The following is a 124,732-nucleotide window of genomic DNA, read 5'->3' on the forward strand; positions in this document are numbered from 1 at the left end:
AATAAATGGTTTTTAAGCACTTCAAATTTAATAATTATGTAAGTTTTAAACATGTTACTGTCCCACCAAATTATTTTTAAAGGGATCCTCTATTTTTAAGACAAGTAATTCTTATAAGATAAATGTTAGTATGAGTTATCATAATTTGATATTAAAACCCCTCTTAATGTTTTTGTTTTAATAAAGTTTATAAAATTATTTTAAGTGATAGGTCGCCATTCTTGTTACGTCGCAGTGCGTGACGTCACTGGCCCGATGCCGAAATTCCAGCGTGTCAATAGTTAGCTTTCCCAACATGTCGTCAGTTCTACCCTTCCTATTTGAACCAGATCTGAAAAGTGAAGAGCAGGACAGCACTGTCGGTCGTTCACAAGCCGAGCTTCAGGGGGAAATACGTGCAGCAAATACCTGATCAGACAAAAGTTGGGCAAAACTGGTGATGCACTCGCTGTCTCAATGGCAACAGAGCGACAGAGTGCTATTGGGAACTCGGGTTGGGAGCGAGAGTGTTGGGAACTCCGGTTTTATTAGCAGATATTCAAGGTAAGCATATTGCGTTTTCAAACATCCTGATATAATTATGTAGATTGTTAGCATCCAGAGCTGTCATGTGCTTACAGTACAGGCCAAAGAGCACACCTTGTGTAATCCATGTCTTGTACATTGTAACGCGTGGTAGCTAGGATACGTGTATAAAAGTACCAAAAAGGGGAAAAGCTTCCACTTATGCACATTTATTCACAAAAAAATAATATTTCCACCTTGACCACTCTTCACTGGGGAGCTCAGCAGTACGCAAACCCGTGTTCCCTGACGAACTCCAACATTGTTGTAAGGGCCACGTCAGTCACTGTCGTCACTGTAGCGTGCCATAGTGCATTCATTATTTAGTATGATTTGGGGAAAACTCCCACGAAGAATAGTCAACAAAAAAGATCGCAATAGTAATCCAAATCAGCGTTTTTTACTCACTCGAAGATCCAGGAATTAGACCGATCCCATGGCAATGTTCCAGCCGTCGATTCCACAAAATAGACTGATCCGAAAAGCCGCGGTGGGACCGACGAATCAAAACAATGGAGAGATCCGAAACCAATATTGCAGACGCGGTGGGACCTTGCTTGACTGAGGATCCAGGATACATGTTCGGGCGCCAGTTGCAACGCGTGGTGGGTAGGATACGTGCACACAGGGACCAAAAAGGGGGAGAACCTTCCACTTATGCACATTTATTCACTAAAAATAATAATTCCACCTTGACCACTCACTTCACTCCTCTTGCTTCCATTTGACCGCAAATTGCATCCAAAAGCAGCACATCGTGGCATTTTACTTCGCGAGTTTAGGCAGCAAAAAGCAATTGTTGACACGCTACACATTTGGAAAGATGCCATTGACGTCATCACTGCGAGCCCGCAAACCATGGCGTCAACTAACGGTCAAAATATGTACTAAATATTATAAAATATTGCCATTGATTTAACATTTTATGTGTTTCTAAAAACATTTTTTAGTACAAGAGAACAATTGTGGTTTATTAGAGCCTACATGTATTTAAGTTAGAGGATCACTTTAAACAAGACCAAGTAGAAAAATGCTTGTCTTTATTAAATGCTTCATTGAGTAAGTCCACTCAAATCCGCTCAAGCTGCTCACTTACACACAATGAGTTGCCACAAACAATTGTTTAACAAGCTAAACGATGATTGACGCATGCAGCGCTTTGAAGTTTCGGCTTTCAAGCTTCTCTGGCAAGATCAAACCTTAACGTCTGTCCATCATCGTTAACTTTAATAACAACTCCAGTGCACTGCCTGACCAAGAATAGCATCACGAGGGAGTGAGACTGCGTGATCGGATCTGCTCATCTGTAGTTATTAATTTTTTTAATTGGAAAAAAAATCTGCAACTGACTGAGGGCGCGAACTTTGAAGCGCGAAGTAGCAAGGGATCCATGTACGGTGCTACACACTTTCTTTATTAAATTTAGTTGTTGTCTTTTGTTTTTTACAGGCCAATACTACTTGACAGGCTCCACATTACTCATTTTAACAAAATGACCACATTTAAAATATTGATGTAAAATTAACTCACCTAGCCATTTGTCACAAGACATCCCCTTCTTTCAAGTGCCACAGATGATTGTTTTCTGGCTACATGAACACAGAATTTACAAAAAGAAAGATTAGATTACAATGTTTCATCATTAAAAAGTTTCTTCTCTTTTTCATTCTTTAGTTATGAGCAGATGAACATCATAAACAATGTTGCTCATACGTCATTGGTAGTGAATTAGGTAATTGATTTAAAAAATAATAATTTGTACACTCAGAATATACCCCCCCCCCCCCCACGCCTATATCATTAAACATTAGTGTTCAAAGATCAGTTGATTTTTACCATGATGGGCTAGGTCATTTGTAGATGAGGTAGATAGAAAAAAATGGTTGATTTCAAGACTAAACATTTTTTATTAATCTTATTTTGCAGTTGTATTACTATAAATTTTGGACTATAAGGCACACCTGACTATAAGCCATAGTTAAAAAATTATGCAAGAAAACTATTTGTTCACATCTAAACTGCAGAGGACCACAGGGTTCAAAGCGAAGGAAAAAAGTAATGCATTATAATTTGTAAATTACAGTATTTTGAATTTCAAATATTTTAATAACATATGATGTAATACAGCAAAAGCTACGTAAATATACAGTTCTGTGCAAAAGTTTTAGGCAGGACACCTGCCTAAAACTTTTGCACATTACTGTATATTTTTATTATACAGTATCATGTATATACAGGATATACTGTATGTATATATTTTCCCCAAGTGGAAGCTTCCATGATCCTAATAAATTTAATAATTAAAAAATATATATATACAGTACTGTGCAAAAGTTTTAGGCAAGTGTCCTGCCTAAAACTTTTGCACAGTACTGTATATGTATTTTTTTAATACATATGATGTAATACAGCAAAAGCTACGTAAATATATATGTATTTTTTAAATACAAATATTATGCATTTAAAATGAATCATCTCAAATTTTATGACAAATTGATTCTCTTTGCTATCACTGATGCGAGTTTGCGGCAAGCTTTGGATGCTCACTGAGCTGAGTTCACGTGTGATATCACGTGACATTGAATCATTGCACATCATAAATGGTGGTTCGACATCCATGTTTTTGAGTGACTTTTGAGGAAATTTCTCAGTTCAACTTCAAATGTACAAGTTCAGAGGCTCCACCATAAGATTATCAAATGCCAGCCGTTTAAATGTAGGCTACAATAAAAATTAGCTACACTAAAAATCTGCATTGAGAATTTAAAGTCCTGATGGCAGTTTGAAGTGAGAATTGTAATGCTAAAGTTTAATGATTCAGACTATATTTGTGGTTGTGGGAAGGGTGCACCCCTAACAAAAATGGCTGTTTGTGTGTGTGTGAATGTGTGTGTTTACTGGGTGTCGTCTCAATGAATGGGCTCCCCACCCCTTATGGGGAGTAGCGTTTCCTCCTCATGCTTCAGAAATAACCAACAGACAGCTGTATTGTTCAAGAAACCAGCTTTCTGTCACTCATACACTCTTACCTACACACATGGTTAAGGATGACGTTGCTCGTGAAGAACACGTCACGCAAATAAACTAATCTGATTTGTCGATTGATTTTGTACCTACTCGAGAGGCTGTGTCCCAGACTTTTCTCTCAGTGTTTGAAAAATTCAGGGAGAACAATCTGGCCGTGCCAGGCAAACACTCAGTTGCCTTGACATTTTTCCGAGTAAGGTCATCGACGTCATGCATCAAGAGAGACAATAGCTAATTAATATGCCCACTCGCCACCCTGTGGTCTGGGGTGTGAATTGCAACCTGTCAAAATGACGGATGGACTTCAGTTTTTTCCGTCACCGTTTTAAAAAACCGGTCAACGACGGAAAATATTCGGTTAACGCGACCCCTGATTTTGAGCCAAAACAACTGTTGTGTTTGATAGAACAATATGTCTATATGCTGCCATAGAAGACTCACGGCGGATTAAGCCCCCGAACTATTTTTAATTTGTCCGTTTTACCCTGAAAACCCCCGTTTACAGACGTCGCGCAACCGCTTGTGTTTCGACCCGCCATAAAACAAAGGTAATTATATTTATTATTCAAAATGTCTGTCGTTTTAGCTTAGAATTGATGTCTAATATTTCGTATTAGAAAATAAAAGACGACTTTAAAAAAATTATTCACTCACATATTTTAAATTTTTAAACAAATTATGTCACAATGAAAAAAAACTGCGTCTGTAAATGGATATCTACCTCCAAACTATTGCTTAATTGTTTTTTTTTTTTTTTTTGTTACTGTTGCATTTTCTCCGATGTGTTAATGATAAATAATTGATCCAAACAAAGAAAAATTGAAAAAAAAAAAAAAAAGTTTAAAAGGGTAAATATATGAAAAAGAAAATCTCAACCACTCCTTGATGTCTGCGATTTCTGCATCGCGACCCTTGTTATATTACCATGTTTCACCCATAAAATCCCCCAAAAATCCAGCTGTGGCCATTCACAGCTGTGTCTTGACACTCAGTGATACATGCTACATGGAGTTTTTAGATCGAAACAATGTAAGTACGCGATAATATCTCGTTAAAGTCATGGCGTCTGTAATTCTGCTCTCGCGTGCTCTCACCTCCAGGTAGGGTTTTGCTGTTTAAAAAAAAAAAAAAAAAAAAAAAAATTTAAATGCTCTCCGGTTCAAAATTTTCTTCCCCATGAAAATTGAGATTTTAAGCTTTCCAATGATGTATCACACAACACACATGCATATCGGACAATTTTGAAAGTTGGCTAAAGTGTGGGTCTCAGAGCAGAACTTCAAGTCACCTGAGTGTTTTCCGCCATATACAAACAAGCTTTCATATTTACAATTACTATGGAGAATTTAGAGTGTTCAATCAGCCATGCATGTTTCAGGGATGTGGAAGCGTGAGTACCCGAAGAAAACCCACCCAGGCATGGGAAGAACAAGCAAACTCCACACAAGAAGTCCAAAGGCCTGGATTGATACGTATTGTGTTCAGGTCAAAATGGACTCATATTCAAGATTGGAAAAATAATATTTTTCATAGCCTACTCAAACTTAAACTGGTTAATTTGGACACGAAAACAATATAATGAAAATGTTTTGTATATACAGCGGGGAGAACAAGTATTTGATACAGTCAATGGGAAAACCCATTGGCAGTGCATCAAATACTTGTTCTCCCCACTGTATGTACAGACTAAGTTAAATCACAGGTCAAATTTTATCCACTTGCAAAAATATGGGCAGACTTCAAACACACAAAGGTTGAACCGAGATCTCAAAACTGTGACGTGCTCACCACTCATCGCCTAAGAAGGGAACCCAAAAGACAAAATCATGTATTAAAATTTCATAACTTAAAAAGAAAGTTTAAAAAATACTGAAGAACTTCAGAAAACACTGGGGGGAAAGTACTTATCTACTTGAGTACAATAAGAAAACTACGGGAAATGTTGGAGCCAACTGAAAGCGTCAAATCTCCGCTTTGTAGAATCACCAGAATAGGAATAGACACACACAAAGAGACCCCCCCGCCCTCCTTCCTGGCCAGTTACAGATGTGAGTAAGTGACAAGTGGAGTCCTGGTTACACCCTGGCTCGGAGGAAGGGAGGAGAAGAAAGAGAGAGACATTTTGTGGACGCTGGATGTGCTGACAGGACATTGGCGGTCACACCCAAACTGTGGCGCCTGACCTTCCCTGACAAACAGTAACACCCTGACACACAAACACATATCAAAACACACATTCAAAATTCGGTTACAGCCTCATCCTTCTATTTGGCCATTTTTATTGTGACTCAGCAAGATTACTACAATGTGGTTGCGTGTACGCCTCATGGTTTCATACTCAATGTTCATGGTATACAACCGTGTGGACGTTTTAAGTGGATCGGGCTTACAGGGAAAATGAAATAGTTGTACAATGGTCCTACACTTTTTTATATGGCGGAAAACAATTCGGTGACTTGAAATGCCGCTCTGAGACCCCCAATTTGTCCAAATTTCAAAATTGTCCGATATGCACGTGTGATAAATCATTGGAAAGCTTAAAATGTCAATTTTCTGACGGAAAAAAAACAGGAGGGCATTTAAAAATAAAAATTTTTAAACAGCAAAACCCTAACTGGAGGTGAGAGCAGGCGGCAGCAGAATTAAAGACGCCATGATTTTAACGAGATATTATTGCATACTTACCTTGTTTCGAACCAAAAACTCCATGTAGCATGTATCATCGAGTGTCAAGACACAGATGTTAATGGCCACAGCTGGATTTTTTGGGTATTTTATGGGTGAAACATGGTAATATAACAAGGGTCGTGATGCAGAAATCGCAGACATCAAGGAGTAATCGAGATTTTCATTTTCACATATTTATCCTTCTGAACGTCCCCCTCCCCAGTTTTTCTTTGTTTGGATCGATTATCATCTAAAATATTGAGGAAAATGCGACAATAACGAAAAAATACAATTAAGCAATAGTTATTAGGTAGATTTCTGTGACTTTTTTACAGATGCCAATTTTTTCATTGTGATGTAGTTTGTTCAAAATATGCGAGAATAAATTTTTAAAGTCGTGTTTTTCTTTTTTTTTTTAAATGAAGTATTAGACATCAACTAATGATTCCAAGCTAAAAATGACAGACATTTTGAACAATAAATATAATTACTTACCTTCGTTTTATGGCTGCGTTGAAACAAAAGCGGTTGCGCGACGTCTGTAAATGGGGGTTTCCAGGGTAAAAGGGACCAATTAAAAATACTTCGGGGGCTTAATGCGCCATGAATCTGCTATGGCAGCATACAGACATATTGTTCTATCAAACACAACAGTTCTTTTGGCTTAAAATACAGCAGTTTATTTTAAAGAAGGGTGCAAGAGCAGAAACTGCTTTTTCAGTCTTGTCTGTTTTCCTCTATATTTAATGATGCAAATTTCTTATTTAATCTTCAAGCTCAAGAAAAGTGAAGCACAAGTGTTTAACTCCTTAAACAAAATCACGTCCTGATTATCATCTTTACAAACAACACTGACATGACAGAGAGCTGTAAAAATTTAACAGCGTAAATTAAAAAATATATTGCATCCTCATTCCTGTGCAAAAAATAAAAAAGTGTACGTCATGTCATGTTGTGTCATGTTCGCGCTTAGCTGTTGAGGGAACGGCCTTATTGTTAATGAGCTCGTCACAGGCAGTAGCAAAAATCATTTCCTCGATGACTATTTTGAGATTACAGAAACTCAATGAATGATTTGTTATTAAAGTTCCACAGCACCGTTTCGAGAAAAAAAAAATAGCAACACAGGTAAGGTTTGGTAGACGACATCTACATATTACATTGTACCAGTGAGTCCTAAATTGTATCCTATTCACTCAGAAATAAGACGTACTGTCCTGAGAAATTCAAAAATGTAATGTGATAACATAGACCACTTTACTTCCCTACATCAGTCCACTTTTATAGGCAGTCTTGCTATTAGCAGTCAATAATAATTTGGTATAGTAAAGCACTGATTGCACAGGGTAGCAAAACTAGCAATGCACAGTTGTTACTCATCCTAAAGATACTTGTTGCCATATTAAAATGGGATACACAACTAGGAAATAGTAAAGATCCTTTCTGTGAAAAGTGCTCTCTTTATACATATGTGTGTAGTTTTTGAATGGCACGAGTCAGTCAATCAGTGAACATGTTAACTAGCAGTTAGGGCATGTGAGACATTGCAACTTTTGGCAAGTATGAGGAAACGTGCTTTCGCAGTAGTGGTGAAATGCCCTAGGCCACAAACACATACACGTAAATAAATGCACACACTTCCCTGCCCCTACTTTTAACATTTCGTATTATCACCTTAAAGGTAACCACTGACAGAAATACTTGTAGCTCTTAAAAGATAAATGTTAGTATGAGTTATAATAATGTGATATTATATGATATTGGGATTGCGTAAAAGGGTTTATAAACCACACAAAAAAACACTTGATCACGAAAAGGGAGGGGGAAAAAAGGGTCCGTGACAGTAGTGTTGGACTGATACCATTTTTTGGCCCCGATACCGATACCTGGCTGTGCAGTAACGGCCGATACCGATACCACTTTGTTTGAAATATATATATATATATATATATATACAGTGATACCTCAGCTCACGAACGCTTAAGCTCACGAACTTTTCGCCTCAAGAACATTAAATTCGCGAGCATATAGTCATTGCTGACGAACTAGTTTTCGGCGGACGAACCAAACCACGCGGTCGAACAGCGCCACGAGAAGCTGACGCACGCTCACGGCGTCCCAGTTCGTCCCCTCCCTTTCGTTGAGTGCGGACGTGGTTTGTGTTTAATAGACCTTTTGGACCATATTGAGTGTACTTTTGCTATTATGGGACCGAAAAAGACCCCACCACAGGCTAGTGTTAAGCCTAAGAAGACATTAAAGAAAATAAGGTATATTTTTGTGTAGTTTTAAGGCTTATTTAGTAGGAAATTATGTTTTATGGGGATCTGGGAACGGATTATTCTCATTTTAATGGTTTCTTATGGGAAATAAATGTTCGGAAGACGAACTTTTCACCTTACACACACTTTTTGGAACCAATTATGTTCGTGAGCTGAGGTATCACTGTATGTATATGTATATACATATATATATATATTAGGGCTGTCAAACGATTAAAATTTTTAATCGAGTTAATTACAGCTTAAAAATTAATTAATCGTAATTAATCGCAATTGATCGCAATTCAAACCATCTATAAAATATGCCATATTTTTCTGTAAATTATATATATATATTCGGTAAAATAATTTGTTGGAATGGAAAGATAAGACACAAGATGGATATATACATTTAACATACGGTACATAAGGACTGTAGTGGGCATTTCACTCTACTGTCATTTAAATCTGTCTATGCTGTCCTCACTCCGAAGTGTCTACTTTTTCCAAAGCTAGACAGCTAGTGAACGACGCCTTAATAATCAGACTTCTTCCTTTTTCATCTGATTTATTAATAAAATGGCCTCAAATCATTGTCCTCTATAGGCCGTAGTGAAACTACAAAAAAAAAAAAGTACACAAGCATTGCATTAGCAACAACGTTAGCTTAGCACGCTATACAGGTTCACTACACATAAATAAAAAGCGTCTCATACAAAAAATATATCATTTCGCTTACTAACATAAAATGTACATTCTTTACAACAACCATACTTACGGACAAATCTTGTCCAAGGATCATATGAGCACAACATTACAACGTAGGCGTTAGCCCGAGACGTCGTGCAGCCATATTGAACTGGCAAGAAAGCAATAAACCATGTCGCAAAGCGACCACAAGAGTTCGCTGTTAGACAGCACAAAAAAACTTGCTGTAAAACTTACCAAAAGGCAGAATACTGTCTGAGCGGGACATGTGCGTTAACTGCGTCAAATATTTTAACGTGATTAATTTAAAAAATTAATTACCGCGCGTTAACGCGATAATTTTGACAGCCCTAATATATATTTATATGTACAAAATGAATCCAGTAGAACATTTTATTGCATAAGTCGTATGGGTGACAATAGTTAAATAAACCTTTGGCTCTCAAAGGCCAAAATAGCGCTAAATTCGTGAAATTAAAACATGTATAATACTAGCCCAACAGTAAGAAAGTAAAAATAAAATGGGAATGAATAATGAATGAACTTTTTTAAACCCTGAGTTTTGGATCTCAAAGGCCAAGCAGTGCAACTTTCATGAAATTATAAGTAGTAATAATTCACCAAAGCATCCTGTCTCTCTATTAGCCTCCCTTTCTGTGCACCAGCAGCAACACACACTTAGCCACTTAGCTTAGTTTACGTTTACAGCACTTTTGAATAGGCTTGCCACCCATCTTTTGAAATAATGAATTGTTCCGAATTGGGAATAACGGGCGGTAATTAATTTTTTAAAAATTCATCACGTTAACATATTTGACGCATTTAACGCATGCGCGGAATGACCCGCTCATGCATTGCCTCATACAGATTACAATGACGCAGTTTTTTTTTTTTTTTGCAGATTGAGAGCTAAGAGGCAGAGAAAGGCGAGTGGACACAGGCGTTCATTGGACCTCGCCGTTTATTGGCATAAGCTTCGGCAACTCCTTCACAACAAAGATAAGTATCATTTAGTGAAGCAAAACAAAAATAATATTCCTATCTCTCAAAAAAATAATGTTCAAAAAAGAAAACAGCTTCAATCTGTATTAATATGGCCCTATTCTCACACAGTTAATAATGCAGAGAACTGGCATTCCCAATCAAAATAGCTATGCAAAATACACATAAAACTTACTCAGACTTTGGTCAAACTCTATTCAAACATTTCATTTAGCTCACTGGATGGCAATATTTAGTCACAATATACAAACTATCAGAGGTCTCATACGTTGTGAAGCCAGCACTCAAAAGTCTTTCTATCCGTTGATCCCTTTAACAGAAAGAATGTAACTAATGTCATCTTGTGGATTTATTGTTATAATAAACAATACAGTTCTTTTGTACAGTACGTTGAATGTATACATCCGTCTTGTGTCTTATCTTTCCGTTCCAACAATAATTTACAGAAAAATATGGCATATTTTAGAGATGGTTTGAATTGCAAATAATTGCGATTAATTAATTTTTAAGCTGTGATTAACTCGATTAAAAATGTTAATCGTTTGACTGCCCTAGTATATATATATATATATATATATATATATATATATATATACACATTTACCGTATTGGCCCGAATATAAGACGACCCCGATTATAAGACGACCCCCTCTTTTTCAAGACTTAAGTTTGAAAAAAGACTTTTTGAACACCAAATTAATTTTTATACAGAAACGACCACGGAAAGCTTTTCTCTGACTGAGCATTTTTTAGGCGATCTTTTTGAGCTCTCATCTCCGTACATTACACTCTGTGACACCATATTTCACAGCCGCTTTGCAGTTGTTTGAAGACACCGCCTCATTTATCACCATCAACTTGAAGTTTGCGTCATAACTTCTCCTCAGCTGCCGGTGTTCTGCCAAAATGTCCTACATCGGCGAAACGTCCTACATTAGTCGAATTTGACACCTAAATTACTACCGTGCGCTCTAAACTTGTTTTGTTTAGATGCATACAGGAATAACGTACTAAAGAAATGCCTGCAGAAAATACTTAAATGTAGTTATGTCAAATAAGGACGATTTAAATACGCTACGTGACTAATGTGGTCAACTGCTTCAAAGCTAACACAAAAAAACACAATGGTTAAAAGTATGAGAGGGTAATACATGCAAAAAGTATCTTTGAGGCTGTGAAAAGGTTCTAAATAACTAAATAAAAACAAAAATAGTGAGTACTCGCCGCTTCCAACCGATGTGCGCATGCGTGTGAATGCATATGCAAGCGCCCTGAGCATTGTGTAGGACGTTTCGCCGCGTAGTAAGGAATGGCCAAACACCGGTTAACCTGGCCAATCTTCGACCCACTTTTCTCCAAATTGTCGCGAAGTTTCTCCATTTTCGGTTATCTCTTCTATTACCGGTATTTTCTTCTCTTTTCCTTCTTACCACTTTCTTCTTCGTGTCAGGGGTTCGCTTTGGCCGCCCGAGTCGCGTTCAGCATTCGATTCATTGATGACTGGCGCCATCAAGCGTCGTGAATGGGTATATGTCTAGGCTGCAGTTTTTTTTTTTTTTTTTTTTTTTTTTTTTTTAGACCGCAGTTATAAGACGACCTCCTCTTTTTCAATCTTATTTCAGTGCAAAAAACATCGTCTTATATTCGGGCCAATACGGTATATGCATTTTAGGAGTTTTGGGGATGTCCCTTTTTTGTTGTCGCCTATACGGCTTTGGGCGCGAGGGGGGCGTCCCTTATTTCAATTTCTGAAAGGTGGCAACCCTACTTTTGAAACCTGTCTAAAATTACTGCGGCAATTCTTTCAGTAAAAGACAATAAGTAAAAGACAATAAAAGTGAAGTTGAAGTGAGCTAACCTTTCTCTTGGTAGCAGTTGCTGCTTTTGTAGCCTCAAACTCTGTGTTCGTTCACGTTTCGTCTTCAAATGTTTAATCAGGTTCGAGGTAATGAAACTGGCTGATTTAACTCCACCTCTCGAAACTTTCAGGCCGCAAATCTTGCATGCAGTTATTGTCGAAGGAGATAATAAACTGAAATATTTTCAGGTTGAGAGCGGCTATTTGCCCACTCTCATTGGTCTAGAGCAGGCCAATAGCGATAGCTGCTTGGCATGCAAAGTGATCACGTATCATCACACAACAGAGAGTGTAGTGAGCGTCAGGAGAAAAAAAGGCTGCGATCAAGTGTTATAATACTGGACCAGTAATTGGTATCGGCACCCTCTTTGTTGGTACTCACAGATACCGATACCACCATTTCAGGCCGAATCACCTCCCCCTGGTATCGGTGCATCTTTACGTGACAGTAGGTCGGGATTAAGAAGAGGAAAAAAAAAAAAAACAGGGAAAACCGCAGTGAGAGGCAGACAAATGAAAAAAACAAGGCAATGATGCAACTAGCAACGAAGGTATATACAAACTGTCAAATGGCAGCAAGTCAATATCTCGGCAAGCCGCCTAGGTTCGGTTTAATGACACTGCTGGAATTGGATGCAGGTACGACGTCTCACAGCTCTGTAACAAAACAGTCTGACCAGCAGCAGAATGTGAAAAAAAAATGTCAGTCGTCATACTAGCTTTGCTTGCTAGCTAGCACAGCTATTTTCCCGTCATCAGTCCCAGCGTGCATTGTGCGCGTAAAAGATGGCGCCCTCCGGAGGTAAAAAATGTACAAAATATAGATTTTTAAAGAGCATACAACAGGAGAAAAACAGTCTTAAATAGTATTATTATGTGAATTAAAATCATATTTTGAGACGATTCAACTATATACAACAATTTAGCAAAGGGCAGATGACGAGAAATTAAGTCTTTTAATCTGTCGGTTAGCCACGCCTACCATTATAGGGCTCTAGCGTCCCCAACAGGTGGATGACGTCAGCGGTTGACTGGGCTTATCGGTTTTACTATTCAGCCCATTGAGGGGGAATGATTCAGAACGAGGAAAACGTGACGAAGAGAGCCGCAAAATGTCATTGTTTCAGTCTCTCGACTCCAATATTTTTACAGGATATTCTTTTTATCCAAGTATTTTTCCCCAATAGCTAAATAAATGGCTTGAGAAGGACCAGTCAGCCCGTCGAGGGGGAACTATTCACAACGAGGTAAACGTGACGAAGAGAGCTGCAAAATGTCATTGTTTCTGTCTCTTTACTTCAGTATTTTTACAGGATATTCTTTTTATCCAAGTATTTTCCCCAATTGCTAAATAAATGGCATGGTCATGACAAATAACAGTCTTGTGCTAAATGGAATATGAAATAATAAAAATGCACTTATTCAGGATGACATGGCAAAATTACTCCATAATGGTCAAAACTGTCGACTTCACCTTTACTGTCGCACCTCCCAAACGATATTTTATGACACCTAAATCGGACATATGTCATTTCCCTTCCCCGGCTTCGGAGAATGTAAACAAACCAAGAGGCGTGACAGTTAGCCGACATGCTAAACCGAACAGAGTGATGTTTCAAAGTCTTCGAAGAGTAAAATCACACATAACTAGCCCGGATTATTTGACATGACGACTGGGTTGTCGATTGTCTTTGCGGATCGGCAAACCGCCCGGCGGAGAGCAATTTACAGTACGTTCCCCGGAGGAGGGCGGCTGCAGTTGTTGTGCAGTTAACGTGCAGCTAATGTGCACGAGGAGAGCTTTTTATATGCCTATCAATGATCAAACATAAGTAGTCCTTGATTCAAAGAAAGTTTGTAGTGTTTGCTTTGTAATCGCTGCATTAATATTTGACATAATACAAAACAAGATGTTTACTCACTTCCTCGTAAGTCCAATGGTCCCACAGTAGTAGGGCTTGTTTTGGCCAATATCCACGGTGAATGGGAACCTTTTGAAACTACAAAAAGGCGCACACGCCTCTACCTCATAAAGCAAGATATTTCTGCAGGCATTTGGCTGGCGTGATGCGAAAAATAAACGTATTAATCCGCAAAATCAGCTGAATCCTTTGTCCTCATACACAACAGTACGGCTGTCTAGTGAAGAGGACGTCTTCACCCGTACACGTCACAGCGCCCTCCTCCTCAATGCAAGAACGAAGCCGGAAGTCACTCATTTTCATGGCGCGGGATTCAAAAAACTAAATAAAAATAGCGATCGCCACCACACACATCCAAGCGGTCCATATCATTCAGGGGCATAAAATACCGCGTGTATTATGAAATAAACATGCTTTTTCGTGTCACATGCACTTTAAATCAGTGGTAATAATAATAAAAGAGAACAATTGATGCTTTTTACAGCCTACAAATCTTTAGGTCCGAAGTTCCCTCCAATCATGCAACCAGAATTGAACATTTGAATACTGTATTTAATTGAGGGCAGGAAAATGAAAGTAGTCCAAGGGAGGCAACTTTCTTCTATAGTTATTTTACCTACTTGAATGGAACCCTTTAATGCACAATTTTTTTTTTTTTTTTTTTAACCTTTACATGGCACTCGTTTAACTCGTTGGCTGCCATTGATGGCGCTTGACATCCAGTTCATTTTGTTTGGGAGTAAATGATCGTTTCAGTATCTTTGAAGGCGACTGACGTCAATAGCTGTCAATGGCAGCCAGTGAGTTAATACGACTGGAGAGCGCTTCATTGTTTTTGAACAACATTAGAGGGATCTATGAGTGTAGATGCAGCCATTTTGCACTGACACAATAGCAGACAGCAAAACAAATTGTGTCATTTCTTGCGAAAGTGTAAGACCTATTGCATGTGTTGACAATTATTTTGATTGTATAATACAAGATTGTTATAGTCTCATATATGCACTTATTTGTTTGGTCTAACAAAGAGGGATCCCGAACGTTAAAAAAATATATAATAATAACTGCGTAATAAGGTTTATGTTTGAGGCTTTATAGAGCAATTTCTTACAACTGAGGATGTTTTCTGAAATTCTAACTATCCCATTTGCATTGTATTCTTTTGCCAGATGAGTTGTGCAATGCACACAACCACGCATATTAACAAAGAGTCAACTTGCCCTAACATGACTTGTTTCGTTTTCTGACCCCACCCTTTCACTCCAAGGAATTCCTGGAAGCTAGCACCTTTTTCATTTAAATATTATGCCTCATATAACACCTTATATTCAATCATTATATGAAACATATCTTGTTTAGTGACTATGGTTAGCCAGATACACAAGCTTCTTCGAGTTTTGGCATTTTACAATAAAAACAAAGGAAACGTGTTGAAATGATATGGAATATATTTAAGTAATAGATTGGCAATAATAGAATAATCATTTCAAATAAAAGAAAAACAGGTGCATGGCATAAAATATGTTTACAGTGTAACTCAAACTGTTTTTTTTGCAACCAGTGTACCAACACGCTTGCATACATCACTTGTAGCTGTAGGTATGTATGGTGGAAGGAATACAGTGTTACTAATAAAGTAAAGGTTCATGCACAAGCAATAATTTAAAGTAAAAAAAAAAAAAACTGAATGGAAGGCACAACTACAAACTTTTGTTCCTCCTCCCGTAACACAAATGAAATCTGAAATACAGGATCCGCCATCATTTTGCTTGTGTGTTTCTGGACTTTTTCCCAGTAGGTTTTACTTGTGTAATTCATTTCTTCAGTCGTACACATGCTCACTTTTACGTTCATTGGGAACAAATTGTTGCACGGTGTGCTGGTTTCTTGTCACTCATCATTCAGAGACACAAGTGCGAATCTGAGGCCCAAGGGGGGCAATGCCATCTTTGGACAGGGTGGTCATATCACATGCTTGTTTTTTAACACACGAGAACTTTTGTCATGATTCACCTCTTATTTGTCCAGCTCCTCTTTCAATTAAAAAGGCCTAGATTTAAAACTAAGGACGCAGGATGTATAGAATCAAGTCTCTCCTTGTCCATTTACTACCTTCTGCACTTCAGGCAAGGGTTGGAAGAGGGAGTCCGGTGCCTGATCCTCCTGCCCTGCTGGTGGACCCACAGTGGGTCCCGCCGTAACTTCGGGCGCATGTAATTCCACGTCGGACGAAAGCACTCTGTGGCCATCAAGATTCATTTTTATTCCCAGGCTGACCAGCAAGTTCTGGAGGCGCGTGGCTGTGCTCGCCAGCTGCTGCTTCTCCAGTTCCAGAGTAGAAACTTTCTGCTTCAGCTCACTCTCTGACTGCACTAGCGCCGCTACTCGACTCTCGAGGCTGCACACCCGAGCGTACGACACCTGTGTGGAGAAAGAGATGGGAAGTTCATATTATTACGGTAAAAACATAATACTGTTAAAATGTTGGAGAATATTAATAGCTATCATAACATTCTGTTAAAGCGATCCATGGATAGAAAGACTTGTAGTTCTTAAAAGATAAATGTTAGTACAAGTTATAGAAATTTTATATTAAAACCCCTCTTAATGTTTTTGTTTTAATAAAATTTATGAAATTTTCAATCAAAAAATAAACTAGTAGGTCGCCATTGTTGATTTCAATAATTACACAATTCTCATGGTCATATAAATCAGTCGCTCCCAAGCGCCAGCAGAGGGCGAGAAAACTCAAAAAAACACCAGTCACAAGTGCACATGACCCTGTGCTTTCATTTTAATCTCTTTGAGCGGGGCATGTGTGTTAATTTCGTCAAATATTTTAACGTGATTAATTTTAAAAATTAATTACCGCCCGTTAACGCGATAATTTTGACAGCCCTATTTTAAACATAAATATATATGCTTGTGTGCCACTCATCTTTACTGAATAAATACTCCCAAATGGACTGGACATTAATTGCTCTCAGTAGGTGTTTTTAGAACACATTTTCTTTTACTACCTATAATAACACATACAGTGGGGCAAATAAGTATTTAGTCAACCAACAATTGTGTTCTCCTACAAAAGTTCTCCTACTTGAAAAGATTAGACAGGCCTGTAATTCTCAGCATGGGTAAACCTCAACCATGAGAGACAGAATGTGGAAAAAAAAAAAAAACAGAAAATCACATTGTTTGATTTTTTAAAGAATTTATTTCTAAATTAGAGTGGAAAATAAGTATTTGGTCACCTACAAACAAGCAAGATTTCTGGCTGTCAAAGAGGTCTAACTTCTTCTAACGAGGCTCCACTCATTACCTGTATTGATGGCACCTGTTTTAACTCATTATGGGTATAAAAGACACCTGTCCACAACCTCAGTCAGTCACACTCCAAACTCTACTATGGCCAAGACCAAAGAGCTGTCGAAGGACACCAGAGACAAAATAGTAGACCTGCACCAGGCTGGGAAGACTGAATCTGCAATAGGTAAAACGCTTGGTGTAAAGAAATCAACTGTGGGAGCAATTATTAGAAAATGGAAGACATACAAGACCACTGATAAGCTCCCTCGATCTGGGGCTCCATGCAAGATCTCACCCTGTGGCGTCAAAATGATAACAAGAACAGTGAGCAAAAATCCCAGAACCACAAGGGGTGACCTAGTGAATGACCAACAGAGAGCTGGGACCACAGTAACAAAGGCTACTATAGTAACACAATGCGCCGCTGGGGACTCAAATCCCGCACTGACAGACGTGTCCCCCTGCTGAAGAAAGTACACGTCCAGGCCCGTCTGCGGTTCGCTAGAGAGCATTTGGATGATCCAGAAGAGGACTGGGAGAATGTGTTATGGTCAGATGAAACGGAAACAGAACATTTTGGTAGAAACAAAGGTTCTCGTGTTTGGAGGAGAAAGAAAACTGAATTGCATCCGAAGAACACCATACCCGCAGTGCAGCATGGGGGTGGAAACATCCTGCTTTGGGGCTGTTTCGGCAAAGGGACCAGGACGACTGATCTGTGTAAAGGAAAGAATGAATGGGGCCATATATCGAGAGATTTTGAGTGAAAATCTCCTTCCATCAGCAAGGGCATTGAAGATGAGACGTGGCTGGGTCTTTCAGCATGACAACGATCCCAAACACACAGCCAGTGCAGCAAAGGAGTGGCTTCGTAAGAAGCATTTCAAGGTCCTGGAGTGGCCTAGCCAGTCCCCAGATCTCAACCCCATAAAAAAATCTGTGGAGGGAGTTGAAAGTCCGTGTTGCCCAACGACAGCCCAAAACATCACTGCTCTAGAGGAGATCTGCATGAAGGAATGGGCATAAATACCTTGCCTGGCACGGCCAGACTGTTCTCCCTGAGAGAATAGTCTGGGACCCAGCCCATCAACGGCCTCTCCAGCAAGTACAAAATCAATCGACAAATCAGATTAGTTTATTTGCGTGACGTGTTCTGAACAAGCAACGTCACTCTTCCGCATCAGAAGTCGTCTCCACAACAACATAGATGGCGAACAGGAGAGCCGAGAATATGTTCCAATCCACGGTAAAATCAGCTTTAAATTACCAAAAACACATCGACACAAGTCACTGACAACAGTCTGTCTCCCGCTAGCCATGTTGAATAAACTCCGCTCTCCTTGTATGTTTACTTCCGCGCGCAAGTCCCTTGTCCCGCCCGTCGCTGATTGGTCTGTTTGCTGTGGCTTGCTCGCCCTGGAAATTTTTTCCGCTTAATGGTGGCCAGACTCAATAGCTGGAACAGCGGTGAGTCTGGAGTACCAGGCTACAAAATACCAGCAACAGTGTGTGAAAAGCTTGTGAAGAGTTCCAGAAAACGTTTGGCCTCCGTTATTGCCAACAAAGGGTACATAACAAAGTATTAAGATGAACTTTTGGTATTGACCAAATACTTATTTTCCACCATGATTTGTAAATAAATTCTTTAAAAATCAAACAATGTGATTTTCTGTTTTTTTTTCTTCACATTCTGTCTCTCATGGTTGAGGTTTACCCATGTTGACAATTACATACCTCTCTAATATTTTCAAGTGGGAGAACTTGCACAATTAGTGGTTGACTAAATACTTATTTGCCCCACTGTATACACTGCTGGCCAAAAGTATTGGCGCCACTGCAACTCTGTCAGATAATGCTCAATTTCTCCCTGAAAATGATTGCAATTACAAATGCTTTGGTAGTAATATCTTCACGCAGCCGTGAAAATTACCGCCCACATTTTTATTTACCGTGCGATAAATGGACTTATTGGATATCGCGACAGGCTTAGAAATTAGGTTTCAAGACATTGTGCAGGGGAACGTTTGTAAACATATAAAGAAAAAAAAAATACATTTGCAAATTTAACCAAAGGATTCGGCAGAAACTGTAGCAGCTGCGTGAAATTCAGTGCAGTACAAAATTTGTGAATTTTTGGATATATTGTTGAGAGCGCTATATGGACCTGCAGCTCCTCGAGGAGATCAAGGTTCTGCTGTCTCAGGCTCTGATTGGTCCTCTCCAGCTGTGCAGCACGCTGGTGCTGGTTGAGGGTCGGAGGCGTGTCAAGGAGTTCATCCTGCAAGACGTGGTACTCCACCTCGTACGCCTGGAGCTGCTTGGACACATCCATCTCACAAACCTGCAATCAGCAAAAAAAAAAAAAAAAAAAAAAAAAAAAGAACTCCCTCATTATGATCGAAAGGCTGTCGCATGTGTTAACTCTTTGGCTGCCATTCACTAATTGTTGACTTGATCACTGCCGGCCCCTTCCATTTTAAATGGATTGGATGCATTGTTGTTTTCTTCAACAATGACAATAATGAAAATATTTCGTCGACAAACAATTTTTTCATGACGATGACAACCTAAAAACGTGGCTTTGGAGACAAGGACATAACGAGACGAATGCCAGTTTTCGTCTGTCGGGATGACAAAAATGCAACAGTTTCCATCATCCTGTATGTTCAAAATGCGTGACATTTTCATATTGTACGAGGAGTGCGTCAGCTTGCATCGTAGCAGTGTTTTGGTCATGTCACTCATGTGAGATGTACTGCACCCCTCCCCCACTCTCCTCACCAAATTTTAGGATGTGTTTTAAGCTAGGCTGCGTTTCAGCTTCGGACGTCTATTGTGTCATATAATGAATGAGTTAACATTACAGTGGTTCACATATTTTCCACACTAAGCCATTAAGAATGATTCAGAGTTTACATCATTATTTTACATTTGTACTAGATTTTTTTTCAACTGCTTTGAAATCTGAACTAACCACATTGTTTTTGTTCACTTACACTCTTTTAAACCATTGTCTATATCTTGTTGAGTCACTTAAAGCTACCTACAGTCAATGTGATGTGGCCAGATGGCACAGGAGGGAAATAACCTGCAAGCTACGGCATGACTCACTTGCTATTTCATTCAAATTATAAAGTCAACGCATACTTCCGGAGCTACTTGATGATATGTTTGACTCACACAAGGGTACAAATCACCATCATGCGACATATTAGTCAAAATAATGACACAAGGAGGACAAATCATGGATAAAGGGGTAAATGATGAGTTTTTCCAGTTCTCTTCATCCCTTGCACTGACAAAGGAGGATAAATGAAGTCATCATCAGCTTCTCACCCCATCAGACGCAAAGGGCGGATTTTCTCTCATTTCGTCATGAAGTAATGTGGTTGCTGGCAAGAAATGTAGAATCACACCTGTGAATTGAACCACAGGGGACTGCAAGTATCTCAACTAATTTTAACACAACAGAAACCTGTTCTAAATAGAAATGCATGACAGCGACCCACTTAACACACCGTAATTCATTTCAGGTATAAGTAGATATAAACTGTTGATCCTATTCTAAACTATGATTTAAACGAAAGCAAGCCACACTGCATGTTGTGAAATGGGAAACGGTTAATAAAGAAGTGATCACACTGTTTGATGGACATGTATGTGTAAGAATTTTTTTTTTCTTTTAAGGAGTTTTCACAAGGTAATATACGGTCAATACACGTGTGAGTCTCTGTCCTGTCATGTCTGGCTTTGGCACTAATCATAGTGATTGTGACTGTGTGGATGAGGTGATGTTTATGTTTATAGTGTCTTTCTAGTTGTTGTTACCACTGACAATGACAGACAAACTGGTGTATTTTCACTTGAATATCAGTCTACTCAAATATTTCCAGTGGAATCATCGAACACAGTTATGAAGAAGCAAAAATTTTAAAAAGTCACGCGCGGTTTAAAGTTACTAGTTTTTCCATCTTTGAAGTCTGTTTCATAAGTTTCATGTTTTATTGGGCGATTTGTAACTGTGTCATCCTTATACGAGGCGTGGCCCCTTCCCACCACTTTCGAGTTTTTTGGCTGCAATGACCACAGGATTTTATTTTTACACATCCACCATAAAAACAATTGGGCAGAAAATGTGCCGAACAGTCTTACGACACTTTTGGAGCAATGAACGCCTGTCTCCCAACTGTGTGCAGAAAGCCTTCGCCTCAAATTGAAAAAAAGAGAAAGGAAATGTTCAGTTGATTAGCCAACGCTTAACACTGAAACATACTGGCATCTTCTTCATTACGTTTTTTTTTTAAATTTTATTTTAATAATGAAATCCATGTATGAAATGACTATACATTACATGACTGGGAGCATAGCAGAGCAACATACTGGAAGAAGCTGATACGCCACACCAAACCAATCTACAACATCATAGACCAATCTACCTTAAATACATGTAGGCTCTTATACATAACAACACATAAAATACTTCAACACATAAAATGTTAAATCATTGGCAATATTTTATATTTACTACATATTTTGACCGTTAGTTGGCGCCACGGTTTGCGGGCTCGCAGTGATGACGTCATTGGGATCTTTCCAAATGTGTAGCGTGTTCAACAATTGCTCTTTGCTGCCTAAACTCGCGCAGTAAAATGCCACGGTGTGCTGCTTTTGGATGCAATTTCCAGTCAAATGGAAACAAGGGGAGTGAAGTGAGTGGTCAAGGTGGAATTATTAGTTTTAGTGAATAAATGTGCATAAGTGGAAGCTTCTCCCCCTTTTTGGCCCCTGTATGCACATATCCTACCCACCACGCGTTACAAGTGGCGCCCGAACATTTTTCCTGGATCCTCAGTCAAGTAAGGGATCCGTCTATTTTCTGGATCCGATGGTCCCACCGCGTCTGACTTATTGGTTTCGGATCTGTCTATTTTTTTTTATTTGTCGGTCCCACAGCGGCTTTTTGGATCAGTCTATTTTGTGGAATCGACGGCCTGATCGCGGCTGCAACATTGCCATGGGATCAGTCTAATTCCTGGATCTTCGAATGATTAAAAAACGCGGATTTGGATTACTATTGCTATCTTTTTTGTACACTATTCTTCGTGGGAGTTTTCCCCAAATCATACCAAATAATCAAAGCACTATGGCACGCTAGAGTGACGACAGTGACTCTGACATGGACCTTACAACAATGTTGGAGTTCGTCAGGGAACGCGTGTTTGCGTACTGCTAAGCTCCTGAGTGCAGAGTGGTCAAGGTGGAAACATTATTTTTTGTGAATAAAATTTGCATTGGTGGAAGCTTCTCCCCTTTTCGGTACTTTTATACACATATCCTACCTACCACGCGTTACAATGTACAAGACATGGATTACACAAGGTGTGCTCTTTGGCCTGTTCTGTATGTAAAGCACACGACAGCTCTGGATGCTAACAATTTACATAATTATATTGGGATAAGTTTGAAAACGCATTATGCTTACCTTGAATACCTGCTAATAAAACCGGAGTTCCCAACAGCATACGCTCTCTCGCTTTGTTGTCATTGAGACTTTTGCCCAACTTTTGTCTTATCAGGTATTTGCTGCACGCATTTTTCTCTGAAACTCGTCTTGTGAACGACCGACAGTGCTGTCCTGCTCCTCACTTTTCAGATCTGGTTCAAATAGGAAGGGTAGAACCGACGACATGTTGGGAAAGCTAACGAGTGACACGCTGGAATTTCGGCAACGGGCCCGGTGACGGCACGCACTGCGACGTAACAAGAATGGCGACCTATCACTTAAAATAGTTTTACAAACTTTATTAAAACAAAAACATTAAGAGGGGTTTTAATATCAAATTATTATAACTCATACTAACATTTATCTTTTAAGAATTACTTGTCTTAAAAATAGAGGATCCCTTTAATAAATACTGCTGGTTTTCATACAAATGGCAATTACACATAGCAAAACAAATAAATTATAAATAAAAATTGGAATAATAATATCAAGCCTAATAATTCCTGTAATAATGTAACAAATCGGGTTCTATGTGGTTTATGTGGCGGATGGAGTTTAGCGTGGTGTACCTGAACGCACCGCGTGGCTAACTTGAGAGAGTGAGGGAGGGCTTTTTACTTTCACTTTGTTCAGCTGCGGCAGACGGTAGGCATGTTATGTTGGACAAGTTCTGAAATAAATGATAAAAACCTGACGAAGCTGGCGATTTGTTTGGTGATGTTAGCACAATAATAATTTTCACCTTAACTAAAGTTGGATGTCAAAAAGATCATGTGTCGAAGTGATCGTATATCGAGGTACCACTGTATATCATTTTTCTCCCGAGCAAAATTAAGTTTATATACGACTAAATAATGACTCACATATAAACAACATCACAATAGCCTAGGAAATTGTGGGTATAAATGACATAACGAGCAATGGAAGACTATCCGAACTTCTCACATTGGATTGGCTAAAATAGCTCCGGCATTTAAAAATGTCTGCTAAATGCAATTATGTCTACTTCTTGGAAATATTGGCTTTCTTTGACGATTTTCTTCATTGTTGCACATCATTATTTATTTATTTTTTTAAAGGGATCCTCGGACTTAAAGAATTGTAGGCTCTAAGCCACAATTGTTCTCTTTTACTAAAATATGTTATTAGAAACACATACTGTATATCATTGCCATTGATTTAAAAATCTACAATATTTTAGTCTAGTTATGTTTTGACCTACGGAGGGCACCGTGCTTTACGCGCGCAATGCATGCTGGGGGTGATGACGCGGTTGACCTGGACTGGGAGAAAAGCTGTGCTAGCTAGCAAGCCAAGAGAGTATGACGACTGGCATGATTTTGTCATATTCTGTTTCTGGTAAGATTTTTTTTGTTACAGAGCTGTGGGATGAGTTTCTAACGTCGTACCTGCATCCAATTCTAGCTCATCAGCAGTGTCTTTAAACCGATCCTAGGCGGCTTGGCGAGATACTGACTTGCTGCCACTTGAGTTTGTATATCCCTTTGTTGTTAGTGGCATCATTGCGTTGTTTTTTTTCATTTATCTGCCTTTCACTGCGGGTTTCCCTCTCTTTTTAAATTTTTTTAAAAAATTGGTCCCGACCTAATGTCACAGACCCTTTTTTTGTCTCCCTTTTCGCGATTATGCTTTTTTTTTGTGCTTAATAAACCTTTCACGCAATCCCCTATGTTCTTGTTATCTGCTTGCTGTCTGAAGTGAGCCATGTTTTTTTAATTTCGTGGTCAAGCCAGCCGCACTTTCTTTTTAGTTGCGTTTTCCTTTCAGGTTTTACCGCACAGACAGACAGCGCATGTGGGTTACAATTCCTTTATAAGGAAAATCACGACTCTAATGTCACAAAGAAATATATTCCTGTGGTCTAAAGCCTGAGTTATACTCCCGCGTTGCGGTGACGGCGAAGCGACCACGGCGTCATTCGATAGTTCTGCGGTGAGGGAACGCGTTGCTCTGTAATTCACCGCCAAGCCACTAGAGGGGTGTGGCGTTATGTCTGTACGGTTTTGGGGCATGCTTGACTGTTGACTTCCGCTAGTCTAGTTTAAGGGAGAAAAAATAAACAATGCAAGATGGAACTCTTAAAAGGAATATTCTGCTCATCAACATTGAATAAATATTGAACATACAAATGTTGAGGGGCAGGCGACACAGAAGAAGGTTTCGAGGCGGTCTGGACGACTTTTGATGCCGCACAGAGAGTTTTAGACTCGGGTGGAGAAAGCTAGCTGTGGCGGCTAGCTTCAAACTGGCGTCGAGCACTGCGTTCAAGGTCTGCAAAGCCCTCCAGCCCGATTTGTTTGCCGTGTCCTACAACCAGCCAGTGGGAAGCCATAGCAGATTTCTGGCGTCTATGGAACTTCCCAAACTGCGTTGGGAGCCTTGATTTTAACGTTATCATAAAAAGCACCGTTGCATTCTCAATCAGTGATGATGTATCGTGTGTGAACTGTCTTATTGAAAATTAAAGATCAAAACAACTCTTTTGACACCAAATCTTTGCTTTATTCTTCATATACTTGAAGTGTGACATGTAAATAAGTCACAGACTTACAGCAAACATATGTACACAATAAATGATGAAGTGCATCAACCAAAAATACGACATAAAGTGATAAAAAAGTTGGCAGTTTTTGACTGACTGGATCACCGCTTCGCGTGGCCACTCGATTCCGAACACACACGTCTCGCTGGTTCTTCTATTTTTTTTTTTTTTCAATCGCCGACCTTGCCATTTGGCAATCACAATAATGTCTGGACGAGACTTGCTCTTCGATGATACTCGCGTTGGCTTGGTCCATTTTTGCGTGTAGAAAATAATGTTTGATTCTATTCTACAATGGCGGTGATCTTGCGCTGAATCGGAAACAACAGTCTGAGCGGACCAATCACAGTCCGTTTCAGCCACGTCATACGCGTCTACACGACGCGAATGTTAGAAAATTCGAGAGGAGCGCAGCAGGCTACGGCGCAGGGTCGCAACTCGGGTCTTCCTTGACGGCGCAGGTCTGACGTGGAAGTATAACTCGGCCTTAAGTGCTTGTCTGTCGCACGGGAAACGCAAGTTTGAATCCCGCTGGAGACTTTCATTTAATTGCTTTTGCTGTGCGTTTTGTGAAATATCAACAGTGCTGTCCTACACATCACTTTCCCGCTCGGGTTCAAATTGGAAGGGCAGAACCGACGACATGTTTATGTAGCTAACGAGTGACACTGTGGAAGTACGGCTGCCTAGTGACGTCACCGAATTGCGTCGTCAACAACAATGCCGACCTACTAGTTAAACAATTTTTTCAAATTTTATAAAAACGAAAACATTAAGTGGGGTTTGAATGTCAAACACTATAACTCAAACAACATTTTTCTTTTAAGAACTACTAGTCTTTCTGTCTGTGGTTCCCTTTAATTGTAAAACTCTATATGTTACACCAATTATAGAATGTTTTTTTTTCATACATTTTCCATGGAGGATGAGTTATCCTTTGGATCTAGCACAACTTCCTTGCTCCAGGCGTTAAAAAGGCAGTACTGCCACACCCAGACAGGTTAGCTGTAAGGTGTGTTTATCATCCTTCGTTGAGGAAATAAATAAAAAGATGGGTGGGAAAAAAAACTGCATTGTCAGTCTTTATGCATATATTTTCCAGATTTTTAAAATTAGACCGAATAAGCAGGCAACTGCAGGATCCACAAAAAGAAGCCTGTCCGGTGATGGAGCAAGTTCAAACAAGTCTGCAAGAGCAGGAAAAAGATGAGAGAACAGTTCTCACAGCTGAGCGACCACACCAAGTGCTCGCACTTAAAAGTTGAGCCACGGCTGTCAACACAGCCATTCCTTTTCATATAAACACTCATACTTCAACCAAAGGAGGGCACCTATCACTACAGCAACTAAGGGATTGAAGGAGAAGCTTGTGGTGGTGTTCTCCACACAAGGAGATGTGGTCTTCAGCCTAAATGTTTTAAGCCTGTTGTTCGCTGCTGCACACCCTGGTTTGTTGACATTAACCAGCGGTTAAATAATTACGATTTTTTTTTTTTTTAAACAAATGATATAACCATGATTTGGGTTAAGGCACGTCAGCGTTATACATAAGATGAGCAAAATTCTGAAATTCGGTCATATTGTATCCATGTTTAGCCCGGGATCATGGAAAAAGGTGTTCTAGCGTTCTAATATTATATGTAATGTAGTCTAATAATTAAAGTCTCCAAACTCATCACATGATTGGAAATCAGACCTTATCTCGCCATTTTCCGAGGATAAGAATTGAGTAAAAAAAGATGATTTTTTAAAATGTATTTATTTATTATCATTTTTAGAAGTGGAGTTAAGCACTTCAGTCTTACAAAGTATAAAATTTATTGACCTTTGAAAGATATTAAGCTGTTTTCAGCATTTTATTTTGTATTTAAGATTTATGTAAGACAGACTATTCAAACGTAATTTGTTTGCAATCATATTTTGTGCTAAACAACTTATGTTCACATTAAGTTTTGTATATATTTTTTGAATTGTTTAAACCACTGCCGCACTGCAAGTCTTTATGTGGCAACCATGTCGGGATTGTCGTTTTCACCCCAAAAATATATAGAGATGTGGATGGTGAATCAGTGAATCAGATCCTTGTGGGTGCTGCGTGCGTGTCAATATTTTCTCTTTTTATACTATTGCAACGTGATATCCAAAAGCAGCAATCAATTTTAAGATGCAACTAATATTGCGCTTGGACTGCATAGGCAACAACTACGGACAAAAAACATTTTCGAAGGTTAATTTTGGTGAAAGACCTTTATGATAATGTGAGGAATTACAAAAGGCCAAACCTGATTAATAGTTTTTTCCATCTGCACCAGGCCCAGGTTGGGCAGTGTGGTCTTGATGAAGTCCACAATGGACTCCAGGCTGTCATGTTGCAAGATGAGAGGCTTGTGGCTCCCCAAAAGACTCAAGGCCACCTTGAAGATGACCTCTGGTCCTTGGAGGAACAACATATCTGACAAAAAGAACACAGAAAAGATTAGGACATGACCACTAATCATGGCACAATATGGGCATATTATAAACAAGGGACTTTTAACAAAGCTACAAACCTGTGGCATTATATGGCTAGTAAGAGGTGTGTGAATACGTGCTTTGAATATACAGCATAAGGGTGTGGTAAGGGTTACATGAGAACATACAACATTTTAAAAGAAATGGGAGTGGAGGAATCAAGCCCAATATACAAACACGCGCACATGCACGTACACAAACAGAAATACAGTCACGCTCGGAGAAGCGCAAGGAGACACTAAGTCTCGCACAGTAACTGAGCACCATGTAAGAAATCAGGCGTGAAAAAAATGGTGATGAAGTAACAAGGGAAAGTACAGACAAGACAGAGAGTATGGGTGTGACCTTTCAATTTTTACATGGAAAAAAAAGATGATGATAACACCAGGTTATAATTTACCTAAAGTAGAAGCGTTTGATTGTGACTTTGCATAGGCGGCATAAAACAATGTATATAGGCCAAAAGTTTGGACACACCTCATTCAATGCAACACAAATGAAGGTCACAATCCCATTGATAAAGCAATAAATTCCACTAATTAACCCCGAAAAGGCATACCTGTGAAATCAAAAAACATTTTATGTGACTATCACTTGAAACTCATCAAGACTCTTTTTTTTTTTTTTTTTTGCTAAGTACATAATTCCACACACATTCATTCATAGTTTTATTACATTCAGTGAGAAGTTATAATGAAAATAGTCATTAAAATACAGAAAAAGCACAAATGGAAGGTGTGTCCAGTGATAACCCTTGGGTCGTGTGGTTGCCATTAGGCATGTGACGTTATGAGATTCTGACGATATGATATCACGGTTTGATGGTATCACGGTACAGTGATCCCTTGCTACTTCGCGCTTCAAACTCCGGGTCTTCAGTCCATCGCGGATTTTTTTTCAATTAAAAAAAAAAAAATTACAGATGAGCTGTTTCAATTACGCAGTCTCCCTCTCGTAGTGCACGTGGAGCTGTTTATTAAAGTTTATGATGATTGACTGATGAATGTGTTTGATATTGCCAGAGTCAAGAACTTCTGAAGTGCCGCGTGCGTCAAACAACTTAACTTTAACTTGTTAAACAGTTGCTGTGGCAACTCATTGTGTAAGCAGTGAGCAGCTCTGAGCGAATTTTGAGTAGACTCACTCAGTGAAGCATTTAATAAAGCCAAGCATTTTTGTACTATTACTTTGTTCTTGTTTAAAAATAATTCGGTGGGACAGGAACATGTTTAAAACTTTTCATAATTATTACATATGTAGTACTTAAAAAACAGTTTTTAAAATATATGTTTACACATATATTTTTTTAAATTTTACTTTGGAGAAAAAAGTGAAAAAACATCTCTTATATGTATCTCTTTCCAATGCTAAATCTGAATAAATACAGGGGTGTTGCACTACTTCGCGGTTTTTCACTCATGGCGGCGGGTCCTGGTTCCCATTATCCGTAAAAAACGAGGGATCACTGGATTGTTATTACAGCTCTAAAATGTGTTACCTTGAGATATCCGGGTTGGAAAAAAAAAACAAAAAACTTTTCCATCAAACAGGATATTTCTTTTTCATAACATTTTCGCAAATAGAACATAAAATACATTAAAAAAAAAAAAGATATTCTAAATAAAATTAAAATAAATGCAGTCCTTTTGGTGAGCCTAAACCCACAGCCACTCCTCAACATTATTAGCATCAGAACAAAAATAATTGAATTATTTTCCATAAAAAGCATGCATGTATGACTCGTGTCATGTTAACATTATACACACACTCTCTTTCTCAACATAGACAGTTCCCTTGAGAGAAAAAAGCACTACATGTTTTACCACCGCTAGACACACTAAACATGTTGGAGTTAACTCTCGTAGCTGGTGGGAAACATTCATGAGTTTTTACTAACCTTTAATTTTGTATAAATGGGAAAAAATCATATCGGAGGTATTGCCTCCTCGGCAGCCACCCACTGCAAACATGTTATACATGTTGGTTGGCCCTCCTCTTCTAAGCTGCGGCCGTCTGTTTTTTTCTGTAGCAGAAATATTCCCATACAAGCAATTTCGTTTTCTTCGATGGAGGAAAAAGTTCAGGAGTTTCGCGTCCTCCAGCTACCGTGTAGGACAGCTGACTCACTGACACTGAGCAACAACTGGTGTGGGAGGGTCGAGCAGTTGCAAGCGAGGGATTTCTCCCTGCGTTTTTGCGACATAAAAAATAGCTAATACCGTGAGGACGGAATGAAGGAACATTTTTGCGGTTCTGAAACCATGACGTTTTCATACCACGGTATACCTTGAAACCGGTAATCGGCACATATCTAGTTGTCATGCGCATCCTCGGTAGTGCTTTGGATATCAATTCGACGGGGAGACCAAAATCGACAGAGCACTGGCAGTACTTATCGCTCATTGAAATTAAAGGCAAGAATGAGTCTTTTTACCCAAGTTTACATTTTTTGGTATTGTTTTTTGTACTTGAATTATTTTCAATATTCAAATATTGTTACTTTACGCAAATTTTAAGGATACTGTTCTGCTTATTGTGCAGTAGGCCTGAAATACATTTTGAGATTTGCACTGGTTAATGGTCTTTTTACATTTGTGTTTTCTTAAGAGACTAATATATTTCATCCAAATAAATACCAAATCTTGAAAAATACTGTATATAGTGTTTTTATTCTTTAATCAGTTAATATAAACATTTTTGGTGTGAAAGATGTTAAACATGATATAATGTAATAATGTGTAGAACATGAAAAGTAACATCAGTGACTTTGCTGAGTATCTAATTACTCTTACAATGAGGTAACTAAATTACTAACTCAATTCTTTTTTTCGAAGAATTTGTAACTAAACAATTACTTTTTTAAAGCAAGATTAATATCACTGCTCCTTACATCGTTAAAAAAAAAAAAAAAAAAAAAAAGAATTCATACAAAAATGTCAAGCTATACATCTAGTGTAGGTTTTTTTGTTTTTGTTTTGTAATTGTGTTTTTCCACATATAGGTCCCACCAGAGTATATGACGCACTTGGACTATAAGACATTGTATAGGATATTTACACCTAAAGACGTGGAGCATTTTATAGTCCAAAAATTACGATATACTGCTTCCATTAGAAGCGATGATAATATCTGGTAGTAGAGCCACTATGTATAAAGACATTTTAAATTGAAATTCCGTTGGGAATTTGCAAATGATCATTTTCTATCAGTCCATGCTAAAATGCAGCAGGACGTTGAAAACCATGTTATCCAATGATATTAGTGTTGCAAGAAGATCAAGCCCACACCCTGAGCACCAACATCACAACATCATACTTCAGTGACTTTTTGTGAGCTCGCCCTTGAGCTTGAGCCTACCCTATGTGACCTTAACCAAGAGGTGGCCAACTCATACAGAGTCTGAAAATAAATAAAAAAATAAATCTCACCAAAAACTCTGGCCACGAAACCGAGGGGGAAATGTGAGGCAAAGGCGGTGAGGAACCACGGTGTGGCATACAGGCTGGGCCCAATCTCTTGTTGCTCCAAGTGGATGTAGAGATCCCGGTGATAATCATGGAGCAGACGTGACAACTGGTACATCTGAATCTTGAGGCATTCATTAAACACAAGTTTAACACATTTACTTTTAGCTCAGGAATGACGATGAAATTGAAAGTAACGGAATTGGCAGCACAATAATTGATAAGTGAGTAAAGAATCAAATGCTTTTTTCAGCCTAATGCATAGATTTTTGTAAGTACACAAAGCAACACTAGGTAATTTTTCAGTTTTGGTTGATTTTAGCGACGCCGGTGGACAAAAGTGTGATTGTTTTGCCTTAAGGAAGACTACGCTTCCCATAAGGACCATCGCACACACGCACAGTGTCGTAAAATCATGATCTCCCTGTCGCCAGCAGATGGCTTAAATAACATTTTTGTTTCCAGCGCCTGTGTGAAGGATGAATAGTACCGTAATGGCCCAAATATAAGACGGCCCTGATTATAAGACGACCCCCTCTTTTTCAAGACTCAAGTTTGAAAAAAAGACTTTTTGAACACCAAATTTTTATACAGAAAATAATTACAGTACATCTGAAACAAATGATTATAACAATGTATTTGAGAAAAAAAGCATGTTATTTTGCCTCGTTCAAATTTAATATCTGAACATTTAAATATGTAAACTAAAGTGCAATCACAGTCGTAAATGAATGGCTTCTGGTTTTTGAAATGTAAATAAACCAATCTATTGTGATAAAACAACAAAATTGCAATAACTGCATTAACCATCAAAGTCTAACTGTAAATGTAGTCTTGAAACAAATCTGAATAAGGAAAAACATTGCAATAAAATAATGCAAACTGGTTAAACTTGAGAGTAGCAGAGATCTGTCATGACAGAACATCACTTCAATGATATCTGGCGCCATCTAGCGTCGCGAATGGTTATAATGTCTAGACCGCGAATATAAGACGACCACCACTTTTTCATTCTTATTTCAATGCAAAAAACAACGTCCTATATTCGGGCCAATACAGTAATAAGATAATGAATCCAGTTGTGGATAAACAATAGCATATGACGGTTAGCAACTATGTGGGATAGTCTGGCTAACCCCCCGACACATCACCAGAACTCATCTGCGTTAGGGAGTTCGGTTTGTGGTGGTGGTGGTGGTGGGGGGGGGGGTGTTAGACACTTTATACCTGAGTATCCTGGTGGCCTCCCTTTTTGTTTTGTCTCCTTGGACAGAATTTTTTGCGCAAAAGCGTTAGCATCGACTTCAGTCTTGATAACGAATGGGGAAGGGGAGAAGTGATGTATGCCGTAAAGTAGTTAGCACATTTTTAGTTTTTTTGTGTGGCAGGGTTCCTGCTACCCTCTTCAAAGTTAATTAGTGCCGGTGAAAGCGATACAGACCCCCTCAAGAGGTGTCATTCAACTAGTTGTCAATCGATGTATCCTCACAAATGTTATGAAAATATTTTATAAAGGTTGAAAAGTTAGTGTTGCTTTGAAGTAGAGGGAAAATTGTTTAACCTTTTTTTAAAATTTATATAGTAATTGAGCTTTTCAGTGGCATAAAAGAAATAGGAGTAAGTTTTTAATATTTTCCTCTCACAGGTTTTTAAATATGGTTACCAAATTATTAGAACTGCTTATAAAACGAACAATACAAAGATTGTTCTATTAATACTACTGACAGTGGCAAGTTATATTGAAAAAAAAAATGTATGGGATATAGCTTTCTTGCATTGTGCAATTGTTTCTAATGTTGCTGTAAGAGCCAATCAAACTTGCACGACTGATATTTAAGGAACTCATCTAAGATATGGTGCAGCTTTGCTTAATATTGTTCACCTTTGTTCAGAAAGCGATATACGCACCATCATCACAATGACAGTTTAAGTGTGATTAATCAGTTGAAGACTGACCTGCCGTCACATCTTTGTGCAATTGAATCATTACTAATACCTACAAGGTTACAATAATCCCTTAATTATACGTTTATAACATTCAAAAATCACAGCTTGCTGGTGCATTTTACCTGCAAGATAATCATATCAGGCCTGTACTGTTTGCGGATGCCAACATCATACATGAGAAATTTAAGCATGTTGAAGGCTTCTTCTTCCCCCATGTGTAACAGCAAAACTCCAGCAATGAAGGACAAACCCTGGCAGTACCCAACCTACAGCAATTGTGAGATAAAAATGATTTTTTTTGCAGATTAATGACAAAATGTTGTAGATGATTCTGTAAGAGTACAGAAGCCATTGGGTACCTCCGGGTCCAGCAGTGAGTAGGCCTTCAGGATATTATACAGAGACAATTGTCCTGACCCCAGCTGGGCTTGAAAATACGGATGAGTGGGAAAAGTGCGACCTGACAGAGGAGACAAAAGTCATATAACACTTGTGCTCCAAGACATAGTTACCCTTTGTTACCTTAGATCAATAGGATAAACACAAACAACTTAAAGGACATCTGACACACTGTTAGACACCAAAGCCTTTTGAATGCGTCCATGCATCCCCACTGCTGAATTCTAGGCACTTGGGGATCTGTCATGTGCTAACTGGTTCCACAGTGTCATACTTATAAACAAGTTCCTAAAAACAAGCGAATGAATGTGGCTTTGTGAAACATTTGACATGTATTTTTGACAAAAAAATGACAACATAATGAGCAGTGAGAACAGCTGAAAGTCATCCCTTGTGGAAGTGTTGATAATTGTAAGGTGTGTGTGTGCGGTTTGTGGCTGAAGACTTCTCCACTTACATTGAGTGACGGCAACCCTTTGACAAAGACAATGGCAACCGTGTGAGCGTGTATGTATGGAATGTGCTGTGGGGATTTTTCGTAAGTTTTTTTTTTTTTTCGCGAGTCCCTCCCCTGCCTGAAGGATAAGTGTGTTCAGTTATTGTGATCCTGAGGTACGAGAGGCCTGCACCTTACAGTTTTAAGTTGACATCTTGCCACTTTGCGCCCTTTAGGACTGTTTTGTAACATTATCATAACATCCATCTGAGTCATGTCAGTTAACTGTTGCAATTTGTACTAAAGATAAAAAAAACAATAGAACATGTGCAGTGTGTATGCTGTGTGTGAAAGTGTAGGTGTTGGGAATATATTGGGTGGGGTTTTTGCTATGAAACGTGTGTGTGGGTTTGGGCTGGAAACTATTCACAGAGGTACAGTTAACTAAATATGTGTAAGATAAAAGATGAAAGGTCAGCAAATAATATATGCACAGTGTATCACAAAAGTGAGTGCACCCCGCGCATTTCTGCAGTTATTTAAGTATACAGTATATTTAATGGGACAACAATAGCCACGTTTACATGCTGACTTTTATTCATACCGATTCAAATCATTCCGAATGGAAATTTCAGATCAGCTGTTTACATGTCACTTCATCTATTCCGATCCAGCGTTTACATGACTGCCTTTATTCCGAAAGGACGTTTGACAACTGCCGTCTGACATGCGCAGATTAATCAAAACAAAGCGTCACGTTGCAAAACATGGAGATCGATCGTCGGAGTGCTGCTGTTTTAACTTTAACCCACTTGTTGTGTTTGTGGGGTCGTATCCGCTTCTGCTGTTTTGCCTTGTAGTAGCCGGTTGTCCACCGGTTTCTAATCTGGTCAACGCTCCGGTCTATTCCGGCTTCGTGTAACCTCTCGTGAACTTTTTTAAATAGTTCACTGTTCCTCGTTTTACGCCCGTCTAAGCGAGCAATTATATTCAATTCTTTTAAAGTTTGAATTAAATACAATCTTTCCGCCGGACACCAATTAGGTGCGCTGTGCTTGGAAGCCATGTTGCAAGTGACGTTACTTACGTCACAAAGTGACGTCACCACGTCAGTACGGAGCATGTGCAGAAAGAACGCAACCAGACACCATTCCGCCTCCCTGTTTACATGATATAATTTTACTTCTAATCGGTTTGGGAAAAGGAATATTCCACCCCTGTGAATCGGAATGAAATTCCATTCGGTTTGGGCCTGTTCATTCCGAATGAGGTGTTTATATGGAACACATTTATTCGGTTTGAACAAATATTCCGATTGTAATTGGAATATTTGGCCCAATGTAAACGTGGCAATTGACAAAATGACACTTTGACACAATGAAAAGTACTGTAGTGTGTGTGCAGTTTATATAATAGAGTTAATTTATTTTCCCCTCAAAATAACTCATAATATAGCCATTAATATCCAAACCCTTGGCAACAAAAGTGATACACCCCTTAGAAACTACACACATCCCGAAATGTCCAAATTGAGTACTGCTTGTCATTTCCCTCCAAAATCTCATGTGACTCATTACAGGAGTGCTGTCAGCATTGCTGCAGAGATTGAAGAGGTGGGGGGGTCAGTTAGTGCTCAGACCATACGCCGCACTCTACATCAAATTGGTGTGCATGGCTGTCACCCTAGGAGGAAGCCTCTTCTGAAGACGGTACACAAGAAAGCCCGCAAACAGTTTGCTGAAGACATGTCAACAAAGCACATGGATTACTGGAACCATGTCCTATGGTCTGATGAGACGTGCGGGCTTTTTTGTGTACCGCTTCAATCTCTGCAGCAATAACGAGTCACATGACATTTTGGAGGGAAAATGACAAGCAGTACTCAATTTGGACATTTAGGGATGTACGTAGTTTCTCATTTTTGTTGCCAGGGGTTTAGATATTAATGGCTATATTTTGAGTTTTTTTGAGGGGAAAATAAATTATCTTTATCATATAAGCTGCACACACACTACAGTACTTTTCATTGTGTCAAAGTGTCATTTTGTCAGTGTTGTCCCATGAACACATATACTTAAATATCTGCAGAAATGCGAGGGGTGTACTCACTTTTGTGATACACTATATATGTAACGTGATTGCACAAAGTTTTACTTTTGTCCCTCTGATGTTGACATAACCTGTTGAGTTGATTTATTGGTGGAAATTATTTTTGAGTTGATTGGTGTTGATTTGGGTGTTGTTTTAACACTTGCAGTGTTAAGATTGCTCTTGGCGCTGTGTCAATTAAATGAGTTCAACACAGACACCCCTGGCAGTGAGTACTTTTCATTGTGTCAAAGTGTCATTTTTTCAGTGCCCCATGAAAAGATATACCTACTATCTGCAGAAACGCAAGGTGTGTACTCACTTTTGTGATACACTGTATTTACAGTCACTGGAAACAGAAGGTGCACAAGCACGATTTCATGAGACTCCTAATTAAAATTGCTGTAATACAATTAAATAAAAATTGAGTCTTTACAAATATTCCTGACTTGTGCAGAAATACAATACATATACTGGTACACAGTGTTGTTGTAGATCTATCTAGAAGCTGTAAATCACAAAAATTAAGGTCAAAGAAATTACTTCAGCCTTACGGTCTAGTTTTTTATTTCATCAATTGCGCAGGAGTAATTGATGTTGAAATCCAAATATAACTGTATATTTGGTATATGGCATAGTAGAACTGTCTGTATAATTTGCTTTTTGATGACTTTTTAATTGAAATTCTTTCCCAGTTTCGGCTTGTTTTTTTCAGTTGTTTACAAGAAGAAAAAAAAAAGCCTTCGCCATTCATTTCCCAGAATTGACCGAACACAAATCTGCCTTTGTTGATTGTTGAGCATCATTATCCCACAAATTGAGCCGAAGCAGTTAGTAAATTGTGTAAAAAGGTTTTAACCGTCGGCAAGACGAAGATACAAGCCTACACTCGGGGACACATCGGCATCACACATCCTGTCAAAGCAAATCTTGTGTAGTTATTATAAAATAACTCACATTGTGAAATGTGCCTTGTCAAATCTGTTAGACCACATTTTGCACAATATGACTGAAAGGTACAAGTACGTTAGATCAGTGTTTTTAAACTTTTTTTGAGTCACGACACGTTTTTACATTGGGAAAATATCTTGCGGCACACCACAAACATAATTAATTATAATTTCTCAATATTTATACTTACTCAGCGTGATATGATGGAACGTGAAACATAATGGAGTAGGTTTCGTCTCATTCCCGGTAAAAGTAAATCCGAACGAAACATAGCTTTCACTGTATTACATTGCCTTTTAGCTATTTGTCTTCGCTTTTTTTTTTTTTTTGCCGCGACTCATACTAAGGCCTTCATCTCGATCAGTATCTTGTCCAGGGCACAGTTTGGATTTCGAACTTTTTAAAGAGATCCATGGATAGAAAGACGTGTAGTTCTTAAAAGACAAGGGTGTAGGTTTGGTCTCAACATTGGTAGGGACGATATTACAGCATAACATTTATGTACACTTTTTGCTTGGGATGGGATAATAATAAGACCAAACAGATTGAGTGAACTGGGGTCAGGGCTACATTTCTCACGAATATGAACCTAATTAATTGATATACTAAAACAGGGGTGCTCATGACGTCGATCACGATCGACCAGTCAATCGCAAAGCTAGTGTGGGTAGCTCGCGGCATCCCCCCCCCCCCCCCCCCCCAAAAAAAACTATATATATATATATATTTTTTGGAATATACATAATTAATTATAATTGTTGTATGTTGTGTTGTGTGAGCTAGATATGAGGTTATGCAGCACCCGTCTCTTTCTAAGCAGCTTCTTGTTTAAGTTTTTCTAGTCCCATAGTTTCCAGCAGAGTTCACTACATTTCTCTCAGTTTATTTAATGTTAACAGTAGAAAACACAAAGAGAGGACACTTCTCTCGAAGCAACTTCCTACTTGAGTTTTGCAGGTTAGCAAGTTCACACAGTTTAATGTTATGCTAACACTGATGCAGGTTGGACATACAGTAGCAAAATTAATGGTGTGTTCCCCACTTCCAAAGCAATGATGTCTTTTTACATTTCTAACAATGGCTGCGTTTTGGAGAAAAAACGGACCGGCACATTCAGCAAGTGAAAAGATGTACATGTAAACCTAAACATGATGAAAAATAATTCACTTAATAAGGGTGGGGTCAATTACAACAATTAAACATATGGGAAGACAATATAAATGACCTATATAACTGAAGTCATTACATAACGCAAATAAGGTTGCTTAAAATTTGGTGGGGACAATTTGAGCATCCTGAAAAGTTGGTAGTGTTTTGTCCCAACCATCCCTATGCAAACCTACGCCCTTGTTAAAAGATAGACGTTATTATGAATTAAAAATAATTTGATATTGAAACCCCTCTTGATGTTTTTATACAATTTGTAAAATTAGTTTAACTAGTAGGTTGCCATCATTGTTGACGTCACATGGCTTCCAAAGTATGACTCTACACATGTCATCTGTTCAACCCTTTCAATTTGAACCAATAGAGGAACATCAATGAGCATGATAGCACTGTCGATATTTCACAAAATGAGCAGCAAAAGCAAAATGAACAGGAAAGCTGGGATGAGATGAGAGTACAAAAAAAAAAAAAAAACAGTTATGCTAAAATGTGCTACACCAGCGAAACATTCGACAAGAGGGGAATTTGAAACTCAAAGTACTACCGTGCACTTTCAGCTTGCTTTGTTTGGATGCATACAGACAGAACATACTAAAGATGCCTTAAGAAAATACTTTTAAGAAATATCAAATAAGGGTGGTTTAAATATGCTACGTGACTAACTGCGTTATTCTCGGTCACATGGAGCGAGCGAGGTAATTGCTCGTCTTGCATTCAAGAACTGCTCGGAATTATAGCCATCAGCCAACTTGCCATCTCCGACAATGTGGCCCCCAGTACATCATATGATTAGACTCGTCCATTGTTTATATACACGAAAGTATCTCCTCCATTTTATCGATATGTGACGACCGTAAATCCCCTGCGTTTTATTCCAACACATTGACGTGGACACCAAGGTAGCTGATAGAAATCCGAGCAGTTCTTGAACGCGACACGAGCAATTACTCGCTAGCCTTCACCTACTTCTTCCTTCCTACTGCAACTCCACCCGACGACCTCCACAAGCTGTCAACAAGGCTGAGTGTCCTTCAAAATATCGTCATGTCCAAATTGAGTACTGTCAGTTCCACTCTAATTATGTTATAAATTTTAAAAAATAAGGAATTTTGGATAATTTTTTGCGGCACATCTGACTATCTCTCACGGCACACCAATTTAAAAAAACACTGCGTTAGATAGAGAAGGTAAAAACCATGATATAATGAACTGAATCTTAAAAGAAGCTTTAAGTTCTATTTAAATGTTAATTTATCAACTGCACTGGTCGTGTATGCATATTTTACACTGCTTTAGCAATGCACAATTCAAGTTTTTGTTAGTAAAATGTACTTATGTTAATATTTTATGCTGTCTAGAAGAGATTAAAAGGGAACCTTCATACAATTTGGTCTTTGTAAAGACTTCCAAGATTCCACTGTACAGTGTGCACTTACCCAGATCTATGAGGATGGCGTGCTGTTGGGTGGTGAGCTGTTTGAGCAGCTCTTTGTATGGTTTGTCATTGGTCGGTGGCCGAGACGGGACCGTCTGCTTCAGCAGGTACTGTTCAGAAAGGAACTTCCAGATCTCGCCTCGATGCTGTCTCGGCACCCCTGTATGCAGCAAAACAAAAGATGGACAGGGTGTTGAGGAAATATGATTGGCAAATGCTTGAATGCAGTCCATGTCAACAGCTTCTCCTTCCTAAAAGTAGTTGATAGTTGGCTTGAATTGCAGTTCTAAGACAAAAATCATACATATAAGGGATGTTATGTTTTCCCGATCGGAATATATACAAAAAGAAAAAAAAAAAAATTTTGCAGAGAAGTAGTAAGAATAAGCTTACACCATATTAACTCTAGGCTTGAAGTTATTGTATTGTGTAGACGAACCACAGTAGGATCCAGTTAACTATTACAAATAGTCGCAGCGGACAAAAGATACGCTTTTTCTCGGACAAAACAAGGGAAAGGGAAAAAAACAACTTCAAGTAGTTCAAAGGAAAATATTAATGGGATCAACTTAGATTCCTTTGCAGAGCTGGGGGAAAGGGCCAAAGCTGATAAGGAAGCTGGCTGTTTTACACAGTTCAAGTCAGGAGCATTATACATTAAGCTTTGGCCAATATTTGCAAATAGCAGCAAAGCCAGTGCTGATACTTAAAGGCAAACACACCTTGTGCAACAGACGCATGTACGGTTTCGCTGTCAAATTTGACCTTTGCCCTTCCAGGAGTTCCCAGCATCTTCTCCCAGACTAACGTGACATCTTTCAGACACGGAGTGATTTCTTCGTAGTCCAGCTTGAGACGCTTGTTCTGCAAATCGCTTTCCGAAGCTGCAAACAACAAACACATGGGTGTGATGTTATGACGCTGTGCAAATATACAGCTCGGTTTCGTACAAACAAGAATGGCGAAACTAGCAGAGAGAATTGACATTTTACACAAAAAGATATAGAGCAATTAATACAAAAAAACCCAAAACAAAACAAAAAAAACAATTGCAGAAACAAAATACACTCTTGCACACACAGAACACATACTCATGAGTTTTAAACATGTTTTAGTGTTTATTATTTACAATTACTTACATGGTATTTATCATTGTGCACATGGAATTGTGGCATAAATCTAACGCTGTAGACAACCCACACTAAAAAAGTGATGAATGTCAAATAAAACTTTGAATTTGTTGCAATTTTATAAAGAACTACAGCTTTTTCATGTACACAAAAGACCTACTTTATAAGTACATATCGCTTAATGTTTACAAATCTGCCTGAATCTGTTCTAGTGTTTCTTCTTTGCTGAAAAAAATTGTTACACATTACAGATGTGGCACGATCCTGTTTAGACAGCACGGCACAGGTGTCCCTCCATCTGAAGTTTAAGTGTACTAGTATACTCATTGCACAATATTACACAGTTTATAGCTTCTTGAGTCCTATATTACATGAAAAATTTGTTTAAAAAAAACAACAACAAAAAAGTATTTTAGCCTTTATCAAATGCATCCGTTTATACACAATCACCACTCAAAACGAAGGTTTTTCCTACAATCATTGACCCTTTTTACAATGGCATTATTTTATAAAGGAAGGAATACAGGAATACAACTCTTACTACATTCTGCATTCTGAGAAGAAATTCGCCATAAACCACAAGCATTAATGTAGATAATTAATCGCTAATCAACAGGTTACAGTTTATTCATCAAGGTGTTTAAAAATTTCCAGCAAAGTCATCTTTGCAGCCACTAACTCAGTACTTCTCAAATAGTGGGGCGCGCCCCCCTGGGGGGGCGCAGAGCAATGCCAGGGGGGGGGGGCGCGCATGTGACCTCGGGGAATATGTTTTTTTTTTTTTTTTTTTTTTTTTGGCCGTACTGGAATAAAGTGTACTTGCACATCCACTCAGTAGGTGGCAGTGGCGCTCTCATTTTCAGAGTGCGCGCAGTATTTTTGAACTAAGGAAGAGCACTCAGCACACACAGACAACAGATATGAAGAGCAGTGTGCCACCGCCGTTTTCGAAAGCCGTTTTCCGACCGGACTCACTCACGCAGCGACCCACTGCCTTGTCCGGTTCTCACGTCGCCGCCCGAGAAGTGCCATTTTCGGCTTGGGATAGTCACGACGACTGCCCTCACCTACGGTTCTACCTCGGCCGCCGTGAATGCGCTTTTTTCGTGCCGTTTGCCTTTTAGCTTTGACTTTTAATTAGAGCTGAAACGAATACTCGAGCAACTCGAGTAACTCGAGTTTAAAAACTGATCCGAGTAATTTTATTCACCTCGAGTAATCGTTTATTTTGACAGCTCTAAGCATCACGTTTTGCTCGGACTATTTTTAATGCGGGACAACGCGCTGACGTCACGTGCGTAGAGGAAGAAGCAATAAAAAAATATAAAAAACATTTCCGCAGCCGACAGCCGCTCCAAACTACGCTGACGTTGCTAAAAACTAGCCCGCATGATGTTAAGTTGGTAGCAGGTAGCATCTGAGGAGTCTCATAGAGATCACATGTATGTTGAACTAGATGCATTGTGATAGACTCGGCCGCGTCTGGGCAGCGTTAATAAACAGCGGCCATCTTAAAGCAGTAGAGCGCTAAGCGCTAATAAAGAGCGCTAAGCGCTAATAAATAAGATTAACGTTACTGTCTGAGTCACTAGCTCACGTAACGTTAGCCCTGCGGAGGGCTAGGTTTCTATTAATTATGACCATTTTCGATGCGTGGCTAACGTGTCTTACATACAGGCTTTAACATAACATAGCTTTGTGGAGTGATACGGGTGTAAAATAAAAACTCAATCATGCTAACTATCAATTTTAGCTTAGTAGTCATTGCTGGATAAAACACCAAGTAGCACTGGTCCCTAATGTGCTCCAATACAGCCTGTATCATACATTTATCTTGAACACTGCAAAAACACAAAATCCTATCAGGACTTACAGTTTAGAGTAGCGTAAAACTTAACTAGAACTTAAAAATGGCTTGACACAAATAGAAATTCAATTGAAACAGGTGGGAAAAAATCCCAACTTTTAAGTGATGTGTGTTATCAAGCGTAATGGCATTTTTAGGTATAAATATATATATTTTTTTTAATAAGATCTAAAGGTTTTTTGAGTGAAAGCAGTGAATTTGTCTTTTTTTAAAATTCTAGTTACATCTGAGATGCAATTGTTGGCGGTTTTCAACAATATACATCGAAAATAAAGACACTGATTGACTGAAAATGGTTCAAGAGTAGATGAAATGTCTTGTTTTCTCATGTATATTTATAATTGCTCTTCACCTAAAAATATATTTGTTTTATCCGATTACTCGATTAATCGATAGAATTTTCAGTCGATTACTCGATTACTAAAATATTCGATAGCTGCAGCCCTACTTTTAATACAGTGGGTGATGATGAAAGACCACTGTTTACTGTGTCTAAAAATAATTATAGCAGACAGCAAGAAGCCAAAACAATTAAGACGCCACTTAAAGACATTAGACCCCAATCTCATTGTTAAGCCGCTTGATTTTTTCAGTGAAAACGTGCCGAATATTGCCAACAATCGTCCTGCTTTGTCAGTGTTATATCAGTAAGCCAGTGAGCATTGTTAGCATGCTAATTGCAAAATAACTCCACACCATTGCAAAGGAGGTAAATACTGTGAGCAGCAAAAATAAAAACTGTCCTGTCCAAGGACACTTTTTTCCCCCTTTTATTCAGATTTGTTTTTTCGGTCAAATTTTTTGGCACATTGTCCTCATGAGTGAATGTTTCTAATCAATTTTAATTTGGTATTATTTACTGATTTTATTACATGTTATTTTTCTGTATCAAATGGTCAAAAATGTACCTTGAGTGTATTTTTTAGTTTGGATGTGACTTTTTTTTTTTTTTAATTCAGGCAAATTGATGCACGTCAAATATTCTCTGTTACAAACAAAACAATGTTAATAAAGTTATACTTTATTATAAGTTGATCTATGTTACTTTTTTTCTTTATTAGGAAAAAAAGGACACAATGTTAGGCAGATGCGTATTTATAATAGTAATTTTATAGACAAATGATACCATTTACAGTGGCGGCAGAGAGTTTGGGGGGGGCGCGAAACATTTACGTCTTCCTTGGGGGGGCGTGACAGAAAATAATTGAGAAGCACTGCACTAACTCTACACTATCACACAAAAACAAAAAATATGGACAACTTGTAAAATTCCGTTAGCAGGCATGATCAAAGAAGGTGAGGGCACACCCAGAGACCCTAATCTGTTCCTGTTTTTGACGACACCCTTCCGCTCGCTTGCCTCTCCAGTCTCTTAACGCACAGCCCCATTCTTCTGTTGTTATCTTGTTGAAACTAAACTTGCTTCACTTGTTCAAAGTCAATTTGTCTTGTCTTGTCAACTGCTTTCGAACTCTTCTTTTCTCCATAGTCTTCACTAAGTGACCAGCTGCAACTTTGCAGATGTGCTGAGAATGATATCATTACTACAGCACGAAGAGTGAATGAGGCCACGGCCTGAGCCAAAATACTTTCATTACCCCCACCCACGAAATAGCAGTATTTATTAGGTGTTATGAAGCAATCTAAGTGATTAGAGGAGATTGCTCCACAGAAAGAATTGGCATGAAGTGATGTGATGTCATTGTAATAACACTCCAGTTGTGATAATGTTAAGTGTGTAAGACACTGTTCGACTGATGTCGACTTACTGTGCTAAAGTCCTACAGCTCATAAAATATGGTGCTTTACTTGTTCTAATGAATGACTGTGTCATGCAAAAGATGTGAGGATTCATCACACACTATTTTGTTTAGTTTTCTTTGGCATTTTGGGTCACCTTTTCCTGAAAGATGGAAAACGTATAGACAAGAACAAGATTGGAGGAAAAACATAGCTACCATGAGTTAGGATTAGGAAAATAATTGAGGTGTGTTTTTGTGACGCTAGTGAGAGAAAATCTGCATATGTGGATAACATACGTAGGAGAAATGTGGCTTCTGTTAAAGCCTACTACACTGGTTATTTGTTTTATTTTGGCAGACAGATTTCCAGTTTTTATTCCCATTCCTGTTATCTTGTTGGACTTCAGTCGGTTATAAACCAGTTTAGACCGCTTTTATACTGAATCTTCAATACATCTTGCATTTGGGTATATCTACAGATAATCGCGTATGTGTAATGTTTGACGAGTTTAGCCGTCGATTGCAATGTCAGGTTGTTCTGCTTAACCAGCTTGACATGCATGTTATTTTTTTACATGTGTATACATTATATAGTTACTTGTTATCAAGCTGTATAAGAACGTGAAACGTTTTTATCAATCAGTGCCGCGATGAAAACAATAATTCACATAGATTAACCCTTGAGCACCTGATCCTATTTTTTCCGAATTTGCATTCCTTTAATGTTGTCTTTATATTTCAAAGAAAAAAATGTTCACAATGGCCTGGTTGGGTCCCATTTTCAGAACACCATAACATTTATGTCAAAACTGTTGTTTTCTTCACTGACCAATAATAATCAACATTTAGGACCCAAAAAGTCAAAATTTGCAATATTAGTGTCCCACTGACAACCAAACACGCTCAAACGTTTTGAAGCTTGATAATATTCATTCGACTTGTTAAGATAAACATTCAACAGGAAAGATGTACAGTATATATATATATATATAAAAAAAAATATATATATATATATATATATATATATATATATACATATATATATTAGGGCTGTCGAACGATTAAAATTTTTAATTGAGTTAATCACAGCTTAAAAATTAATTAATCGTAATTAATCGCAATTCAAACCACCTCTAAAATATGCCATATTTTTCCGTAAATTATTGTTGGACTTTAAAGACATAAGACGGATATATACATTCAACATACTGTACATAAGTACTGTATTTGTTTATTACAACAATAAATCCACAAGATGGCATTAACAGTATTAACATTCTTTCTCTTAAAGGGATCCACAAGAAAGACTTGTAGTTCTTAAAAGATAAATGTTAGTAAAAGTTATACTAATTTTATATTAAAACCCCTCTTAATGTTTTCGTTTTAATAAAATTTGTAAAAATTTCTATCAAAAACTAAACTAGATTCACTAAACACACCACAAGGTGTCAATGGACAGTTTTAAATTAAATTAGAAATCAAGCCAAACAGTGTGTTTTGTCCCTCGACTGACGCCGTAGTTTCCTGTTTACTGGTACATCCATTGTAATTCACGTCATCCGAGTGCTGGCTTCACAACGTACTTGACCTCTGATAGTTTGTATATTGTGAATATTGCCATCCAATGTATTTGTTGAACTAAACGAAATGTTTGAATAGAGTTCGACCAAAGTCTTGAGTAAGTTTTATGTGTATGTTGCATAGCCATTTTGATTGGGAATGCCAGTTCTCTTTGCACTGTTGTTTAACTATGTGAGAATAGGGCCTCAGTAATACAGATTGAAGCGCTTTTCTTTTTGGGAATATTATTTTTTTTTTAGATATATTATGCTTTTATTAAATGATAATGTTTGTTGTGAAGGAGTTGCCGAAACGTATGCCAATAAACGGCGCGGTCCAATGAACGCCTGTGTCCACTCGCCTTTTGTAATATTCTGATATAGAATTATCCGAGGCACCTTGAAGTGCACGCGGCGCCAACATGTGGTTTACTCACATGATGCAGGAGTGAGAGTTACGGCCTGCCGAGCGCCGTAAGCTGTGTTAATGTTGAAGCTGAATGTGCTAATAAAGAAAGTGCCATCACGTCGCGTGTGGTATACCTTTATTAAGAAAAAGCACAAAACAAAACACCTTTCTCTGCCTCTTAGCTCTCAAGTGTGTCATTGTAATCTGTTTGAGGCAATGCATGCGTGGGTCATTCCGCGCACGCGTTAAATGCGTTAAATATTTTAACGTGATTAATTTTTTAAATTATTGCCCGTTAACGCGTTCCATTTGACAGCCATATTTGATAATTCAAGAGAAACAGCAGGTATGGTCTTTGGGGTTTTTGTTCTTTCTTCATACTATGGTCAAAAGGTTATATATATATATATATATATACACACAGTAGTAGACCAACAGTGCAAAATAGTGAATATACTGTATAGTATATCAGCTAAGACAAAAAGGGTTTGGAGGATATCTCTTTGTGAGGTTGGTATGGCATTAACAAAACTATGTATATATACAATTAAGCTTCTCAAACACACACAGCTATATACAAATTGAAAAAGATTGATAGTGGGGAAAAAAATAAATATAACATTGAAAAAAAGTATTTTCAAAACTAGTGTCATAAACATTCAGTTCAGTTTTTTCAGGCATACCACTCAGTTTCTCCTTGAACAGGACACAGAGCTATGTCACACAGCCCACTCTTCCGCCTTTTGCGTACTGCTGTCAGCCTGTCACTCTTTTAACTCGCCGACTCATCGGAAGAAAACAACGACAAATCTGGCACATCCTCTTCGTCGAGTTGATGAAATAATGCATTAGCTTGCGCTAAATGTAGTTTTTGATTCATTTTGCTCATTTCAAAGTCGCTCGCTAAAACCAACCGGCCGTCGCTCACTACCTCGCCTCCCTCTCCACGGTTGGCGCCTCGCTCGGTAATTTATTAAAAATGTTCACATTACATCAGTCCTTCGTGACCTCACAATGGCTCCTGGGATATGTAGTTTTTCGTGGTGCTTTCGGTTTGGAAAACGGACAAGAAATGATGGAACTCTGGACATAAACACATGGTCCATGCCGAGTTTTGATGTTTATTTATGAGGGCAATAAAACTATAAAAGTCAAATGACATTATCTCCCGTTTTACTTGGTTGATTGACTTCAAGTAAAAACGGGTGTGGACCTCCACCTCCGCACATTAAAATGAGACCAACCAGTGGCACGTGGGTGACGTATTTACAGCGTGACGAGGCTTCAAAGATGATATGCGTAAAAGTGTCACAGCTGACACATTCGGTATTAAAGGGTTAAGTAAAATTGTGAGTAAAATGAGATGCGTATAGACATTTTTTGATGGTGACCAAATGTGAAGTTATTTCATAACATGCCGAATAGGGTCACAATTAAAGTAATTAAACATTGTCCAACAAATAAAGCATGAACAAATAATTTATATGTCGTATATTTGACAAAATAATCGCGTTTCCGAAGTTTGAGCCTGAAAGGGGACGGACCCGGAAGTGATACGTCACACCGAGAACAGCGATGGCAGCGCTCCATACGGCCGCCATACAAAGCCCTTTAAACAATGATTCAAACAGCGATATAAGCGATAGATCGAGCGCAAGGAAGGAGATCCAAGTTTTTGAAGAGTTGGAGGAAGAAGAGGAGGTTGGAATTTTATGTTGGACCCAACATGTATTAGCCAGACACTAATCAGGATGCAAACAATGTGCCTAGACTACCTGACATGGAATGGAGACAAGACCCATCGAGATTACAAGATTGCTAAGATATAGGCTGTTATTATTTTCATGATTTCAAGATGCAGGCATTGCACACAATTTTATGTTTTTGTCTATCTGATGAAATTTAAAAAAAAATAATAATAATGATAATCAGACTTCCATGTTCATTTTGGCAAATCCGGCGGCTCTCGTGCATATAAAATAATAATATAAAAACGTCCCGGGGAAAGAAGGAGATGAGTCGTTGATGGCTTTCTCCACTTTATTGTGGCAACAATGTGAAAACAAAATAATAGCGGACTGCCGCCACATTCGACTGCAAAGTTTTGCTTCTCGCTCATCTCCCCCTCGCCTCCTACCACTCACAGCTCTCCAGTCCCAGCGTCTCTTAAACGGATCGTGCATAGTGTGTTGTTATGAGCTTTTTGTTGACAAAGGTTTAGGTATCGAACACACGACGTGCTGACGACATTGTTTCTTTATTAACACATGGAGCTAACAGTACGAACACAGCTTGGGGCTCTCGGCAGGCTGTGCGGAGCGATAGATAGAGCCTGTGCCTCTCTATCACACTCCCGCGTCATGTGACCAAAAAAAGAGTAACGTTGCGTGCACTTCAGGGTGCCACGAAAAACATATCAGAACATTACACGCAGTTAGGACATTACAGTATAAAACAAAATAATAATATGCATACATTTATTGACATAACAAATCCAAAGAATTGCATGTAGTTTATGAAAATTAACGTCATATGAAAGAGTCGGAGATTTGTTGGTGCACTGAGAAGCTGGACCAACAAATTACACTACTGACATTTAAAAAAAAAAACAAAAAAACTTGGGAGCGGCATCTTGGGAGCAAGCAGCAAGGATCAAACAGTATTTCAACATGCCAAAAAGACTGTTGCATTTACTGTCTTTTTTCAAAAAGAAGGAAGATGGTTCAAAACGAGTCAGAAAAGCGCATAGAAAATAAAGAAAAAAAGGAAAGTCCCACAGCATGGCAAGTGGGCATTTGCGTTTTGTTTTCAGCACCATTTTCTGCATAATGTAATGTCCGTGACTGGGTGCGGGCCTGTGAAGGGGCCATCGGACAGCCGAGTGGTGACGTAGCGAAGGTGAGGAGAAGAGTGCGGCGTAAGAGCGAAGTTGGCGGTCGCATGTTGCAGCAGTCCGCTGTTATTTTTGTTATTTGTTATTTAACTGTTGCCACAATAAAGTGAAGGAAGCCATCATTCACTTCTCTCCTTTCTATTTCCCTATTCGGGCTATTACAGTATGTTCCGGGACCTGTCCACATGCCGTCATACCTGCGCTGTCATATGTACTTATGATTTACAAATTAAGCACTGTTCCACAACCGTTGGCAGCTCTGCTTTGACAAAGTCATCAGTCATCTATCCAAAAATCACACTTACTTTTTTGCAAATCCGATCATAAGCAGACCGGTTGAGGAAGCAGGCATCTTCGAAGTCTTTGTAGCAGAGAACACGACTCGATGATGGCGTGAAATTCATTTGCTTAGTGCGAACAAAAGATGTCCATTTACGTGCCCTGCTATCTTTCAGCCACTCATACAACTTTTCTTTAGATTGAGAACAATACATTGCCACACACCGCCGTGGCATCTTACCGAGAGGCAATGCAACAATACTGTGTGTATGGCGGACTTCCCTCGCAGTTCTCGGTGTGACGTAATTTCCGAAGATTGTCGAAGAAAAGCATTATGGTTGCCAAGGGCGTTGCTATGGGTTAAACAAAGAATCTGGAAGGGTTGCGTTGATAAAAATAACGAAAATATGCTTATAATTGTTTAGCCATTGATATTATTCAAAAACATGGTTGGCCAACCTTACTTCATATTTGGTCTTTAATATAAAAATTTGCCATGTTTCAATAAAAGCCGGTAATCACAGTTTTAAGCAATAGAGGGAAGGGTTTTTTGGCAGAGCTGTTCCACACTGAATAAGAATAGACATCTGATCTTATCAGCAGACTGCAGTCAATTCCATTAGAATACACTCACTGGCTGTGGTCCAGCACAGCACAACCTTAACGTCTATTAGCCCACAACTGCGTTTCTCTGGAAAATTCCACCCTTGATAAAACAAAAAGAACTGTAGAGGCTCCACCCAAGAGGTTACTAACACATGCACATACACACGGTTGACCCATAATGGAGACATGACGGATCGAGATATCGCTTTTCCACCAAATTTGTATGATTCACAACAGACTTTATGCTTGAATTCATGTGTCAACCTAATTGAGTAAAAATTGTGATAGGCGAACTGGTAGTCATTAAACAAGTGCTTTTTATTTAGGGGAAGGATCTAACCTCAACGTGGTTAACATTAATGGCATAGATGTAAGACAATCGGAAGTGTAAAATGGATACTTCAGAAATGTGTCATTGTTAATGATGGTTTAATGATTATGGTAGTTTGACAGTGAAATGCGTCCTATCCATTTCCATTATGGTATTTCTTTTGTGGGGAAATACAAACTAATCAGAGGTCAACCAGCTTCCTGAACCGGTTTGTTTTGACTTTACCGTAACTATTCAACTGTACTTTAGTAATTTTGAGGAGGAACTGTGTTTGTTGGGTCAATTATATATTATTCCGAAGAATAATATGTGGTGGAAATGTTAGAAAACAGCAACAGTTACACACAGACACACAACCACCATTGTGGAATTTCCCACCATAAATGAGTGACACATTGTGTTCGGAGTATTGTATGTGACAGGGAAGGATAAATATGTGTGTCATAGATCAGACTTGATTTCCTTACATCACATTTGACCCACACATAATATCAACACCTTGCTGAGTATGCAATAAAGCAGCGAAGGGTGTGTACTTACGGTAGCTGTTTACAAGAGAACTAGGTCAGGAAATGGGTGGGGTACTTAGCACACCCTTGGATGTGCCAAACGCCGAACCGATATAAATTTATTTTATAATATGCATCTACTGTGCATGTCCCTAACAGGTTTGCGAGTAATTGGTTTAGGAACCAAAAACCAAGTATGTGCTAAATCTCCAATCATGCATGCAAGCATATCTTCTCAAGTGATAAGGATTTGTGTTACATATATTAACACAATTTTAAAATTTAGCATTAAATTAAGGCCACAAATACATGTTGGGTAAAATGCTTCGGCTTTGTGAACTCTATATACAAGGGTGGACGCAATTGAAGTTCTTTCACCCTTCACCTTACCTTGTAGTTTCAGGTTCTCTCGTTCCATCCTCTGCAGGAGGATTTGTTGTAAGATGGCTGTCCTCCATAGTTCCCTCAGCTCCTCTTTGCTCTTTCTGCTTCTTTCTTCAGGCAGCACCCTCATGGACAAGTCTACACTTCCTGTACAGACAGCTTGGCCCCCACACACCCGACCCCCATCTAGACCGTCTCCACGCTCTGAAAAAGACAAGATTTTTTTTTTTCATGACACCAGCTCAGTAAACAATATGTTTGTTGTTGCTGGGACCATAGAAACGTTTGATTTTGAATAATATAAAAGTGCTGTTGTCAAAAACACTTAGTGTAAATGACACTGCCACACAGATTAGCGTACATTAAATGAATCGAACCATCTAATCTTTCCCATTTTGCATACAATTTGCATCAAGCTTACCTTTTGTCAATGCCAATGCGTCTCCTCTCAATAATTGAATGTTATGTTTTGTTTCATGGAAAAGTGTCCTTTTCATTTATTTGCAAGAATTTATTGATTTCATAAAGACGATTATTTTTGCTTAGATGTTGAACAATATTATAAAAAAATATCACATGACAGCAAAAAAACAACAACATGTGTTATTTCACTTTAGATGTAAGAATAACTTCAAGTTGTCCGTGGTGGCTTTTCTGTGTGAAACATCCAAATAGCTCTATGAGAAATAAAGGCTACTGACCTCTGGTATAAATAGTAACAGTCTTCATGATTCAACTTTTCCGAATGCATAGCCCCCCCCGATCAAATTTGTAGCTAAAATGTTATACCCTGAGTATAACTTTAATTTGAATTCATAACATAATGCCTTCATATTTCCGCAATACTTAGGCAATCAGAACAGTTCAATTAAAGTTTAATGCAGAATGATCTTGTCTTTTTTTTATTGTGTAAAAATACCTGAAACACCTCAAGCTGGAAGCTAATGATGTTATCTAAAGAGCAGTTGCTGCTGGCACAATAATGTGCTTTTATTTTTATCTGTTTAGTTGACTGATCACATAACAATGAGTGATTAGCCAACGATTAAAAGAATCTGTTGTGGCACGCCTAATATAAACAAACACAAAAATACATTCAAATAATTGTGTGGTGAAAGACAATATCCTCTATACTCTTCTTTCAACATTTTGTGACACTCATGCAAGAAAAAAAAAAGTAAAGCTAAAGTTAGATGCGTATATTTTGACACAGAAGAGTGCAACCCACACCAAGAATAAAATGTTGTGAAACTCCACCCAAAGTACAGGGTGGATCCCAAACCTCAAAATACCCTGTGTTGTCTGGAAGAAGGACATCCAACGACAACTAGTCGGATGGCACTTCACCTACATGCACTATACATCAACACAATGCATGCACACACCATGACAATACTGTTCTTTGTGTCACATGATCATTAGGTCAATGTGTACCTTCTGTCTGTGTCAGGAAGGCTTTCAAAGATGTGCTGAAACATTCAGCACAGTCACTAAACAAACATAAGGCTCTTAACAGACGTGCAAGTCTCAAAGACATGTTTTCGTTGGACAAACACAGACTGCTACATCACTTCAACAAGTCCTCAGCAGTTTGTGTGTCACAGTTCATGTGTGCACACAGTCGAAGGACTGCCTCACAAGACAATTACTGTATTTCCAATGCCAAGAATGCTATTGTCTTTGTAAACTAAGGCACCATTAACATGACTTGAATCACTCCAATTTATAACTTCACCTTTTCCTTACACAAACACATGCAAAGTGAGTCAATAAGGCTGGCGCTTTCCTTTGGTGCCGTCTATGTGGACATTCAACAAGACCTTGCGACACAACGCTGCCCTCTCTAAAACGCAAATATTGGGACACACCCATGATCTCATGCATATATGCACTAGACATGTGCCAATTACCGGTTTCAAGGTATACCGTTGTATGAATACGTCAAGGTTTCAAAACCGCATAAATTTTCCGTCATACCTTCCCTACGGTATTAGCTATTTTTTATGTCCCAAAACTGCATAGATAAATCCCTCACTTGCAGCTGCAAGGCTCAACCCTCCCCCACCGGTTGTTGCTCAGTGTCAGTAAGTCAGCTGTGCTACACAATGGCTGGAGGAGGTGAAACTCTTGAACTTTTTCCCCCATGGAAGAAAACGAAATCACTGGTATGGGAATACTTCAGCTACTAAAAGTTACAGACGGCCGCTGCTTAGAGGAGGAGGGCCAATCACATGTAAAACGTGTTTGCGGAGGGTGGCTGCCGAGGAGGCAATACCTTCAATATTATTTCGCATTTATACAAATTTCAAGGTTAGGAAACAAAGTCATGAACGTTTCCCACCAGCTACGAGAGTTAAACTCCAGCTCCAGTGTTTAGTACAGGTGGGAATCTTTGGGCACCTAACCATTCGATTACGATTCAGAGGCTACGATTAGATTATAAATCGATTATTGATGCACCCCCCCAGCTATTAGCTGCTTTTAATGTTTCGGACATTAATTACAAAAATTGTATAAAAATCCTCTCAGGCTTAAATAGACGACTATTTCAGTATCAAGTTAAAAGTTCAAAACATTAAATAAAAAACTCAAGTCCCCATTCTGTATCAGCAGCTTTAAACTACATTCAATTAATTTAATGTTGTGAATCAACCGTTAAAATTGTTACCGTTATCCGTAATTTCCCTTCTGTCTACTTTCGACATGTGAAATTTTTAAAACTGTTTTAAAGATCAATTCAAGTCAAGATTTTGCCGATTTAGGAGTATTTTAGATAAAAAGTTAATTAGGTTCGCTACAACAGCCTTCAAGGGAAGTCTACTGCTTCAAGATGGCAGCTGTTTACTAACGCCGGCAAGTCTGTCATTTCGTATCTAGTTTTCTATACATGTGCTGCTAATGCCGCCGAGTCTGTCATTTCGCTTCTAGTTCTTTATACGTGATATCTACAGTAGCATTATGTGGGCGTAGTTTGTAGCGGCTGTCGGTAGCAGTTTTTTTTTTTTTTTATCTAACGGCATGACTTGAGCCAGAGCCGTGAGTTGACCATTGTCATTGCCAAAGTAATGGCAAGCATGATGTTTACGCTGACTATATTTTAGTTCCGCTTTACTTGGCATATTTCAATAATCGGAGTGTTTGTGAATCGTTCTCGAATCTTCCATGGCCGAATCTCGAATTATCTAAGAATCGTAAATTTCGCACACCTTTAGTGTTTAGTGGTAGTAAAACAGGTATTTTTTTTCTCTCTGGCAACTATCTGTGTTGAGAAAGAGTGTGTGTATAATATAAGCATGATACAAGTTATACACATGTGCTTTTTATGGAATAAAAATCAATTATTTTTGTTGTGATGGTAATAAATGTTGGGCTGTGGCTGTGGGTTTAGGCTTACCTAAAGGACTGCATTTATTTTAATTTTATTTAGAATACACTTTTTTAACCTAACATTATACTTATGTTCCAATTTGCTAATATGTTTTGAAAAATAAAAATCCTGTTCAGTGGATTTTTTATTTCTTTTTTTAAACCCAGATATCTCAAAGTAATACATTTTAGAGCTGTAATTGTAATACCGTGATACCATGATATTTTGTCTTGAGGTTATCATACCGTCAAAATCTCATACTGGCACATGCCTAATATGCACACAGCATACTTATAAATAAATACACAGCCCAAGCAGTTGATACAAAGTCCATCACAGTGATAATTACCGGTAATGCAAGTCATCTTTCTGTATATCAATGAGGAAATGACAGAGGTGTTTACAGGAAAATCAAAAGAACAATTTTCTCTTTAAATAGTTTTGAGGTGATTTTATGTATTCTGAAACTGAGGAGCAAGTACGAAAATGTATCATTTGCATGCTTTTTATAGTTAAACATGCCTTTTTTTTTTTTTTTTTTTTTTTTTTTTTTTTTTGCAAGGCCAGATATTAAACATCATCAACTTTTGGAGTCATTAGAACAGTTTCTCAGAAATTCATTTTAACACTCAGTTTCATACCAGTGGGGCAATGTGACATACCAAACAAGCTCATCTTTCAGCATTTCAATGTCATACAAAAATACGCAGATAGTATATACAGCGTAATTATCACAGGACAGGATCTGAAGACAGGTAGGGACAAGCATAAGTCCCACTACTGAAGAGGAACGACATTTTTGTGTGTACAGAGGTCTGCTGAGATTAGAATTACGAAAACAGTAAACACCAAAACCTAGAACCTTGTTTTTGACAAATTTATCATGATGTTTGTTGATTAGCTATGTCATTACCATTGACAATGATAGACGTCCAATCATCCTTCCGCTGTGAATTTAAATGAATTTGTCTTTTGTATACGTCTAATCCGTTTAGACAGGGAGGGCTGACAGTGAATTCGCTGCAAGCTGTCCCAATTCAAATGGGTTGGATGTCTATCATGGATTGGATGTCTATCGCCATCAGAGGCAGCCAATATATTAGGGAAATGTGTTAAAAGAGAATATGCAGACATGTTATACTGGCTGTGACAATTGTAAAATAGCATTAAAAAGTTTGACAAGTTATCTCACAACACAGAGGACACTCTTACACACACCGCTACCAACTGCTCCTTTTCATATTTTAGCACGTCACCATAATTTCAGATGAAAGACTGACACTAAGTGGAAAGACTCCATTACTGCATTGGTTGAAGAGTTACTGTACATGAAAAGTTTTCCCATTTCACCACACTTCATTACTACTTATATTATTTTACATTAAAACATAGCTTGTCAGCAATAGAGGCAACAGCCTGAAAGTATTTTCATTCAAAGGCAAATAATCATTTCCTCAACATTCTTACCATTAACATCTGAGTTTTTCTGAGGGGTTGCGACTCGCAGGAAAATCTGCTGCCGCCAGGAGTGTCGGTGACTGCGCAGGGGGCTTTCGCCAACTTCACATTCCGCATTTGACGCATATAGTGCTGCTACATCTCTAAAACCAAAGTGACACAAAGTTCTGCCATGAAAAGACACATACAGTACATACACTGGACACCTTAGATGCACCTCAAGAACACAGAACGTCACAAAAACATTTGTATGATTATCTGGTGTGTACCTGCTCTTTGGGTCTAGGTAGTCACTTTCTTCGACAGGGGCCAAGAATTGAAATTTCAAAAAATTAGGAACAGAGGATGACGAGTGAAGTCGTGCACGCAGTCCACCCAGAGGACTGATGTAGATGACAGAGTGAAGAGAAGCGGATGAACAGAAAGACAGGCCTCGTTCACACACAGGCAGAATGCAATAAGTATATTGCCATTTCTGATAGGGTGGAAACCGATTATGTCCAAACAATAAGTCTACATACTGTACATACACATATATTAGTGCTGCAACGATTTATTAACTCAAGTATTCGATTAGAAAAAAGGATTCAAATTAAATTTTGCGGCTTTGAGTATTTGTTAAATTAAAGTGGCGTTGAAATGGTTTATTTTGAAAGTGTTTGCATTTAGTTTTATCTATTTGGGCGGATACACAGCCCTCTAGTCTGCTTCATTTCACATGGCTGAGTCTAGCTGCTCCCTGTTAAGACAAACATAAGCCAAGTTTTTGTTGGCGCTAATGTTTTTTTTTAATGCATTCGTAATTTAGTTTATAGGTATATTTAGCCGTTTTTTTATGTGGGAATATGTGTCTGAACCATTTGTTAAGAACATTGTTAAAAAAAAAAAAAGTAACCTTTTATAGCATTTAAGCTAGCAGACCTTTGCTATGTAAGTTAGCCAATTATTCTTTTGTTGTACATAGATCCTCATTTATCTATTTTTTTTTTCCATACCATTTGAGGCTCCGCGCTGGTATTTTAATTTTTAATGTTCCTTATCCGATTACTCGATTATTCGAACTAACTAGTTTGTCAATTAATCGACTACTAAAATAATTGATAGCTGCAGCCCTAATATATATATATATATATATATATATATATATATATATATATATATATATATATATATATATATATAAACTCTTTTTTTTTTTTTTTTTAACTCAACCAATCTAAAGTGTTGAAAATAGCTTGACAGCAAATCTATTAAATTCTGGACACTTGTACTAGCTAAAACTGTCGTATACACATATATAAAAAATGTTTAATGTTTTATGATGCCTGCTAAGAAAAAACATTTAATCACTTCTTACATTCCTCCATGTGAACAAGGCATTATATGAATGTACAGAAAGCATGTAAGGAAGCGGTCATAAAAATTTTACAAACAAATCGGTACAGAGATATTCACACAAGTGAAACCAGCTCAACATTCTCACCGTCTTTTACTGAGCCTAGCTCTGGTTGACGGGGAGGAAGGAGGAAGCAGAGAAGATGAGGATGCAGAGCTGTTTGGAACAGGAGGAAGGGTGGTGTCAGAAGGAACACATCTGAGAAGTGGTGCAAACGAGGAGAGTCAAAAAGCAGAAAAAATTAAGGACAGCGTATCGTAAAATGTGAACACAGACTAAAGGGAGTGGAGTCAAGGAAAAGAATGCAAGCGTTTGAAAAATTGGAAATTTTGTATTTTATTTGGACACACCAAAATCTCTAAAGTAAAATCCATTGTGCTTAACCTTAATGTATTATTTCCGAGTATCGATACAATCAATTGATTAACTTTTACAATAAACTAGACTGATATGTTGACTGTATGTATGTATATAGTAGACATGTGACAAAAAATTTAGCGCCGAAAAAAGCTAAAATTGCATTTTCAGTTTTCGGTAAAAAGACTGAAGGTTTACCACCGAAACGTGTGAAGAACCGCAATCCTCTTGTGATGACGTAATGAAAACACGGCGGGAAGCAACACTACTGCTCAACATGCCCACGATTTGGAAGTATTTTGAGGTATCAAAGAAATTAATAAATTATTAAATGACAGAAAATAAAATAAATTTGCTTCATCGCTGCTACACACGCGTTCTGAAGTAGCTTTCCATTGATGTCCCACGTCATATCGACTAGAATGCATTTGAGCCCATGCATGAGTTTACTCAGGCGAACAGTGTACAAATAAAGTAGTATTTAAATGTGGTTTAGTACAATATATTTATATAGGGTTATCCCCTACATATAAAAGATTGTGGCGCACCGCCACAACAAAAGTAAAAGCCGCCACGCCTTGCAATTGAGATGTTTTTCTTTTTAAAGATACATTCTAATTTATAATTTGTCTAATTTGACAATATGTTTAAATGAAAATCTATAGCTCATTATTTACGCACTATTGGCCAGAAGTAGTCTGAAATAGAACGTCAACTTCAAATTGTTCCTTTAAACGGTTTATTTTGAAAATCACAACGGTTCTCCTGTTGCAAGCGTGAGTCTGACTATGTTGGCGCGGAGTCGTGTGCAAGTTATTTTTTAGAGCGAGAGAGGAAGAGAGATAATTCGCTACTCTTTGCCTTTTAGTTGTCCAGCAGTAGTTTCAAGTCATGTAAATTGAAAAATGTCCTGAGTGTGTTGCTAAAAACCGTGTGCGTTTCTAAGAGGTGAGTACGCGAAACCTCTTGTACTAATTAGCCTTTATTGTTGTTGTTTTTGAGATGTTAACAGTTAGCGCCGAGTGCTAAGCTAATTAGCTATTCTGCTAACGTGTATTTCATATGCAGAACCTGTAAAACCATGATTAAGTACAGCAGTAACACTACAAACATGCGAAATAGTACAGAAATCTGTAAAACAAAAGTATATTGGTTAAAAGAAGTCTTATTTCTAAAGACACTGTTTGCAGAAAATGTGGAATTCATTCCATCTGTGTAAATTTTATTGTATTGTTGAGAGAAATAAGTACTGCCTTTAAAATGGTTAATGTTTTTGGACTTGTAAAAAAAAATAATAATAATTTTTAAAAAATTAAAGCAGAAGTTTAAGGGCAGCTTTTTGTTGTATGGGCATGTTTCCATCATTCCTGTTGAATCATTAGGATATTTAAAATAAATTATGGACATACATTTGTTTGGCTACTTTATTAATTAGGAATGTACGATGCATCGATAATCGTGATAACCGTGATCATTGTTCAATACCGTGAGCATTGTATCACCCTGAATCGTAATCGAATCGAATCGTAGGGTGCCTAAGATGGCACCCCCCTAACATGTACCGTAGGTGAGAGCTACAACAAAGCATTAGTGTAAATCCTTCTATTGATTATAATTTGATGTAGATGAGGCAAAACATTAAGGATTTTCTTATTTGTTAACTGATTCTAAAACACAAAATGCTTTCAATATTGTTGATTTTAACAGAGGCGGCAACGCGCTACGTGAAGTACATAGCTGCTTATTCAGATACATTAGCCCCACGTAATAATATGATTTCTATTCTCATACTATTAATTCGACATTCATTCTTGTAGTAAGAGTTCAACTGTTTTTCTGCCTCATCTACATCAAATTAATATCCATAGAATGATTTATGCTAATGCTTTGTCGTAACTCCCATCTAAGGTACATGTACGTAAAGTGCGTAGCGGTTTACAGCTACATTACCCCAACGTAATAATACATTTTTCCGCCTTCATAGCAAATTTAATCTCATAGTCATTTCATGTATTTATTTGGCCCCAATACTCCATCGTAAATGTAGACCCTCACGTTTCGAAATATTTCATTAGCCCGGCTAATGAAATATTTCAAATAGATTTTTGTTATGGTTCTTCTTGGGAAAAAAATGTTGTTAAAAAATTCTCATTAGTCATGATATGAAGCAATTTCGCCACAGCACAACATGTGAGGCTGTCCGACTTTGATGCAGCTCACCACCACCACAGCTTCAAAAACTCAGAGGGGAAACCCTGTTATAGCACAAACTTTTCCTCTTTTTGCCACATTTTTTCCCCGCGACTTCCACACCCCCTCTGCCAGTCGCCGTTTAATCCGACAGGAAGCAACTTCGCTCGGCTTCGTCGCCGCTTAATCCGACAGGAAGCAACTTCGCTCGGCTTCGTCGCCGCTTCCACTTGTTGCACAAGAAAACACCAGGTTTTGAGGAGTAGGAGAAATTGTAATAGCCTTATATAGTGCTTTACTAGTTTCAGTTAGAACGGAATAGTTTTTTGTTGTTGTTGTGAACTACAGTTCCACACAAACGTACATCGAGATCTCATCTAGCTTAGTCATTGGAGGCGTCAGACCCATTATTCGAGTGTCCCAAACTTCACAGAAAGCGCATTTGTCTAGGTTTCAACGGTCATGACGTGTGTGTCTATGTCCACCGAACAGAATGCTATGACGATGCAAGCACCTTTGCTATAGGACACGTTCAGAGTTTGCCAGAAAACGCACACTACCGCCAGGAATGCACCCTACCATGGGATTTCAGAATTGGCGCCTTTCAAATTAAATTACTCGAGCCTCTTGGGTTGTTGAACCAATGCCAAAGCAAACGGCATGAATCAGAAAATAACTTTTTTTTTTTTTTTTTTTTAAGTTAAGCATGTGTATTTTTCAGCCTTTTGGTTTTCGGCCAAGTGTTTCCAATATTCGGTTTTCGGTTTCGGCTAAGAATTTTGATTTCAGTGCATACCTAATATAAATGTTAAAATATTACTGCCCACTAGGAAAATGGAACAGTGGGAAAATGTGTTGTGTTGATTAATAGTAAAAGAATAATGGAAGAGTGTGTATTTCAAACACTGAAAAATAAACCATATGATCAGGTTTCAAAGTCCTTGTGTCACTGTGAAAGGAGATATGAAAAGCCTTGTGCTCTAGTTGTCACCTGAGAGATGCTAAAAGCAGCTACATGTATGCCTATTGACAAGTTTCTGTAATGTTATTACTCATGGGTGAAAAGTTAAGGCTTTACACAATTATTTTTCACGTGGCAGATACAGGAGTGTAATGATCCCAATTTTTCCTGTCTCCTAGATTGTGTGTTTCTTACTTGCTTTGGTGTGGCGTGTCGGTGCTGACAGAGTAGTGCCTTAAAAGCCTGGCCTTTGAAGCAGCTGCAGGGTCCTGTTGTGGCGTATGGGTTAAAGTGCACACTGGTGAATTATCTGCTGAGGAGGGAGTTGGAGGGTGGCTAAAGGTGCTGGCTCGTCTACGGAAGCCCTGCGGCTGACTGTCACTTGGTAAAAACGAGGCGGGCGAAGGAGATGGGGATGCAAAAGGGTCAAGCTGTTTGAGGTTTCCTGTTGAACTGTGGCACCTAAACAAGGAAAAAGAAAGTTTAGAGGGAGTTATTTGAGTTCACACTATAAATAGGTTCTGTTATCATGTAACCTTTTGGTGTTCAAAGAGTGCATGTGGACTACAACCACATCATTCCGGACATTCTGATTAGAAAGCCGGACACTCTCGGTCGTCCCCTTCTTATATGCGCCTGGATAACAGACTGCTTGACCAACAGACCGTGAGACTCAGTCGCCACATTTTTTTCAACACCTACACTGAGCATCAGCTCCCTCCAAGGCTGCGTGCTGAGCCCCCTCCCCTCCTTTGTACTGGCTCTGTACTTACAACGGCAGTCCGGTCCACGAAAACATGTCAAATTTGCAGATGACAAATGATTGGGTTAGTCTCAAATAAAGATGAAACAACCTACAGAAGGGAGGTTCAGAGACTTATGAACTGGTGCTCAACAAACAACCTGGTTCTCAACACCAACAAGACAAGGAGATTACCCTGGACTTTAGAAAGAAGAAGAATGACTCCTCTACATAAATGGCGAGTGCGTGCAGAGGTTTCACAACTCTCCATACAACTCTTCGATGACCTCACCTGGTCCGTTAACACTTAAGTCATCATCAAAAAGGCTCAACAAAACATATACTTCCTGAATCCTCAAAAAAACTATCAGGGCAGGAAGCTGCTGCTGGTCTTCTACCACCCCTCCATAAAAGGCCTGCCTGCACACTGCCTGAACTCCTGGTACACTGCTGGAGATAAGGGGAAGCTACCTAGGACGGTCAAAACAGCAGTCAAAAAATCATAGGCTACCCCCTCCCCTTCTTGACGCGTCTGTATAACACCTGGAGCCTCAGCAAAGCTCGGAACACTTTGAGCTGCTACACTCTGGGATGCCATACAAATGTATTTTAGCACAAACAATTTGAATGAAGAACATTGTCTTCCCTAAAACCATTATTATTTTAAACAACAGTCTGAAAAACAATAGTCACTGTACAATAAAACTGTTCTGCTGTGTAAGTCATTCCTATTAATTCATACTATTCTCAAATCTGTACTAGATGACTTTGTTCTTCAATTTTTGTTTTTCATATTTGCTGTAAAGCTGTGTTTTATATTTGGTACACTCCAAACGGATAGAGAAGCTCGAACTTCATTCTGAAACCAAACAAAACCTGTAAAATTCAAGAGTTTTTTTGTGATTAGTCACATCAGCTAAATGCAAAAACCCTCTGCACAAAAGGCATGTTTCTATGCATACTATTACTATACTAGTAGTTAGGCTTCTCAAAAAAATTTACGGTAAAAGCAAAAAACTAAAAAAAAAAAATTTAAATGGTACCTCTACATAACAATTTAATTCGTTCCAGAACATTGTCTGCATGTCGAATGGTCGTATGTTGAGTGGGATTTTCCCATAAGACTACATTATAATTCCATTTATTTGTTCCAAAAGCCTGAAAACCTACACTAAATTCTTAATAAATTTACTGGTACTATTACAAATGCCAATTACACATAGCAAAACAAATAAATTCTAATAAAAAATCAGAATAATAATACAATAATAATAATTCCTCTAATAATGTTACAATTTGGGTTCCACTGTGGGGTTGGTTTTACGTGCTGTACCTGAACGCACCGCTTGGCTGACGTGACAGAGTGAGATAAGTGCGATAGAGATTTTACTTTCTCTTTTAATGTTCTGTTGTTGCTGGTGTCAGCTGCGGTGGACAGTGGGCATGTTGTGTTGCACTAGTTCTAAAATAAATGATTAAAACCTGAAGAAGCTGGTGATTTCTTTGGCGATGTTGTTACAGTAATACTAATTGTCACCTTAACTTATAAAGACTGGTGAACGGAGGTCGGAGGAGGACCGTCGAGATCGTAGACATTCTACGGTCGTATTGTCGAGCCAATTCACGTACGCGCATACCATGCTCATATTTTTTCGATCATTTCCATCCTCGTTTCAATGGTAAGCCATACACTTCATAATGATATTGACGGGACACATTCCCCAGAAACTGCGCCATGCATTCAAGTAGGGGGCCGTCCCACACTCCGCTTTAGTCGGTCGAAGTCTGTCGCAGTTATTCTCAAACAAATGCAGCAATCCAACGCCGGATTTAGGTTGAAAAGTACGAAAGCTGTACCACATACAAACAGGAAGGATTGTCTCAGGAGTGATTTGTTCGAGGATACAAGGTAATTATTATATTTTTCGTACCATGCATGCATTTTAAAATGTTGTGAAAAAAATCAATCGGAGAAATTAACCACTACGATATTGGCGTCATAATTCGCAATATTTACGTAAAATAAATGCCAACTGCCCGGGTTTTTTTTTTTGCTTTTAACCAAGAATCGAGACTGTTTCACGTTCATATCTATAAAGAATTCAGGGACTGAAGCATTTACCCACAAGAATTTTCAACGTAAAAAGCTCTTTGTGGTGATAAGGTGGCGCCACAGTGGCTTAAAGACTAGCAGCACATTCGGCATATTTAAATAAAATAAATGCTAACTGCCCGGTTCTTTGCTCTTAACAAAGAATCGAGACTGTTTTACGTCCATTTATCATGAAGTCTATGGTTAAGCGTCACCTTTTTCCTTTTTTTTCACCACCTGCACTAACCTTCTTGGAACCCATGTTGATTTTTCACCCCAAAAAATCTGCCTGCGGCCGTTTTGTGGTAAAACAATGAAAATGCGGTGCTGTCATAAATCCTTGTATGTTGTTGGATGTACAAACAAATGGCGAGTCAAATTTTACATCTGATGTTGAAAAGATTATATGTCGAGGTAGCACTGTATATTGAAGTTCAAACCATCTACCCACTTAAACTATGCTTTAAATTAAATCAAATTCCTTTTTCGAATTTTCATGAGTGAAGGAAAAGTGTGTTCTACTTGCTCTTGATATTTGAGATACCACAACCTCTGACACCTACCTCTCAAGTGTGAACAGATTATGATTGAATTCATATCACATGGGTGAGGGTTTGCTTTATTCAGATGTGTTCACCTGAGTGGGCTGGTGGATTGAAACTGGGAGACACTGGATAAGGGGTCCTCTGAATGAGACTGGTCCTGGCTATTGGCAGTAGAAATGGAGGAGACACTATGGCTTCTTTCACTGTTGCCTCTTTGAGAATTGGCCTTGCTGCTTCCCTGCCGATAACAAATACTGTAAGTGTCAATGTCATTACCTACCATGTTAACATACGTTGTGTTTAATATAATTTTAATTTAAAATGTCTACTTTGCCGAGTACTGTATACTCTTACCTTCCAAATACCCTCCAAGGACTCTGTTAGAGAGCGCTTGGCTCGACTTTTGAACTGCTCAAGACGCTGTCGACTGCTACTTTGTTGCTGCACTTCAACTGGAGCAGCCGCCGCCTCCTCATTCTGCATTAAAAAACATAAAGACCAAGAAATGAAAGCCAGGTTAACACGCTTAGCCAAATATCAAGCCATGTGTGAATGTGTTAAAGAGGCTATATCTATACATTTAATACAATCAAAATATAACAAAAAAATAAGTCATTACCTGTTTGGTCTCCTTTGAAAAAGTGTGATGATGGATCCTCTGTCTCTCCTCATACAAGTTCCTCAAAGATGCCATTATGAACTCATTTTCTTCCTGTTCACTTTTAGGACGAGACCTCTACGAAGCAGAAGATATTGTTATTGCTATATAGATATTTATTGCAATGTTGAAGCAATTTATTTTCCATATTTCTTTCTGTGAGCGTTTGCAGTAGTTTAATATTTTGTTTTGTTTTTAGACATTTCATGGAATGGCCGCTGAAGTATTGCAATGCATCAGAGTCACCAGTAGATGTCAGCAACAGCAAACCAGCAAACTTCAACACTGACATTTCTGCCAGTTGACTGCATCAAAAGTGATGAACCTAAAGTATTGTGGCGACTGGCTTGATCAATGATGAAAATTAGTTTCCAAACGAAAAACTAAATTTACGAAAGTCAACTTTCCTTTTTGGTTTTAAAAAAAAAAAAAAAAAAGGGGGGGGGGGGGGATTCCATTAATCTACCAGCAAAAAATAAGAATGCTTTAATATCAATGAAGAAAAACAGCACTATATTCTAAAATACAAATATGTTAAAAAAGGGGGAAAAAAGGAGCAAATAAATAAACCAGATCCGTTCATGAGGAGGAGATTATGGAGAGCAATAAAGATAAAGTTGAAGTTTCATGCTCACACCCGTGCACCCACATATAAGGAGTTGTTGAAAGAGTCAAGAGTTTGCATCCAGGTCTACTTTACCATAGTATTCTCAAAAACTGCAGCTTGATCCTGGTTGTCCAGAGTGGCTAGATGTCTCTGAAGCTCTATTTTAGTTTTTGATGCATTTAGACCTAATAATACATCCCAAGTAAAGACAGTCAGCGCTTAATCGGAAACAGAATGAAAATCATTTAAAATGTGACATTTACCAATCCAGTGGTACCTCTACATACGACGTTAATTCATTCCAGGACCTTGTTTGTAAGTCGAAATGGTCGTATGTTGAGCAAGATTTTCCCATAAGAATACATTATAATCCCATTAATTCGTTCCACAGCCTGAAACACTAAATCCTTAATAAATGCTGCTGGAACTGTTGCAAATAACAATTACAGAGAGCCAAACAAATACATTATAAATAAAAATTCGAATAGTAATATGATAATAGTAATCATAATATTAGTACCTGTAATAATGTAACGAACGGGGTTCTAATGTGACGGACGTGTTTTCCGTGGTGTACCTGACTTGACAGAGTGAGCGAGGGAGGACTTTTTACTTTTACTTTGTTCAGCTGGGGCGGACAATAGGTATGTTGTGTTGCACAAGTTCTGAAATAAATGACTGAAAACCCTGACGAAGCGGACGATTTTTTGACGATGTTACCACAATAAAAATTGTCACCTTAACTTATAAAGACTGGCAAACGGAGGTCGGAGGAGGACCATCGAGATTCTAGACATTCTACGGCCGTATTGTCAAGTCGGTTTACAGACTGGCTCATCCTTTTGTCACCAGGTGTTCTACACACGCACACATACACGCGCACATTTTGCATTATAATGAGAAGCTGCAGCATCTGTCACCGGTGATTGTGGTCTGCCACCTTGTGGCTGGAAATGTCCAACTGCTTAGTTTCTTTTCTTGGCATTACTGATGGCAAGCCTGCAGTTATCATTTTTAGCAATTATGACATCACAAATATTAATGAGTGGATAATTTGTCGTTTTTAATTCAAGCTTTAGAATGGTACTTCATCCGATGTTTCCCTACTTAGAGGAAATAATTTGATCAGTAAACATTCTTCAGTGCTTCCTGTCATTTTATCATCATGGATAAAAAATGTTAATCCAAGATAGGTGACAATTTTAAATGGGTGTCTTGTGTTCCAAAATAGTTTTAGGGCCAAATATGTTTTTACTGAGCTTTATTTTGCTTAGCAACAAAACCTACTATAGTTATGGTGTGACTGTCTTTTTACTTTGCACCATTCTCATATTTTTGTATAATTTCCATGGTAAGCCTCACCTTTTTCCTTTTTTTCACCACCTGCACTAACATTCTTGGAACCCATGTTGATTTCTCTCACAAGAAAATCCGGTGTGCGTCAGTCTTGCGGGAAAACAAAGTAGCTACGGCGCTGTCATAAATCGTCGTATTTCGAGCATGTCGTCGGAAGTAGAAACAAATGGCAAGTCAAATTTTACGTCAGATGTCAAAAAGATTGTGTGTCGAAACGATCGTATGTCGAGGTACCACTGTACTAAATGGTCATGTTGTTTGTTGTTTTTTCTTACCCTCTATTCTCTCACACAACTTATGGAGCTTCAGCATGGGGCAGCTGTCACACTGTTGGCTCTGGCTCTTTGCATTCTGCTGCACAGCTGCTACGGAGAATGCCTGCTTCAAGGTCAGCATGATCTCATCCACCTACAAAAAACAAAAACATATTCAAGTTCACCTGTGAAGTTCTACTGTTCCCTATGCAACATTTCAATCAGTCAACAAAGTGTGTACTCTTTAAAATTGCACCCGTGTTAATGAATCCGCTTTCACAACTACATTTGCAGTTGTTTTTTGTCCATTGTTTTCTTGAACTGGTGTCCAAGCGATCCATGTGATCACGGTTACCATCTAACAGACTAGGATTCTAATCTACCCAACATTCCATTCATCTGACTCGGAAGGGAAAACACAAACTTAGCACCTTGTACCTTAAAAAACACCAACTCACCAGCGATTCATCCGTACACTGAAAGATATAGCAAACAAAGTGGCAGCTTCCTCTTTCCACAGTTTCCCTACAAATGAAGCCAAAGTGGTCCACGTGGCGAATACCCTGAAACGACATCAAAAGTGACACTTAACAGCATTAAATTTTTCATTTACGTAGAAAACCAAAAGGTACGTACTTGTGAGCAGAAAGAGATTTCCCGGAAACTCTTTTCAATGGCAACCTTCTTAGTGTCCGGGCTAACCAAAAAAATCTGTGACCTGCCCACCTACAAGTAGAGATAAAGTTTTTTACTGTCATGTATTAAATAAAACACTTTGTATGCACAACAATGTGCGCCTGTGAGTGCCGCTGCTCAGTAGGGATAGAAACTAGAGTGACAGATGTCAGTATCTAAACACAAGTAGCTACAAATGAAAAAAAAAAACACCAGAAATGGCAGCTAAATTGATTTCTAGTTTTTTTTAGCAAAGTAAGTGTCACTAGGAGGATTAGGAAAGTCTCCAGTTCAACTCAGAACAACGGCATGAAAATCAAAAAATGTCTCCCACCCATATTTACATCACAAGATCGCGATTTCGCTCATTTTGCTGTCAATCAAAAAGGATTCAGCCTCAGAAAATCATCCAATCATTATGTAAAGAAGCTGAGCGTCCGGACCAGCCGAGCCCCGCCAACTGCCCATAGATCTTTAGAGACGCTAAGGATCTGATGGACGGGACACACGCAGCATTTATTCAATTATTCGTCTTGTTTTGCTGCAGTGATACAACGCACTCCCAACTTTGTAGACGCTTAGCTTCCACTCTTTAAAGCACCGTGAAGCTGCGTGAATGAATAAAAGCAAGCCAAGTCATAACTAGCGATAAGATGCTGATTCTGAAAAAAAGTTGAGCGCGTTGAAGCGCATATTTAGCCACTCACATTCACACACTAGGCATGTGCTGGTTACCGGTTTCAAGGTTTACCGTGGAATAAAAACATCACGGTTTCAAAACCACTAAAAATTTCCGCCATACCGTAGTACAGTATTAGCTATTTTTTATTTCCCCAAAATACAGCGACAATCCGTGGCTTGGCGCGGCAGCACTCCCCCTCCCCCTCCGGTTGTTGCTCTGTCCTGTGTCGATCGCTGTGCTGTAGAATAGACACAATGGCTGAAGGTGTTCAAAACTACACCTGAGCTTTCCCACCCCCTTAAAAAAAAAAGTCGCTAGTATGGGAGCAATTTGGCTACAAAACGAAACAGACGGCCGCAGCTTACAGGAGAAAGGACAGCAGGACCTCCAACATGATTTTACATTTACATGACCATCATCTGTCACTTTACACAAAATTTACGGTAAGTAAACTCTGTCATGAATGTTTCCCACCAGCTACGAGAGTTCACTCCAGCTGGTTTAATGTGTCTAGCGATTAGAGGTGCAAGATAATTATCGGTCCGATAATAGGAATTATGACATCATGTAGGGCTGCAGCTATTGAATATTTTAGTAATCGAGTAATCAACTGAAAATTCTATCGATTAACCGAATAATCAGATAAAACATATTTTTAGGCGAAGAGCAATTATAAATATACATGAGAAAACAAGGCATTTCATCTAATATTGAACCATTTTCAGTCAATCAATATCTTTATTTTCGATGTACATTGTTCAAAATAGTCAACAATTGCATCCCAGATGTAACTAGAATAAAAAAAAAAGACTAATTCACTGCTTTCACTCAAAAAACTTTTAGATTAAAAAAAAATATATATATATATATATATATATATATATATATATATATATATATATATATATATATATATATATATATATATATATATATATATATATTTACCTAAAAATGCCATCATGCTTGATAACACACATCACTTAAAAGTTAGGATTTTTTTCCCACGTGTTTCAATTGAATTTCTATTTGTGTCAAGCCATTTTTAAGTTCTAGTTAAGTTTTAAGTTGGTCTAAACTGTAAGTCCTGATAGGATTTTGAGTTTTTGCAGTGTTCAAAATAAATGTATGATACAGGCTGTATTGGAGCACATTAGGGATCAGTGCTACTTAGTGTTTTATCCAGCAATGACTACTGAGTTAAAATTGATAGTTAGCATTATTAAGTTTTTATTTTACACCCTCATCACATTTGTGTTGAGAGAGGGTGTGAGTGTTTGTGTGTATAATGTATAAATAATGATACAAGTCATACACACATGCTCTTGCTCTCGTTCTCCATTAATATTCAACAAGTTAATAGTGGTGGTATGTGATTTACATAAAATCAATTTGATCATATATTGTTTAGGTCCAGTTCTTTTGTTTTCTGTTCTTGTTCTAATGTCGAGCAACTTGAGCTGTGGCTGTGGGTTTAGTATATAAGGTATTTATTTTATTTTTATTTAAAAATGTTCAGTTATTTAATTGTCGTTATTTTATTCATTTGAACATATTCATGTTAATGTTCAAATTTGCAAATATGTTGAGAATAATAATAAAAAATAAAAAATCCTGTTCAATGGGGGAAAAAAATCAATATCAGCATTAAATTGTATCTATCCAGGTCGATACAGTGATCAATTCAGCAATGATGTTAAAAAATACACACACACAACAAAAGAACTAAATTGTTAAATACAACAAAATTGCTTTGATTTTTTTTTAAAAATTTGTTTCCATAGGTGAAATTTAACTTATTGTGTTAAATATGTACTAATAGTTAAATCCAATCGAAATTGAACTGTGGCAGACTTTGGAATATTGTATCAATGTTCATAGAATTGATATTGTGTTGTCATGAAATTGGTACATCCTAAGTCACATGCCATATTCCCCCAAACTTGTCATGAATCACTGAGTAAGAAGAATTTGGAGCACACTGATAACAGACAAGAATTTTTTTGCAAAGGGTGAACGAGGCATTAGGTTTGATTAATGACTACATGAAAACATAATCTTTTACATTTCTTTCAAAACCATCAAATGTGTTAAGTGACATTTTCATTTTTTCCTCTGCCCAGATAGTTCCGCTCCAGGGCATGTCCCCCATTCAAAGCATAATTAGAACATGAGTTACTCTCACTGCTTAGCCTCAAGAGGGCATTTGGAGTTTGCAATGAACTTCTGATCTCATGTCTCTGAATCCTCAAACTGAGATATTATTCTTGTCTGGGGTTCAGCTTCACTGCTCTGCTCAAACTTAAACCAAGCAGAAGACATGGATTTAATGTGTCTTGACAGGAAAGAGAAAAAACGTGAGGTGATGATATCACCACAGTGAAGTCACCGTCTCCATCCTGGAACAGGAGACGAAAGAATGCTAAATTGGTGTCTGCTGAGTTGGGCAGCAATGAGATCGCTCATTTCCTGAGTTAGTGGTGAACATTTCCCGTATGAAAAACAAACAGGAAAACTTGTGCTGGCAGTTTAACGGAGGTCAAATGAAGGTCAAAGAGGACAGTGTGTATTCAGTTACAGTCAGCGTTTGTAAAGCTGAGTCATGCAAATTACCTTTTTTTTTTTCCTTTCCTACTTTGGTTCACTGCAAAACTTACTTACGCTTGGCCTGCTTAACACCATTGTCGCACATTACCTTTTCATACGACCGTACTAACTGCATCGTGCACAATACAAAATAATTACTCTGACTCAAATATTGTGTTGTGTCATAAGGATATGCTCTCTCCCCACAATTTATCCCACTAGACATTATCTAATTGACACAGCATATGTAGCATCATATTGGTGTCAGTTCAATGAGTCTTGTAATGGACATTACCGTAAATAGCATGGTCCGATTCTCCTGCAAGCTGGTGGGCTGCACCCCAGGAGAATGAATTTGTGCTTCTGTAGTGTTGGCATTTGAGATCTCAGGTGAGAGGCCATTCTCATCCAGGGCTTGTAGAGATGGAAAGCTAGGGTCCCGTTTAAACAACAGCGGACGTTTTCCATTGGTGGGACTCCCAGTGGCATCATTACCAAAAGCGGCATTCCCAAGTCCGTTAGACTGGAAGGCTAATGCCCGCTTCAGTCCACCAACTAGTCCTCCTGTATTTACCCCTTTTTTAGGGGTCCCTGAGCCCTGAGCTAACTGGCTGAACTTTTCGATGCATTCGTCAATTAGTGCAGGAGGAGCCTTTTTGTGAGCAACAGTCACACGGCCGCAAAAGAGCACCTCAAACTTTTTGGCAAAGGTTGTTGGGGATAGGGCAGGGTTGTTCACCACAGAACCCGCTGTGGAAAGGGAAGAAAAGATGGCCTGCGTTTCCAGTGGCTTGTTGTCTCCAGGATCTGTCAGAGTCTTGTTGGGAATGGTGAGGGTGTCATCATTGCGCGCCGAGCTTTTGCCAGCTTGCCTGAGCGTGCTGATGATCTCAGGGACCTGAAACACACAAACGTAATTTAGGAAATATGCAAATATGAAACTTTTTTTTTTTATTTTTTTTTTTTACTTTGAGTTAAACAGTAGTACAATAAAATCAGTCATTCTTCTGGTAACAGACAACAGGCGTCTGAGTAAAGCATATACACATACATGGCGGAAAACACAGACAAAACTGAAAAAGCAGCTTCTGCTCTTGCATTCCTCTTTAAAATAAACTGCTATATTTTAAGCCAAAAGAACTGTTGTGTTTGGTAGAACAATATGTCTACAGTAGATGATGCCACTGCAGATTCATGGCGCATTAAGCCCCCGAACTCTTTTTAATTTGTCCGTTTTACCCTGGAAACCCTCGTTTACAGACGTCGCCCAACCGCTTTTGTTTCAACCCAGCCATAAAACGAAGGTAATTAATTATATTTATTATTCAAAATGTCTGTCATTTTTAGCTTAGAATCATTAATTGATGTGTAATATTTCGTTTAAAAAAAAAAAACGACTTTAAAAAATTATTCACTCACATATCTTAAAATTTTAAACAAATTACATCACAATGAAAAAAAAATGGTGTCTGCAAAAAAGTCACGGATAACTACCTCATAACTATTGCTTGGTTTTGTTTTGTTTTTTGTAACTGTCGCATTTCCTCCGATATGTTAGATGATAAATAATTGATCCAAACAAAGAAGAATTGAAAAACAACATTTAAAAGGGTAAATATATGAAAAAGAAAAAAACACTCCTTGATATCTGATTTCTGCATTGTGACCCTTGTTATATTACCATGTTTCACCCATAAAATCCCCAAAAATCCAGCTGTGGCCATTCACAGCTGTGTCTTGACCCTCAGTGATACATGCTACATGAAGTTTTTGGATCGAAACAAGGTGAGTACGCGATAATATCTCGTTAAAGTCATGCCGTCTTTGGATTCTGCTCTTTCATGCTTTCACCTCCAAATAGGGTTTCGCTGTTTAATTTTTATTATTATTTTTTTTAATTGCCTAATATTCAAAAATTTTCTTCCCCCAGAAAATTGAGATTTTAAGCTTTCCAATGATGTATCACACATGCATATCGGACAATTTTGAAAGTTGGCCAAATTGGGGGTGGCATAGCGGAACTTCAAGTCACCTGAGTGTTTTCCGCCATATATATTTGCGTGGAAAGTTGAGAATGGTGGACACTCATGATGCAAGCAGGGAAAGTGGCACAAACCCCAAAAAGCAGACCATTCCGTCACCCAGGTCTAATTTTGGAGGACGACAGGAGACAACAAGCTGGCGGATCGTAAATCCATATAATGACATTTTTTTATTGACGCTGCCTTTATGTGCGTCGCACGACAGAGTATTAGGGGCTAATGTAGCTGAATAAGCAGCTACGACCCTTGCGTAGTGCCGCCACCGTTAAAATCAACAATATTGAAAGCACCTTGTATTTTATAAGGGTTTCACAAATAAGGTAATCCTTATTATTTTAATTATTCTACATCATTTTATAATCAATAGAAGAATTTATACAAATGCTTCGTCGTTGCTCCCAGCTAAGGTATATGTATGTAAAGTGCATAGCTGCTCACAGCTACATTAACCCTATGTAATAAAATGACTTTTTTTTTCTAGTAGCAATGGTATGACTTTAATGTAGGGCTGCAGCAATCGAATGTTTTGTAGTCGATTAATCGATGGACTAGTTAGTTCGAATAATGGAGTAATCGGATAAGGAACATGAAAAATTAAAATACCTCAGCTGAGCCTCAAACGGTATATATATATATTTTTTTTAATTAGGATCTATGTACAAGAAAAGAACAATTGGCTAACTTACATAGAAAAAGTCCGCTAGCTTAAATGCTATAAAATGCAAAAGTTTTTTTTTTTTTTTAAACAATGCTCTTAACAAATGGTTCAGACACATATTCCCACAAAAAAACGGCTAAACAAAAACTTAGCTTACGTTGGCCCTAACAGGGAGCAGTTGGATTCAGCCATGTGAAAAGAGGCAGACCAGAGGGCAGTCTATCCACCCTCATCAATAAAACTAAATGCAAACACTTTCAAAATAAACCATTACAACGCCACTCAATTAAACGAATACTCGAAGCAACAAAATTGAATTCGAATATTTTTTTCTAATCGAATACTCGAGTTAATCAATTAATCGTTGTAGCACTACTTTAATGGTGTAGTCCTTTTTTTGAAAAATGTATTTATTTGGCCCTAATACACCGTTGAGCGTTGTATCAACGTGCATCATTAAATTTTTTCACGGACTTGCTGAGAACAGTAAAGACATACCACAAAAAGAGAAAGTAATAATTGTTTTGAATTGTGTTGGAAAAGTGAAGTCAGAGTGTTCTGAATCTGTTTATATTCCATTCTTTTGCACTAGTTAATGCCATCAGCATTTGACCGCATTGTTTGTGATTTATTATTATTATTTGTGTTTGTTTGTACTTTAATGAAGAATTGAATAGTTCCTAAACATTTTTGTGAATGAATAATTGTCAACAAAAATTTAGTTGCAAATTAGTTTTTTTTTTTTTTTTTTTAAAGTTAGTAAAGAATTATTAGACTAGTCGACTAATCGTTAAAAAAGTCTGCAGACTAATCGGGAGAAAAATAATTGTTTGGAACGACCCTACAGTGCTTTCATTTGGAACAGAAATTTGTACCAGCATATGTTGCAAATTTGTTACTAAGTACAGCTTGGCACAGCTGTTGTTATTGTTTTGGGGCCGATTAGGGAACCACTGACACAAAAATGTGTACCCATACCTTTTGATACATTTAAATAATACGAATATTTAATAATCAAAAATGTGTACTGGAAATTTCAGCGAACCCCTTTGACCTAACATGGAAATGTCTAGAAATAAACATGAACAGACGTTCAAATGTCCTATTTGTGTCACAACAGCCTTACCAACAACATCACAAGTCACACAGAAACCTTTGGTCGCCACGTGCCTGTGCTGGCCGACCTTGCAATATTGCACCACCAGAGCAAAGAAGACATTGCAGGAAGTTTGATTAGGTTGAGTCACATGAATTATGTCATTAATTTGAGATCAGCAGCTACAACTGCTGGGTTTTTGTTGTTTTTGTCTCGCCAGATCCTGCTGAGTCTTGTCTGGGCAAGGAAGTTTATGAAGTTATATTCAGAACAATAGCCTTCCTGATATAGCTCCAGGAGCAAACTTTGTTTTCACATTAAGCTAGGATCATAAACTGAATACTTTAAGTGAAATGGGTGGTTTGGAAGTCAGAAAGTAATGTGGTTATCATTTTTAAAATTTAACATGCTCTGAAATTGTGTTGTCCAGATCTGATATTCAGAATCTTTATCAGTGACCAATACAGTTATTTTTCGAATATAGAATCAGGTCACCGGATCATATCCGATCCAGAATTCATGTGTTTTTAGCACAGTCACATTTTTCAGCTGCTGTAAATCAAACCACGAGGCAAACACGTTTGCTGTGTAGAACTACTTCTCTTTGGCAACCAAAGATGAAGAAAGAGCATCTTGTAATATTTGTATACAGAGGACTTCTTGAGGAAGTATCAGGAGAGGTCACTTTAAGACAAAAAATATGTTTTTCTATTATTTTTAATTGTCTAAAAATATAGGTATCGGATCGGGATCGGCAAAACATATCTTGAAAAAATCAGATTGAAAGCCAAAAAATATAACATGAATACTCTGAAATGTACTGGAAAACAGCCAGATTAAATGTTACTTCGCCCTCAAACACGTTCCTTTACAAGCCAAAATGTTTAATGAAGTTTTTTAATTTCCCTGAAATGTTAGTCATTTTGACCCACATACGACACTAAAACAAGACATTTCAAAGCCTATGTTTAAATGTTTAAAAATGAAATGGATTGCAGTCAAGTCAAAAAGCTTCTGCACAAGTTTTTCAGTCGATTTTCTCTTTTTACAGTGTTTTTTAATTCTCTTAAAGGGAACCTCGGACTTACAGACTTGTAAGCTCTAATAAGCCACAATTGATCTCTGTTTATTGTTCTCTTTTACTAAAATATGTTATTAGTAACACGTAAAATATTGACGTTGATTTAAAGATTTATAATATTTAGTACATGTTCTGATCTATGGAGGGCGCCGTGTTTCAAGCGCGCAATGGACGCTCGGGGTGATGACGTAGAATAGATTGTCACTGTCATTTGACGAATATTACCGGGTTAAGGCAATTCCTTCTACTCGGCGAGACGTCCAACACATGTGCTCATCGGTTAAAAGCGGCGAGTACTTACTAGTTGTGTTTTTATTGAGTCTTTTATTACCTTTTCATTGTCTCAAAATACTTTTTGCATGTTCATTGTTTTTTCTTGTGGTAGCTTTAAAACAGATAGTTGATACGTTGACCACATTAGTCACGTAGCTATCTAAACCACCCTTATTTGATATTACAACATTTAAGTATTTTCCTAAGGCATTTTTAGTATGTTCTGTCTTCATGCATCTAAACAAAACAAGCTGGAAGCGCATAGTGGTACTTACTACTTAGGGTGTCAAATTCGCCTCTTGTAGACGTTTCGCCTGTGTAGCACATTTTGGCGGAACAGTTTTTTTTCCCCCTCCTACTCTCGTCTCGTCCAATCCAGTCTTTCCTGTTCATTTTGCTTCTGCTGCTCGTTTTGTGAAATATCCACAGTGCTGTCATGCTCATTAATGTTCCTCTTGGGTTCAAATTGAAAGGGGTGAACAGATGACATGTTTATGTCACTAGAGTCATACTCTGGAAGCCCGGCAGCATAACCATGTGACGTCACCACCCTGCGATGTCAAAAACAATGGCGACCTACTAGTTAGACTAATTTTACAAGTTGTATGAAAACAAAAACTACAAGAGTGGTATCAATATCAAATTATTTGTTAATAACGTTTATTTTTTAAGAACTACAAGTCTTTCTATCCGTGGATCCGTTTAAATGAACATGAGAAGACGACACACAAGTCATAACAAAATAAAATTATGAATAAAACATGAAACAAAGTATCAAATGAGAGCCAAAGACAGGAAAGAGTTGTTTTCGTAAGTACAATTGGAATCCAGCCCAGGCCTCGGCCTGCATCAGAGGTGGAATAAGAGAAAAATCATTCTTCTGCGGGGGACGGAATCGAGCACCTAGCAAGGCAGAATTTGATATTGTTTCCAATGCAAATGAGCAATTCATCCCAGCCTCCGTAGCCGGTGCATGGAACTAAACAGGCTGGAAAAGTACAGTGTGTAAACAATAAATATATATGTCCGCTTTAGTGCTGCAAAGATTAACTTGAGTATTCGATGAGAGAAAAAAAGATTCGAATTAAATTTTGCTGCTCCGAGTTTTCGTTTAATTATTGTGGCATTGTCATGGTTTATTTTGAAAGTGTTTTCAAGCAGTTTTATTGATTTGAGTGGATACACTGCCTTCTAGTCTGCCTCATTTCACATGGCTGAATCCAGCTGCTCCATGTTAAGACCAACACGAGATAAGTTTTTGTTTGCGCTAATGTTTTGCAATTTAGTTTACGGGTATTTTTAGCCGTTTTTTTTGTTGGAATATGTGTCTGAACCATTTGTTAAGAGCATTGTAAAAAAGAGCTAGCGGACTTTTGCTATTTAAGTTAGCCAATTGTTCTTTTGGTGTACATAGATCCTTACTGAATTTTTTTATACCGTTTCAGGCTCAGCTCAAGCATTTAAATTTTTCATGTTAATTATCCGATAACTCGATTATTCGACAAACTAGTTCATCGATTAATCGACTACTAAAATAATCGACAGCTGCAGCCCTAGTCCGCTTATCGCGATTCAAAGTAGATTTTAAACGTTTACAGAAATATGTTCAGGCACTTTGTAATAGAACAGTAATTATTCATGATTATATGAGGGGCATTCAAAAAGTAATGCACTGAAGTGCATTGCTCGTACAGGATTTTACCAATCTTGTTTATATTTGGCACAGACATGATATGACACCTTTTTGCGATTGTTATACGTGTTTTTCTCATTTTCAGATTCTTAAAGCTTAAACTAGCTTCCAAAATGGCTGCCCCTCTTAAAGCTCGTCAGAAACAAAGAGCTGTAATCGAATTCCTTGTTGCAGAGGGAGAAACCCCTCTGAGGATTCACAACTGGCTGGAAAATGTCTACAAGGATGATACCATTGACTATAGTACTGTAAAAAGATGGGTACAGCGATTTAAAAACAGTACTGAAGACCATGAAGAGGTGGGTAAAGCCAGCAAAGCCGATAAACCCCGTAGTGGTTTGTCGCCCATCCACCTCTGTCAATCCTGACAACAAAACTTATGCTGATGAGTTATTTTCTGATTTTTAAAGCTTAAACTAAGAAAAACACATAAAACAATCGCAAAAAGGTGTGTCCTATCATGTTTATGCCAAATATAAACAAGATTGGTAAAATCCTGTATGAGCAATGCATTTGAGTGTATTACTTTTTGAATGCCCCTCGTATGAAAATATACAGTATGCCTTCACAATACAGTGATACTGCAATATAATTACTTAAGTCGATCATATCAGTCAGAGTCTGATTCTGTTGCATGCCATCAAGTACTAATAACAACCCTCCAAAGGGCAAAAAGGGATACTGACATGTAACTAAGTAAAGGTGATATCTAGAAGAAGACTTCACTCTCAAAGGGCTCCAAGACCCACAAGCTAAACAAACATGTCCATGAAGGGGGATCAGTTACAGGAAGTCAGCTGGACACAGCCTGAGTGTGTCCATCCAGTCATGGGCTCTCACAGAGGAACTGCACTGAAAAAGCATACAGTCTGTCATGAAACCAGCATTAAATAGGGCGACTGTAGTTGTGAACTGAAAAAAAAAGAGGGAAGTTACACAAGTGCCACCATAGGGGGAGAGAAGCTGCAATTCTGGCTCACAAACAAAATGTTTCATTGTTTGTCAAAGAGTGACAATACGAATATGAATACTCCTTCAATTTTTCAGTAATGTCCAGTTTCGTAATTTTGTGACCAATGAGCTATACAGCATGTCTCTACACAAACTACTGTACGCACAAGTGGCAGCCATCATTGTGGAATTTGTGCCAAATCCAGAATGTGGATTTTAGAAAAAAATATAGGGAAATCAATCAATCAATAAACCTATTGATCTTTAATGACTGAATAAAATGACTTATACTTGCTTGTGTATTCATAGTAGAAAATAAAAACAATTTGAATAAAGTACAGTGGTACCTCTACATACGAATTTAATTCGTTCCAGGACCTTGTTTGTAAGTCGAAATGGTCGTATGTCGAGCAGGATTTTCCCATAGGAATACATTATAATTCCATTAATTCGTTCCAAAGCCTAAAAACATACACTAAATTCTTAATAAATACTGCTGGCACTGTTACAAATGGCAATTAAACATAGAAAAACAAATAAGTTATAAATAAATAATTCAGAATAATATAAGAAGAAGAAGAAGAATTAATAATTATTCCTGAAAATAATGTAACGAATCGGATTCTAATATGGCGGACACTTTTTACTGTCCCTGAACGCACCGCGAAGGTGACGTCTCCAGTGAGATAGGTCGGTGCGGTAGAGATAATACTTTCGTTTTCCTGAGAGCAGTCAACTGCTTAAGACAATGAGCGTTTTGTGTTGGATAAGTTCTTAAATAAATGATAAAAACGTGACAAAGCTGGCGATTTCCTTGGCAATGTTACCACAATAATAATTGTCACCTTAACTTATAAATAGTGGCGAACGGTGGTCATAAGAGGATCATGGAGCTGTATTGTTGAGCCAGTTCAGGGACGCGCACCCCAAGCTCATATTTTTCTATAACTTGCATCTTCATTTCAAAGGTAAGCATCACTTTTTTCCTTGTTTCTCCAACTGTATCAACTTTTTTTGAAAACTGTGTTGATTTCTCACATAAGAAAATCCACCGTGGGTTCGTTTGCAGTGCTGTCATGTCGTCGTATTTCGAGCAACTCGTCGGATGTAGAAACAAATGGCGGCTCAAATTTTACGTCGGATGTCGAAAAGATCGTGTGTCGAAGTGATCGTATGTAGAGGTACCACTGTATTGTAGTTAATTATTATTAGGTTATGTGAATACTAATTTCCTATTTCAAAGATGCAGTCATAATTAATAACGCAACACGTGAATTAATAAATAAACAGGAACGAACACGGACTTTAAGGAGCTGTCAAGAAGCTCACAGCATTTTTTGACCAAGCAAATACTTAACCCACAACACATTTTGGGGGCATCCTATAGGAGAGGCTGCTATATTGGAGGTATCACAACCGTTCTTCAAAATATTATTTCCGAAAACCCTACAGTGGGGCAAATAAGTATTTAGTCAACCACTAATTGTGCATGTTCTCCCACATGAAAATATCAGAGAGGCCTGTAATTGTCAACATGGGTAAACCTCAACTATGAGAGAAAAAAAACTGAAAATTACACTGTTTGATTTTTAAAGAATTTATTTGCAAATCATGGTGGAAAATAAGTATTTGGTCAATGCCAAAAGTTCATCTCAATACTTTGTTATGTACCCTTTGTTGGCAATAATGGAGGCCAAACTTTTTCTATAACTCTTCACAAGCTATTCACACACTGTTGCTGGTATTTTGGCCGATTCCTCCATGCACATCTCCTCTAGAGCAGTGATGTTTTGGGGCTGTCGTTGGGCAACACGGACTTTCAACTCCCTCCACAGATTTTCTATGGGGTTGAGATCTGGAGACTGGCTAGGCCACTCCAGGACCTTGAAATGCTTCTTACGAAGCCACTCCTTTGTTGCCCTGGCTGTGTGTTTGGGATCATTGTCATGCTGAAAGACCCAGCCACGTCTCATCTTCAATGCCCTTGCTGATGGAAGGAAATTTTCACTCAAACTCTCTTGATACATGGCACCATTCATTCTTTCCTTTACACAGATCAGTCGTCATGGTCCCTTTGCAGAAAAACAGCCCCAAAGCATGATGTTTCCACCCGCATGCTTCACAGTGGGTATGGTGTTCTTCGGATGCAATTCAGTATTCTTTCTCCTCCAAACACGAGAACCTGTGTTTCTACCAAAAAGTTCTATTTTGATTTCATCTAACCATAACACATTCTCCCAGTCCTCTTCTGGATCATCCAAATGCTCTCTAGCGCAGGGGTTTTCAACCCAGTCCTCAAGGCACACTGTGGGTCCTGGTTTTTGTTCCAGCCGATCCAGCAGAGACAGTTGAACCAATGAGGCTTCTGCTAAAACAAGCCACACCTGACTGCAATCAACTGATTGCACTTGTAAAACACCAGATTGGGGAAAAAGTGTTGTCATCTTGTTTGGTAAGAATTAAATCCTGCACCCACAGTGTGCCTTAGTGGAATAGGTTGGGAACCCCTGCTCTAGCGAACCGCAGACGGGCCTGGACGTGTACTTTCTTCAGCAGGGGGACACGTCTGGCAGTGCAGGATTTGAGTCCCTGGCGGCGCATTGTGTTACTGATAGTGGTCTTTGTTACTGTGGTCCCAGCTCTCTGTAGGTCATTCACTAGGTCCCCCCGTGTGGTTCTGGCATTTTTACTCAGGGTTCTTGTTATCATTTTGACACCCCGGGGTGAGATCTTGCATGGAGCCCCAGATCGAGGGAGGTTATCAGTGGTCTTGTATGTCTTCCATTTTCTAATAATTGCTCCCACCGTTGATTTCTTTACACCAAGCGTTTTACCTATTGCAGATTCAGTCTTCCCAGCCTGGTGCAGGTCTACAATTTTGTCTCTGGTGTCCTTCGATAGCTCTTTGGTCTTGGCCATAGTGGAGTTTGGAGTGTGACTGACTGAGCTTGTGGACAGGTGTTTTTTATACCGATAATGAGTTAAAGCTGCCACTAATACAGGTAACGAGTGGCGCCTCGTTAGACCTCGTTAGAAGAAGTTAGACCTCTTTGACAGCCAGAAATCTTGCTTGTTTGTAGGTGACGAAATACTTAATTTCCACTCTAATTTGGAAATAAATTCTTTAAAAATCAAACAATGTGATTTTCTGTTTTTTTTACACATTCTGTCTCTCATGGTTGAGGTTTACCCATGTTGACAATTACAGGCCTCTGTAATCTTTTCAAGTAGGAGAACTTGCACAATTGGTGGATGACTAAATACTTATTTGCCCCACTGTACATGCAAGCATGTATTTCCATTCTATTCTTTTCATATCATTTTGACTTACAAGGGGAAAAGAATGTAATTTTCGGACCGTAAAGTCTCACTTGTTCCCAATGTTTTGAACCCTGCATTTTATAGTCCAGTGCGGCTTATTGCAAGAAATAACCAAGAAGCAAGTGTGAGAAGTAATAAAACCTAGCTTTTGAAACTTCCTTACTGGTATTCTGTCTGGCCGGACAATTCTTCAAAGATGGCATATTTTCCCATTTGTGCACCTCCCTACAGTCATGTGCCTTGTGGAGCACAGCCAAAGCCCACACCAGCTCAAAGTTCAGGAGGCACATAGCAGACAGGACAGCAAGAAAAAACAGGAGCGCAGGAAACACCACTGAAATGTTTTGCCACTGGACACCAATACACTAACATAACTATTTTGCCAGAGGACCCAGTTTAGGCCACAAAAAAAATACAAAGAAGGCATTCTAATGCGTCAAATCTGTCACGATGTGTTGGCAGCTTGACATGGAACTAAGTCAAACCTCCTTGCTCAGTCTTAATCTACTTTTAAGAGAAAGAAGCAAGACCACAAAGGCTCAGTGATACCCACAAGCCCTCACCCAGTTGAATCTTAAAATACAGATGATGACCACTAACAAGAATCAGTTTACAATTAACGTGAGTCCCAAAACAGGAAGGTGGTGTGAGTTAACCGTTTTTATTTTACTATCGCGCATAAAATGTGTCACATGGGGGAAAGGCATTCAAGATGGAGGGATGAAAAGAAGAATTTCTGAAAGAAAAAATTGATGCGATTTTCCTGACAACAAATGTCTCGATGCTACAGTGAAGAAAATAAGTATTTGAACAACCTGCTAATTTGCGAGTTCTCCCACTTAGAAATCATGGAGGCGTCTGAAATTTTTATCGTAAACGCATGTCCACTGAGATAATCTAAAAAGAAAAATCCAGAAAGGTTTTCTATTGGGTTTTGGTCTGTAGACTGGCTAGGCCATGCTATAACCTTGATAAACTTCTAACAAAGCAACTCCTTGGTTTTTTCAAAGCTGTGTGCTGCGGGTCATTGTCATGTTGGAAGACCCAGCCACGACCCATCTTCAATGCTCTGATAGAGGGAAGGAGGTTGTTCCCCAAAATCTCACAATACAGGGCCCCAGTCATCCTCTCTTTAATACAATCCACTAGTCCTGTCCCATGCGCAGAAAAACACCTCCAAAGCATGATACTACCACCCCCATGCTTCACAGTAGGGATGGTGTTCTTGGGATAGTAGTCTTCTTCCTCCAAACACCGTCAGTGGAATTATGACCAAAAAGTTGTATTTTTATCTCATCTGACCACAAAACTTGCTCCCATGACTCCTCTGCATCATCCAAATGGTTGTAGGCAATATTAAGATGGGCCTTGACATGCGCTGGTTCATAGACCTTATAATGATATTGACGGGGACACATCCCCAGACACTCCGGCACGCCTTCAAGTAGGGTGCCGTCCCACACTCCACTTCAGTCGGTCGCAGTTAGTCTCAAACACATGCAGCGATCCAACAAAGTACGAAAGCTATACCGCATACAAACAGGAAGGATTGCCTCATGAGTGATTTGTTCGATGATTCAAGATAATTAATATATTTTTCCTACCATGCTTCCATTTTGAAACGTGAAAAAAATCAATGGGAGAAATTAACCGCTACGGCATTGCCGTCATAATTCGCACTATGTAAAATAAATGCTAACTTCCCGGTTTTTTTTATACCTATAAAGAATTCGGGGATTGAAGCATTTATTCACAAGAATTTTCAACTCAAAAAAAGCTCTTTGCGGTGATATGGCGGCACCACAATGGCTTAAAGACTGGCAGCACAATGGACATATTTACGTAAAATAAATGCTAACTGCCAGTTTTTTTTTTTGCTTTTAACCAAAAATCGAGACTGTTTTACGTCCATATTTATAAAGAATTCAGGGATTGAAGCATTCATTCACAAAAAATTTTAACATAAAAAGCTCTTTGTGGTGATAAGGCGGCGCCAAAGTGGCTTAAAGACTAGCAGAAAATTCGACATGTTTACGTAAAATAAATGCTAACTGCCCGTTTTTTTTTTTTTTTGCTTTTAATCAAGAATTGAGACTGTTTTACGTCGATATCTATAAAGAATTCAGAGATTTAAGCATTTATTCAAAATAATTTTCAATGTAAAAAGCTCTTTGTCTGTTTCCACTCTGTCAGCTTTGACGGCGATAGGCCCCCTATTAATCGGCCCCACGCCCCTTGTCTCGTCAATATATTATGAAGTCTATGGCTGGTTTAAGCAGGGAACCCTTCCATGCCATGTATGATTTCAAACCGTGAGGTCTTAGTGTATTACCAACAGTAACCTAGGAAACGGTGGTCCCAGCTCTTTTCAGGTCATTGACAAACTCCTGTCGTGTAGTTCTCGGCTGATTCCTCACCTTTCTTAGGATCATTGAGACCCCACAAGGTGATATTAAATGTCATGTTTAGATTCTTCCATTTTACAAAGATTGCTCCAACAGTGGACCTTTTTTCACCAAGCTGCTTGGCAAATGCTCCATAGCCCTTTCCAGCCTTGTGGAGGTGTTCAATTTGTCTAAGGTGTCTTTGTACAGCTCTTTGGTCTTGGCCGTGTAACAAGTTTGAGTCATACTGATTGTATGGGGTGGACAGGGGTCTTTATGCAGCTATCTACGTCAATCAGGTGCATCTGATTCAGGATAATACATGGAGTGGAGTTGGACTTATCCCTCTCACAGTGGACATGCACATACGATGAAAATTTCAGACTCCTCCATGATTTTTAAGTGAGAGAACTTATATATAAAAAGAGCAAAATCGCAGGGATTTCGAATACTTATTTTCTTAACTGTAATTCACAACAGTTTCCTACAACTACAAGCCAAATTCACACCACCGAACACTTCATTGAAGAATAAATATTAGAGCTGAACGGTATTGGAAAAAACTGACATTGCGAATTTTTAGGGGTTTGGGATATGTATTGCGATATTAAAACAAGAAGAATTTTCCCCAGATGACTTGAATAGCTACGCTTGGGAAGATTTTGGTTGACTCACTATGACCTCATTGTATTCATATAAAAGCGTTTAATCAAGGGGGTTCCTCTATGAATGATGAAGATTGGTGTATATAAAAGGGATCCAGGAAGCCATGTCTCTGCACAATAGCTGCTTTTATAAAGCAAGCAAAAGTTTATAGTCGATTGCATATTCTGCGATGTGACTATTGTGCATGCGCACATTGCAATGTTTAAATAATAGATTATGCAGGCCTAATAAATATTATAATAAATAAATGTTGTACTCATAATCATAAAAATTAGGTGGAACTCCTACAGTCCAACACTTTTGGGTGAACTTTTACCATGGAAGTTATACAAAAACTCCACGCATCTCACCAGAGCATCATTCAACCAACATTCAAGCATTAACAACTCATATCAACCAGTAGGCTATTTTACATCATGATGCGCCAGATGCGGGTTTTTGTGAAGGCTTCACCCGAGTGACTAACGAAAGGCAGAAAACAAGATGCGTGAAATGCTGATATTTGCATTTTGCAGAGTCTCTGGAGGTGATATCACCAAGAATGAGTCATGTGTTCATTCTTGCATTTGGCTTTCTCTCAGTGGAGTTTCACCTGCTCAGTTATATTTATTTCTTACTTGAACTATACTTACGTTCTTGTACCCCAACACCAGGCTGAGATTTTTACAGAATTGACCACAAATATGTTTACAATATTGTTTGCTTTCTATGTTCTAAATCAATGAATGGGTTTGGAAACTTGTTTTCTCCTGTGGTTTGGTTTCTTGCCCCGCACTATAATCCAACCCCATCAAAACACGTCACAAGAAACCATTGAATCGCTACCATCTTGCTTTCCCACCACAACTAAAACCACAGCAACATTTGTTTAAAACTTTGTTGGTTGGTTAACCCGTCTGAGCTTACAACAAGCACTACATATGGCACATTAAATAGTAGGAATGTTTACGATTCGATCACGTGATCGGAAATCGGGTGATTTTCATAGGATTGGAATTGGGTTTTTCACTTTACAAAAAAAAAATATATATATATATATATATATATATTGTTTGAGGGCTAAAAGTAATAAAATTTAATCCTGAAATACAATGGCATTGCCAAAAATAAAAATATATACATTTTATACACTGCAACTAGGCATGTGCCGGTATGAGGCAATATTTTTCAAAACTTCTTTCTTCAAAACTTTTTTCTATTGAAAAGGATGTTTTTACACATATTAGCAAATTGGAACATAAGTATATCATTAAAATAATTTTTAAAAAATACCCAAAAAATTACTGAAATAATTATAAATAAATTCATTTATTCATTTTCCAAGCCCTTTATCCTCACGAGGGTCACGGGGGTGCTGGAGCCAATCCCAGTTAACTATGGGCAGTAGGCGGGGTACAACCAGGGCACAAGAAAATAAAATAATAAACAAACAAAATTAAAATAAATGCATTCCTTTAGTTGCCTGGCACAGCCAGACTGTTCTCCTTGTACTTTTCAAACACTGAGAGAATAGTCTGGGACCCAGCCCATTAACGGCCTCTCGAGCAAGTACAAAATCAATCGTCAAATCAGATTCGTTTATTTGCGTGACGTGTTCTTAACGAGCAACGTCACTCTTCCGCGTCGGAAGTCATCTCCACAACAACAGAGATGGCGAACAGGAGAGCCAATAATATGTTCCAATCCACGGTAAAATCAGTTTTAAATGACCAAAAACACATCGACACAAGTCATTTACAACAGTCTGTCTTGCCCTAGCCATGTTGAATAAACTCCGCTCTCCTCGTATGTTTACTTCCGCACGCAAGTCCCTCGTCGCGTTTCTAACGTCACATCTGCCCGTCGCTGATTGGTCCACTCTGCTGTCTGTTTGCTGTGGCTTGCTCCGCCCTGGAAATTTTATCCGCTTAATGGTGTCCAGACTCAATAGACCTTACTCACCAACGTCACAGAATGACGTGTCGCTGTATCCGGCCGCCATATTGTCCGTCAGTGTTTATCCTTATTCTCAATGGTTTCAATTTGTCGTGCAATTTATAGTGCAATTCATGGAAGCCCCGGTGCTTTCAGACGCTGTAAACTCATTGGATGCGTTGCATAGAAGGCGTTATTTGGAAAAGCTTCAGTCCATATTTCCATATTTGATGCCTAAATCGATATTTTTCGACCCGCTGTCTTCGCCGTCTCTGCCTGACATCTGCTACCCTGATATCTACAACTATCTTGTCCACAGAAACTCAGCCTATTCTCACGAAACTTTGAAAAACTTTAAGAGCAGCACTCTAAGCAACATTACCCCGTGTGACCCTTTACTTCCAATTTTCTAAAATGGCTACAATCAATTAAAAAAAAAAAAAGTTGACTGTGATGGCCGACGCTTCAAGGATAGGTGGATATTGCACTATTTCTTCAATAAAATACTCAACAACTGTGTCTGCCTCATTTGCAAAGAGACAGTCGCTGTTTTCAAAGAGTTCGATGTGACGCGATTTTACCAAACAAGACACGCTGACATGTACAACATTACAGGGAAGATACGCAGCGAGAAATTATAGCAACTTGAAGCTAGTTTAATTTCACAGCAGCAGTATTTCGCAAGAGCCCGAGTGTTGAAAGAGAACGCCACAAAGGCGAGATTGTTGTAATTATGAATTTAAAAAATAATAATAAAGCAAATGTGACACACAGAAGTGCTTGCTAAAATTTGTTTAAATAAATTGTTCCACGTAAATCAGCCAAGGTAGCCCCCCCACATTTTTACCACACCAAATCTGGCCCCCTTTGCAAAAAGTTTGGACACCCCTGTTTAACTGATGATCCGGAGACGAGGCCAGCTTCTTTCACTTGGTACCAGCTAAATATTATTCAAAAAATAATGATGACGGAAGACATAAACATCTTGAATTTGAAACTGTATGTTGTCGGCGATTAGCCTCGCAATGATCTTAATTGGGGTTGTCAGCCCAAAACCCTCTAAATATATATTAAATGCATCTTACCAGATATAAAATGACTACTACATAATCTGTAGTGATCGTTTGGTGCCCAGTTTTCTCGTCGAATTGCAGCAGTCCATCTCGCTCTCCTCTCCGGGTCTCTCGGAAAACGGTAGAACTTCAAGTCTCTCCGTCTATCTTCTCTGTTACTGCAACCAACCGCCACACACGCCTTCACCATTTTGATTATTAATGTTAACGAGCTGAAAAACACGCCATAATAGGAGGAATTTACGTAGCGGTAATGCGTAAACACGACGAGCTGACGGACAATATCGCGCGGAGGCGTGGTTGTGACGTCATGTGAGTAGGGTCTATAGCTGGAACAGCGGTGAGTCTGGAGTACCAGGCTAGTCCTTTAGGTGAGCCTAAACCCACAGCCACAGCTGAACATTATTACCATCAGACCAAAAATAATTGAATTATTTTCCATAAAAAGCACACGTGTATGACTCTTATGTTTACATTATGCACACACTCTCTTTTTCACAACACAGGCAGTTGCCAGAGAGAAAAAAACAACAGGTTTTACCTCCGCTAGACACACTAAACACACTGGAGTTACCTTTAATTTTGTATAAATACGAAATCATATTGGAGGTATTGCCTCCTCGGCAGCCACCCTCCGCAAACATGTCGGTTGGGCCTCCTCTAAGCCTTAGGCGTCTGTAACTTTTTTGTAGCCAAAGTATTCACATTCCAGCGATTTTGTATTCTTCGACGGGGGGAAAAGTTCAGGAGTTTCACCTCCTCTAGCCATCGTGTAGCACAACACACAACCGGTGGGGGAGGGTTGAACCTTACAGCTGCAAGCGAGGGATTTTGGGACGTAAAAAATAGCTAATACCTTAAGGACGGTATGACAGAAATGTTTTGCTGTTTTGAAACTTAGATGTTTTCATACCACGGTATACCTTTAAATCGGTAATCGACACATGCCTATCTGCAACACTCACGGAAAAAGCGGAAGTAATGTTAACAGTAGAGGTGGGAATCTTGGGGCACCTAACGATTCGATTACGATTCAGAGCCTACAGTTCGGTTATAAATCGATTATTGATGCACCTCCCCCCTGGCTTTTAACGTTTCGTACATTAGTTCCACAACTGTACAAAAATCCTCTCAGGCTGAAACAAACTACTATTTCAGTGTCAGGTTAACAGTTTAAAACAGCAAACAAAATACTCAAGTCCCATTTTGTATCAGCAGGTTTAAACTACATTCAATTAATTTAATGTTGTGAATCAACCATTAAAGTTGTTAAAATTGCTCCCGTTATTCCATAAAATCCCATCTGTTTACTTTTGACATGTGAAAGTTTTAAAACAGTTTCATCATTTAAAGATAGATTAAAGTCAAGATTTTGTTGATTAAGGAGTATTTTATATAAAAAGTTAATTAAGTTCGCTACAACAGAGCCTTCCAGAGAAGTCTACTGCTTTAAGATGGCGGCTGTTTACTAACGCCGGCAAGTCTTTCATTTCGCATCTAGTTCTCCATACATGTGCTAACGCCGCCGAGTCTGTCATTTCGCATAGATTTCTATATACATGTGATATGTACCTTAGCATTATGTGGGCGTAGTTTGTAGCAACTGGGCATTATTGGTAGCGGCTTTCGGTCACGAATTATTATTTTTTTTATCTAGCAAAAATATGCAATCGGGACATCCCTATTAAATAGTCCAGTAAACCCTCGGTATTCGCTATCGTTAGGAACCAAGCTTTAGTGCGAATAGTGATAATACGAGCGCCCAACCAAATTTTTTTTTACAGTTGCCTGCTTTATATTTCAAACTCAAATTAAGCCCATTTCTTAACCTTTATCATGTCAGTAAGTAAGAAGTACATGGAGGTAAAGTCAAGTGAGATATTTTTGTACAAATTTAAACTAATTAAGAAACCTTGTTTACTATTTTTGACATAAATACATCCCACAGTTATATTTAGGAGTGGGTACCTCTTGGTACCTCACGATACGATTTGCGATACAAAGCTCACGATAACGATGATATGAATATATGGCGATACATTGGTCAGGAAATCATTCTAGGATTTTCTACAAACAACTAATAAACAGAAAAAAAGTTTCTGCTGTGAATTGGAATGAGTTTATCACTAGTAGACGTCCAATCCATTTTGAAGTGGGAGGGATGGCAGCGAATGAACGAACGTTCATTCGCTGCCACCCTCCCAGTTGTAGGCGCCTACACCGGCGGCCGCCATTCATTATACATCACTGTTTTTATCCCCCCTATCCTCTGATTATCTACAGTTCGCATCCAATCCGACAGGTGGCAGCAATGCGCCTGGCTGTTCACCGCCAATCTGATAGAAGAACGAAGAAAGCACAGAGTAGCCTTCATTGGTTCCTTGTGGAAGCAAAATAGCGACGAGCGTCAATGCACAATATGGATGGTGGGGGCAAAAATGTAAAAAAGAAGGGTGGCGCGGAGAAGGTTAGGGAGAAAAAAATTAAAGAAACTGAAACGCAAAGCATTAAATGTTATAAGTTGACAAATATTTTCGCAAGCAGCAGTTGGGCTGCAACGGCCACGTCGGGTAACAACAGCCCCCAGCGATGATGGTGAGAGTGGGAGCGGCAGTCGCTCTGACGTGCAGCCGGTGCAGGGAGAGAGAAAGAAGAGGGAGGGGGTAATGATAAGCTGGTGGAAGTTCCCCAGACAAGCGTCGGGCTAGTAAGTTAGCCTGGCACTCCAGACTCACCGCTGTTCCAGCTATTCTCTCAGTGTTTGAAAAATACAGGGAGAACAGTCGGCCGTGCCAGGCAACAAGTAAGTAGGGATGAAGAGGGTTACTTGCTCGGTATACTGGCAATTGTTATCCACCAGGTAGCTACATTTTAAATGAAATAAATGACAATTAAAGGGTTAGTGACAGTTAGTCCATGTACCCGTTTGCAATCGTGTCAAGTTACATTATGCTAGTCCTACTATCACGCTCCTAAGAAAAAATATTTTTGCTGTAAAACAACATATGCACACGCGGCAGAAATATTAATTCAGAAGAAATATAACAAAATATTAATAAAATGAAAGGTTTTACTACTTTAAAGTTTAGGTAGTTAAATTAATATGATATATATTGCTTTGTTTTCTGGGTAATACTTTCCAATGAAGGTTATGTATACAGGAATTGTCTTGAAATGTTTATTGTATTTTCATTGAAATTTATTATTTGTGTGGCAAGATTAATTATGGCATAAACAATGAAGTCATTTTATAGACACGGAATAGGTGCTATTATAATCAATTGGATACATAAAACTTGCTTTAAAAAATAAATTATTTCATTTGTTTATTCAGGTTGATCATAGAGCTAGGGCAGAAGATTATGAATCCAACTCCAGTTCAGCCTTGCAGTACTTTGAGCACCCCAAGTCAGACAGTCACAGTCTAGACACATTTTCTTCATTTTTCTCTCAAAGTGCACGAAATCGATGCATTTTACGATAAAATGTAAAAAAAAAAAAAAATTCTCCCGGGGGGCATGCCCCCGGAGCCCCCGAGAGGGTCTTTGTTTCCCTTCGTACAGCGATTCTTGTGGGCTGGGCTAAGTCAAAGTCCAGGGCTGCCTTTTGTCCCAGTCCGCCCCTGACTAGAGATGTCCCGATCCGATATTTGGATCGGATCGGACGCCGATATGGGCAAAAAAATGCGCATCGGTATCGGATCGGAACACGGGAAAAATTCCGATCCAGACTTCCGATCCAGTTTTTTTTTTTTTTTTTTAAGTCCGGTCCGGGTTTTCCAGCGCACCAGTTTACATAATCCATTCCAGTTTTTGCTTCGGTTTCCCTAAAATCTGGTCAGCATTTTACGGCACACCTTCAACACACTACATTTACATTACGCACCATCCAACACGCGATTCGGCCGTGGAAGATTCGAGAACGATTCACAAACATCCAAATTCCGATTATTGAAATATGTCAAGTAAAGCGGAACTAATACACAGCGCGGTCTTCGGGACGCAATGAGAAACTGACCGCATTGCCCGAAAGTAAACATAACTTGTCTTAGACCCGGGTAATGCCAATGCTCAACTCACGGCTTTAGCTCAACTCATGCCGCTGGATAAAAAACACAAGAATACCGGACTGCTGCTGATAGCCGCTACAAACTACGTCAACGTCATTTTACTGGAAATAATAGATATCATATGTATATAGAACAAGATGCTACACGACAGACTCGACTGTGTTAGCAACACTGAAGTATTGAAAATCAGATGCGTTAGAAAACCGCCACCATCTTAAAGCAGAAGACTTCCCTAGTAGGCTGTTGTGAACCTTCCAAGCGAACCTAATTAACTTTTTATCTAAAATACTCCTAAATCGGCAAAATCTTGACTTCAATCTATCTTCAAAACAGTTTTAAAACTTTCACATGTCGAAACTGAAGGGAAATTATGGAATAACGGGAGCAATTTTAACAACTTTAACAGTTGATTCGCAAAATTAAATGAATTATTTGTAGTTTAAAGCTGCTGATACAGAATGGGGACTTGAGTATTTTATTTACTGTTTTAAAATGTTAACTTGATACTCGATAAAATAGTCGTTTATTTGAATCCTGAGAGGCTTTTTATACAATTTTTGTAACTAATGCACGAAACATTAAAAGCATCTAATAGCTTGGGGGATTTGTGGGATTTTCCACTGAGGTTGTTGGTGTGTTTTGCTTTTTTAAGACAGTTTACAATATTATTTGCACGTTTTACTGACTATGCCATTTCTGTTTGTTATTTATAATGTTTTGTGCTTGTCACTGAATAAACAGGTCAGTTTCTCGTTACCAACCATTGTGTGTTATTCAAACTCACCTAATTCAGCTGGCTAGTTGTTATCACGAGTACTAAAACCTTTTTCAACATGAGTCTGACAACTAAGTAAGGAGGCTAAATAACTTTAAACTTTAACACATGCTCAGATAGGTCGGTATCGGCCAGTATCGGTATCGGATCGGAAGTGCAAAACAATATCGGTATCGGATCGGAAGTGAAAAAACCAGGATCGGGACATCCCTACCCCTGACCGAATGTGAATTATGAATGTTCTGGTTTTGAATGAACTAACGTTCCCAGTCTAAATGGATTGGGCATCAAGCACTGTCAATGGCAGCGTTAGAGTTAACTGACAGACTATTACGGTGGGAAATTTTGGTAGCAACTTGATGGTTCCTTTTTTTTTTTTATTTTTTTTTTAACATTGACACCTTTTTAAAATGATATCTTGATTCTTGTCAGGAGCATATCGATAACATCACCATTTCGATATTTTGTCACACCCCTATTAATATTTTTATTATTAATTTGACTTCAACATAAATATCTAAATCAATGCTTCCACTAATACCTTTTTTTCAAATAGATAACTATCTGTAACAGTACTTTGGCTATCTTGGCCACCTCTAGTAACGCAAACTGGAAATGAAAAATTCTCAAGACTGCTTAATGATCGTTTGCTCATGGCAGCTAACCAAATGATGATAAATTAGCTATCATGCTAATATTCCAAATGAAAACAACTTTCATCGGACTGCGTAACAGGACTGGTAGTGAGCATTTAGCAGTCACGCCGCTAAATTTTATATCGTTCATTTTCAAACATAAACGATCCCAAACTCGACCTACATGTCAAACCGGGTCATTCAATGCGAACAAACCGTGTCGGCTACTGTTAGCTGAAGCGTCCACTTCGTCCTGTCCCATAAAGTTTAAACAAAAACTTCCCAGAGCTCCACTTACATCTTTGTTGGGTCCCTGTCTGGAGTTGAACAAGTTGAATCGCTGGAGTCGGGCTTTCATCACATCTGCCATAAACCTGGCATGCACAGTGTCTCTTGTTGATTTATTCGCAGGCAACAAAATTCCGCTCGAGTATTATTTCATTGTCAAATTAATCTGGCTCCCGAACTCCAAGGAGTTTGAGATTTGACGGTCATACACTAAAAAGTGTGATTCAGCGCATTATCCGTTTTGTCCCTTTCAAAGTAAAACCAGAACGCCGACACTTACACCCACATTACTTTTTAGGAATTTTATTTTGTACATATAGCGGAGCTACTTCCGTCTTAACTCCGGCTAACACAAAAATCAAGACGGTTAGTTAAATTGGTTGAAGCGGTGGACTTCATCGTGCAGTCACACTAGGGAATGAGCGTAAAACATTTCCTGTGTACGACACACCCAATCAGGAGGGAACAATCCCCTGCTGATTGTACAGTACTTTCAAGAGAACAACTATTTACAGTTGCTTGATGCTCATTGAGTTCATACAACTTGTGTTACACATTTCTTTTTTTTAAATCCATTTTTTTTAGAAATAATGGAAGTAGATGTCCTGCCTTGATTTGAGAGATTTCCGAAAAAAAAAGCAAAACAAAAAAAAACATTGGGGACAATTTGACCTTAAAAAATTCTGTTGAATTGGATTTGTATTTAGTTTTGATTAAAACTAAAATTGGCATGCTGCCTCCAAAATTGCAATGACTTTTGTTCTAGGTCAAATTGTTTTCCCCAGTCTATCTACTTATTGTACTATGTTGTACCCATGGTCGCTGGAAGCCACTCGCTGCAGGGTTTGCTGAGGATCTTTTTTGGTTTTTCTCATCCAAAAATGGCCGTTTCGGTCCAAATTTTTCATGCCTGCATGTTTTCTCCATACAAGGCGTGCACTATGGCAGTACACACGCATGCTGGATAGTTTCCATACTACTACTAGGCTACTACAAAGACAGTGTTCTATTTCACCTACAGTGTGTGTTAAATTTTTCTTTCGGAAATAAAAGCGCTCGGGTATTACAACGCAATTCCCGCAGCTAAACGGAGCAAAGACACACAAACACATTTAAAAAGTAAAAGGTCCAATAAGCTTCGGTTTCACGCCCTTTTTTTAGAAATAACGCCTAATTCAATGTGACCTAGTACCAAGCAAGGTGTCAGGTGGTGACCATATCCAAGCTAACTATGAGCAGTAGGTGGGGGACACCCTGAAGTGGTTGCCAGCCTGCAGATGTTGTACTCGCACACAATTATAATTACAGTATTTATTATATTTTTATTTTTATTTATTTATTTTTAAACTTGTCCTGTTCAGCTGTTTGACACGGAGAATGGAATTCTAAGTGTTCGGTTGGTCTGAACAGTTTTAATGTTTCACATTGAGAGTATGACATACTCCCATTGTGATCATTCAACATACCTCATTTATTATGACAAAGCAGCGAAAAGGAAGGGGTTATGGGGGAACAGAAAAAAAGAAACACAATAAAAGAAAGAAAAGAAAAGCAACAACAGGAAATACATTGAACGCCTACACTAACTATTAGGCTCGAGCGTATGACGTGGCACTCGCGAGGTTTCCGCCGCTATCGCCATTATGGAAGCGGTAAACATAAAAAGTGAGGCATTTCAACACAGGTCGCTCTTTAAAAATGGTTGGAAATTATTGTGCGGTAAAGAATTGCAACAACCGATCGAATAGAAAGGAGAATGTACAGCTCGACGGAACACCATTGAGTTTCTTTCGGATCCCTACATGGAGAAAAGGCAAGGGAAAGGTCATATCTGAACTTACCAAACGTCGAAGAATGGCATGGGTGGCCTCGATCAGGAGGAAGGGCATAACGTTTGATTCTCCAGTTACACACAGAGTTTGCTCAATGCACTTCCACTCCGGTAAGTTAATTTCGTTTGTTTACGCAAATTTCGGTAACTTTATGCCCTAAGTCGGCCTGTTGTTAGCTATAGCTACAGCTAAACAACTAGCATGCATACATGTGCATTGTCTTCATAAGACATAATTCCTGTCGTTGCTAAATGAAAAAGCTGTAATATTTTGATGTGAGAGAGTGGCAAAGAATTTGTACACAGGCTACATTTTCTGCAACAAAAAATTTGTACATCCGTGGTCACAGACTAATGTAAACACACATTGCCTACCTTTGCTAGAAAGATGGTGTTGCCGTTTGCTATGGTCATAATGTGCAGATCCTGCACCCATCCGCAGCAAAACTGTTCGTAGCTTTGTAGCGATTTGTAGTTTTGGAATTGCTGATGAGTGTAGTAACTTACACCAAACACTAAATACAGCACGATGTCAGTTTCGTGTAGTGGTGGAAGCTTGTCGACATCTTTATTCCATTTGTGTTCGGCTTGCTCGTAAGGGTCAACATTGTTCACATCCTTAAAATTGCTCACATATCTGTCCTTCGCCGTGGTAACAAGTTTGTCTCTGTATCAAACTGGCAAGTTTTCCTTACTTTTTTCCATCTTTGGCACTCGTAGTTGAATTGTATTTGCCATTAAGTTTAAATGTCCTGTGATGCAGACGTGCTTCCAAAATGGCTGCGTTGTCGCAAATCTCGCATGATCCCGTGCTGCTGTGACGTAAACGCTCGAGCCTAATTAATATGTTGGTGCTATCGTCAGCTAGATGTATTCCCGGTTGACACAATGGGGGGGGGGGCTGTTGACCAGGGAAAGAAGGGGAGGGGGTGGGGGAGACTATAAGCCAAGTGATTGGGAGGGGTAGAGTGTACACAAATCAGCACTGTGATCTAGAACCCAGTAATCGTGTGAATCCCTTGTGAGTGTAAGCCCGTTGGCACCCGACCCTAAGCCTTCAAGAAAATGAGGATCCTTATACTTAAAACAAAACTTGAAGTTATACACTAAAGCTGAAATACGTAAATTTGGATTCTACAAAAATAAAAAATATTGCTATTTGTAGAAGCCATATTCTCTATCTCTACCCATGCTGGTGTGAATTTTCTTCGGCCTTCCCCCTCATTCCAGTAGCATGCGTGTTAAATTCACTGATGACTCTAAATTGAGAAGGAAAGCTTGTTTGGCAACAATGGAATGGAAACCAATAGGGTGCCTCCAGAGTCATGCAAGTCAATATACAACATAATCTATGCATTTAGCAAACTGATATGTCTAGTGTCATAGTGGTAAGAAAACATAAAGATGGGAAACATATACTGTATGAAAGACAGCAATGTATTTCTAAGAACATTAAATCAAACTTAGATTCAAGGGCGTATGTTTGCATAGGGACAGTAGGGACAAAACACTACCAACTTTTCAGGGTGTTCAAATTGTCCCCACCAACTTTTAAGCAACCTTATTTGCATTATATAATGACTTAAGTTATATAATTTAGATTATATTCCCGTATATTGTAAGGATAGAATTGAACCTGCCATTATTAAGTGAATTACTTTATGTTCAGACTTACATTGACCCCCTTTCACTTGCTGAATGTGCCAGTCCAATTTTTTCCCCTCAAACTCACGTTTGATTGGCTGATGACTTGACCCCCCCCCCCCCCCCCCAAAAGCAGCAGTGTTTCATCTGAAAGAAGGCTCCATTTTTTTCCTTATATTCCCTAAGAATTTTTTTGTTACATTCAATTTATTTAGACAATACTGAGTGGTCTTAAGACAAATGCTTATTTTTTGCATTCTGGATAGTTAAGAGATGATTAACATGATTTGTGTTTCTTGTGTATGATTGCATATAATTTATGTTCAAATTTTGCAATTTTAATTTGCTAATTAAATCCAGACATTTATTCTGGAAGTTTCCAAAATGTTTAATTGGTAGTTTTTGAAAACAAAGGTTTGAATCGAATGATGTATCACCTGAACCAATACATATGCACTCCAAAAACATACCTACTTAAAACTAGTTAAATTCTTTGTTTTCAGTGTAAATTTACGAAAAATAAGTTAAATTATCTGGTAGTGCTTCGAGTAAATTTTACTCTTAGATTTCTTGAAATGAGAAATATAGCTATCTGAAAATAATCTAAACACACTTATTTTAAGCAAAAAAAGATTTTTTTTTTAAATGTTCTTAATTCAAGAATATTGTTCTAAACATTATCTGAAACCTTTTTTTTTTTTTTCTTTTTTGATTAAGGTGAAAAATGACCAATTTTTAGATGTATGGGTTTAATAAGAAGAAATTGTAATATTTACTTAAAGTAAATTGAATAATATGACCCATTAATCTGTTTACTAGATGGAGGAAACAAGATGGAGGAAATTATTCCGCTAGATTTAAGAAAAATGATCAGACTAAGACGTTATAAATTTGCAGTGTGAAAGTCAATACAGATTTATTTTGCATTGATCATTTAGCCGATCCATTAATTAGATTCATATTCGTGAGAAATGTAGCCCTGACCCCCTTCACCCAATCTATTTGGTCTTATTGATGTCCTGATCCTAGCAAAAAATGTACATGCAAGTTATGCTGTTATATCGTCCCTACCAATAATGAGACCAAACCTACGTCCTTGGTTAGATTGCTATAACTTGTCTGCAAATTAAAATCAAAGATAAGAATTCCTGTAACCACAAGTAATAGTGACATCTAGCGGTTATTAGAAAACCCTTATAAAATTCTGAACCAAAAATACTTGACTTTCCAAACCAGATCATATACTGTCACAATACACCTCAACTCAGTAAGCATGGAAAAGGTAACTCACAGAAGGAGGTGTTGCTGGGATTTTTGTGTGTGTGTACCACTAAAGGATAGCAGCAACAGGTCGTCATTGCAGGGGATATATTGTTGAGTGTGGTGTACTCTGTTCATCATCTCGAGTACATTCACACACTGTAAGAGCAGTCTTGCACAGTATTTTTCATTATTATATGTGCAGTTTTTCACATTTCAAAAAGTAACGACTTTTTGAAAGGTAAAAATTGATTTTAAATTGATGTTAAAAATTGCAATGTTAGTGAATTGGAATGCTTAGAAAAATAGCTAAGAAGCTGATCACCAAAATGTTAAAATATTGCCAAAAAATGAATGGGGAAGATCTGTAAACAAACCTCTTCAACTCGTCGAAGTTAATGGCATTGTTGGCCCTACTGGGCTACCTTGTTTTATTTTATGATCAAAAACTGCTGATTATGGGTCAGTAAAGTCCAATCTTTATTTATTAATTCAGCAAGCGACCCACTGACATGATAGCGGGACTTTGATGATTGGAACAATTTGACTCTCAAAGACATTATATGATCGAGTTCCATTACTTCCCATGTCAAATAATTAAATGAATAGGAAATTACTAAACAATGGAAGAAAACATTCTATTCAATATAATGCTACGTTCTTTAGGTAAAAGTGTAAAGTGTTTGCATGTGACCAAAAGCAAAGCAAGTGTGGCAGAGTTACTGTGACAAAGTTGAGCGACAGGTGGTCTACAGACTCCCTCCACCCACACACGACCAAACTACACAACAAACAGATCATAAATGCCGCAGGGCTACAGGAAATCGTCTCCATAGTAACAGAGTCCTGCCATCCTGCTTGGTACACACGTCTGAGTTCACACTAAGGACCACTGCAGTGAATTATACAAGACAAATATCAACACAAAATGCAATTCCAACACAGGCAAAAGCCAATAATTTAAAAAAAAAAAAATTCACTAAGCACAAACCCAATTCCAGTGAAGTTGGAACGTTGTTAAACATAAAATTAAAAATAGAGAAGGGTGATTTACAAATTATATTCAAGCTATATTCAATTCAATACACTACAAAGACAAGATATGTAATGTTCAAACTGATAAACCTCACTGTTCTAAGCAAATAAACATTAACTTAGAATTTTATGGCTGCAACATTTTCTAAAAGAGCTAAGACAAGATCGTGTTTACCACTGTGTTACATAGCCTTTTCTTTAAAAAAAAAAAAAAAAAAAAAAAACATTCAATAAACGTTTGGGAACTGAGGAGATTCTTTTCAAGTCTTGCTTGATGTACAGCTTCAGCTGTTCAACAGTCCGGGGTCTCTTGTGATATTTTTAGGGCTGCAGCTATTGATTATTTTAGTAGTCGATTAAATGATGAACTAGTTAGTTCGAATAATTGTGTAATCTAAAAAGGAACATTGAAAAAAAAAATCAAAATACCTGAACTGAGCCACAAACGGTATAAAAAATAATTAAATGAGGATCTAAGTACAATAAAAGAACAATAGCTTCAAGGCTATAAAATGCAAACTTTTTTTATTTATTTTTTTTTTTTTTACAGTGCTCTGAACAAATGTTCAAACACAAATTCCCACAAAAAACAGCTAGATATACCTATAAACTAAATTATGAATGCATTAAAAAAAATTGCTCAAACAAAAACTTATGCCTATGTTGGTCTTAACAGCAGGGGTGAAAGTTGGCGGGAACGGTCAGGAACGCAGTTCCGGTAAAAGATTCAGGGCCGGAACGCAGTTCCGGTATAAGATCCAGGGCCGGAACGCTGTTCCAGTATACGGTGCTTTGATTCCGAAAATATGACGGCAACTGTCAAAACGCTATGTAAAAAATATTTTAAAAATACAAAGCTGCCACACATGCATTTCATCTTCAAGTAGAAAACAATCTACAAACATCAGATTTACATACACAAGTGTTAACAACAAGCATAATAAAGTGCTTGTGTAGCGTAATCCGTTTCCACCGATATTTACTATTTATTTTATTCCACGGTCAGCATGGAGGTTTCCCCAGCTGCTGCAGTTATCTGAGTGTGACGATGACGAGTCATATCAATGTGCGAATACACGCAGCAAAGCAAAATGCCTGGACTCATTTATCCGTTCAATTAGCTGACATACTGACATGTGATCACCAGAGATAGTTAGCTCTGATTGGTTCAAATGTGCATGTTTTCTGAAACAGCAAAAAAAAAAAAAACAAGGGCAATCCAACAGAAAATGGATCAAATCTTTAAAAGCAAGGAAACAGTTAAGGTGGCTTATTTATCATATTTAGTTTTATTTGCTCTGAAGGGGAGGTTCAGAACATCTTAGCTGTCAATGTGCACTTTGGACTTATATTTGTTCATTTATGTTAGACTACTGATTAATTTCCTTATTATTTAAAAAAGTCGATGTTTGCGCGATCTTCAAAATATATTCCATTTCCCTCTGCATAATAAGTCATAAGTAAGTATAAGTATATATAAGTCATTTGTACTTATTTTTCGGAATGTATGTTACTTATATCTTTATTATTAAAAAAAAACAACAACAAAAAGTAAATGTTTACATTTATCTTCAATTTTAATATACATCCTATGTTCTTAAGTAGTTAAAATTGAGATTTGGAATTTAGTATGTGAGGAAATGAGGGAAAATAAAAATTAGGAGATGGAGGTTGTAGCTGTTTTTGTTAACTTTTATTTTGCAAGTCATTGAAAAAATACAATTTTGAATGAAACTCAGTTTTTTTTTTTTTTTATGTGTTATACAAATAACTGACCAATACAGTTTTCTTTGCATTTCAGTAGTTTTGACACCCCCCCCCCCCCCAAAAAAAAAAAAAAAAAAATGTCGCTCCGTGGCGACCTTCACGCCAGGGAGTTCCGGCAAGAAATTCTATTCACTTTCACCCCTGCTTAACAGGGAGCAGCCGGATACAGCCATGTGAAATGAGTTATGTCATATTAACTGTTGCCACTAGAGGGCAGTGTATCCACCCAAATCAATAAAACTAAATGCAAACACTTTCAAAACAAACCATTACAACGCCACTTTCATCAAACAAATCCTCGAAGCAGCAAAATTTAATTCAAATTTTTTTCTAATGGAATTACTCAAGTTAATCGATTAATCGTTGCAGCACTAGATATTTTACACTTCATAGTGCGCCACACATTTTCAATGAGTCCGGGCACTCTAGTACCTACTACGGGTGGGAACCTCTTGGCACCTCACGATACGATACAATTTGCCATACAAAGCTCATGATAACGATGGTCTCACGATGTGGCGATACAACAATTATCGATACATTGGTTAGGAACACACTCAACAAAAAAACAAGCTATCTTCATCCTTCTGCTCTAAGTTTTTCACTAGTATACGTCCACTCCATTTGAACTGCAAGGGTGGCAGCAAATTAACCCCTCCCACTTCTAACGGGCCCCTCACACTTCTATGGCTGTCAGTGGCAGCCAATGTCAGGCAACCAGGTCATTTTGGGCCATTTCAGGTCCTGTTGATTTTCAGTCACTTCCTGTTAATTTGGGGGCATTTTATGGGTCAGTTCTTTTTGATTTTGGGTTACAGAACAAGAAGTGACCCAGGAATGAAAAGGCAATGATGCATAGACTTCACTAACAGTTAACGAGACAGCTCCTACAGACAGAGGCGTCACGTCCCATTAGGCAAACCAGGCAATTGCCTAGGGCTCCCAGCCAGCAGGGGCCCCTAGAGGGCCAACAGATTTAGCACACCAGCTTTACTGTACTGTCGCAGCAACAAGTGTAGGGAGTGTTTCAATACCATGGAATCATTTGGCAGATTATCTAACGATTCTGTTATCAATCCCAATCAGCACTAACCATGTCACGTAGAATATACATGTTTAAGAAAGTCCAATCAGCTTTTAATACCACATGATTGTTTAAAGAGTGACTCACCAAGTACTCTCTGGAAAGTCCTTCCCGAGTTGTTCTACGTTGATTTTCACAGGCTTAAGCCTGTCGCAATATGCAATAATTCCATTTATCACACGATAAATAAAAATGAAGGCGGTAATTTTTCCGCTGCGATTTATCGCGTCGCGTGCACGTGAGTGCGCGCGTGCGGCAGACCCGCTGTTAAAAGTTCGGATTCCTTGTTACCAACTGCGCAAAATGCATCTTCGTTCCAGGTCCGGCAAAAAATAGCGCCGGAGTCAATCGTTCCCATTATATCCTATTGTTCAACGTATACCGGCCGCGCCATTGCTCCGGAGTGACTGCGGACCATCTCCGGCGTGGCGGTGTTGTTGACGTGTGGGCGCTCCCGTCAGGGGTGACATTTCACGCGGGGCGGCTATTTTTCGGCACAGCACCGGATATTTGAGTGGCAAATTAAGAGCGCTGTGCTTCAAACTCGTCCTGTTTATGAAAGTCGATTGTCATATGCTGGTGTTGTGCAGTAATGAGCAGATGTGACTTCTGTGGCGTTTGCTAACTTTTTTAAAGCGCGCACACACTAGATATCATGAAATAGCAAACTAGATGTGCTACGTTCCATGCCATTGGCTACGTGAGCCCAGAGTGATTATGGGACACGTAGTCCATATACTACATCGATGAATTATAAACCGCCATGACTGAATGGAAGTTAAGAAGGCCAAATCAATCCATACCAGTGACTATAGATAATGCTGCAAATATTGTTAATTCAGTACGTGACACAGATGGGTTTGGACCACAAATAGGATGTTTTGCTCATGTAGTAAACCTAGTTGCTAAGAGAGCTGTAGCAATCAACAGTGTGCCCCGCCTCACTTTACAAACAGTAAAGATTGTTCTCAGCACTTTTATACTAAATTTCTTCAGATCAGTAAGAAGTAAGCACATAGATATTATGCACTAAAATGCATGTTTATATGATGGCAATTTAATTTTTGCTTGTTTGCAAAAAAAAAAAAAAAACGAAACAAAAAATACATTTGTTATTTTTTTTCCCAGAGCATTAAATGTATTAAATCAGATCGAAAATCGTGTGCCCCGTATCGAAAATTCGTACCGAACAGTGACTTAACTGTATCGTTGCATCCCTATGGAACACCATTGCAGAAGCTATGAGGGGAAAAGTTTTCATTTGCCTAAATGCTTAAGTTATTAACTGTAATTGTATTTTTTTTTCTTGAAAAACACATTTTATTTATTCTGTGTTTCTGTGCGGTATTAATATTGTTGTCTTTTACTTAAGAAGCATGGTCTATTGTTTTTAGTTGTGATTTCTTATCGCGTTTAAATGGGTGTACTTGATCTATTAATATATACTGTATTCTCACTGTTATTGTAAATTGGTTTTAAAAAAAAATTAGCGGGGGGGCAATAATATCGCATATCGCAATAATTTATGAGATAATTTATCGCATACTAAAATTTGTTATCGCGACAGGCCTACACAGGCTACCTCATTATTCATGTGACTACTTAAAGAAATGGTGAATTTTTCCCAAAAAGTCTATTAATGAGTCTATTGTATTCTTCGTCGAATACTCTATAAGAAAAATATATCATACATCCATCTAAAATAATCCTAAATGATTTTTTGTTAGCAATTTTATTATTCCTTTTAGCAAGGTTCCTTGGGTATGCGTACGTTCCCATAGCAACCAGTCCTGTTATTGTCCTACGTCGCAAGCACTGAGTATTCTGGGAGCAAGCATTTCGGGCAGAGGACAGCCACCTGTTAAAATGTGTGCTTAGTTTTCGCCACTTTTATGGCCAAGATGACCGCACGTGCACACAGCGTGCACTCACCCCCCCTCACCTTTGTGTTCATTATACTGCGCGAGTATGTATGTGTGTCACGTGACTCAAAAGGGCCCCATGTTGCTTTTTGCCTGGGGCCCCCGGGGACCCTTGCTAAGCCTCTGCCTACAGACATTGCGCCACGGCTTCCCGTAGCGGGACGGGCCAGGCAGAGCGTTCAGGGAGCTTTCATTGCGATAAACTCAAACCACGCTGCGTTCTAACGCAGTATTTAGGTGGAAACATGATGAAAGTTTTGGTGCGTACAGCAGTCAGGCCAGGTCAAGGATTCGAGGTAATCATAATATAAAAAAGAACCATGCATGCACTTTGAAACATTGTGAAAAAAATGAAATGAATGGAACAGAATATTTATGTAAAATGAATGATAACTGCCCGGTTTTCTGCTTTTAACCAAGAATCTAGACTGTTTTGTAAGATATGCTTGATTGTATGACCATTATACTCTGCGGTTTATACAAGCTCTCCCAAGCTATTATGAAGAATACAGTTACAGCCCATAATCATGTGCTTACATTTTTATTACCGGCAATTGCTCACATTCTGATGATAAATAGATACACAAACATATGTTGATTCATCACACGTCTCAGTACTTTTCCACCAAGCTACTTCGAGTGCAAATGTGTGTTCAAAACAAAGTTATCTTGCTCGCTCAAGAGTGTAACTGTTAATTTAATCAATGAGTGTGACTGTTAATTTAATCAATGACTAGAATAAGGAACTTGCCTGATCGAAACTGCCACGTTGGACAACAGCGCTGTAACTATGTTCTGCCCAGCAACAAGCCCTCAATAAAAGTCAGCAGCGCGGGGAGCTCTGAGAGAGACTTCGATGAGACGTTCTTAGTCACGTTGCCCGATCTCAGACCTCTCCCCAAACTGCAGCTTGGTAAAAGTCTACTCTCTGACTCCTGCCTCCTTGTGTCCTGCCTTTGTCACCTCGCTCTGGGTCAACAGCTAAATTGAAGAAGTTGTTTTAGACCCAACAGTTTTACATTCATATCAATAGAAATTCTGGGATTTACGCATTTACTCACAAGAATTTCCAACTTAAAAAGCTTTGTTTTGTGATGGGCGCCATGTTGGATTTTGTATCCATACACAATTGTGTGACTTTACATTCAAATAATCAGCTAATTTTCAGCCAACTGCCCGTTTTTTGGCAAAAAACTAGTAATTTAGACATTTCTACGTACATACAAAAAAAAATCGGCTTTTACGTGTTTTATTTTTATGTAACATATCAATCTAATAACAACGAGGGCCAGTTAGCCGGCAAGACTTGTTGAAGAAAAAGTGACATCGGAATTCAACCTAAATAAGTTGTGATTGTGTATAGAAAAATGCAAAATTTGCTTTTGTTGAGTAAAATTAAGATGATTCTGCATGCTTTTCTTAAGTATTAAGTTTCTGATGTGAAAATTGAGTGAGCTGTTGAAAACTTTGAAAAAAAAAAACTTAGATGATACTGTATGTTAAATAGGAGTGGGAACCTCTTGGTACCTCATGATACGATACGATTTGCGATACAAAGCTCACGATAACGATAATCTGTCGATATAGCGATACAACGATTTGCGATACATTGGTCAGGAAATCATTCTAGGATATTCTACAAAAAGCTAATGAACAGAAAAACAAGCTTCTGCTGTGAATTGGAATGAGTTTATCACTAGTAGACGTCCAATCCATTTGAACTGGGAGGGTGGCAGCGAATTCCCTGCCATCCCTCCCACTTCAAATGGATTGAACGTCTATGGACGTCAGTGGCAGCCAGTGCAAGGCAATGAGTAATTTTGGGTCATTTAAGGTCATTGACCTTCTGATTTTCAGTTACTTCCTGTTGATTTTGGGGTATTTTAGGGGTCAACTTGCTGTTTATTTTGCGTTACAGAACAGGAAGTGACCTAGGAATCACCCAAATGAAACTCAAACTCAAGAGGAAATGACCTGTAAATGCGCTAAAATGAAAAGCAAGTGACCTGTAAATGCCCCGAAAATCGGACCGAATGACTGTGAATGCTCTGGTTTTGAATGAACGAACGTTCCCAGTCTAAATGGATTGGGCGTCGAGCACCACCAATGGCAGCCTTTTTTTTTTTTTTTTTTTTTTGTTAATTGACACCTTTTTAAAATGATATCTCGATTCTTGACAGGAGCATATCGATAACCTTTTGGGATACAAAGTATCATGATATATCACCATTTCCATATTTTGTCACACCCTTAATGTTAAATATTGCTATTGATCCTGAAAATATAGGTGATTATCTCTGCATTTGGGGATTTTTGTGCATATAGTGTAAAATCTGACAATTTCATGGCCATTTTAAAGCAGAAATGTAATCTAATTTCTTCACATGCCAAATAGGGTCACAATTAAAGTAATTAAACATTGTCCAACAAATAAAGCATGAAAAAATAATTGATATGTTATATATTTGACAAAATAATCGCGTTTCCGAAGTTCGAGCCTGAAAGGGGACGAACCCGGAAGTGATACGTCACATCGGGAACATCGATGGCAGCTCCATACATACGGCCGCCATACAAAGCCCTTCAAACAATGATTCAAACAGCGATATAAGCGATAGATCGAGCGTAAGGGAGGAGATCCAAGTTTTTGAAGAGTTGGAGGAAGAAGAGGAGGTTGGAATTTTATGTTGGACCTAACATGTATTAGCCGGACGCTAATCAGGATGCAAACAATGTGCCTAGACTACCTGACATGGAATGGATACAAGACCCATCGAGATTACAAGATTGGTAAAATATAGGCTGTTATTATTTTCATGATTTGAAGATGCAGGCATTTGCACATAATTTTATGTTTTTGTCTATCTGATGACATTGTTAAAAAAATAATAATAATAATCAGACTTCATGTTCATTTTGGCAGATCCTGCAGCTCTCGTGCATATAAAATAATAATATAAAAACATTGGGGGGAAATAAGGAGATGAGTCGTTGATGGCTTTCTCCACTTTATTGTGGCAGCAATAAGAAAACAAAATAATAGCGGACTGCCGCCACATTCGACCGCAAAGTTTTGTTTCTCGCTGATCTCCTCCTTGCCTCCTACTAAACCAGCGTCTCTTAAACGGGTCGTGCATAGTCTCTTGTTATGAGCTTTTTGTTTACAAATGTATCGAACACACGACGTGCTGACAACTTTGTTTCTGTATTAACACATGGAGCTAACAGTACGAACACAGCTCGGGGCTCTCGGCAGGAAGTGGCGTCTAATGGCGTGAGGAAATGTAGTTTTTTCACACAAGCGAACAGATTACAAAGCACCATTTCAGTGTTGTCCCGAGACTACATTTCCCATGATTCACTGCGTGACCCGCGCTGGCTGATTCTCTGCCAGCAACACGCATGTTGTTGTCACCTGTCAGTGGCTCTCGTAAAACACAAACTAGAAGGCTATCAAGCGATCACTGTGAAAGAAACGCCGAACCGTACAAATGCAATGTAATGCTTGAAGCGTGAAGGTGGAAATACATAATACAAATACAAATAAATGTGCACAAACTTACCGGCGGTGTGTGTCTCTTACTGCAACGTGACTGTGAATTACCGCGACGCCGACCTGCTTATATGCACATCCACACCCCTTTCCCGATTGACAGTGGATTACCCCTTTCGGACAAGATCGTAGATGACGCACAATTTAAACACGCTTAACCTAGCGAACGCAACAACAACTATGATCAGGGATTGCCACGAGTTAACTTTCTGCTAACGTTGCTAGCTTATACTGTTCATTCCACAACAGTTGGCAGCTCTGCTTTGACAAAGTCATTAGTCATCTATCCAAAAATCACACTTACTTTTTGGCAAATCCTTGATCATAAGCAGACTGGTTAAGGAAGTAGGCATCTTTGAAGTGTTTGCAGCAGAGAACACTACTCGATGATGGCGTGAAATTCATTCGCTTTGTGCGAACGAAAGATGTCCATTTACGTGCCCTGCTATCCTTTGGCCACTCATACAACTTTTCGTTTGAGTGAGAACAAAACATCGCCACACACCGCCGTGGCATCTTACCGAGAAGCAATGCAACAAACAATACTGTTCTATGGCGGACTTCCCTCACACTTCTAGGTGTGACGTAATTTCCGAAGATTGCCGAGAAAAGCATTTTCGTTGTCAAGGGCGTTGCTATGGGTTAAACAAAGAATCTGGAAGGGTTGCGTTAAAAAAAAAAAAAAACGAAAATATGCTTATAACTGTTTAGCCTTTGATATTATTCAAAAACATGGTTGGCCAACCTTACTTCACATTTCCGCTTTAAGTTTTGTTATACTTATATAACAAATAATCGGGATTTTATCAGGGAACGACTTTTAATTTTTTGATGCCGCTGCTCAAGGAGACTCATATACAGTGCCTTGCAAAAGTATTCGGCCCCCTTGAACCTTGCAACCTTTCGCCACATTTCAGGTTTCAAACATAAAGATATAAAATTTTAATTTTTTGTCAAGAATCAACAACAAGTTTTTAACAAATAAAAAACTGAAAAGTGGGGTGTGCAATATTATTCAGCCCCCTTGCGTTAATACTTTGTAGCGCCACCTTTTGCTCCAATTACAGCTGCAAGTCGCTTGGGGTATGTTTCTATCAGTTTTGCACATCGAGAAAACAGCAGTCTTCAGCTCTTTCCACAGATTCTCGATTGGATTCAGGTCTGGACTTTGACTTGGCCATTCTAACACCTGGATACGTTTATTTTTGAACCATTCCATTGTAGATTTGGCTTTATGTTTTGGATCATTGTCCTGTTGGAAGATAAATCTCCGTCCCAGTCTCAGGTCTTGTGCAGATACCAACAGGTTTTCTTCCAGAATGTTCCTGTATTTGGCTGCATCCATCTTCCCGTCAATTTTAACCATCTTCCCTGTCCCTGCTGAAGAAAAGCAGGCCCAAACAATGATGCTGCCACCACCATGTTTGACAGTGGGGATGGTGTGTTCAGGGTGATGAGCTGTGTTGCTTTTACGCCAAACATATCGTTTTGCATTGTGGCCAAAAAGTTCAATTTTGGTTTCATCTGACCAGAGCACCTTCTTCCACATGTTTGGTGTGTCTCCCAGGTGGCTTGTGGCAAACTTTAAACCAGATTTTTTATGGATATCTTTGAGAAATGGCTTTCTTCTTGCCACTCTTCCATAAAGGCCAGATTTGTGCAGTGTACGACTGATTGTTGTCCTATGGACAGACTCTCCCACCTCAGCTGTAGATCTCTGCAGTTCATCCAGAGTGATCATGGGCCTCTTGGCTGCATCTCTGATCAGTTTTCTCCTTGTTTGAGAAGAAAGTTTGGAAGGACGGCCGGGTCGTGGTAGATTTGCAGTGGTCTGATGCTCCTTCCATTTCAATATGATGGCTTGCACAGTGCTCCTTGAGATGTTTAAAGCTTGGGAAATGTTTTTGTATCCAAATCCGGCTTTAAACTTCTCCACAACAGTATCTCGGACCTGCCTGGTGTGTTCCTTGGTTTTCATAATGCTCTCTGCACTTTAAACAGAACCCTGAGACTATCACAGAGCAGGTGCATTTATACGGAGACTTGATTACACACAGGTGGATTCTATTTATCATCATCGGTCATTTAGGACAACATTGGATCATTCAGAGATCCTCACTGAACTTCTGGAGTGAGTTTGCTGCACTGAAAGTAAAGGGGCCGAATAATATTGCACGCCCCTTTTCAGTTTTTTATTTGTTAAAAAAGTTTAAATTATCCAATAAATGTTGTTCCACTTCACGATTGTGTCCCACTTGTTGTTGATTCTTGACAAAAAAATTAAATTTCATATCTTTATGTTTGAAGCCTGAAATGTGGCGAAAGGTTGCAAGATTCAAGGGGGCTGAATACTTTTGCAAGGCACTGTATGCCAAAAGGAGGTGCCTGTTTTGGTTTTAGGTCGCTAATAGCTTTCATTTTGAAAATATTTGAATTTTAAGTTTTTGGAAATAGGCCCCCTACGGTGCGGCCCTGGACCCCTATGATTTATGTTTTACGCAACGTTCCAACTTCATTGGAATTGAGGTTGTAAACAGTGCTGACTAAGGCGTAAATCATATTGTCCACTCATTTTCTCCCTTATTTGGACATCACTCTGGATGGCTTGACAGTTAGTCGTTGGGCACAGGCCAAAATACAGATTAATGTTTAGATCTGGATGATTTTGAGTCTTCAGTTGACCTCTTAAGCATATTTTTGAAAGTGGAAAGAAACTGAAATAGTCACAGAACTCCCACGCAAACACCAGGACTGAACCATTTTTTAGGTATTGAAAGAGAACTCTCTGAGAACAGACACCTGTGGGACATCACACGAAAGTCCTCTGCATGCGAAGAGAGCAACTAAATAGTAAATAAATAAATAAATAAATAATCTATAACTCCAAGATTGTAGATTCAATCGCATTTTGGTTGTTTCGTTTAAAACATCCAAAGATTTTCCTATTCTAGTGAGTTATGACACTGTTTATATATAAACACTTGTGTTTACAGTGCACCACACAGGTCACATCTATGCTGGCTGACACCTTCTTACAAGGGCATAGGTTTGCATGAGGACGGTAGGGACATAACACTACAAACTTTTCAGCATGCTGAATGTGCAACCTTATTTTTTCAGTTATATAGATAATTTAGATGGTCTTCCCATATGTTGTAAGGATAGAATTGACCCTACCATTATTAAGTGAATTATTTTCATGATGTTCAGACTTGCATTTCACCACTTTTCACTAAAATTTCCCCTCAATCATTTGATTGACTGATGACTAGCATTTATTTAAAATGTATGTTTATTTTCTACATTATTTACCGGTATTTAAGAATATTTTTATTTGCAGCCTATGCAGACATTTTTTCAGATAATTATACGTTAATCATAGTCAAGGTAAAAAGTTTAATTTTTGTTGAGTTTTGCTGTGCTTGATGACAAAAGCAGTAGCGTTTTACCTGAAGGAAGGCTCTATTTTTATCTATTTTTGTTACACCCTAAGATTTTTTTACAGTTATATTTAATTTCTTTATTTAGACAATGTTGAGTGGTCTTAAGACATATGCTTATTTTTTGCATTTCTGGATAGTTATGAGATTATTAATAAGTTGGTATTTAATAAAGATGTCCTGATCGATCGGCATCCCGATCCCGTCATTTTCAAAGTATCGGAATCGGCAAAAAAATATCGGACATGCCTTTTTTTTAATATATATATATATTTTTTGTTTAAATCGTTTTTCTAATTGAATTTAACGTTACAGACAAAATGTCTTACACTCATCCAGAGTAGTTTTGGCTTAAAGTAGGGCTATCAAATTTGTTGCGTTAACGGCGGTAATTATTTTTTTTTAATTAATCACATTAAGTAATTAACGCATGCGCTGCACGACCCACTCACGCATTGTCGCGTTCAATCTATAAAGACGCCGCTTTACCTGTAGATAGCGCTAAAAGGCTGCGTATAATGAGTAGAGAGAATTTTGACAGCCTTGGGAGCCAATTTTTATGTGGCTAAAGATTTACAATATCTCTCTCAGCAATTAAATATAACGTGGGAATGTGGGGTTGAAAGGTAGTGGATGATCATTTTCTTAACACCCTATGTTCTTTCCCAACGCAGAGAAGGTATATCAATTGGTAGCCCTACGCACAGTCATGGTTGCACTTCCCATCATGCATTTGGGCAGAAGTTTAATGGCTGCAGTATCATTTACTGGAAGCTCAACAAATACACTAGATGGCAATATTTAGTCACAATATACAAAGTCACATTTATCCTTTAAGAATTACAAGTCTTTCTATCCGTGGATCCCTCTCACAGAAAGAATGTTAATAATGTAAATACCATCTTGAGGATTTATTGTCATAATAAACAAATACAGTACTTATGTACTGTATGTTGAATGTATATATTCGTCCGAGTTTTAAATCCTTTTTTTCTTAATGCATTGCCAAAATGTATATGATCGGGAAAAATTATCAGGAATGATTGGAATTGAATCGGGAGCAAAAAAATAAAGCAATCGGATCGGGAAATATTGGGATCGGCAGATACTCAAACTAAAACGATCGGGAACGGATCGGGAGCAAAAAAACATGATCGGAACAACCCTTGTATTTAATGTTTATGTTCATATAATTTTATTTTCAAATACTGTAATTTAAATTTGCTAATAAAATCCAGTCATTTATTGTGTAAGTTTTCAAAATGTCTCTTTCGTAGTTTTTTAAAACTAAGGTTTGAATCGAAAGGTGTATCACCGGAGCCAATACACATGAAAGTTAGTACAGTATATAGTGGTATAAAAAAGTATCTGAACCTTTTAGAATTTCTCACATTTCTGCATAAAATCACCATCAAATGTGATGTGATCTTTGTCAAAATCACACAGATGAAAGTACAGTGTCTGCTTTAACTAAAACCACCTAAACATTTATAGGTTTTCATAATTTAATGAGGCAGCATCCAAACTATGACAAAAAGGAGAAAAATAAGTCAGTGTACCCTCTGCCTAAGGAGACTTAAAGAGCAATTGAAACCAATTTTACCAAACATTTTAAGTCAGGTGCGTGCCCAATCACTGATGAGTGGTTTAAAAGCTGCCCTGCCCACTGTAAAACACACACCGGGTAAGAATTGTCTTGATGAGAAGACTTGTCTGATGTGTATCATGGCTCGGTCAAAAGAGCTGTCTAAAGACCTGCGATCAAGGATTGGTGATTTGTATAAAGCTGGGAAAGGACACAAAACTATCTGTAAAAGTCTGGATGCTCATTAATCGACAGTGAGAGAAGTTGTCTACAAATGGAGAGAGTTTGGCACTGTTGCTTCTCTCCCAAGGGGTGGCCGTCCACCAAAGGTGACGCCAAGAGTTTAGCGCAGAATACTCATAGAGTTAAAAAAGAACCCCAGAGTGTCTGCTAAAGACTTATACAAATCACTGGCACAGTCCAATATCTGTGCACACATCAACTATATGTAATACTACTGTATGGCCAAAAATGGTGTTCATGGGAGGACTTCACGGATGAAGCCACTGCTGTCTAAAAAAAGAATATTATTGCTCGCTTAATGTTTGCAAAAAGGCACTTGGACACTCCACAGAGGTTTTGGCAAAATACTTTGTGGACTGATGAAACCAACGTTGAATTGTTTGGGAGTAACACACAACGTCATGTGTGGAGGGAAAATGGAATAGCTCACAACATTAACACCTCATCCCCACCGTGAAGCATGGTGGAGGGAGCATCATGATTTGGGGCTGTTTTGCTGCCTCGGGGCCTGAATAAACTTGCAATCATTAATGGAAGACTGAATTCAAATGTTTATCAGGATGTTTTGCAGGAAAACCTGAGGCCGTCTGTCAGACAGTTGAAGCTAAAAAGAGGATGGATGCTGCAACAAGACAATGATCCAAAACACAGAAGTAAATAAACTTCAGAATGGTTTTAGAAGAACAAAATACACATTCTGGAGTGGCCAAGTCAAAGTCCAGACTTGAACCCCATTGAGATGCTGTGGCATGACCTAAAGACAGCGATTCATGCCAGACATCCTCAGAATCCGGGCGAACTACAGCAGTTTTGTAGAAAAGAATAGGCCAAGATTAGTCTTGATCGATTTGCCAGACTGATCTGCAGTTACAGGGAGCGTCTGGTTGAAGTTATTGCTGCCAAAAGGGGGGCACAAAATATTAAATCTGATGGCTCACTTACTTATTTTTCCCCTTTTGTCATCGTTTGCATACTATCCTCATTAATATATGAAAACCTATAAACGTTTGGGTGGTTTGCATACTATCCTCATTAAAATATGAAAACCTATAAACGTTTGGGTGGTTTTAGTTAAAACAGACATTGTTTTTTCATCTGTGTGATTTTGACAAAGATCAGTCCATATTTGATGGCGATTTCATGCAGAAATGTCAGAAATTTTAAAAGGTTCAGATACTTTTTCATACCACTGTAAGTCCATATAGATTTATTTTGCATTGATCATTTAGCCTATCAATCAATTAGGTTCATATGTGTAAGAAATGTAGCCCTGACCCCCGTTCACCCAGTCTGTTTGGTCTTATTAATGTGCTGTCCTCAGGAAAAGGTGTACATGCATGTTATGCTGTTATATCATCCCTACAAATGTTGAGACCAAACTTATGCCCTTGCCTTCTTAATACGTGTTGTGTTTCATACTAGTTTAACAAGATACAGTATTGCTCGGAAACTAAGAGAATATTTATGATCAGAAAAAAAAGACAATAAAACTATCATTCTCCAATTACCTTTGTGCTATCCTGGCACTTGAACACATAGCAGGCACAGCATGGAGTGTCTCTGAGCAGGCATCCAAAGCTGCTGGGCTCCTGGCTGTTGTGAATGAGCTTGCTGACCTGGTGAGGTTGGCACTCGAACAGCACCGTGTGCGTAAGGGGGTCCCAAAGCAGCCCCTCAGCCCGCATGCATACACACCGGACCCACGATGGAGACACGTATAGGGACACATTGGTACTGGGCTCCTGTGACCTACTGACTTCAGCCACCACCCAGGGTAGCATCGCCATTGTTGTCATACGGTGGACAGTGATAGAGCCGATTAACGTCAACTTGTATTGCACCTCCTCCACTTCTGCTGCGTCCTCCATTTTATCGCCATGTTGCTCGAACGTTGAATGAGAACTTCGCGATGTCTCTCTTGTGGGTTTCACTTCAAAATAAAGGCCCTCCATGGCACCTTCTGCAAAACATGAAATGGGAGAATAACATCCATGCAAGGGTATAGGTTTGGTCTCAACATTAGTAGGGACAATATAACAGCATTACCTGCATGTGCACTTTTTGCTGGGGACGGGACATTAATAAGACCAAACAGATTGGGTGAACGGGGGTCAGGGCTATATTTCTCACGAATATGAATCTAAGTAATTGATAGACTAAATTATAAATGCAAGAAAAATCTCCATTGACTTGTATTAACTTTCATGTGTATTGGTTCAGGTGATACAACGTTCGATTGAAATCAAACCTTTGTTTGCAAAAACTACTAAACATTTTGAAGTGCAAGTCCCTTATCAAAGATACAAGGATCAATCAAAACATGGGTCCAATTCTGGGAGACACTGGAGCACCCCTACACTCAGACTAAACTACTGTAATATTAAAGTGATTTGGGGAAAATAAATCAATGAAACTCTGAAGCCACCGCGATGAATTACGGTAATGCACATAAATGCAAACAATGATCCAAATGAGGGACGGCTAGCTTGATTTAGTTGTTCCTTGTGGAGGCTGGCCTGACTGCAATTGTTTTGCAAGTTAGCGAGTTCAAACAGATTCATGCTATGCTAACTCTGATGAAGGTCAGACTTTTAGTAGAAAAATTTGTTGTGTTTCCCCCACCTCCTCAACATTGACGTCTTTTTACATTACTTACAGTGGCTTGTGCTGGCTGGAAAAAAACTTTTAATATCCCCCTCTTCAAAGGGGGCGGAGGAGGCGGTCTATTTGCATTTCTGTCGGCGGGGTTGTGTGAGTATGCATCTGTGTGGTGGGAGGAGGGTGCAGTCATCAGTAGGGGTGTGACAAAATATCGAAATGGTGATATAACGTGATACTTTGTATCCCAAAAGGTTATCGATATGCTCCTGCCAAGAATAGAGAAATCGTTTTAAAAAAGGTGTCAATGTGTGTAAAATAAAAATAAAAATGAACGAACAAGTTGCTACCAAAATCTTCCATCATAATAGTGTCTCAGTTAACCCTAAGGCTGCATTGACGGTGCTCGACGCCCAATCCATTTAGACTGGGAACGTTCGTTCATTCGAAACCAGAGCATTCACAGTCATTCGGTCTGATTTTCGGGGCATTAACAGGTTCAGGTACCTGTTCGTTTGAGGGCATTTCAAGGTCATTTCCGGTTAAGTTTGAGTCACTGCACACTCTCATTTGGGTGATTCCCAGGTCCCTTCCTGTTCTGTAACTCAAAATAAACAGGAAGTGACCTATAAAATACCCCAAAATCAACAGGAAGTTACTGAAAATCAACACGTAAATGACCTTCAATGGCCCAAAATTACCTCATTGCCTGGCATTGGCTGCCACTGACGTCATTAGACGTTCAATCCGTTTGAAGTGGGAGGGATGGCAGCGAATGAACGAATGTTCATTCGCTGCCACCCTCCCAGTTCAAACGGATTGGACGTCTACTAGTGATAAACTCATTCCAATTCACAGCAGAAGCTTCTTTTTATGTTTATTAGTTATTTGTAGAATATCCTAGAATGATTTCCTGACCAATGTATCAACAATCGTTGTATCGTCATATCGTCAGATCATCGTTATCGTAAGCTTTGTATCGCAAATCGTATCGTATCGTGAGGTTCCAAGAGGTTCCCACTCCTAGTCATCAGCCAATCAAATTTGGGATTGAGGGGGAAAAAAATGGACCGGCACATTCAGCAAGTGAAAAGGGATCATTGTAAATCTGAACAAAATGAAAATAATTCACTTAATAATGGTAGGGTATAGGGGTGTAACGGTACATAAAAATCTCGGTTCGGTAAGTACGTCGGTTTTGAGGTCACGGTTCGGTTCATTTTCGGTACAGTAAGAAAAAAAATGCAAAATATAAATGTGCTAGTTGTTTATTACACACTTTTGTGCTTTCAACAATAGGAACAGTAGCCTATACAAAGCTAGAATTCTGCTCAAAAAGTAGCGGGTATTTAAAGATAATAATCCAACAACAATTTGCCTTTTATACCCCGTGTATTGGTCAGCTTTCTTTCTGAAAGAAAGAAGAAAAAAGCAGTTCTGTACTAAAGAGAAAAGCAATCCCAATGACAAAGATTTTAACATGTATTTTATAAATGAAATGCCTAAATGATTTTTTTTCCTCTTATCAACGGTTTTCAAAAGCTTTATTGGTGGATTTTCTCAAGTTAAAGCGCCACACAGAAATTAATCAATTTAATTGTGTTAGCAGGATCTGTGTATTATTCTTATCATTTAATTACAGGTGTGTTAGATCATTTCAATTTATTTTATTTAAATGTGCTATTATTTATTTTATTATGAGTTTAAATTTTATAAATGTGATGTAGTATTCATTTATATTGTATATTTTATGTTGTATAACTTTAGTTCCTATGTGAATATTAGTTCCTACTTGTTTTGTTGCGGCAGGAGGGTTTTGTATTTAACACGGGGCCGTGTTGGTTATTATTATAGCGGAGAAGACAGCAGTAAATCAACAAAGACAAGTCAACTGTGCCCCGATCTACCACTCAAGAGATCTGATGGACTCAAAAAGTGGGTTACGATTGCATATTAGTTTGAAAATCGACCGGATCCACCGTATTTTTACACGAGTGACTTCCGGTCTACCCGATCCTAGCTACCGGTTGTAGTATTGACGCAGGAGGGTCGCGTCTCGTGTCAAATAATAAACTCTGCCGTTCTTTTCGCGTGCGTCGCGTTGAGCCACTTCTGGGACGCGTCTAAAATGCGGCCGCACTGCGACTGGTGTGCATTGGCTGATTGACTTTAAGCCCGCGTTTCACTGCATTCTCGCGGCGGCCACGTTGTCACACCGTTGACGTTTCTGGGTTATACTGCCCTACCGTGTTGGTCCTCATTATAGTAGAGAAGACAGAGTAAATACAGTGCCTTGCAAAAGTATTCGGCCCCCTTGAATCTTGCAACCTTTCGCCACATTTCAGGCTTCAAACATAAAGATATGAAATTTAATTTTTTTGTCAAGAATCAACAACAAGTGGGACACAATCGTGAAGTGAAACAACATTTATTGGATAATTTAAACTTTTTTAACAAATAAAAAGCTGAAAAGTGGGGCGTGCAATATTATTCGGCCCCTTTACTTTCAGTGCAGCAAACTCACTCCAGAAGTTCAGTGAGGATTTCTGAATGATCCAATGTTGTCCTAAATGACCGATGATGATAAATAGAATCCACCGGTGTGTAATCAAGTCTCCGTATGAATGCACCTGCTCTGTGATAGTCTCAGGGTTCTGTTTAAAGTGCAGAGAGCATTATGAAAACCAAGGAACACACCAGGCAGGTCCGAGATACTGTTGTGGAGAAGTTTAAAGCCGGATTTGGATACAAAAAGATTTCCCAAGCTTTAAACATCTCAAGGAGCACTGTGCAAGCCATCATATTGAAATGGAAGGAGCATCAGACCACTGCAAATCTACCAAGACCCGGCCGTCCTTCCAAACTTTCTTCTCAAACAAGGAGAAAACTGATCAGAGATGCAGCCAAGAGGCCCATGATCATTCTGGATGAACTGCAGAGATCTACAGCTGAGGTGGGAGAGTCTGTCCATAGGACAACAATCAGTCGTACACTGCACAAATCGGGCCTTTATAGAAGAGTGGCAAGAAGAAAGCCATTTCTCAAAGATATCCATAAAAAGTCTTGTTTAAAGTTTGCCACAAGCCACCTGGGAGACACACCAAACATGTGGAAGATGGTGCTCTGGTCAGATGAAACCAAAATTGAACTTTTTGGCCACAATGCAAAACGATATGTTTGGCGTAAAAGCAACACAGCTCATCACCCTGAACACACCATCCCCACTGTCAAACATGGTGGTGGCAGCATCATGGTTTGGGCCTGCTTTTCTTCAGCAGGGACAGGGAAGATGGTTAAAATTGACGGGAAGATGGATGCAGCCAAATACAGGAACATTCTGGAAGAAAACCTGTTGGTATCTGCACAAGACCTGAGACTGGGACGGAGATTTATCTTCCAACAGGACAATGATCCAAAACATAAAGCCAAATCTACAATGGAATGGTTCAAAAATAAACGTATCCAGGTGTTAGAATGGCCAAGTCAAAGTCCAGACCTGAATCCAATCGAGAATCTGTGGAAAGAGCTGAAGACTGCTGTTCACAAACACTCTCCATCCAACCTCACTGAGCTCGAGCTGTTTTGCAAGGAAGAATGGGCAAGAATGTCAGTCTCTCGATGTACAAAACTGATAGAAACATACCCCAAGCGACTTGCAGCTGTAATTGGAGCAAAAGGTGGCGCTACAAAGTATTAACGCAAGGGGGCCTAATAATATTGCACGCCCCACTTTTCAGTTTTTTATTTGTTAAAAAAGTTTAAATTATCCAATAAATGTTGTTCCACTTCACGATTGTGTCCCACTTGTTGTTGATTCTTGACAAAAAATTAAAATTTTATATCTTTATGTTTGAAGCCTGAAATGTGGCGAAAGATTGCAAGGTTCAAGGGGGCCGAATACTTTTGCAAGGCACTGTATAATCTACACAAAGAAACTGTAACCCGATCGACTCACAGCCTCAAAAAGTAAGGGTTAATTTACGTCAGAAACTCGTTCGGCACGCCTCCGTTCCGAACCGAGCGCTACGTACCGAAACGCTTCAATACAAATACATGTACCGTTACACCCTTAGAAATTACCCATTTAACTGAGGTCATTATATAATGCAAATAAAGTGGGTTAAAAGTTGGTGGGGACAATTTGAGCATCCTGAAAAGTTGGTAGTGTTATGTCCCTACCGTCCCTATGCAAACCTACGCCTTTGCATCCATGCATCCGTTTTCTGAAGCATATGTCCTTAGAAGGTCACGAGTGTGTGGGAGCCTATCTCAGCTGGCTTTGAGGGAGAGACAGGTGGCACTCTTGGCTGGTCACTAGATAAACAACCACTCAAAGTCACAGTACCTACAGGAAAACCTACACAGGAAGGCCAGAGCCCAGATTCAAATTCACAACCTCAGAACTGTGAGGCAGCCATGCCAATCAGTGAGCCATTTTAAAACCCTCACTGAAATATACAATATTTTGCTATTTACAATAATTCCATTCTGTCTTAATGATGTATCTGACATGCATTCCTGACCTCCTCAAAAATCCCAAAATAAAAGGGATGATAAGTCATCAGTCATAGGGTATGCTGAAATGACCACCTGCTGTTGTTTACATTTACACTTTCAAGGACACACACTTATACTGCCCGGATCATATTTGGACAAAGACAGAAAAATATAATCGATTTCAGCTCCAACGTTTAAAGGGCATGCCAGGACATCTACAATGACATCATTCATTGAAACACCAACTCTGTAATAATCAACTATTAAATCCTATCATCATTTAGAAATGATGCTATTCAAAAGCAATTGTATTACAGTCCCTTTATTACGGTCACTTCCACACAATTTTACGCACGTTTTAAACAACATCTAAACATATGTATTTTTCGGATCCTCTTACTTGTTTCGTTTAGAAGCGGAAACAAGAATCGCTGGTCCAGGCTTGCGCTCCCACGGAATTCGTAACTCACGCGAACACAACCACATAAACGAAGCGGACGTAGTTATGCAGAGAGTGTGGTCGCTTGTTTAGTCGTGGTGATAAGTTGGAGTTAAATTTAGATGAGGTTCCTCTCTGCCTCCATGCATGCACCAACAGACCGGGACACATGATAAGTGCGTGGAGGCTGCGTGCACAATACTCAGGGCACGCCCACCCAAGTCAAATGCATACAGGAAAGTACTACCAGTATACAATGAGCCCTCGTTTTTCGCGGTTAACGGGGACCAGAGTCCGCCGCGATAAGTGAAAAACCGCGAAGTAACACACCACCCCAGAGAGATACATAGACACTGCTGCAGTGGCGCCTCCAGAAATTTTTCATAGGCGTGGCCAGATGGGGCCACTTAAAATCTTGGGGTGGCCAAAACTAAAAGCCATAATTTCAGGTTTTCATTATATTATTGCAGTAAAAAGGTCAGGGGAAAACTATCAGAAAGACTTAAGGACACGGCTACTGATATACTTTGGTGTATTGTGAAATATTTGATGTTACTAATGATTTAATGTGCATAGTCCATAACTGTCCAGTCAACATTTTGAGTTCCACAACAATTCTGTTTTATTGTGTTATGTATATATTAGGCATAAGGTGTACATTTAAGTTAACAAAACAAAATAAATGCATTCATTTGGGATGAAATGCATAACTGATGCTGCAACAATCTAATGATATACTGGCAAGCGGGGTGGCCAGTGGGGTGGCCAACCAATTTATAGGGGTGGCCGTGGCCACCCCCTAGTGGCGCCATTGCACTGCTGGCCAAAATTTCTGTCAGATAATGCTAAAATTTTCCCAGAAAATTGGTGGGGGCTCGCGTGCGGCTGGATGTGATTGGGCGCGCTCGGGCGGGGGGTCCCGGTGCCGGGATTGGCGATGGGGCGGCGTAGGGTCGGTCGCCAACGGGCTTACACTCACAAGGGATTCACACAATTACTGGGTTCTAGATCAAAGAGATGATTTGTGTCCACTCTACCCCTTTCTATCACTTAGCTTATAGACTCCTCCACCTCCTTCCCCCGCTTTCCCTGGTCAACAGGCCCCCCACATGGTGTCAACCGGAAATACATTTAGCTGATGATAGCACCAACATATTAGTAGTTAATGTAGTTAGGCGTTCAATGTAATTCTTGTTGCTGTTTGTGATTCTTTTCTTCTGTTCCCCCATAACCCCGTCCTGTTCGCTGCTTTGTTATAATAAACGAGGTATGTTGAATGATCACTATGGAAGTATGTCAGACTCTCAATGTGAAACATTAAAACTGTTCAGACTATCCAGGCAGTTAGACTTCCATTCTCCGTGTCAAACAGCTGAACAGGACAGGTTTAAAGAAAAAAAAAAAAAAGAAAAAAAAAAAGAATTTCCAAGAAAATGATTGCAATTACAACAAATGTTTCGGTAGTAATATATTCATTTATTTGCTTGCAATGAAAAAACACAAAAGAGAATAAATAAAAAATATTTAATCTTTATAATTTTACACACAACGTCAAAAATGGGCCGGGACAAAAGTATTGGCACCCTCAGCCCAATACTTGGTAGCACAACCTTTAGCGAACAACCGCTTCCGGTATCCATCAATAAGTTTCCTACAATGCTCTGCTGGAATTTTAGACCATTCTTCTTTGGCCACATTATGCTGCAAAATTTGTTGGTAGTCTTCAGACTTCATAATGCCATGCATAAGGTCAAGCAGTCCAGTGCCACAGTGCCATCTGCTTTACACTTATTGATGACACTGCGCACGGTAGACACAGTAACATTCAGGTCTTTGGAGATGGACTTGTAGCCTTGAGATTGCCCATGCTTCCTTGCAAATTTGCTCCTCAAGTCTTCATACAGTTCTTTGGTCTTTTTTCTCCATGCTCAATGTGGTACAACAAGGACACAGGACAGAGGTTGAGTCAACTTTAATCCATTTTAATTGGCTTCAAGTGTGATTTAGTTATTGCCACCACCTGTTATGTGGCACAGGTAAGTAACAGGTTCCGTTAATTACACAAATTAGAGAAGCATCACATGATTTTTCAAAGGGTGCCAATACTTGTGACTAGTTTTGTGTAAAATGATAATGATTTAATTTTTTTTTCCATTCCGTTTTTTCATTGCCAACAAAATAAATGACGATATTACTACCAAAGCATTTTTAATTGCAATGATTTTTGGGGAGAAATTGAGCATTATCTGACAGAATTGCAGGTGTGCCAATACTTTTGGCCGGCAGTGTAAGACATGTTTCCCCTTTTTTTCTCCCAAAGTATAATTTAAAAAAGTACATATTAATAATTGATTTTTCAGCAGTTCAAATGTAATAATTATCATAAGTCTTAAGCATGTTACTGTCCCACCGAATTATTTTTTAAACAAGAATAAATTAGTACAAAAAAGCTTGGCTTTATTAAATGCTTCTTTGAGTGAGTCCACTCACTCCAATCCGCTGCTCACTTACATACAATGAGTTGCCACAGCAACGGTTTAAACAAGTTAAACGATGATTGACGAATGCGGTCCTTTGATCTTGCCAGAGGAGCGAACTTCATACATTAAACGTATGTCAACATTGTTAACTAAGCAACTCAGGGGGAGGGAGGGAGAGAGAGTGAGAGTACGCGATCGGCTCGGGACAGCTCATCTGCTTTTTTTTTTTTTTTTAAATTGGAAAAAAATCCGCGATGGACTGAGGGCGCGAAGTTTGAAGCGTGAAATAACGAGGGATCACTGTATAAGACAGTACACACTATATAAGGGATTGCAATTTACTTAACAAACCTTTGAGACAAGGTACACAAAACTTGAACTAAAAAAATAATGTGATTTTTATTGTTCTGTTGTATGAAAGACAACAGGTTGATCTCGCATCTTCTTCATCCCAGTCTGTTTGCATTTTACTATTTTGCTGCTACTGACAATCATTCGATTTTGACTGGGGACAGCTCATTTAAAATGGATTGGACGTCTATCATCGACAATGGCAATGAAAAATTATCATTTACTACCAGTTAAAATTGATTGGGTGTCTATCGCCGTCAATCGCAACCAATAATGAATTGCCCTACCTAGTACAGTATCGGGGGTCGGCAACCCGCGGCTCTAGAACCGCATGTAGCTCTGTAGCATTGCCCTAGTAGCTCCCTGGTGTATTTTCAAAAATGTTGTTGAAACTGGGAAAAAAATGGCGGATGGATATATATTATTTTGTATTAATATGGTTTCTGTAGGAGGACAATCATAACATAAACATTCTTCTAATTCATTAATATTGTAATGAAGTTAAACTTGAGGCGGCATCGTACAGCGTAGTCACGTGGTGCTGGCACGTGCAGAGGGGCGTCGGAGGGTGCTTGAGCACCTGCTCCTTTGACCCTACATGCCCAAAATGCCCCTTTTGACTGTTTTATTTTTTTTGTGCGTATGTGTGTGGTGGCTGACTGTGCAGGTA

General features: G+C 38.7%; 1 protein-coding gene across 6 annotated transcripts; it reads right to left on the reverse strand.

The window, feature by feature from the left end:
• Positions 1–15,439: 15,439 nt before the first annotated feature.
• Positions 15,440–121,388, reverse strand: tbc1d1 (TBC1 (tre-2/USP6, BUB2, cdc16) domain family, member 1). 6 transcript variants are annotated; one of them, XM_057842831.1, is made up of 23 exons: positions 121,193–121,388; positions 115,206–115,657; positions 71,710–72,312; positions 68,108–68,197; positions 67,930–68,034; positions 67,493–67,625; positions 65,955–66,046; positions 65,216–65,332; positions 64,951–65,073; positions 64,689–64,834; positions 61,413–61,679; positions 57,797–57,865; positions 56,583–56,696; positions 56,323–56,456; positions 51,495–51,692; positions 40,502–40,663; positions 39,781–39,939; positions 33,663–33,763; positions 33,426–33,569; positions 31,321–31,480; positions 27,664–27,833; positions 19,480–19,656; positions 15,440–16,430 (listed from the first exon to the last, which is right to left on the reverse strand). In XM_057842831.1, exons 2-23 carry the CDS (start codon positions 115,647–115,649, stop codon positions 16,095–16,097), a joined length of 4,044 nt encoding a protein of 1,347 aa, XP_057698814.1. In that variant the 5' UTR covers positions 115,650–115,657; positions 121,193–121,388; the 3' UTR covers positions 15,440–16,094. The 6 variants fall into 6 exon arrangements, with proteins under 6 accessions (XP_057698814.1, XP_057698813.1, XP_057698816.1 ...); XM_057842830.1 differs by having other exon boundaries at positions 57,797–57,907; XM_057842833.1 differs by lacking the exon at positions 56,583–56,696.
• Between the last annotated feature and the right edge of the window lie 3,344 nt (positions 121,389–124,732).

This window comes from Corythoichthys intestinalis, chromosome 8, assembly GCF_030265065.1.
Source record: "Corythoichthys intestinalis isolate RoL2023-P3 chromosome 8, ASM3026506v1, whole genome shotgun sequence".
In the NCBI taxonomy this organism is placed as follows: domain Eukaryota; kingdom Metazoa; phylum Chordata; class Actinopteri; order Syngnathiformes; family Syngnathidae; genus Corythoichthys; species Corythoichthys intestinalis.

Excerpts from the sequence above, each read along its gene's own strand:
- tbc1d1 (XM_057842830.1), bottom strand. The coding sequence starts at position 115,649 with ATGGAGGGCCTTTATTTTGAAGTGAAACCCACAAGAGAGACATCGCGA. Across the intron at positions 68,035-68,107 it reads AAATCTCTTTCTGCTCACAA|GGTATTCGCCACGTGGACCA; the intron begins GTACGTACCTTT and ends ATGTCGTTTCAG. Across the intron at positions 33,764-39,780 it reads CGCCATCCTCATAGATCTGG|GTCGCACTTTTCCCACTCAT; the intron begins GTAAGTGCACAC and ends CTCCTCTGTCAG.